General features: G+C 32.8%; 4 protein-coding genes and 3 long non-coding RNA genes across 7 annotated transcripts; 2 read left to right on the plus strand and 5 right to left on the minus strand.

Moving 5' to 3' along the window:
• The first annotated feature begins 4,160 nt into the window (after positions 1-4,160).
• LOC143044339 (uncharacterized) lies at positions 4,161-6,666 on the plus strand. Its single transcript, XM_076216289.1, has 3 exons — positions 4,161-4,339; positions 4,822-5,112; positions 5,663-6,666. The coding sequence occupies exons 2-3, from the start codon at positions 4,914-4,916 to the stop codon at positions 6,553-6,555; spliced, it is 1,092 nt and encodes a 363-aa protein (XP_076072404.1). The 5' UTR covers positions 4,161-4,339; positions 4,822-4,913; the 3' UTR covers positions 6,556-6,666.
• Positions 6,667-9,447: 2,781 nt separating this feature from the next.
• LOC143044338 (alcohol dehydrogenase class-3 chain H-like) lies at positions 9,448-30,765 on the minus strand. Its single transcript, XM_076216288.1, has 10 exons — positions 30,633-30,765; positions 23,717-23,818; positions 23,106-23,247; positions 22,335-22,422; positions 19,036-19,168; positions 18,558-18,774; positions 17,417-17,550; positions 16,641-16,776; positions 12,234-12,372; positions 9,448-9,618 (listed from the first exon to the last, which is right to left on the minus strand). Exons 1-10 carry the CDS (start codon positions 30,651-30,653, stop codon positions 9,591-9,593), a joined length of 1,140 nt encoding a protein of 379 aa, XP_076072403.1. The 5' UTR covers positions 30,654-30,765; the 3' UTR covers positions 9,448-9,590.
• A 15,779-nt stretch (positions 30,766-46,544) lies between these two features.
• Positions 46,545-48,483, minus strand: LOC143046611 (uncharacterized). Its single transcript, XM_076219754.1, has one exon. The coding sequence runs from the start codon at positions 48,444-48,446 to the stop codon at positions 46,548-46,550; it is 1,899 nt and encodes a 632-aa protein (XP_076075869.1). The 5' UTR covers positions 48,447-48,483; the 3' UTR covers positions 46,545-46,547.
• Positions 48,484-51,612: 3,129 nt separating this feature from the next.
• On the minus strand, positions 51,613-94,880 carry LOC143044340 (protein qui-1-like). The gene is made up of 23 exons (XM_076216290.1): positions 94,734-94,880; positions 91,476-91,678; positions 87,755-87,854; positions 84,785-84,887; positions 83,040-83,188; positions 82,262-82,336; positions 79,794-81,143; positions 78,436-78,738; positions 76,479-76,712; positions 75,357-75,614; positions 74,463-74,586; positions 73,731-73,918; positions 73,343-73,471; positions 72,825-72,904; positions 70,821-71,000; positions 69,899-70,010; positions 68,468-68,658; positions 60,954-61,150; positions 57,109-57,271; positions 56,042-56,237; positions 54,996-55,199; positions 54,122-54,249; positions 51,613-52,154 (listed from the first exon to the last, which is right to left on the minus strand). The coding sequence occupies exons 1-23, from the start codon at positions 94,849-94,851 to the stop codon at positions 52,017-52,019; spliced, it is 4,923 nt and encodes a 1,640-aa protein (XP_076072405.1). The 5' UTR covers positions 94,852-94,880; the 3' UTR covers positions 51,613-52,016.
• Positions 94,881-108,332: 13,452 nt separating this feature from the next.
• Positions 108,333-110,890, plus strand: LOC143044341 (uncharacterized). Its single transcript, XR_012968648.1, has 3 exons — positions 108,333-108,494; positions 109,389-109,457; positions 110,571-110,890. It is a non-coding gene; the product is annotated as an uncharacterized LOC143044341 (long non-coding RNA).
• A 5,357-nt stretch (positions 110,891-116,247) lies between these two features.
• On the minus strand, positions 116,248-120,522 carry LOC143044342 (uncharacterized). Its single transcript, XR_012968649.1, has 3 exons — positions 120,175-120,522; positions 118,916-118,984; positions 116,248-116,807 (listed from the first exon to the last, which is right to left on the minus strand). It is a non-coding gene; the product is annotated as an uncharacterized LOC143044342 (long non-coding RNA).
• Positions 120,523-136,286: 15,764 nt separating this feature from the next.
• Positions 136,287-140,855, minus strand: LOC143044344 (uncharacterized). Its single transcript, XR_012968650.1, has 2 exons — positions 140,764-140,855; positions 136,287-138,085 (listed from the first exon to the last, which is right to left on the minus strand). It is a non-coding gene; the product is annotated as an uncharacterized LOC143044344 (long non-coding RNA).
• Positions 140,856-144,179: the final 3,324 nt, after the last annotated feature.

The following is a 144,179-nucleotide window of genomic DNA, read 5'->3' on the forward strand; positions in this document are numbered from 1 at the left end:
TATTTTAAAAAGGCATGGCACAGCAAATTGCCAATGTTTAGTGCAAAATAACTAGTTTGTGAAGTGATCCATACAGGAGAAAGAAGCCCCACAGAAACAATCAAGATCCATCGTCAAAAGTAACTTTCCAGATAATGAAAAATATTCAGATATGAAATTTTCAACCTCTTACATTGATCTTAACATGGGATATAGAAATTTTTTTTTTAGCAAAAATAACAGAAATCCCAAGACTATAGACAAGCTTGTATTTGAGAAAAATTAGAACGCCAGTAACAACAACGAGAAGAATTCACAGTAAAACAATACTTCCCAGACAACATTGGTACGTTGGCACAACGTTGGCCCAACGTTATTTTTAAACATTGGCCCAATGTATAAGTGCAAAGTGGCCCTATGTTGGCCCAACGTAATGGCTTAAACGTTGGCACAACGTTGTGAGGTTTTATACAATACATTGGCCCAACGTTGGTCCAATGGTGAATACTTGCTTATGTTGAACAAACGTTAGGCCAACGTAGTTATACAAACTGTTAGCAAACGTTGGAACTCCGTTGGTTCAATCTATAAACCTTTTTATTGAGTAAATAGAAAATAAACTGACAACGCCATGGCTAAAAATAAAAAAGACAAACAGACACACAATAGTACACATGACACAACATAGAAAACTAAAGAATAAGCAACACGAACCCCACCAAAAACTAGGGGTGATCTCAGGTGCTATTAAATTGTCCCTCTCTAATATGCTGCCTAAACTTAAGTTTTACGTGAATTTTGATACCTGTATGGATAGCTTATGCTTTCAGCTTTCAGAACAATTCAATTACTCATTTGTTGTCATTTTTCATTTATAAATGTGTGATAGTAACCCCAAAATTTTAATTCATTAGCCCTAAAAGAACAAACTTTGCAATGAGAGGTATAAATGGACACAAAGGGATCTGATAATGAAAGCAAAAAGGTGCATTAGTGGTGTTGTCATCTCAGAAACATCTTTTGTATCAATATTCAACTGGTTTTATGCAGAATATTTGACCATTTATTGGAGAACTTATTGCTCAACACTATATTCTTTCATGATGCAGCGTGATTTTATTTGTTTGACAAAGTTTTGCACAAATCGCTGTAGATTTCATTTTAATTTATACTTAATTTCTCTCAAACTTTTAGCTTATTATAACATGATAAGTTGGCACTAATGCTTGTTAATGTAGTGATCGAAGTGGGTGTAGTATAACGACTGGATTAATCGGGTTATGAACATGACGAAGCACCTATGCATTCTAAATGGGACAAAATGACACAAAATGACAGCTTACTACACCACCAAAAAGTCTTGTGATGTCTTACTTAATTGTATGAATGGTGGTAAAATATATTTCCATTCAACTGTTGTAATGTTATTTTGGCATTTTGTCTGAAGTATTTTAACTACTCAGTTTCATGTGCAAAACAATATTGATCCCCCCACTTTGAATTTATATAAAATTTGAAACCCCCTTTTCCACATACAGAAAAATACTTGATCCCCCCCTGTATTTTGACCAGCCCCTCCCCCTCCCAGGTAAATAATGATAAGTCCCCTATAAAGCTACATGTGGCAATGTGTGAAATGTGTTAACTTTTAGTAGTCTGGTTCGATTGTAGTATAAAGTAAGTAAGTAAATTATTTATAATAGTGACATACAATACAATACAATACAATGTTTTTTATTGTCAATCAAGGACGCCCTTAAAGAGCAGTATAATTACAAACAATTTATTACAATGATTATTATTAATTCTTAATGATATACAAATGACAAAATATAGATTAAAGAAAATAAACACAAAAGCAAAATTAAAACTGAAGATATTTATATATGTATATATTCAACATGTAAAAATGTTATTCAACTGTTTATAGAGGGGGCAAGGGGTTTAATTGTTATACTGTTATGGGGCAATTTAATTCTTTGCTATCTGTTATTTTGAAAATATATTTGCTGTTAGCTGTTATTGTCTTATTCTTTGTTAGCTGTTATTGGGCTTTTAATTTTTTTGTTATCTGTTATTGTGATAATGTATTTGCTGTTAACTGTTATTGAAAATTGGAATTTTAGCATTTTTTTTGACAGTCAATATTCGGTATAAATTGAAATCATTGGCCATTGGGGTCTACCACTACTGATATGTTTGTCCCGTATTCAGAGAAGGATTCCATTAACATATACCCATCACAGAAGTGTGGTCCAGGACAATTCAAGTATATCTTATGATTATCCTTTGTAATAAATTCCATTTTTTTTATGAATGTGTATTTAGAATTATCTTAATTTTTTGTATGAGAATAATGTTCCTTGTTTTTCGTACGAACATATTAAATTAAAACAATTCTTAATATGACAAAAAGGAAAACATATGACCAGGAATATCTGACAAGGATCTCAATTAAGGACTAGGTCCTAACAACCACTTAACCTTTTATATAATATAGTACATAGACTCAGCTCTGTGATTCTTTTCGAAGCAGAACCAAATGCATTGTACAATGAAAGTTCCAACCATGTACTTGGGTCCGAAGCTGCACATAACTCATTACAATAAAAGATTTATTTCGTTTCAAGCCATTGTTTCCCTACTTAACTATGTATTCTACTTACTAGTACACTTGGTACAATCAAAAACCTCAGCTGATAAAAAATTGTTCAAATAAGGCATTTGAAAATAGTGGAATAAATTGCTTTTATAGAGTGTCAAAAAGTACTTGATAAATTGCAGGCTTATAATTGGTGCTTTTGATTTTTCTACCCTATATACTACTTTGCCTCATTGTTTTATTAAGAAAAATTCACACACCTCATTAAATGGTCATTTGGAAAAAGTCAGAATATTCAAACTCTTTTAGGTCACTTTTTTGATTAGCAACAAAGGGAGCTTCAGTCAATAAATATAAACAATACACCAACGTTTCATGAGAACTGCTGAAAACATTTTTGTGTTAATGTCTGAAAACTGGAAAATCACCCCTTTTTAATTAATAAAACCCGTTCACTCGGAAACGTAAAATCTAAAATTTATAGAAATTGAAAGTTACCTTATGTTAATAGATATAAACAATTCACCAAAAGTCATTGCTTTGTGAAAGCATTTTTGAGATATTATCAGAAAATTGGAAAAAAAACCCCAATTTTATTGAATAAAAACCCATTACCCAGAAACTTAATATCTAAAATTTATAATAAAAAAACCCACCAAAAAACCAAAAAGGGAGCTCACGTCAATAGATATAAACAATTTCCCAAAGTTTAATGCAAATGGTTAAAGAGTTTTTTGAGTTAATGACCGACATGTTGACAACAGTATACCATAACATGCATAATACGTTCCGTAAACGAGCGTATAAAACATATTATAATATATTGAGTAGTAATTTAAACACATTCTAGATACATAACATATATAAATTAATACTAAAAACATAGTCATAAAAAATGGCCCATTTTATGCATTGAATGCATTACAAGGGATTATATCCGTAATACGAAATACTGATTTGTCAAAGACCGAATAATTTTAATATTTCATTTACTGTTATCTGTTTTTGTCCATTTTAATTCCTTGTTATCTGTTATGAGCCAAATCAATTTGCTGTTTTGCTGTTATTGGGACCCCCTTGCCCCCCCTCTTTATAGGTACCATTAGTGCCATATAAAATTTAAATTTGGTCTATATATATATTTGTTTTGCTTTGTCACGATAGTTCCACCTTTTGTCCCTTTTCTTAAACCCGAATGAATCAGAGACTATGTATAGATTCTGTATAGTAACTATACAGATTAGTATTGTAGTATATAATACTTCCATGAATGAATATACGTCATAATCCAAATATAGTATATTCTGATCGGCATTGTCCAATCAAAAGTCCCAGTTGTGGCACACCGCCAAAATACTTTTCTGATGCAATACACGACGTATTACTATATGCTTGCGCTAAAAAATATAAACCATCATTAAAACACAAACTAATACCAGATTATGATATCAAATCTATCAATCTTAATATTTTTTAAATATCTCATATCAATTTATAGAGAAACGATAAAACACTGTTATATATTTTTAACTTCATTTGTTTTGTAACCGTTATGCGGAGGAAGATAACCTTGAGAAGGAAGTTTAGTAGCGCACCTTGCCCACAATCGTCCATTTTATGATATGCCAACGTAGACAACACAGCGATAACACATTTCCGTGTGCCAACACGACGATATTTACGATGGATCTCTAGCGAGGACGTGCCCAACCACAGGAAAGCTTAGGCTTTCAGCTACACTTTATTTTTAATCATGGCGTAAGTACAATTACATATATTTGCTAACAGAACGGTTTCCTTGTTGATTTCGTAGACGCATTTTTTTTTACCGCCACGTACATTTTATATTATTATGAACAATGTGGGAAAAATATACTTACAGTTTAATACAGAAAATGTAATTTTGTATTGACACACTCGTAAAATCGAAAAAATGTCTTTGACAGAAACTAAATGATGGTATTCTGAAAAAAAGGGGGAGGGTAAATGTCGAAAAGGGGCGGGGGAGTTGGCAGATCCCTCGGACATTTAATCTACATCACTTTGTAATTGAGAATTCGTATGATTCATTTCGGTCTTAAATTGCAATAATTTGTTTATGTTTATTGTTTTTTCAAAATTCTGACCAAATTTGGGCACACGTTTAAAAAAAAATTATTATTTAGTAAAGATTGTTGACTTGGTAGAAATGAGATTTCAAAAGAAATTTATTATTAATGTGATAATTGTTATATTTTCAGGTTACCCAACATACTTTTCTTTGTTGCCCTATCAGTGGCTTACGATTCTGCAGAAATCACAAGTTTTTCATTGTCATCATTTGAAGATAAAAATGAGTTCATTATTCCAAGAGATGGAGGAGTTTACTCTGTTCGACGGGCTTGTCCCGTCGAGCAGCGGCTTCGGGCCGGGAGTTGAAGACCTTGACAAGTTTGATGTGGGATTTGGAATCCCTGGTGACAGTCTAGTCAAAGATGAATATGGTCCAGGAGAATTATTTGAGGATGTTTTGTCCTCTGGACCACTTGAAGGTGTGTTTAAGATTAGGATATTTGTGAAAAGTAAAATAAGAACTCTAATAAAAAAAATCAAAACAGAAAGCATATAAAATTTAAAAAAAACATGGAATCAACAGCTGAAACACATCAAACTTCTGCACAACAAACTGATAGTTTCAATGGATTTACATAGTTTTTAAAACAAGGACTTGACATGTAAACAAACACATATTAAAATCATAATCCATTCAAAATACTAGTTCATGTCCATAACATATTTGAAATGTAAAGTGTATAAGCATAAATGGTAAATCTTTAATTTACGATAAAAAAAAAATATGTTGCATAAAGCCAGACGGTGCGAGATGGAACATTCATACTGACACTAGGAATCAAACTTTAAAAAATAAAAGAAAAATTGTAACCTTCCTACTTTTCACTAGAATACCAAATTAACATCTAGAGACGAGAACAATTTATATAAATATATCTTTGCACACAAGTACATTTTGTAGATGTTTATGTTGTAAATTGCATCAGATAATGTACATGTATTTAAACTTTAAATCATTTATTTTGACAGAAAATAATTGGATGGAAACAGTTGATCTCAGCTGTTTACTTGGGGACAATAATTCCCTTCTATCCGAACAAGAGACAATTCCACATACCATCAAAAGTGGTCGACTCCTGGAAGAATTACTAACACAACCTATCAAAATAAAATCATCGCCAACTGTTCCAAAGAACACGCAATATGACGCAGTGAAAGTTATTAAAAACAATTCAGTTGAAAATGAACTGATTAACAACGCAACTGAAGTCTCGAGTCAGAAATTGGACATTAGTATAAAATCTGGCAGTATTCTTGAAGAAGCAATGGGTGAAATTGATGGTTTAGACACATTGTATTTACAACAGCAATTACAAGAGTTGTATGACTCCAGTATTTCACACTGTGACAGCTCTATAAGTGATGGTGCTACCTCAAATGAAGTTTCCTTATTGGATAGCAGCAGTTCTAGTATAATGGATGTGTCTATGAACGAATTCATTGCTTCTCCATTGTCATCGGAAGATATTGACAGTATTTTATCTAGTCCGGAACCTGCTTCACCTGCAAGTAGTATTCAAGAAGATCCGGATTATGTCCCTTACATATCTGACAGCAGCACGAACAAAAAATCTAAAAAGAGTCCAAAAGAGGGCAAAAGTAAACCCAAGCCCTATGACAAACCTGTTGAAAAACTAGACAAAAAAGAGCGAAAAAGAATTCAAAACAGGAATGCTGCCATACGATATCGCGAGAAAAAGCGTCAAGAGCGTGGAACAATTCACACTGATGAAGATGTACTCAGTGATAAAAATAAAGAACTGAAAACTAAAGTGGAACAGTTGGTCAATGAAATCAGTTATATGAAAAATTTACTTACCGAAGTTTGTCAAGCAAGGGGGTTAAAAATTCAATTTAAATAAAAATTAAGGGAGGAATGTAATTTATTTTCATTTGTAAATACTCATTGACAGGAATGTCACCAGGTTGTACATTTTGTTTCATGATCATGATTAAAATTATTTCTGCTGTGAGTATGCTTTTCTTAGTATTTTGTCCCACGAGTGAACAAAACATGTCCTTAAAGATGAATTGATATATGATGACCAGTTATATAATAAGTACATTTGTAATGGATAGAGGCAGCAATGTTATCCCAACAATACAATTTAAATCAAAAGATACCTTGGGAGGTCAACACAATGTCTTCGTACAGTATGTCTATAGATATAGAAAGATGTGGTATGAATGCCAATGAGACAACTCTCCATCCAAGTTGCAATTTGTAAAAGTAATCTATTATAGTTCAAATTACAGTCTTCAACACGGAGCCTTGGCTCACACTCAACAGCCAAAAATGACTAGTATAAAACAAATCAAATGGGAAAACTAACAGTCTAATCTAGATAAAAAAACGACAAATGAGAAACACCTGTATGAACCACATCAACAAACTAATTAACATCAGATTCCTGACTACGGACAGGTGCAAACAAACTCGGCAGGTTAAATGTTTTTAATAGGTATCCACCTTTACTATGATAGTATGTCATTGTGATCAGAAAATTATCAAAGCTGATCTATATTAAAAATAGAGACATACACTAGTCAATTTAAGAATCAAAGAAGCAAAGCTACATGCACATTTAAAAATGCAATTAAAACAAAAATTATTTGTGGATAACCATTTGGAGGCAATGTGTTAATAAAGACCACCAGTCACAGAGTAGGATGAATGATATTTAGTAGGGGAAAAAAAACGAATATGCACACGAAACTTATTTTGTCTTCATCAATGGTAAATAAATGAAACCACTATCATCTGTTGAAGCATGGGAAGATAACACAACAAAAATTGCAGGATTTCTTCAATGAATCAAACAGAAACCCTGCAATTTTACACTCAAATACTGACCCCTGAAGTGAACATAGTAAATAATCAAAAAGCTTAGTTTTCATTGAGCGGATAGATTTTAAATGGAATTTTTGTTTAAAATTTTCCAAGCACATTCATACAGACGAGTATTTATTCCAGCTCAAGATGCATGTATGAAGGGGACATTAAAGCTCGCAAGTTGAAGATAAACTGGCAAGGTCATGGCTAAAAAAAGATCAAATTAAAACAACAGTATTCAAATTAAAACTCATAATAGAAACTAAAGACTGAGCAACACAAACCCATCACTGTAGTTCGCAATTTGGTCAGAATTTTGAAAAATTACAAGTGCTACACTTACAATCAACATAATTTAAATGAAAAACCAACACCCAATTATTACAAACAAAAAACCAGAAAAGACTGACAGCAATCTTTTCTGTGATTTTTTAGATATAGCTATTCCTAATGAAAGTTCAAACACAGTTTTTTTTTCATTATATTTGCCTATATACATGATATATGGTCTTTGTGTCTAGAGAGAAAATAATTTGATCATCTTGTTTTCTTGAAATTCAAACATGGCAATTGCAAGTAGAAAAAATTCAGAAGAGACCTTATATATACGGCAGCCATGTTCAAAAGATATAACATAATCAGGCCACAATTAAAAATATTTTGGTTTGCCCAAACCCTACCCAAAGGTTGAGACAGTGGGTAGGTAGGTAGGCATTTTCTTTTCTTTTTTCCAAAAAGAGAAATTGAAGTATCAAGTGTTTATAAGTCTTCATGCCTATCTGATTAAAAAAAACTTCTTCAAATAAGGACAATAAAAGACCTGTTGACTGACCTACAAGACCTAAGGGGGCCCCTGCTCCAGTCATGCTTCAGTGATTCCCTTTATAATCAATTAAATTTTCCCCACCCAGACCCCCCTGCATCTGCCTATTCTGTTATATACTTATATGTGTAATTTGCAATAAAATTCCTCCCCAAAATACATTTTTTATACGACCCCAAATTTTTTTGGCGTCGTATAATGATATCATGTTGCCATCTGAAGACATTTAGTTTCCAGACAAAAACTTTAGTTTAAGTGAATGGAGGTTCAATTCCACTAAAGGAAGGTTGCAATTGATTTTGGGAGTTATGGTCCCAATATGTTAGGAGTAAGGGGCCCAACATAAGCATTTTGTAGTTTTCAAACAATAACTTTAAGTTGAAGTGTATGAATCTCTTTGAAATAATACCATAAGTTTCCATACCATAAAGGTATGGTAAGTATTGTTTGGGGTGGTGGGGTGGGATTATGGCTCAAAATGTTTAGGAATTGGGGGCAAAAAAAGGGGAAAAACTAGGTTTTTCTGGTAAATGGTCAATTAAGACAATTGAAAAGCAGTGTAAGGGTCAATAAGGGAGGTAACTCAAAAACATTAACATACAAGTTGGGTATGTTTCGCATTTGCCTCCTTTACACTACTTGTGAATTATGTATAATTCCAAATTTTTGAAAAGTTTTAAGAAATCTTTCATATGGATGGCAGTTCGCAGGTATAGAGAAGAGGGCATCACAGGTTATTACCCACTTCAGAATCAGTAGTATCAAAATGGTTAAAGTCATTTTAGATGTTCCATGTTTTCCATGCTAGTCCTAATGAGTACATTTAAGGTCAAAGGGAAATAACTCAAAAATTTTATATGTAAAAGTAGACAATTTTTTGGGTACTTAATTACATCAGTTTCATCTGCTTTCAGGAGTTTCTGTTGCTAGCAGTGTACATATTTCATCTACAAAGAAAACTAGCCTGTCAATGCCAAGGTTGTGAGTTATAAACCCTCTCATGGCAGGTGTGTTTGACTCTCCTACAACAAAAACTGTCATCTGTGCCTAGACTGTGATAGACAGCCAAGTATGTTGAAAAGGACATTAAACACAACATTTTTGCAAAGGTTTTAATGTGTATATGTTCTTTACATTCATCTTGTGTAAAATGGTCTCTCTAACAAAGTAGTATAGCACTAGAATTAGTTAAATGTTCTGGAATGAATTACTTCCGTCTTTAAGGCATTTCCTTGTCGTTCTTAGAACAGTGCAACAACTGCTCGAATGCTGAAATGAAAAAGTAACATTTAGTTGGATGTACATATTTATTTTTATTAAGGTGGTACATTTCACAACAGGGAGATAACTCTGAAAAGTCAGCTGAACATTTTAATTACATCCTATTGCTAAGGAAATATTAAGCTTTTGACTAATCAAAATTAGTGTTTGTAAATTTGCTATATATCCAGTGAGAATTTTTTTCTGATAAAACATGTGGTTCAAGTGTTTTAAAATTTTGCTAAAGTAAATATTTTGTCAAAATTTTGTGATTATTTGTAGAGTCAAATTGATACAAGTCCAGGTGTTTGGTACTACCTTAAGCTATATAAGTTTCCAAGTCTTTAAATAGGATTAAGATTTTATATGGTATGGTAAAAATGTGGAATTTTCAGAAGTATGACAACAAAATTTGAAATACCAGACTATATTTTCCAAGCTACATGTATCTTTCCCTTATGGACCGAAACCGGTCAGGCAATGAAACATCACTAGGCGCTGTTAATTATGTGTTTTGGCATATACAATACTGTGGATTCATTTATTTTCGTGGGTACCAATTTTCTTGTTTGAGGAAAACCTGCATATTTGTGGATATTTATTTCTGTGGTTTTGGCAAAGTCTGCAAACGTCCCTTTAGAAAACTTGCAATTTCTGAACATTTATATTCCTGGTTCCACTGTACCCACCAAATCCACAAAAATTGGAATCCAACGAACATTAATGGATCCACAGTATATTTACATGTATCTTTTCCTTATTTCTAGGTATTAACTTCGCAAGTCATGAAAAATGGTTTTATTATTAATTAAAGAACCTTAGTGAGCACGCTCACATACCCCACGTCCCCACATTGTCATTGGAGAAATTAAATAAGTATAAGAAAAAAAAATTGTATAAAAAAAAATTGAATAATAATTTCCTGTCAATATACATAGTACGTCCTTATTATCTACAAAATTTCATGAAATTCTGTTGTGTGTTTTCAGAGGAGTTGAGATGACAAACTGTTGCAGAAGTACATTGAAGCAAATAAGTTCAAAGGGGCTTAACTCCTAGAAAAAAAATTGAACCGTAATTTCCTGTTGATATGCACATCTACATAGTATGTCCTTATTATCTACAAAGTTTCGTGAAATTCTGTTGTGTGGTTTGAGAGGAGTTGCGATGACAAACTGTTGCAGTAGTACATTAAAGTAAATAAGTTCAAAGGGGCGTAACTCCTAGAAAAAAAATTGAATCGCAATTTCCCGTCGATATGCACAACTACATAGTATGTCCTTATTATCTGAAAAGGTTTCGTGAAATTCTGTTGTGTGGTTTGAGAGGAGTTGCGATGACAAACTGTTGCAGTAGTACATTAAAGTAAATAAGTTCAAAGGGGCGTAACTCCTAGAAAAAAAATTGAATCGCAATTTCCCGTTGATATGCACAACTACATAGTATGTCCTTATTATCTGAAAAGGTTTCGTGAAATTCTGTTGTGTGGTTTGAGAGGAGTTGCGATGACAAGAAACAGGACTGACGGACTGACGGACGGACGGACGGGTCAAAAACATTATACCCTCCGCAACTTCGTTGCGTGGGGTATAAAAACATATAGTTGCTGCTACTTACTAATATTAAAAGTGTATACGCTACCACAAATCTGATTCTCAAATATAAGCCAAGATTTTTTAGCTTTAAAAGTTTCAAGCTTTTAGGTAATCATAATCAAATTGCTATACTTATAGTAAATGTACAACTGTTTCAAGCAAATATATGTTTTAATTGCAATACTGCATAACAATAAGAAGATCGCCAATGGGAAAATTATCCAACAGAGACCAAATGATGTAGATGTTAGCAACTAAAGATATGACGTTCATTGTCTGTTAATACAATATTATACCATGTCAACATCTAGAGGCCATATCACAATTCGCCTTTTCAGAATTTAAAGGACTATGGGTTATCTCATTTTTGGTACATCAAAATGAATATTACATTAGTCATTAGTTGAATATTTATTGTGTAGAATGTTTTAAACCAATCAAAACATTCATGTGTACACTTTTGAAAATATTACCCAGAATGCATTCATTTCAATTCTGAAATGGTGAATATAAAAGAACTGGAATATGATCCAAGTTACGGCAACCAGTCAGGTACCCAAGAATGTAATTCTTAAAAAAATATATAATTTTTGTTTGAAATTTTTACACTAGTTCTATAACTGAATATAGATTTATTTGAAAGGGGAGGTTTTCTAGTTTGAATTTCTGTAAAAATTTTGATTGATTTAAATGTATTCCGACATCAGTACATAGAGTAAATTGCCTAAATTCTAGACTTTATTCTTCCCAGGAAGCAGACAGACTGACCCTGTTGTCAATAAAAACAAAATTTTGCAACAGAATGCCGGTCATGAGACACTGAGATTGTACTCAGACACTTCTAAACAAATGCTTAACATGAACCAGAAGTCCCAAGGTGGCTATCAAAATTATTAATTGAACAGGACCCCATTTATTTACTATAATTGCAATGCGTTTCAATTGGGCAATTAATTGGGTTCCCGTTCCAATTTCCTTACTACCACAGCATCTAATTGATATCACTTCTACACATAGAACTTTACTTACCTCTTCCCAGAATGCATCAAGTCAAACGCTTCGTTGATCTTGTCAAGTTTGACATTATGGGAAACAAACTCATCTACTTTCAATTCTTTGTTCAGGTACTCCTCCACTAGTTTTGGCACACTTTCCCTGCTCTTCCATCCTAAATTATACACAAAAAGGAATGTCATTAAACTAAAAAAGTTCAATAACAAGCATTATATAAGCACTGCATGGCAATACATAGTCTCCTACTGGTTCATTGCTTTGGAATACTGGTAAAAAATCATTGTTTTGGAATACTGGTTAAAAATTCATTGTTTTGTGAATAAAGTGTTGAAAACTGAGTTAATTTTCTTAGTCTATGACTCCTTACAAAATCATCAGATGATAACAAAGTTTAAACTTGAACTGTAACTTGTTATGATGAAACCGTACACCAAATCTCAAATAAATATCTTCAAGCACGAAGATAAAAAATGTGGAAAATTGATAAGCCAAACTGACGGATGGGCACAGACAGACAGACCTAAAGTCCCCTTCAACTTTGTCGGTAGAGACTTGGTCATACTTGCTTCAAAGTCCCCTTAGACTTCGTTATTTACAATTAATTCTTATAATTTAGTTCTAAATTCCATTTTAAACCAGAGTAAACCATGAAAAAACCTTGATGAAATCACAGTCACATGTCTGTATTATGTCTATGAGCTGATAAACGTCAGCCAATCAGAAGACATGTTACATCCAAAATTAAATTATAAAAAGATAAGATAAATATAGAAATATTAAAGTTTGTTTACAATGTAACTTGATTTTGTTTTACTTTTATATGATGCATGACATTTGTCTTAAGGCTTGGTATCTAATTGGACCAACTTCCCATGGTTCCTACCACTTCTCAAGGCTTTTTTGACTAATTGATTTTCCATTAGCAGCAACCATAATCGTCCCATTATTACTGACGCACCAGGAAGAAGTAACATCCAACAATGGCCAGGTTAAGTACTTCATGGTAATTAATATTTCTGTATGAAAATTGTCCTGACGAAGCCTGCCTTGCAGGTGAAACATGAAGATCATAGCAAATAAAATTGCAGACCATTTGAAGTGTTGTTGTCAAATTTGAGTATATTTTAAAGTCAAAACTTGTTTACCAAACATGAACCAGATGCTCCGCAGGGCGTAGCTTTATACGACCGCAGAGGTTGAACCCTGAACGGTTGGGGCAAGTATGGACACAACATTCAAGCTGGATTCAGCTCTAAATTTGGATTGTGATTAAATAGTTGACACAGCATAGGTTTCTGACACAGAATGAATGTGTTCTAATGAACTTAAATTTTTTGTTTTCTCTTAGAGCAATTCACTACGCTGTTGAATATTAATCCCAGGGCTCGACATTAACGTTTGTCCGATTGTCCGGGACAAGTAGACACAGGTGTCGGGCAAGTAGATTCACCATACTACTTGTCCGATGGGACAAGTGAAAAATCAAGGTCAGATAAAAATAGATCAAATTGAAGACTTATACATTCCCAAAAATATGAATGATTGTTTTATTGATCATACTGAATGAAATAATTATTCATTGATTGAACCAGAGACATATAAAACTTGTATACGTCTCTGATTTGGAGTATTTGAACATGCTGGCAGCCATTGACCAGGGGGATATAAGTAAGGGGAAAGAAACCAATGTTAATGTATCTTCTTAGTATAAGCTTCCTTGAATTAGGAGCACCTCCATATGGAGTTTTACCTAAACTTTAAAATATTAAATTAAAGTATGTTTCATTTGATTTTGCTTTTATGCATATCAATACATTAAAAGAGGTTTTATTTGATAAGATCTATGATATAAAAATTTAAGATAAAAAAAAAAAAAAATCTAAAAAGCCAGATTTTTTAGTGAAATGTGTATCTATTTTATGATCATATATACAAATCAAAATAAATTGTAAAAGCTTGTTTTGACATCATCAATAATTATGATCATTATATACAAATCAAAATAAATTGTAAAAGCTTGTTTTGACATCATCAATAAATTAAAAAGGTTTACACATATACATGTTCAAGGTGGCCAAGTGTATTTACATCCTTCGTTTAACCCATACCACTACTAAAGAATGAATAGGTCTATAGGGGAACGTAGTGGTTTGGGAAGAAATGATGATTTAATGATTGACAAATGATAATGACATTGAGTCAGAGAACACAGTCTTGCAAAAAAAACTTTCATTCTGAAATAATGAAATGTATTTTGATGTGGTATTCATATAACATTACAAAATGCTCCTTTTATTAGGTACAATCAAAGCCCAAGTGTTATTATTGAATAAATCATCAATATGTTATATTTTCAATTATGAATTCGGGCAAGTGAGTTAAGAGTTCGGACAAGCTGATTTTCTTGCCACTTGTCCGAAGGGACAAGTTAGAAAAAATGTTAATGTAGAGGCCTGAATCCTCTCAAAAAAATGTTTGAAGAAATTTTCTTTTTTATTTATGAAATTTCAAATGAGAAAAATTGAACCCAATTTTTTTAATCACATCCCCTTTTCCCTTATTCCAAAACTAATCTCAATTAAAATTTCTAATGGAGTTTGCAACAATAACTCCTCATTTAAATACATCATAAAATATTAAGATGTAAAAAAACTGCTTGTTATCACTGAATGGTAAAGATCATTTTAATTTATCAGTTGGTAGTAAAAAGTGAATATACATTGTATATTGTATATAACAAAGATTTAAGTTGATTCTGGACAAAGAAAGATAACTCCAATTAAAAAAAAATCTTGCTATTGCACAATATTTTGCAATTAGATATTTGTTGCTTACTATTCTGGACAAAGAAAGATAATTTTAATTAAAAAAAAAATTTGCAATTCACAATATTGTGCAATTAGATATTTCTTGCCAACCGCGCAATACTGTGCAATTGAAAAGACTTGCTATTGCACAATACTTAATATAATAATTTTAGATCCTGATTTGGACCAACTTGAAAACTGGGCCCATAATAAAAAATCTAAGTACATTTTTGGATTCAGCATATCAAAGAACCCCAAGATTTCAATTTTTGTTAAAATCAGACTAAGTTTAATTTTGGACCCTTTGGACTTTAGTGTAGACCAATTTGAAAACAGGACCAAAAATGAAGAATGTACATACACAGTTAGATTTGGTATATCAAAGAACCCCATTTATTCAATTTTTAATGGATTCAAACAAAGTTTAATTTTGGACCCCGATTTGGACCAACTTGAAAACTGGGCCAATAATCAAGAATCTAAGTAAATTTTTAGATTCAGCATATCAAATAACCTAACTGATTCATTTTTTGTCAAAATCAAACTTAGTTTAATTTTGGACCCTTTGGACCTTAATGTAGACCAATTTGAAAACGGGACCAAAAGTTAAGAATCTACATACACAGTCATGACAGTTAGACTCGGCATATCAAAGAACCCCAATTATTCAATTTTGATGAAATCAAACAAAGTTTAATTTTGGACCCTTTGGGCCCCTTATTCTGTTTGGACCAAAACTCCCAAAATCAATACCAACCTTCCTTTTATGGTCATAAACCTTGTGTTTAAATTTCATAGATTTCTATTTATTTATACTAACGTTATGGTGCGAAAACCAAGAAAAATGCTTATTTGGGTCCCTTTTTGGCCCCTAATTCCTAAATTGTTGGGACATAAACTCCCAAAATCAATACCAACCTTCCTTTTGTAGTCATTAACATTGTGTTTAAATTTCATTGATTTCTATTTACTTAAACTAAAGTTATTGTGCGAAAACCAAGAATAATGCTTATTTGGGCCCTTTTTTGGCCCCTAATTCCTAAACTGTTGAAACCAAAACTCCCAAAATCAATCCCAACCGTTCTTTTGTGGTCATAAACCTTGTGTCAAAATTTCATAGATTTCTATTAACTTAAACTAAAGTTATAGTGCGAAAACCAAGAAAATGCTTATTTGGGCCCTTTTTGGCCCCTAATTTCTAAAATGTTGGGACCAAAACTCCCAAAATCAATACCAACCTTCCTTTTGTGGTCATAAACCTTGTGTTAAAATTTCATAGATTTCCATTCACTTTTACTAAAGTTAGAGTGCGAAAACTAAAAGTATTCGGACAACGACGACGACGCAGACGACGACGCCAACGTGATAGCAATATACGACGAAAATTTTTTCAAATTTTGCGGTCGTATAAAAATTCATAATAGGCACAAACATTTGCATAAACAAAATCCACATTCATAATGAAGCCTTAGGTGAACTATTTTACTATGTAATAATGTATGGAAGTTAACTTACGAATACAGAGGAGATGACATCATAAATACTTTAATACAAAAAAACAACTTAATTTTCTCTGCCCACTACATTAAGTCAATCAAAATTACAAAATATGTACCTCCAAAAGCAGTTCCTTTCCAGACTCGTCCAGTCACCAGTTGGAATGGCCTAGTAGAAATCTCCTGTCCACCTCCAGCCACACCTATTATTGTGGACACACCCCATCCTTTATGACATGCTTCTAAAGCTGCTCTCTAAGATAAAAACCATACATTTTATTAACGACAAAACCATCAACATTTTATTTTCAAAATTTTACTACATGTTGTATTAAATATTTTCTATATCAAATAATATAAAGATTGCCTTGAACACATTCTCATGGGTACAATTCTTGTCACATTTATTATCAAAGATAAATACATCCAAACGTATGAAATCAGCACTTATCAACTTTTTTATCAGGAGTTTTGTCCGTTAGCAATGTAAATCCTATAAAAAAAGGCATTTGTAAGTGGTCTCACATGTACAAATTCTTTCCTAACATTTCTGAAATTTATATAAAAGGTTTATATCAGCAATATCTCGGACACATTTGAGGGCTGATGAATAATTTAAAAAAAGATTTTGCTCCTATAAATTGATGTAATGGAAAATTGCATTGCCATTTCCAGGCACTCTCAAGCCTTAATTTCTCTAAGATATTTATACATAGTTTTGGGCTCTGAAAGTGAAAGATCTTTCATGAGTTGTCATGGTTGTTAAAAAAAAAAACCCAACCTTATCTACGCAAATAATTTGAAAGAACTAAAAACAATCTTATCTATTTAATTGTCCTATAACATATACAATATGTCCGAGACAGAGGGATATTGGAACTATTCTATTACTAACCATTGTATGAACATTTCCAATACATTCAAATGTATAGTCTAGTCCACCATCAGTCAATTCCACTAAAGCCTGTTGTGTGGTTTTATCTGGATGGTCTTTAGGATTAAAAGACTCAGTCATACCAAACTCCTTGGCTATTAAGACATAAACATATGGATTAGAAATGTGTGTGAATTGTGAAATATATTATGAATGGCCTCTTCTTACGTTTATTTCTTGTCTGTTTCAAATCTGCAGGATAGTTGTCTCATCAGCAATTATACCATATCTTCTCATTTTTATATCTGAACTATTTTATTTTAGTGCTGTAGATTCATTTATTTTTTCTTGTACCAATGCATTCTCATGGATTGAGAGAAAATTGTATTTTTGTGGATAGATTTCATGGTTTTGCCAAATACTACACATAAGTCTATATGAAATGTGTACTTTGTTTAAACTTGTTTTTCCCATACACCTACAAAATCACGAAAAAAATGGTATCCCACAAGAGGAAGACAAATTATTTCCTTCTGTGTATGAACTTATCCACTCAAGGTTATAGAATTATACGCTCAAAACTACCAAATAAATCAATACTGCTTTTTGCAAAATGAAAGCAAGAGACCATCACATTTTAAGCAAGAAGCACTTTCAATCATAACTAATAATCCAATTTTCATGCTAAATGCAGTCTGCACCAAAAACTTTTTCAACTACTAGTCCGAAGACCAATATTCTGACATTTTTCTTATTGGGCCAAAGAAAGTTTTGCAAAAACTTACTAGTTCGAATGAAATTTTATTAGTCTGGGGCATCGGACTAGTGGCTAACCGTGCAGACTGTAAATGTTTAAAGTTAATCCCTGATAGTTGTCAATTATTGATAAATTACAGATCAGTATAACAGTTAAGTAGAACCAACTTATATTCTGTTCTTTATTTAGATTCTACTGTTCATTTTTTCTTTGAAAATATTTCATTTGGATTTGTGAATATAAATACACAGTAGATACTACCCAAAGAACAACAACTCTTACACACATGGGAGACAGCTCACCTTTCATGAATGGACCTTTAGTTTTAATCTAAAGGTTTTATTCTTTTATATTATTCAGGACAAAACTGAATAGTTAATTATAACTTAAGAATTATAGACATACCTATAGCAAATTTATCTGGGTTAATGTCCACGCCAATAATACGTGAGGCTCCAGCTTTTTTACATCCCATAATGACAGCTAATCCAACAGCTCCCAAACCCCACACAGCACATGTTGAGCCAGGTTCTACCCCTGCTGTGTTCAATGCAGCACCATAACCAGTAGATATACCACATCCAAGTAAACACACCTTCTCTAAGGCTGCTTTAGGGTTGACCTATAAACAGTATATCAGAAATCATTATGCATTGCATTTAATTTCACATGAGGATATATATATAATTTTATTCCTAATTATGTTTTTAGACATTTTTGTACCAAACAAGAATGTGTCCCATACGCCTATTGTTGTATGACGTCAGAGAGTGAAATAACCACGTTTATTTCACATGTGAAATTATCGGATTTTATCTAACTGGGAAATCAATGTAATTCATTGCAACCAATGTAATATAATACAATCATGTGTTATCCCTACCTTGCTGACAGATATCTCAGCTACCACAGTGTACTGACTAAATGTACTACATCCCATAAAGTGGAACAAATCTTTACCCTTACAGGTGAACCGAACTGTACCATCAGGCATAACACCCTGTCCCTGGGTAGTCCTATAATTTAATAGAAAGAATACTATCATCATTATGGATGACAGTAGAAAACAGAATCAACAAGTGAAACTGCGAGCTACTGCTCACTGATGATACCCCCGCCGCAAGTGGATAATATTAATAGTGTAAAAATATGCAAGTGTTCGGTAAACAGGAAGTTGTCGAGTGATGAATCTGAAAACGCATCACACGGTATAGCTGACTTATAAAAATCCTGAAACCAAATTTCAGAAATCCTTGTATTGTAGTTCCTGAGAAAAATGTGATGAAAATTTTTAACTTGGTTATCATGTGTAAAATCATACAAATGTTCGGTAAACAGGAGGTAGTCGAATGATGAATATGAAAACGCATCACACGGTATAGCTGACTTATATAAATCCTGAAACCAAATTTCAGAAATCCTTGTATTGTAGTTCCTGAGAAAAATGTGACGAAAATTTTCAACTTGGCTATCATGTATAAAATCATACAAGTGTTCGGTAAACAGGAAGTTGTCGAGTGATGAATCTGAAAACGCATCACACGGTATAGCTGACTTATATAAATCCTGAAACCAAATTTCAGAAATCCTTGTATTGTAGTTCCTGAGAAAAATGTGACGAAAATTTTCAACTTGGCTATCATGTGTAAAATCAGACAAGTGTTCGGTAAACAGGAAGTTGTCAAGTGATGAATCTGAAAACGCATCACATGGTATGGCTGACATATATAAATGTTGATACCAAATTACAGAAAGGGTGGATGTGTAGTTCCTGAGAAAAATGTGACGAAAGTTTCATGGGACGGACTGACTGACTGACGGACGGACGGACGGACTGACGGACGGACGGACGGACTGACGGACGGACGGACTGACGGACGGACGAACAGACAGAGGTAAAACAGTATACCCCCCCTTTTTTAAAGCGGGGGTATAATAAATACTACAAATATTTACTGCTATTTAAATGTATGCAGAAAGAAGCACCACAGTACCAACTTCAAAAGTTTCAACTAATATCTCTTAATAGTTCTTATGCTTTAAGGGGTAATTTGATACTTTCTAAGCTAAAAACTGAACTGTTTAAAAAATCTTTTGCTTATTCTGGATCAGTTTTATGGAACGGACTACCATATTAAATGCATAAATTGCAAAACACTTTTTCTTTTAAACAAATTATAAAACAATACTTGAAACAGTCCCAATAGTCAGTCTTGAATTGAGTGCAACTATTACTCAAGATTTTCTTTTCTTTCTTAAGAATGTATGAATTTGATTTGTACATTATATATATTTATTGTATGTTTTCTTTTTATACCCCACCTACGATAGTAGAGGGGCATTATGTTTTCTGGTCTGTGGCTCCGTTCGTTCGTTCGTCCGTTCGTTCGTCCCGCTTCAGGTTAAAGTTTTTGGTCAAGGTAGTTTTTGATGAAGCTGAAGTCCAATCAACTTGCAACTTAGTACACTTGTTGCTTATGATATGATCTTTCTAATTTTAAAGCCAAATTAGACTTTTGACCCCAATTTCACGGTCCATTGAACATAGAAAATGAAAGTGGGAGTTTCAGGTTAAAGTTTTTGGTCAAGGTATTTTTTGATGAAGCTGAAGTCCAATCAACTTGAAACTTAGTACACTTGTTGCTTATGATATGATCTTTCTAATTTTAAAGCCAAATTAGACTTTTGACCCCAATGTCACAGCCCACTCAACATAGAAAATGAAAGTGGGAGTTTCAGGTTAAAGTTTTTGGTCAAGGTAGTTTTTGATGAAATTGAAGTCAAATCAACTTGAAACTTAGTACACATGTTCCCTATAGTATAATCTTTCTAATTTTAATGCCAAATTAAATTTTTACCCTATTTCACAGTCCATGGAACATGGAAAATGATTGAGTGGGGCATCCGTGTACTTTGGACACATTCTTGTTCTCTCTTATTATTATTTTTTATTTGTCTTGCATATGAGGGTCTCAGGGAAGATTAGTAATTGTAACTAACTGTGTTTACCCGCTTTTAATAAAGAATTTATTATTATTATCTGGGGTTAATATAGTTCAGTGTTTAACTAAATCAGAGAGATTCATTTATTTTTGTTGATTTCAAATTGTGTGAAATAATGAAAGATTTTAATGTATATTCGATTTTTTGGTTTTGGCAAAGTCTGAATATACAAATAATTGGGGAAGTGTCCATAGGGACATGGATAATGCCCCCACTAGCATATAACATTATAAAGGGACATAACTCAAGAGCTGTAAAAGTGACACCACCAAAATTTGAATTTGAACTGAATTATTTGGTATTGAGTAGTAACCATTTTCCATTTGAAAGGGGCATAACCCTAGAGCAGTATTAATGACAGCACCAAAATTCATACTTGATCTGTGTTTTGTGGTAATAAGCATTTTGTATAAGTTTCACAGCATTTGGTTGAAGCAAACTAAAGTTTAGAGAACAGAAACGTAAAATTCAGCATTTTTTCTTTTGTAAAGGGGCATAACTCTTGAACTGTATAAATGACACCACTCAAATTCAAACACTATCTGTGTTTTGTGGTAATGAGCATTGTGTATAACTCTAGAACTGTAAAAGTGAAGCCACCAAAATTCAAACTTGGCCTGTCATGCCTGTGTTTTGTGGTAATAAGCATTGGAGATAAGTTTCATTAAATTTGGTTGAGGCAAACTTAAGTAAGAGAACGGAAACCAATTTTAGGGACGTATTAACTGATGTACAGATGTACAAAGGCAACACTTAATGCCCCCTCTGCTACAGTGGGAGCATAGCTATCTACTTCAGTGTATATTCAAATGTGTAGAAATCTGCAAGTAGAATGAATTCACAGAATACAACACAGCAGGTTGTACTATAAATAGAATATTGTCTGTTTATATTTTGTATAGGAATTATTTGCAGTGCTCTATTCATACAGCTCATCATTGTCAAGCTATTGACCAAATATGTAGTCATTTTTGTAGTGTAGTTTTTGAGAAAAACTATGGTGGACTAACAGATGGACAGACAAGGTGATTACAATATAAACCCATCTCTCAGAATGTAATAATAGTAAGATAGAATATTGTACAAATCATTCTACTTTCTGCTTTTCCTCACAAATAAAATATATAAATGACAATTTGATATTTTCTTTCAGAATTTAAAAAAAAATTTTTTACTGACCTGATTTTCTGACATAGATTTGTCTTTGGGTTCTTGCAGAATTTACATTCATAACACTGAGGTGTGTACAGAGGAATGACATGGTCACCTGAATAAAATACAAAATCACAAGATTGAGTTATTTCCCTTTGTCTAGCATAAGTCTAGTAAAATATACTTCTAACAACTAGTACATTTTTTTATTTATTTAATACTTTATCCTATCTATGAACAATAAGTAAATTTAGAACACATATTTAATTATATGATCAAGATAATTTTTATTGTAACAATACAATGTTTTCCACACTAGCATGAACCCACTTACAAGTGCAGGTGCACTCGACTCCAATCCTTATTGACTAGGAATGCCAGTTTTCCTATCAAAGGTCTGTGGTTTTCTCCAGCTTCTTCCACCAATAAAAAACTGGCCACCACCAAATAGCCCAAAAGTGGTGCTTAAAAGGGGCGTTAAAACACCAAAAAATCATAATCAAACCCACACTAGCAAGAGGTTTTCTTTGGTCATATAAGCAGATCAAATGACCACAACAGCCAAGAACATGTCAACTTTACATTTATTACATTCTTTATATTTACCGATACATGTATTCAAGTTTATCCATTTTGCCTGTTTTGAGGCGACTACAGATTTTGGTTGAAGGAATGCGCTTGTAAAATTTCACAAAAACCAGTCTATTAGACTGTTAGAAAAAAGGTAATAAAATAAACTTAATGTGTCTTTGAATCATGCCACGCAAAAATTATAACACAACCATACAACATTCTTACCTGCCTGAACAGATGTTACCCCTTCGCCGACACTTTCCACAACACCACCCCCTTCATGTCCTAGTACACATGGGAACTTTCCCTCTGGGTCATGGCCATCCAATGTATAAGCATCTGTATGACATACTCCAGTGTATAAAATCTACAAAATAAATATGAATATATTTATAAATTTGTTTTCAAGTACATTTGTTTAGAAAAGGATTTTAATATAAGGAGTCAGAGTGTTGTGCAAAATTCATGGATCACTAAAAAAAAAATCCATTCCTGTAAAGTGTAAGTGTAGATAATTAAGATCATATTTAAAACATTATATTTGGAACAGTTGTTAAGTTGCCATATTATGAGAACAACCATACAATGTTTTGAGATATAAATTTAATTTGTGCTCAAATCAGGATAGCAATGCTCAGCAAAACCTTCTGTATATATGCCATTTATGTATGTATTATAAAATCCATATATATATATATGGGCTTTATTACAATTTCACCTGTTTCTTACCACTGTTTTGTTTTTATTTTGAAACAATTGTTAGATATATCATGTTTATATATATTTCATATGCAATTTATTTTTAAATGTGTACTCACAGCAATATACAAACATACCTTAATTCTGACTTCACCAGCCCTAGGTGGCATAACCTCTATGGTTTCCATGGTCATTGGCTTCTTTGCCTCCCATGCCACTGCTGCTAGACATTGAATGGGCTAAAAGTAAAATAAATAAAAATAAGAAGATGTGGTATGATAGCCAATGAGACAGCAATCCATCAGAGAAGGGGAAATATGTCTATGACATGAAGACATCATCATCAAGACAATTATAAATGACAACAACAGGGATGGAATTTTGTTTGTAGTACTTAGCCAATCCAATAATTCTTGATGCCCAGTGTTAAATAATCAAGCAAAAGTGTAGAAAAAATAGTAGCCTGGATCTAATATAAGGGGCCACAGGATACTGGGCCCTGCATATCTCCATTCCAGAGTCAATAAATAGAACATCTAGGGTAAAGGAAAAATTTATTGTTACAGAATGTTTTGCCTATTCATGCTATTGGGTATTTTAATTCACTTATTGGAAATTTTGTCCAGTTTATTCTCTTAATAGGCTGTATAAAAGACTTTGGAAAAAGCAGATAAATTTATCAAACTAAAACATTTGTAAAACCTATTTGCCGAACTAATATAACAATTAATGAAACTAATAAACAATCACATATTTTTTCTTTGCCTAACTTTATGTACATTGTACCTTTGACATTCTTTCTGTTGAACATTTTAAAAATTTGTAGTCAATCAATTTGTTTTTCAGACATATTTTTCAAAAGGTGAATTGAAAAATCAATAGGGTCAGGAATATAAGTTTACTATCTTTACAGCAGATTCCAACGAGTATGAAGCTAAATGTAGATTCTTTGGTTAGCTTCCTTGTTAGCTCAACCATGAAATTATAATTAGGTAAGGTACACAAGCCTTTGGGTGGAGTCAATAGTTAAACAGAGAACCAATCAGAACTAGTGACAGAATATAAACATTGTAAAACTAGTTTTACAAGTCAGTTTAAAAATAAGTTCTCAATCTAAATTTAAAAGTATAAGCTAATTCACAAGCATGTCGTAGATGTGTTCGATTAGCCAATTTTATTTCAACCAATTACTCAGTTCATTTATAAATCCAGTTATGTGTATGTATAAGGTTAATGGCCCCTTCTGTAGCCTTTGAATTACGACTGTTTCAAACTGCAATAATATAAAAACATCAAAGATAATGAATAATAGAAATGGGCCATTTTGTACATTTACAATGAGGAAACTTCGATCAAGCATTATTATTTGTAGTTTTATTGCATTTAAAAGTTAAACGGGATTTTGTGGCAAATAAACCAAGATTTTTGTTAAATTTTTTTAAAAAGCATAGATTACTCAATTGATTTTCTATGATGTGCTAGCGTTTATTGTTTACAAAAAGTCCTAAACAACCGTTAATGTAAATTAAAAAAATTCATCCGAAGTCACGAAATTCGAGCGCACCCTAGAAGGTGTACTTGAATTGGTCCATATATATATATTGTTTAAACCAATATCTAAATTTATAAACTGGTTTTAATGAAATCATTTCTAGCACTGCTTGCAAAAGAAACCTCCATATATCAAGTACTAAATTGCCAACTATGAAAGTGCAAGGGAAATGGTGTGGATTTGCTATAAAATTTCCATTTGTTTAGCATTGAATCAACACAAGGGTACATCATCCTTGAACAAAAAATAAACCGTAACTCCGCTTCTAATTTATTGTAATTCATAGATTTTTTTTTAATTCAATCAAAAACTATAAGAAATGAAATTTAATTTGCAAAGTTGTTTAGGGAAACCTGTTTGTATGAAACATACATATTATAAACAGGCCATTGATATGAGTGTTTTCATTGGATGATGAATTTGTGCTATGCTCCTCCCAATTTTGAGGTAATAATCATTTCATGGTTGAGCTAACAAGGAAGCTAACCAAAGAATCTACATGTAGCTTCATACTCGTTGGAATCTGCTGTAATATAAATGAGATTTAAGTTCCAAGAAATTTAAAGGTTGTTATCCCCTGTTTAAGCTTTTGATTAAATTTTCAATATTATGATGTAAATCATCATCTTGATGAACAAATGCTGAATACACTGAAATTCTTTGCAAATGGTCAAAGCATAGCACCAGCACCAAAAGGTCATATTAAAAAGAGAGTCCCAAACTTTCAAGACTTCATATTTAACTTTTGAGCCAAAAAAGGTTTAACTTTTTTAAAAAGGTTCTTACAAAGTGAAGATTGTTCTTGATAACTCTAATATGATTGTATACATAACATGCATAAAGATAGATGATCTAAAAAATTATGCATCTTGGTCATGTTGATTCTGACAATATTTTTAAACATCTTTTAACTATAACCACTGTCATGACTGTGTACATAATTCATATGTTATTTGTACAAACATGAAATATATTGACCTTTGAAATACAAATATTTACACTTTTTGTAAACAAAATATTGAAATCATAGGAAATCAATTAAATTTTCAATTTTTAAGTCTGCAAAGTTTTATCGCAATGAAAACTACTCAACATGCTTAAAGTGCAACTTGCAAGCAATTGAATTATAATTCTATTTGAACTTAGTCTCAGCCTTCATAGTTTTATTTTATAAATTGTTTAAAGCAACTCAAAAATGTATAAGATTTTGATAGAAACCAGGAAAAAGTACTTGAACTCTTAAGATGCCATAAAAATTCATGTGTAACTGTTTCATACTATTAAATTTTTGTCATTTTGCTTGTGCATATTATTGAGACCAAAATTAATTTACACAGTGCAACAGACAAACAAATGCCTCCTTTCATGCCTTGATGAGATTTAATATTTTTCATGTTCTTAAAAAAAAATCATTAACATGCATGCAAATGACATGTATAATTAATTTTTACCAGTTTTGTAATCCTGCTTTTAAAATTTCCAGGTTATATTATTGAAATCAGCAAAAACATCTTGCTCTTACAAGTGTGACAAAAATGCAGTTTAGGCATAGGACAATGTTTGTTAATCAATGTTGAATAGTGATCTATAATAAATTACCCATTTGAACAATGCGATAACGAAAATGCACATAAAATCATTCTTTTATCCTTGGTTGTTTGAAACTTGAGGTTTTGAAGCAAGCCCTTTAAAAGTCTTAACGATTGTTGCAAGCTACAAACTGTAATTTCCCTCGGGAATGGTCACAGTCCCTCGAACAGGTGGCTTGTGATAGTCTGGTGACGTAGGTGCTTCGGAGACTAAGTGTTTTACAATTATTGGAAGCTACCGGGTTGTTCTAAAACTGTAATATCCCTCGGAAATGGTCGCAGTACCTGGAACAGGTAGTTTGTTATAATCTGGTGACTTTCGTGCTTTGGAGACTAAGTGTTTTACAATTATTGGAAGCTACCGGGTTGTTCTGAAACTGTAATATCCCTTGGAAATGGTCGCAGTACCTGGAACAGGTAGTTTGTAATAATCTGGTGACTTTCGTGCTTCGGAGACTAAGTGTTTTACAATTATTGGAAGCTACCGGGTTGTTCTGAAACTGTAATATCCCTCGGAAATGGTCGCAGTACCTGGAACAGGTAGTTTGTAATAATCTGGTGACTTTCGTGCTTCAGAGACTAAGTGTTTTACAATTATTGGAAGCTACCGGGTTGTTCTGAAACTGTAATATCCATCGGAAATGGTCGCAGTACCTGGAACAGGTAGTTTGTAATAATCTGGTGACTTTCGTGCTTCAGAGACTAAGTGTTTTACAATTATTGGAAGCTACCGGGTTGTTCTGAAACTGTAATATCCCTCGGAAATGGTCGCAGTACCTGGAACAGGTAGTTTGTAATAATCTGGTGACTTTCGTGCTTTGGAGACTAAGTGTTTTACAATTATTGGAAGCTACCAGGTTGTTCTGAAAATGTAATATCCCTCAGAAATGGTCGCAGTACCTGGAACAGGTAGTTTGTAATAATCTGGTGACTTTCGTGCTTCGGAGACTAAGTGTTTTACAATTATTGGAAGCTACCGGGTTGTTCTGAAACTAATATCCCTCGGAAATGGTCGCAGTACCTCGAACAGTAGTTTGTAATAATCTGGTGACTTTCGTGCTTTGGAGACTAAGTGTTTTACAATTATTGGAAGCTACCAGGTTGTTCTGAAACTGTAATATCCCTCGGAAATGGTCGCAGTACCTGGAACAGGTAGTTTGTAATAATCTGGTGACTTTCGTGCTTCGGAGACTAAGTGTTTTACAATTATTGGAAGCTACCGGGTTGTTCTGAAACTGTAATATCCCTCGGAAATGGTCGCAGTACCTCGAACAGTAGTTTGTAATAATCTGGTGACTTTCGTGCTTCGGAGACTAAGTGTTTTACAATTATTGGAAGCTACCGGGTTGTTCTGAAACTGTAATATCGCTCGGAAATGGTCGCAGTACCTCGAACAGTAGTTTGTAATAATCTGGTGACTTTGGTGCTCCGGAGACAAGGTGTTTCAAAACTAGTTGTCTCAGGAACTAGGTGCTTCAGAGACTAGTTGTTTCAGAACTAGGTGTCTCAGAAACAAAGTGTCTTGGAGACTAGGTGTCTCAGAAACAAAGTGTCTTGGAGACTAGGTGTCTCAGAAACTTATGGTTTTGAAGCTTTTTCTTATTTGATAGTTTTTGAGGGTTATAATTGTTGAGCAAATAAGGTAGGACCTCGGAGTCAGTGAAAGGAAGGCTGAGGATAAAGGATAAGTAGAGGTCATAGTTTTTAGACTACTTTTTGTTAAGTTTTAAATTTTAAAGGTTTGTCTCATAGTTATAAGTAAAGCCTCCAATTTGTAGTTAGATTTTGAGTTAATTAAAATATTGATATTGGAGTATCTCAGATTCTGTGAAAACAGATATGAACATATAGTTTATAAGCCAAACATGTTACACAAAATCAAAATGTAAACAAAGCCAAAAACTCTAATATAGATTATATAGTGCCTGTCTGGGTATATGAATAACTCCTGCTAAATGTGCATGCATATGATCTAAAGCTATAAAGATTCTACCACTGTATCAAGTGTCATATGTGCGAACAATTATCTTGAAACTGAAAAACACTTCTTTTTAAATTGTTCTCTTTATAATGACTTGAGATGGATTTTATTTTTTGAATGTTCAAATTATATTAAAAATTTTCCTATTTTAGACGATGTTCAGAAATTAGTTTAAATGATGAATACTCATAAAATTCAAGCATTTTTAAGTAAGAGCATTCTTAACTTTTTTATGAGAAGAAAGTTATTTTTAGTTTGAGATAATAATTTTTATAGTTTTAGTAACCTTTAAACTTTACCATGTTTACTACTTTTAAAGTCATGTCATATTTAAATGAAATAAATAATAATAATAATTCTGATTAATTTTTATCTATATGATTTATTATTCTAATTTATCAAATGAATATTTAATTGTATTTTTAATTATGTAATTGATCAATCTTTTTGAAATGGTACAAAAACAATTTTTAGGAAATGTTATATTTACATTACATGTATATTTAAATTTTGTGAAATGTTTTGTAGATATATAAGTCTCATAAGTCAACCTCATGACTGGGTACTGGTTGTTTTAATGTTTATCTTTATTATGTCATCGTATAATGTTAAATCAGTATGTGACGCAATAATAAAATAAAATTTATTATTAATAAATACTTATCCAACATTTCTACTCTCAAGACAGTTTTTCAATTTAATCTGCATATTCGTATTATGAGCGAAAAGTAAAGAGATATCATATTACACAGGTTGGTTGCTTGAATGTTTCTCTAAAGATTTTTAAACAATATGCAGACAACCTTACCTTTCTTTAAGGAATGACGGTATTATTTTTTTCTGTCTATAGGAAGAAATGACATCAACAAATAGGGAATGTGTCATGAGGACACAGATGATGCCCCCGCTTGCATGTCATATAAAGTTATTAAGGTACATAACTGATGAACTGTTAAAGTGAATAAAACATTGGTACCTAATTTGTACTTGATCTGAGTATTGTTGTTTATGTATAATATTGTGCATAAGTTTCATAACATTTTGTTGAGGCAAATGATTAAGCAATTTTTCAATTTGTAATGGCATGAATTGGGCATAATTCTAGAACAGTAAAAGTGACACCAACAAATTTTGAACTTGATCTGTTAGCTATAGCAAATTGTGTATTAGTACATGTATCATTACAGTTGATTGAGGCAAACTAAAGTTAGAGAACAGAAACCAGACATTCAGCAATTTTTCCATTTGTAAAGGGGCATAACTCAAGAACAGTTAAAGTGACACCAACAAAATTCTAAGTTTTCTAAGTGTTTTGTGTTATGTAAAAAGAAGATGTGGTATGATTGCCAATGAGAGAACTGTCCACAAGAGACCAAAATGAAACAGAAACTAACAACTATAGGTCACTGTACAGCCTTCAACAATGAGCAAAGCCCATATTAAATGCATAGTCAGCTATAAAAGGCCCTGAAATGACAATGTAAAACAATTCAAACGAGAAAACTAATGGCCTTGTTTATGTAAAAAAATGGTAATGAAGAACTGAGATCATCCACAACACTAGTTCAAATAATTATGAGGTCTAGAAAGGCTATTTCAAGTAAGGAAGACATCCTAGCAAAAAAAAAATATAGCTTTCTAGATTGTCATTGATTGATTTGCTTCCCCAACATAATATAGGGATCACTTTGGAGTTGATGTGGGTGTTGTCTCATGTTAGTGTGAAACATATAGAAATCAAGTCACTTAGAATGAACAGTAGGTCACGATAAAGGATACCACTTGAGTCGGCAAAATTTGTGTGCTAAATTTTGAACTCGTCGATATATATATATACTGACAGACACTGACACTTACGGTTCTTTGGAAACAATTACCTATTGACAACTATTTAGAGATCTTATTTTATAATGTTTTGAATGCATTTTTACCTTTCCTGCTGTTTCAGACATGCTTTTTCAATTTGTTTGTCTGACTTTGCACACTGTTTCTCACGACCGGCAAAATGTTATCTGTTAATATTTGCACACGACACCCACTTTCCGCACTACATCTAGATTTTTCTTCAAATGGTAGGAAAATTCATAGTGTATTCGGAACATTCTTTTGGCACTAGTTATTGCCACATATCATATCATTCTATAAAGAGACATAATATGATACATTATATTGAAAAATCTATAGTTTGTAGAGTAAAATCTTACCAAAAAAATCCTTGTCAACTTTTTTATTGTCTAATTGAAATCCTCACCTTTTGGTCATTTTATGAAATTAACTATATTTAAATAATTAAAAACCTATCATTTTGGTCATGGCAAATGCATAGACAAAACGAACATATATATATAGTGAAAACTCGACAATAATAGAATGCATGTTAAAACAGTTATCGGTCTCTTTCCTCTCTTTAATAAAAGAAACAACTCAGTGTTTTTATATCATTTGGTGTAAGAAGAGGGTTTATATTTTCATTATTTAATCCGGTAGATATAGCTAGGTCAGGGGTAGGCCTATGCTGCAGTATAGAAAGTCCCTATATAGGTATACCATAGTTTGGGTTTTTATAAAAGTTTCTAATGGCAGAAGTCCCAGTTCATTTCTAACAGCTAGATTTGTTGAGCTTCTTTTTGTCCCTTGTACTTGTTTAACAAACTGTACTGAGCTGTTTTTTTCGAAGATAGTTTTATCAATAAAATGAATAATATCTGGTGTTGAGCTATTTTTGTTAGATCGCAGTTTAGCTCTATACCATTGAATATAATTGCCCCTATAACATATTTCATTATTATATGTTAGGATAGGTTTGACCAAAGTTTCGAAAAGGTTACAAGACACTCTCCGACATGAAGTTGTCCAAAGCCTGATGAGTAAGAGCTGATACCAAATATAACTTTTCTTGTCGCGGCTTTTTGCAAGATCTGAACTACAACTATAGTTAGAGAACCGGTAGATGTTATAAGTTATAACAGTTTACAAAAGTATGAATTATTCGAAATACTGAGGATTTTCTTATCCCGGCCTAGCATAGCCATATGTGGCACAACTTTTTGGAGTTTTGGGTCCTCAATGCTCTTCAACTTTATACTTGTTTGCCTTTTTAACTATTTTGATCTGAGCGTCAATGCATAATGAGTCTTATGTAGACAAAACGTGCGTCTGGCGTATCAAATTATAAGGCCTGATACCTTTAAAAACTATGCAGTGACGCTCAGATCAAAATAGTTAAAAAGGCAAGTCGACTCGTCATTCAACTATACCAATTAATGAAAGCGTTAATTATTAAAAGATCATAACAGTCCTTTCAATCGATTTTTACAGTGTATGTTCTTAAAAAATGTTCTCTAATTCAATTCAATTAAAAGCTTTATTTATAGTCGGCATTACATATACCAAATAAACATAAGCTTGTTTTTGAGCTTTTATAACCGACAAATACATATACATTTACACAATAATCATACACAATGCTAATATTTAAACATAAGAAAACATAGAACATTGTAAATTACATTTCATGCACATGTAGGCTGAAAATTAAGGCTGATTTTGACGATTTTTTCCCTACACGATTCTATTTAGTTTTTGATTTAGATATATATTAGGCAGTGGCTATTTGACCGGCTCTGAGGCCGGCGGCCGAAGTGAATATCAGTTTTTCAAAAGTCAATAAAACCGCATATTTACCTTATCAAAAGACAGTACTTGTATAATATACCAGTAGTTTAAACATAAAAAAAAAGCTAACAATATTTGAGATGCATATACCAGTAATCGTTTAAAAACATCATTTATCAGTCACAGTGTAAATCACTATTGAGAATTTTTAATATTTTTTTTTTACACGAGAATGGTTTACTTTTACAAATTGTGACTTGGATGGAGAGCTATATCATTGGCACTCATACCACGTCTTCTTATATCTATGTAGTTGAAATTAATTTCGAAAATATAATGCTTCAAGTATGCATAAGAATAAAGTCGGTCCAATGCTACATGTATGCATAAGAATAAAACCTCTGATTTTTTAACTACACATGTAATAAAAAAACATAAGTCAAATATCTCATTGCATCATAAATTTTGTAGTTAGAAAACATATACAATTTAACATAGTCAATCACATAGCTTCAAAATTCTAATTATATAAATAGTTTAAATTAAACTTGCTTTTTAAATAATAGTCAGTTATTTGAATTGCATATAAATGTGTAAACAAAATAGTTTTTATCTTGGCTTCCACTTACCGATATAGCTAATACCAGCTTAATAACACATTTCCCATAATTCCAGCGCCAGCAACAATTTCACCATGTTGCTGGTACCGATCAAATAGCCATTTCTATAGAAATATGCTATTTTGACGGCTTCAATTGAGATATTTAAACCAAAGCCGGTCAAATATCCACTGCCTAAATATTCATTATAAAAAATCTAAGAAAGTTTGTAAGAAATCATGTGACTACTGAGATGATATGATTCCACCAAAGACTGAAAAGCTTTTTGTCGGATGTTGACATAATTGTATTTGAAGAAATGTCTCAAGAAATACTTTCTTGAGACATTGCTATAGATATAAGATAAAGTCATTCAAATGATACTGAAAAACTCAAGACATATAACAATGAAAAATTTTAAGATAAACTGTAACACAAATTAGTCTTTTTTTACGGCCACATTTTGAAAATACAAACTGGGAGACATGAACGAAAACTTATTTATTGTATATTCTCTCATTAAGACGATTTAAAAAACAAAAAGAGATAGGAAACTGTTTTGTGCTCTTATCGATTTCGCTAAAACTTTTGATACCGTTTGGAGAAATGGCCTGTGGAAAAAAATAATATTAAATGATATAAATGGTAAAATTTATAATGTTATTTTTAACATGTATAGTAGTATTAAATCTCGTATTTCATTTAATGGTGAAACTACCGAATACTTTCCATGTAATATTGGTGTTAGACAAGGAGAAAATTTATCTCCTCTTCTTTTTTCTTTGTATCTGAATGACTTGGACGATTTTTTTGATAGAAATGATGCAATAAAATTAAACACAGTGACAAATGAATATTAACTTGCAACTTTATGTACTAATTTATGCAGATGATACTGTTTTATTTTCTGAAACTGCACAAGATTTATATATGATTACTTTTGTTGCAGAAAGCTCGACATATGGATAGTTATCCGGCGGCGGCGGCGGCGGCGGCGGCGTTAGCTTACTTCTTAAAAGCTTTATATTTAAGAAGATGGAAGACATGGAAGCTTCATACTTTGTATATGAGATGCCTTATGTTGCCAAGATTCCGTCAGTCACATGTTTAATGTCCTTGGCCTCATTTTCATGGTTCAGTGACTACTAAAAGTTAAGATTTTTTGTAATGTGAAATTCTCTCTTATTGTAAGTAATATGATAACTATATTTGGTATGTGCGTACCTTGAAAGGTCCTCATGCCCGTCATACAGTTTTCACTTGACCTCGACCTCATTTCATGGATCAGTGAACAAGGTTAAGTTTTGGTGGTCAAGTCGAATCTCAGATACTATAAGCAATTTGTCTAGTATATTCGGTGTATGGAATGATTGTAAGGTGTACATGGCTAGCTGGTATTTCTCATCTGACCTTGACCTCATTTTCATGGTTCAGTGGTCAAAGTTAAGTTTTTGAGTTTTGGTCTTTTTATCTAATACTATATGCAATAAGTCAACTATATTTGGTGTATTGAAATATTTCATAATCTATATGTCAGTCGCTCAGATTGAATTCGACCTTGACCTCATTTTCATGGTTCATTGCTCAGTGTTAAGTTTTTGTCTTTTGGTCCGTTTTTTTAAAACTTTAAGCAATATGTCAACTATATTTGTTGTATGTAGTTCACCATGATTGGAAATCTTACAAATTTTACTTCAAAAGTTTCTTAATTTGAGAAACATAAATCTAGAAAGTTTTGTTATAACAATTGTAGATTTCGTTTTAAATACAGATTTGAGTCTGTATCTAAATACAAATTTCCCGTTGACATAGTAAGAAAGAGGGACGAAAGATACCAAAGGGACAGTCAAACTCATAAATCTAAAACAAAGAAAAAGACACAAGTTAGTAAACAAATAGAGTTATCCCTCTTTGTACTGGCTTTCTACTGTCATGTATATATATATATATATATATATATATATATATATATATATATATATATATATATATATATATATATATATATATATATATATATATATATATATATATATATATATATATATATATATATATATATATATATATATATATATATATATATATATATAAGTTTTTAATCAAAAGGAGTAGGTCCGGTAAGGACCGATTTTGGCCTCAAATTTCAGGTTCATCTGACAAAAGATTTTGATGACTTTTTAAACACTTAAGTGTCTATTTTATTTGATTCTATTAGTTCGTGTGAAAGATTTTAACTGATTTTGTCATTAAAAACGACCCGAATCAAGCTCCAATATGAAAAATCTACCAAACATGCCGAAAATGCCACTTTTCAGATGGTTTTTGTCAAAAATGAAAGTGGCCGCATCCGTGTTCATCCTCAACCTTTATATATGTTATGTAATATCATCAAATACAACTAACATCTTAATATTAAGGATGAACACGAATGCGGCCACTTTCGATTTACAAGAAAACCGTCTAAAATTTAACTAAAATGTTAGAATTGTGAAGATTTCAGTGATTAAGCATGACTTAATGGTGCTAGTACCCGATATATGTGCATTGTATTGTCAAAAACAGCCCATATTAATGTAGCAGAAGCATTCTACTGTCCAATAAATAACTAAAAGTTTACATTTTAACAATTTTGTAAAACTTCTATATTTTGGGGCCAAAAAGGGGTCTTACCGGACCTAGTCCTTTTCTATATTTCGTGTTATTCATTTTTAATCCTTAACAATCAGTTTGTATGTTAAATACATTTGTAGTTCGTGTGAATATTGTATTAACTTTGTGATTTGTATTGATTTATATATGCTATGTATGGACCCTTTAATAAATACATTTAATTTTGTCTGATTTTATTTAAACCTCAACCGTATTGATCACTGATAAGAAAATACTTGTATCGATCATGGAAGTATTATATTGACAGGAACTACAACGATTTATTAGCACTTATTTATAACCTGGGGAGCTCTGTAGAAAAGATATGGAAACTGACTAATTAGTATGTTATCGTTAATAGCCCTTTGTGACCATGTGCGATGCCGCCGTCCTAAACTGACCAGACATACTTCTTATCATCACGTGGTTTTTATTGCGAAAGGTTATCTCTAATACCTGTCGGAAAACCCCTTTGTTTATTTCAATCTCGTCTGTGGTCTTTCAGAATTATTCAATTTTTCAAAACAAATCGACTGATGTACAAAACAAAAAAATCGGACGAGAACTTTGAATACTACAACGTTTTGAAATGGTGAGTGACAATATTTCATTAGTTTGTGGGGTAAGTTTAAATCGTAATTAAGGTGTGTTCCGGTTACCGCCGGTTAAAAATAAATATATTTGATAAAAATAAATACTGTGAAGTTTTGAGTAATCTATATAGTTAAGGTACTGGATAATCCTGGAAAGTAGAAATTTCCAGTTTAAAATACGAAAATTAATCGAACAAGTACCAACATAAACAAAATACAGCAGAAGAAAACAGAGATCTCACTTCGTTGTGTAGCTATTTATATAATGTTGGTTAATATCTTTTTAATTGTGAATATAAAAACTTCATGTCTACCCGCAATTGAAAGACCTTTCCGATCATATAAAGCCATGGTCAGTATTTTATCATTTGAACATGTATGACTATATATATGCCAATACTAGCCAAGATTTAAAAAAAGTCTTATGACCCGAAGTTGTTTTCTCACAAGGACAAATCTTAAAGTTATCAACTTCTACTGTAAATCTAATACTTTATATATTCACTTAAAAAACAAGGTTTAATGTCTATATCAAACACGTAAACTGAAACTGTTTTACAGTGCACTTAACATATACATGTCCATGAAATCAGAATTCAGGGATGTATATTTGGCAGTCAGGATATTTCATATATAATTATATACGTAAAGCCTTATTTAACATGGTGTTATACCAACCCTGGATTTGGAGTAAGTCTTATAATTGCTCTATAATCAAATTGTCTTTTTTTAAATCTTGATTAAATCCCCTCAATTTTCAATATGTACAGTCCCGAATATGAATGAAATACATGCCACTGGACGTAAGACAAATAACTTTCAATCACAACTTATGATGTGCTTTTTCTACCCTTCAACCCTTTAAAACAAATCCAATATAGTCTTTTTTGTCAACAGATATGGTAAATAATGGACCCAGACTATAACTGTCGTTTATGTGGAACTACAGACTCACCACCTACCATACGAAAAATCAAAATATGCTAGAGACATAAAACTCTCACTAAACAAATTATGGTCAATTTATAAAACTATTCACAGCATATCCAATCCAAAGGTCCATCGCTGCCAATTTGCAATCCAACACATTGTATGTGATAAAATTTTATTTTGCACTCTTTGCTTTTACATTCGATAAGATGTGACGAATCATCCGATTTACAGGAACAATATATCTCACTTTCAAAATGTGAGGAAAAAAAATCATCGGGTATATTATTTGTCTCAAATTCATCCATTGTCAAAGTGTTTCTTTGGAATTAATGATTGTATGTCTCGTTCACATTCATCTATACACGTGTGTATAAACTGTTTCCTTAGGATTTATGACAACATCCGCTTTCTTCGTGTATTGCCGTACCCCGGAAACAACCGACACATGACTTTATCGCAATGTGCCACACGCTGGTGTATTAATATAGTGCCATGTTTCAAGTTAATTAACATGTCATTAAATGGTACGCGGCATCGCAGATGAACCGTTTGAAGTCGGGTCGTAGTAGTTCCTGTCAATATAATACTTCCATGTATCGATTTAGAAGATCCAACAAGCCACAGATATCCACATTCATCTACTATCGTGTCAGTGGTATTAGAAATACCTTCATTTTCACTCAACAAATTTTGCTGAAAAACGCCATTTTCTGATAACATATAGACAAAACCATTTTTGCCATCTGCCAGAAAAACATTTCCATAATTGTCCGTAGCGATAGCTTTAAATTCCGCTCCTGATTTATTAAAAGAATTAGGAACTTTAAAGTGTTCATCAGTAAAAAGAACGACATCCTCGCAGAATGAAATTACAAAATTCAAGTTTTTAGTTTTCTTCACAGCTACAGCTTTGACTTGGTAACTGTACCTCTTTTTGTGCATTTTTAAAAAAAAATCTTCAATCTCAAATTTATTTTGGACATTTCTAGGGTCTGACAACTCATAAAATCTTGCCTCTTTATCATTATACACAAGTAAGTTGCCATTGCGAACAACACAACAGAACAATTCATTTGTAAATGGATGTTCGTAATATTGGTTATGCTTGGTGTTTTCTCTCTTTAAACATCCAGATTTCCTTATAATACGTTTTACGTTCGACATATTAGATTTATCATTTCTTTTCTCTGATATACCTTTGCAGGTAAGCATTCTAATACCGGTATCGGTTAACACCCAGGCATTGTCATTTTCTGCTGGAACAATGTCTTTGATATCGGTCTCAAGGACGAACTCAGATAATTTCTCTGCTTTATGCACTGTTAATTGATCTAGTTCAGGCAACGGTAACTGTGGGTACGTTTGCTTTGTTTCATTTTTCTTTGCTCTAGCAGTAAACTTCCCAAATATATTTTCTATAACATCTTTAGCGACATCTTTAATTTCAAAATTCAAATTGTGAATAGAAGGAAAGATGCTAACAGATTTACACAATTCGTTATCAAGACGTTTCCCAATGTGCGAAAACTCTTCACGGAAGTGTGTATATGGCAATTTATCAATAAAATCCTCTGTTATCGTGGCAAGTCCCGTTAATGACATTATTGCAGTTTCGATTTCATTCAGGTATTTGTCAAGTTCGTTTATGTCTTTCATCTTTATATCATCGATAGTATATAAGTTTTAATTTGTTAGTTCATCGACAGTACTACAAAACCGATCTTTCAAATATTTGGCATGTTCTTTTACATCTCGTTTCATCATACCACAGTGCTTGTCATAATTATTTTCCTTTAATCTTACCATATCAGCAGTATTTTGTAGAAACGAAATTCTGGCTTTGAAGCTAGCGATTCTGACTAACAAATTTTCCTTTTTGCTTTGAAGTAACAAATATAAGTTTTCAACTTGATGGCGCCGATGATATCCTTCTGAACACTCGATGCAAAATAAACAATTACATGGTTTACAGAAAAAGATAAATTCCTTGCCATGGTCTTTGCATTTTTGTTTATCATTCGCACCAGACTGATCTTCTTCCTCTGATTTATTTTTTTGCAGAGGTTCAATTGTATGATTCTTCGATGCTTTCAATTTTCCATGGTAATTTTGACAATTACTGCACATATTGATTTTGCATTCCAAACAAGTCGCCATTGCAATATTTTGTTCATAACATAACTCGCATGAATCCATAATTGCATTTGGTTCCGTCGCATAATCTAATTTATGAGGATAAGGTTTGATACCACTAACTCCATTATCCGGTAAAGATATATTTGTTTTACATAACGGACAAACTATTTTACTATCTCTCACATGTAGTTTCTGAAGGCATGGTGAGCAGAAAGTATGATAACAGTCTAAAAGTTTAGGTTCTATAAAACAAGACTGACATATTCCGGACTTTGAATTACAACCTTCTGCCATTCTTGATATTGTGCGGTTCGTTGGACAGACCAGGAAGCTATTTAAGCTGATGCTTTGAATAGAAATCAATGCATAGCAACATCCACGCATATTAATTATAAATGTTGAATACGTAATATAACTATATATTTACAAAAAATATAGAAATAAAATGCTTAAAACGATAATTATATTACGTATTCAACATGTATAATTAATATGCATGGCTTAGCAACAGCCATGGATATTAATTATAAATGTTGAATACGTAATATAATTATCGTTTTAAGCATTTTATTTCTATTTGTTTTGTAAATATATAGTTAAATGTCTACTTATTAATCTAGCACTGTCTTTGTTTACATCATCTGTTTGTTAAAGTACAGATCTGACATATTGACATTTTCTTAACAATATTTATTTACCATGAGGTACGACTGATAGAAATATAAAAAAACAACAAACGAAATGCATGTTTCTTTCTTTGGTTCAGCTCATAAAAAAAATAAGAAATTAAGAAAATAAGATTTGTAGCTTGTGCTTGAACTTGATGAACTCGTTTATCAAATTTAGGATTGAGTAGACGTCTTTTTTTAATTTTTTTTTTTTATCTCAATTGCATGTAGCATACTGATGTCATCACCTATGTATTCCCATTTTTACGAATTGATTTTGTTCTCTCAATGTGCGATACTTGCATGAGATAACATTCAGATAAAACAATTCTTACGAATTACCAAAAAAAAAAAAAAAATCGTCAGCCCCTTTACGTTATAAACTTCTGTAGAAAACATTAAGATAATGGATGAGCACGAGTATTTGAGACGGGTCAGCTTTATTTTACATTGGCTAGAGGTATAGGGGTAGGTTGAGATCTCCCAACCGCATATTTGCGCCTGTCCCAATTCAGGAGCCTCTGTTCTTTGTTAGTCTTGTATGTTTTTTTTTAGTTCATGTATATGTTTTAGAGTTTAGTGTGACGTCCCTTTTCACTGATTGGTACACAATTTCATTTAGGAGCCAGCTGAGGACCACCGCCGTTTGCGGGATAATCTCGCTGCGTTCAAGACTAATTGATTGCCTTCGGCTGTTGAGGCTTGTTTAGGGGGGGGGGGTATCAATATCCCATATCCCATTAAGTTTTTATCCCAATATCCCGTATCCCTATAATGTTTACCCCTAATATCCCAATAATTATTTTTTACAAATATCCCATATCCCTAAAACTATCTTAGAACCTTGTATAACAATCTCTTTTATGTGATATTAAACGATAAATTTAGTGTATTAAAGGGGTCTTATTTCAGACTTTTTTTTTGTTAATTGTTCAAACCGTGATGCATATGACTGTAAAATATAATTTTGATAGCATTCTTCTTTCATTGATAAGAAACTTCATCCTACACGTTAACCTATGTTGGAAAGAACAGAAGGACGCAACCCTGTCTATTGTCCAAGATTGCTCTGACATCCAACGGCTGTTTTGCCAGACAAGCTGAGACTGTGGGACGTCAGAGCACGTCCATATCAAAAAGTGGATATTTAGCATGCAAGTTCAATAACTCAAAATTTAACACAAGAAAGCTTTCTGCTAATGTACCTACATTACACTTAACTGTTGCAATATTTTTACAGCAGGCAAAATTTTGCACAGCCCTTGTTTTGCAAAGAAATAACACATCATTTGACTCTGTGATCTTGAACTTTATGAATTACATAGATCCCAATATTTTTGTTACTTTTTTTTAATTTCCTTCCTCACAACACCAGTAATAGAAAGAAAATATATTAATTTACATTGATTATTTAGTAATTATTCGTTATTAACATAGTTTATACAGCGAAATATCTACTTTTTGATATGGGACGTGCTCTGACGTCCCTCGGCCCAGCTTGTCTGGCAAAACAGCCGTTGCACATCAGAACAATCTGTAAAACGTGGAGACCTCTGAAGATCCTCGCCACGCCACGTAAAAAAATAAGAGGTAAAACACTATAAATTTCCTGTAATCATATAAAGCATCAAAACAAAGAAAACATTGACAACAATAAGGCTTAACTCATCAGATGGATACATCTAACAAAAATCTATGATTATTTCAAGAAAATTATCAATACATATGAGCATATAATATAAAAAAAAGATGTGGATGATTGCCAATGAGACAACTCTTCACAAGAGACCACGTGACACAGAAATTAACAATTATAGGTCACCGCACGACCTTCAACAATGAGCAAAGCCCATACCTCATAGTTAGCTATAAAAAGACCTGAAATGACAAATGTAGAACAATTCAAACGAGAAAACTAACGGCCTAATTTATGTATAAAATTAATGAACAAAAACAAATATGTAACACAGCAACAAACGACAACCACTGAGTTAAAGACTTCTGACTTTGGACAGGCACATACATACAGAATGTGGCGAGGCTAAACATGTTAGCGGGATCCCAACCCTCCCCTTAACCTGGGACAGTGGTGCAACATAAGAACGAACTATACAAATCAGTTGAAAAAGGCTTAACTCATCGGTCAACGGAAAAAAAGTCACAGGAAAAAAAGTCTCAAGAAAAAAGTCACAGGAAAAAAAGTCACAATTAATAAAATTATTTGAAAGAAGTATATAAAATGTTTTTAAGAAGTATGTTGGAATGCACATGACAAAAGTGATTTTGTATATCAGCTGTATGAAATAAATAATTAAAAAAATTGCAGTTTTGTTAAATAAAAATAATACTTCTTGTAAAAGTGTATCAGATCAATTATTTTTAAATAAAAGCTTTTAAAATTTATATAGGTAAAGCGCACATCGATATTAACAGATTTCGTTTTATTTATGGGTTAATAAAATAAAAAAATATATTCTTTTCATCATTTAAAAAAAAAAATAAATACACTAAAAAAAATTATAATAGTAAAAGTGTAATAATTTATGTTCTCTTTTTCAAAACAAACTCTTAAACAAACAGGATAAGCCATTTGTTTCCTTTTCATTCATGATAAGCCCTAGTTGTTTTTCATGGGTAGGGCTTCCTTCCAAAAGAGGAAGTGAAAGGTCTACAAAAAAGGGAAAGGTGCCACAAGAAGCCACTAATTAATCTCAACAGTCACTGTCAATAAATGTTGTAATTACATAATTATTGTTAATGGGGATGCTTTGTTTGTTTAACATGTAATTGAAGGATTCTCATGATATTGGCAAAAACACAGCTATAGAAAAACAAAAATCACAATAACATGTGGTCAAACCATATCATAGACTTTCTAACTTTGACTCAAATTAAAGAAAATGTATGACTTCATTTACTTTTCTATATAAGAAAAAAATAATTTCAAGTGTTATTAAATCAAATATGGAAGTCATCAAGAGCAACAAAGGCGGGTCCAAACTTTGCTACCAGGGGTACATGTACACCAAGCATACTACCAGAAAGACAGTACAGTGGTGGAAATGTGTGAAGCGATCCAGCACTGCATGTAAAGGGTCCATTACAACTTCTCTGCAGAATGAAATCCAACTCCTGGCCAGCCACACAACCATGATCCAAGTGATATTAGCATAAAGTACACTAAGTCCAGGTACGCAATGAAAGAACAGGCTGCTCCCACCAGAGACAAACCAAGCCAGATCTTCGCCCAGGTCGTTTCAACATGTGAAGATGATGTGCAAGCAATGATGCCCAGAGAAGAGAATTGTAAACGCACCATGCGCTACCAGCGTCCAGCATCATCTGTTCCCCAGAGCTTTGCAGATGTCACACTGCCAACAGAATTCACCATTACAACCAAAAACCAACAGTTCCTACTGTATGACAATGGACAGAATGCTGAGAACAGAATGTTGGTCTTTTGTAGTTCTGACAGTTTAAGACGTCTAGCTGAAGCCCATACCCTTTTTATGGATGGTACTTTCTCTGTAGCTCCACATCCTTTTAAACAGCTGTACACCATCCGAGTACCTTTTAAAGATGTTACAGTCACCACAGTGTATGCTTTCTTGCCGAACAAGAATCAAGATACATACAGAGAGTTATTTCAGTCATTGGTCGACAAATGCCAAGCCAGCCACCTACCGTTAAATGTTCAGACTGTGGTAACAGACTTCGAAGATGGCGTTCTACGTGCAGTGTCGGCAGTATTTGACCGCCATATCAACAACCAGGGATGTTTCTATCATCTTACCCAAGCAACTTGGAGAAAGATACAGAGCCTTGGTTTGGTTCCCCACTACAAGATGAGCGATGACTTCCGCCTGTTCTGTGGTATGATCAACTTAGTAGGTTATGCCCACCCATCAATATGGAGAGTAGTAGAATGGTGCCAGAAAGAAGAAGCTACAGTGAGAACCTTGATACAACAAGACGCTGTAGGCACCCCGCCAGTTAAACGGGTCCAACAACGTTATGTCCAACTTCAACTAAGACTTCAAAACTTGTGCAGAGACTTGACATCAGGCAACAAGACCATTGCAGAATTTCTCAGGGGTGTTGGTTGGAACATAAGACTTAACCATTAGTTGTCGTCTTTGCCATATATCAAGTGAACTTTAAGTAAAACTATGTGCATCACTTGTTCATTATCTGTTGTTCATTGATAAAGACATTTATTTGTGCTTGATTATTTATTATGTTGCTGTTATTGACTTATATTATTATGATGTATACATTAAATCTACATTACTACGTCTTCAATTCGTTTTGCTTAATTTATTTCTTTAACACAATATCAACAGGTCATACATAAAAAAAAAGATATGAAACAAAAAGAACTTCAACATGTATCAGTACACGATCTTGTACAGGTGACCTATATTTGTTAATTTCTTGGTCATTTTGGTCTCTTGTGGACAGTTGGGTACCACATCTTCTCTTTTAATATATCAATACACGAGCTTGTACAGGTTTTCTTTTGCTTTGCGATTTTAAGTGTAATTTCCAAAGCAAAAGAGCATAAGACTTGTAGAAAAATACGTTTAGCTGTCTATAACTAGCATCATTCAAGAAAGATATGAAACAAAACTTATTACAACAAAACATTGTATCAGTTCACGAGCTTGTACCGGTTTTCTTTTGCTTTTGTAGAAACATATGCTAAGCTGTCTAATTTGCTTCTAATGTAAAAACACATGAAACAAAAATAATTACAACAAAACATGTATCAGTAACATTACAAAAAAAATCCTTTGAATGACATTGAAGACCTGTTGGTGAACGTCTGCTGTTGTCTGTTCTATGGTCGGGTTGTTGTCTCTTTGGCACATTCCCTATTTACATTCTAAATTTTATAATAAAACAAAGGATATGGGGTACAAAAAACACAAAACCATACTTGCACATGAACAGCAGAAAAAAAACCACACACAGACAAAAGTCATTACCAATATATAAGTGCAGATCATATGACAGTTTTCATACAAAATATAAATTGTGACTTTTTTTCCTGTGACTTTTTTTCCGTGACTTTTTTTCCTGTGACTTTTTTTCCTACATTCAACTCATCAGATGGATACAAATAGAAATACATCTAACAAAAACAGAGAGTGGACGTGACCGAGTACTTGTACATCCCATCAACAAAAAGACACTAAGTACAGACCTGAGAGTACTTGCAGTTACTGACAGCTATCTCAAAGCCAATTACAAGTAATAAAAAGTAATGCATCTGAGACTAAATTATCAATCATTACACATCCAACATCCAATGGCACGGTAAACAACATCTCCGTAAAAATGAGGATATGCTACCGTTTGAAATAAAAAAATTTACAGGTAGAACCAAACTTCAAAACCAAATCTAGAATTTAGTAAAGATTTTAAGTGATTTGTGGTAACTAAATCCCTGACTTAATATTATTTACCAGTAATACATAGATTCCGTTCATTAAAATCCAAAACGTTACAACAGACACGGGCATAGCGGAGGTGTTGTGATATACAAACACTGTAAGATAGTGCCAAAGGAACATCACCATCCAAAAAAGGAAAATTAACAATAAGGAACGAAGTATGGAAAGCAAAACAAATACTTTTAAAATTATCAGTACACATGAACATATAAATATCGAAAATAGATCAATACTTTTCGCTTGGGTTTGGATGACTTTTAAATAAAACGACCATTAACTCAATTAAAATCAACAAAGCACTAAAATGACCTTTAATACTAAACTTTTTGGGGCAATTTTATCAAGTGAGATGTAAATATTTCTGTACAATTCAATTTATTTTTTTTTATGTTAAAAATTCAATATCCTTATAAATGCATCAATATCCCATATCCCATTTACTTTTAGGACAAATATCCCGTATCCCTAAAATTAAAATGGCAAATATCCCGTATCCCAATATACCCTATACAAGCCTCGCTGTTGTCTGCTCTTTGGTCGGGTTGTTGTCTCTTTTAAAATTCCCATTTCCATTCTCAATTTTGTTTTATTTTTCACATTCGTTATAGTATGGGGTACATATATTTTTGACTACTCGTTTGTGATTTGGATTCTATATTTTCGGTACATTTCACCTATGTCTTATTTTGTGTATAGTCAAGTTAATTTACATTTTCCAATGAAAAAGTATTGTGTTAGTTCAAATTATTATGACGTGCATATCATTAGTTTGGAATAACCGTTTCAATTTAATTGTATAATTTTCAAGATTACATTGGTTAATTTGTTGATTGCTGAGTCCAGTGGCAAATATTTCATGCATTCAAAAATACATATACGCTACAAAATTACGTCATGTTCTGTAGGTTGATCCATTAACATGATTAATTTGAATTGCAGTTTGTGGTGTCCTGTGCTGTCATTTATTCATCGTTATATTGTGGATTACTTCCCGAACAGGACATGATAACAAGATAAAAACGAAATTATCAATCAGTATTTAATGAACATATATATAGAAAGATAGAAACAGATTGATTGATTTTTAACAAGGATTCGTTCTGTTGGAGTGAGAGAAAATTAATTTAGATTTTTGGTACACTAAAAAAAAATTGATTTAATGATAAAAAAAAAATTAATTTATTTGCGCATTATTTATTGATACGAAAACACTTTAATACATTTCGATGCTTCAACAATCCACAAATAGCCACATTCATCTACTATCATGTTGGTTGGTGCATATACACCGTAGCTTTTGTTCAACAACGTTTGTTGAATAACGCCATTTTCAGATAATAAATATATGATATCACTGAAGTAGTCTGCCACGAAAACATTTCCATAATTATCTGTGGCTATTGCTTTTAATTGCGCATAGAGCTTTTGAAAAGACCCGACAACTATGAAAGAGTTATCAGTGAAAACAACGATATCTTTGCAGAACGATATGACGAAATTCAAATTTTTCGATTGCTTCATAATTATATGCTCGCCAGTAAATGCGATATCTTGGGGTAATTTATTTTCTGTATCTTGAATTTTAAATCTTTCCTGAACCTGAAAGCATTCCAGCCCTGGTTCGAGTAACCCGTAAAACAATTTATCAGATGGATTGTACACTATCAACTTATTATTTCTAAGTACGCAACAATGCAATCCATTTTTAAACTGAACTTTGAAGCACATATAATATTTTTCTTCTTTTTTTATTACAACATTATTTCCATGACACAACAATATTCTAGAAGCAGACTTCCGCACAAAACGTTTAATTTCAGGCTGGACTTCGTAACTGTTTCCTTTCTTACCTTCACTGCTATACATACACGATAAGTTTGGAGTTAATATCCATGCATTGTTCTTATCAGCTGGCACAATGTCGAGGACATTATTAACTACAAATTCGGCCACTTTTTCGGCTTTATGCGATGGAACTAGACAAAGTTCAGGTACCGGTAAATGTGGGTAAATTGGTTTTAATTCTTTCTCGTTTTCACTTGCAGTTACCTTTCCAAATATTTTTTCTATAACTGCTTCACTGACAGCATCCCATTCATGACCCAAATCGTGCATGGAAGGAAATATATTTACAGACTTACACAAGATGCTATCAAGACGTTTTCCAATTACAGGGAACTCTTCTAGGAAGTTTTTATCTGATGATTGATTAATAAAATTTTCTGTTGTCATAATAAGTCCTGATAACGACATTTTTTCTGAGTAAATTTGCTTCTTGTATTTATCAAGTTCTATCATATCTTTCTTTTTTATATCGTCAATAATGTCTAAATTTCTATTTGCAAGTTTATCAACAGTTCTACAAAACATATCTTTCAAATTTGTTGCATGTACTTTAACGTCTTGTTTCAATACGAGACAATATTTATCATAGTTATTTTCTTTCAGTTCAACCATTTCAGCAGTATTTTGCAGAAACGAAATTCTGGATTTGAAGCTGGCGATTCTGACTAACAACATTTCCTTTTTAGTTTGAAGTAACACTGATAAGTTTTTAACTTTATGGCAGGAATGAAATTCTTCAGAACAATCTATACACAATAAAGTATTACACGGTCTACAGAATAAGGTAAGTTCCTTGCAATGGTCTTTACATTTTGTCTTGACAGTTGCTTCAGCATGTTCAGTTTGATCTAATTTCTCTGATTCAATAATTTTCAACGGCTGAATCACATGATTCTTTGATGTTTTCAATTTTCCATGATAATCGCGACATTTGCTGCATAAATTAGTTTTGCAGTCCAAACATTTTGACACCGCAATATTTTGATCATCACATAAGTCGCATGCATCCATAACCTCATTGCTTACTTTCACATATTCTAATTTATATGGATAAGGTTTTAGACCACTTACTCCTTCGACTGGTAATGACATAGATGTCGTACATAAAGGACAGCTTATCTTATTGTCGTTAATATCCAGTTTCTGAAGACATGGCAAGCAGAAAGTATGATAACAATCTAAAAGTTTAGGTTCTGTGAAAACAAAAGACAAACATATTCCACATTTCCAATCACACCCCTCCGCCATGTTCGATATTGTAAAATACGTCCGACAAGGAAGTATAAGGGCTTACGTCATCATATGTTTGAAATTCAATGCCAATAACAACCATTTGAATTTGAAGTGGAACGTTGAAAACGTGATACAAGTATCGTCTTAATATATAATCAATAATAAATAAATCAATGTTGAAGTATTTTATTGCTGTTTGTTTAGTAAAATTTATTAGATCTCCTACTCGTACTTATTTTTAAAAACTTTGTCTTATCAGTACATTTGATAAAGTTTTGAGCGCAAACCACACCTGCACAGTTTTTGATATTATGTATTGATATTACTGCCCTAAATTAAAATAAAAGATAGATTGATGACTTGTCAATACGACAACTACATGTATCATGTAGTTTGAAGTCAGGAACCTGTATTTCATTGGGCTTCTAATATATTTGTTTATTTCTATTTATAGTGTTGTTTCATAAATTTAACCCTTAGTTGTCTTGTTTGAATGGTTTTACATCATTTTTGTCATGTCTTGACATTTTATAGTTAACTTCACAATATGGGTTTTGTTTATTGTCGAAGGTCCTACATTGACTTTTAGACATTGCAGTCCTACACATTTCGAGCACGATATTAGAAAGTAAAAACACAAAAAATACTGGACTCGGAGGAAAATTCAAAACAGAATGTCTATAATCAAATGACAAAATCAAAAGCTCATACACATCAAACGAATGGAATACAACTGTTATATTCAGGCATCTTCTTATGTAGAAAATGGTGGATGAAACCTTGTTTTATAGCTAGCTATTCCTTTCACATAAAATCCTGTTATATTGACAACGATGTGTGAACAAAACAAACAGACATAATAAAGTGTAAATTTTTAGACCGAGAACCAATGAGTCTGGTTAACAATTTTCCGTAGTCAACGATACTACTTCTTTTTATATTGATATACCTAAAAAGTAAAAGAATGGCTACGATCTGTTCTTCAACTTTGTACAATATTTTGCATTTAGTCTTTTTTTTATCAGTGTCACTGATGAACTTTATTTAGGTGAACCGCCCGTCTGTCGTACAAAATTATAAAACTGGTATCTCGATCGAGTTTTTGCTTATATTCTTTGGCTGTTCATGTTTCATTTCCGGCAATGTAATTATTTAATCATTTCTGTTTATTTTATATAGTGCTCTTTCTATCTATGACTGCATGCCCAATTAAAATTCAAAAACTCAGACTCCTAATATAATCAAATTTTTAAATATATCTTTTTTATTTAAATTTTAATTACAACGCACCAAACTATATAAACTAATGGTAAATAAAATATATAAAAGCTTTATTATTTGGACGGAATAAAAATCTAGGACTTGGTTTTGAAACTACTTGTACCGTGTAACATTTCGGTAAACTCAACATACTATATACACGTCATATTTGCATAACCTATGTTTAAAATAAGTTCAGAGAGGATTATGTTAGTCAATACTTCATATTAGTATTTTGTTATAACAAATAGATAAAAAAAAACAGTACAATCCTTTGGTATCTCTTACCTCTCTCTTCTACCTGTCAATCAGACAAAAATTAATCAGTAAATAGTTCTCCCCTATAGTCCGGCGGCTACAAGCATATTTCAGATGAATTGTGCTCATCCTGCTACAAGCATGAAATTTGGCATAGACCTTCCTCAATTATTACTCTTTTATTTTAGATAGGGAGGCATTTGAAAAAAATGTCTCACTTCCGGTAAAATCCAAAATGGCGGAAATCATAATATGTGAAAAGGTGTTATTAACATTCTACTAACATAATATTTGGTACCAACCTTTGTTATATACTAGTTTTGGATATATGATATAGATAAGATGTCTTCAAAAAACCCTACTTCCGGTAAAATCCAACATAGCGGATATAGTACTAGAATAAGCTTATTTTTAGGGTAATTGAAATGTGTTTTAATGTATTGCTACTATCATTACATTGTGCAGCAACCTTTCTTTTTTGCTTTTCATGGATACAATGTACAAGACATATCTCTTTAAAAACCTTAATTCCGGTATATCTAAAATGGCGGACATCATAGAAATATCAATTTTCTATTTTAATATTCAACTTTTTTCAAAATGTAAAGAAAATGTTTTTTGATGTTGTTTTTTTTGCTTGTCATTAAACTATTGGCTTATAGTTATCATCAAAACCATTAATTTTATTCTGTTGTAAATTTTTAAATAACACTTCCGGTAAAAAAAACCCAATATGTTGTAAATTTTAAAAATGAGTCCTCAATCCATATCTTTGATTTAGAGTTTTAGATAGATCGGTTAAAACAAAATAAAACTACTAAAGTACTAAAACATTTTTCAAAGTACTACTATTTGGCAACAAATACATGTTTATTCACAGTCACCACCACATGCAAACAAAGCAGTGCACGGGAGACCCGATTTTCCACATTGACAACGACCGCGACATCCTCTGTATCTGTATCTGTATGAATATATTGTCGATACCAATTCTGGCTTTCATATATCAGTTTGAGAGAGCGCCGCCGATTTATTGACGAGGCATAAGAGCAGATTTGACGCTCTCTACGCTTGATGCGTGCACTACAGTGTCGTCTAGCTGATTCGACGCGATCACTGTCTTTACAAAGAATGAGTTTGAGTATTGTGGTGTTTTCCTTAGTGGAATGTCAAAACACTTAGAGTGATTCTTAACTTGCTTTTCCACAATATTTGTTGAGTGGTATTCTTCGAACTTATTGGCAGTCATGTTTCTCTTGGGACGTGCTTTTTGAGAAATTCGTCTGATTCAATAGCGGGAATCAGCCCCTAAACCACTTTGTACATAAATAACAACTTCTAGCTTGTTCGTCTTGCAAAACTAAATGATTGGATGTAAATGTCTGTTCTAAATCTAAGTCTTAATTGAATGGTAGAGCAGTTTCTATATGTCTTTTAGTTGAGTTCGTTTTGTTTCTTAATTATCACTTATAACTGTTGATTTAGTCTTTTAGTGGAGTTCGTGTTGTTTCTTAATTATTATTTATAACTGTTGATGTAGGACATTGGTTTTGTGAGTCTTTGTTTACTCCTTGGTTTTGATTGTTATTGTCTTAGTTAATTCTCATATCAGCGCATGCCTATAAATCTCTTGTTTTCATAATCTTACAAAACCAAATAAAAATAACGTGTTGGCAATTTTTTTCGTACAAGACGGTAATGGTTAAGACAGTATTCCGTTTTTTTCATGATTAGCAATACACATTTTTGTTTTAACGATTTGCCTAAAATAAATGTGAGAATCCGATAACAAAAACAAATTCGGGAGACATAATTTGTCTTGCAAACAATTTAACAGACTATCTTGAATTTATAATTAACCACGTAGTGTAACAGCTTTATAACATCTGATATTGCTGTTATATTTATATTCGATACCATATAGGATAATAATTTGAAAGCAGTTAAAACGCTTCTAAAGCTCAAAATCCTCCTTGCAAACTGCTTTCAGGTGACTTTAATTGGTGCTATATCATTGCGTTCATTTCTTTTATGATATGTAGCAAACATAATCAATAAAAGTTGCTATCATAAAATCGAGCACACCGATGATAATTTATGATTCGAGTTGTCAACAGCTTTTCTGGTGAGTAATTGATAATGTTTACTTTTGCCCGGTTTACGTCTTCCTTTCTTTTTGCTTTGCGGAGCTCTCATTGGTGACACCTGAAGTGAAAATATTAATAATTTTGATCTATTATATTAACCTGTCCGTATTCAGAAATTAATTCTTCTAATTTAAACACATTAAATGGAGAGCGCTACATACTTCATATTTGAATATTTCAAATATAAAAACGCTAAAATTCCTCCAACAATTCAATGAAAGTAGGTGCACAAATTCAACATATTTTTCGATATTTTTGTGAATTTTCAGGGATCAGGGTTGAACATTGCACTAGATGTTCATAACACAAAACAAGTCCCCGCTATCATAACTTTTTGATGAAAAAAACAAGCGGGTGTGTCTTATTGCTGTGTGGCGGCCGTAGAAATTTTCTCAGTGATGGAGTTGTACTCTTTTTTTGTTTTCTTTTAAAGCTATAGTGTGTGTGTTCTTAAACTAATTCCTCTTATATGTGCCACATCATACTCTCAATTTTAGGCAAGTTTGTGTACAAAACTTTCATTAAGACGCGGGTATTTTTTATCCCGTTCCTTTCCAAACATTTATTAATGGTGAAATCAGTACACCTTTATATTATCTTATAGACACACCAGACCGTACTGGTTACCTGGACTCTGGATACACAAATCAAGGTACTTCATATAGGAGAATTTTAGAAACCATTTTCATATGATTATTTTTGTACAGTTTAAAAGTGTCAGTCAAAATGTGTTATTACTGGTCCTTAAAATTTCATTTTTTACTTCAAATACATATAAAAAAGGGACTACTTTGTTTTGAATATGTGCTTCTGTCTAGTATCTTTAATTTGTTTGTTAACAGATTTAAAGTCTCTCAAAATCATTTTGCAAATAAGTCCGCTAAAACCGGTGATTATGGTCCGTATTAAACTTGCAGTTAGGTGTTTATTTGCTCTGTGTTGATGGTCTCGCTGTGACTTGAGATGACGAACAGCAACAAAAGAGCTGTAACTTTTTAAATTTTATGATTTTTGTGTATTTATTGATTTTTTCTCATGGATAGATCCCCCTTTATATTTTGTATTTTTTTTGTATAATATTCCCAAGTCTAAAGAATTAAAAAGAAATTGTCGATTAATTTTTATAACAGAAGGTGCACAACTTCAACATAAGTAGACTTCTGTGAGATCTGTGTTGAAAAATGTAGGAGTGGTTGATTTCACAAATTAGATATCCACTTTTAACCACCCCTAAACCCCCTCTCATGTTTGCTAACTGGATAGCATAGTAATACTAAGACAGTTTTAGATTAGGTTTACAGTACAGTATATTGAGTGAGATTTAAGTGATAATGTGCAAGACATTAACAACACAAGTCATGTATGAAGTTACCGTCCTTATGCTGAAGTCAGTAATATAAACAGACAATAAAACAGCCGTGAAATGGATAAGCAATAAATTTAAATTTGATACATTTCCGCAAAAACTACAAAAAGATTGTAACATGCTGGTATTATCGCTAATTACCTGAAATTACTTAAGGGGGATTGGGACTATTCGACTGCGCATAATTTCATGCATGAATTACCATGCACACGAAAAGTTTGTGTCGTAAATTCACTATTATGTTTTTAATATTTTGATTGAATGAAAACGTTAAATAATGGTATTTTTGTCAATTAAAAAATATTATCGTTATCATGTGTATCTGCAAAAGGCTCAAAATGACATTTCACCCAATTTCACCATTTCCCCTCCAAATTTTGGGTTTTAATGCAAAATATTTTTTTCTTTATCGGTGTACAGTTTTCGCAGACAGTTTTCTTGATATTCCGATAAAAATATGTCAACACCTCTATTTTCCCTATTACTTCATAAAAAATGGTCCCTTTTACATACCTGTTTAAAAGTAATATTTTGAGCTTAAATAATCCAGGACCCCCTGTTTTTTTCGACCAATTTGATTCCCTCACTGCAAAGATTAAAATAACAAAATGCTATACAATTTGAATATTAGCACTTTTTATAAATACATAAGAGCTTACCTTAACAATTTCTGGTACACTGGACACAGAGTCGATTCTTTTCCTTGCAGGAAGTCGTTGTACAGGATATTCTAATGCAAGTCGATGCTGTCTGGTCTTAACATTGATAGGTAATACTTTTGTTATTTCTGGAATACGGAATAATATTTAGAAAACATTCATTTTCGGGGAACAAAACAGTCAAAAAAGATATACAAAGAGAGGCAACCAGCAATAGTCAGAAGCGTGTTGAAACGAAAATAATTTCAATATCATCAAAATTAGTGGTTGGAAAAAGTATTCCTGTATTTCAATAGAGATACATAGTCATATAATAAATAATCACAAGACAAACTTACATATTGTTCACAGTTTTGTTATTGTAACATAGAGAGCAGTTGCTTCATAGTTATTACCCAATCGTTTGGAGTGTTTGAGCTTGGATTTTGCCAATTTTCGTTTTGAATTTTCCTTCAAGTTCTGTATTTCTATTATTTTTCTTTTTATATGAAAAAAAATATCATTTGCAATTAAAAAACTATAAGAATAAGAAAATCATAAATAAATTATTATAAACAAGTTGGAACAATACAAAATTATGGATTCATTTATTTTTCGAGGGTACCAATAAGGATTGAAAAAAAGTGTATTTTCGTGGACATTTAAAAGCGAGATATTTCCAAAGTCTAAATATATGAATAGAAAATTTGAAATTCGTTGAACATTTATATTCGAAGTTTACATGCATCCACAACATTCTTGCAATCTAGTATTATACCACAATCTTAAAAGACAAAACTAGAATAAATGTATATGCCTATACATGTTTTCCTTTTCTGCCAAGTTGAAAATGAGTCAAATCGTTCGTTTTGTCTATAAATACATTCTTTCTTACCTGGATCCCATGGTGGATTACCTTCCACTGAAGGACTATTATGTAGACAAAGTAATGGCGAGTATTTGTTCTTCTCTAACTGTACTACCATTCGGGAGGCGTCTTCAGACATTGAGAAGTTGATAACTGGGCAGTGCATATCAATCATAGTTATCTGTTGTCCATATTGTAAACTCCACAATCTGATTGTGCTGTCCATAGAGGCTGAAACACAATAAACGAACATCATATAAGGTGCTCCGGAAAGGATAGAAGATTGTAAATAATGTACTCAAACACTTGTTTTCCTGCGAGTAGTCAGCCGCGAGAAAAAAAACCCACTTATCATTTTTTTTAAAACACAAGTTGAAACATCTTTTCTATTTCACAATTGGTTACTTTAATTAAGTATAATAATACAGATAATACTACTTTACTTTTTTCTTTGTCTAATACAACAGTGTTTGTCAAAAATCAACAATCGAAATTTGTTTTATCTAATTTATTTTGCCAATATAACTGTTTAAGGTATGTCATACAAATTCAAGTTAACTTTCAGTAAATGTAAACATGGTAAATGTGACTGTCGACAGTACATAAGTTTTACCATGACCAATTTGATGTGTCTCAACATGCTAGCTACATATCATTCGCAATACTACATCTTTAGATTACAGTATAGTCGTTTGATCTGTTATTTTACCGATCTGTTCTATTTCAGATTGTGATGTTTAGTCTGTGGCATGGATGGTGATGCATACATAACAGGAGACGATTGCCCTATAGATGCATCTGGTATCTGATATTTGAACATAAACTTGTAAATAAACTCATCATAGATACCAGAATTGAAATATTTTATTTACGCCAGACGAACGTTTCGTTTACAAAAGACTCATCAGTGACGATCGAAAATGTTAAAAAACCAATAAAGTACGAAGTTGAAGAGCAATGAGGATCAAACATAAAAGTTTTTCCAGATACAGCTAAGTTATCTATTCCTGAAACTACTGTATCAGAAATTTCTGCCCATTCCCAACACTTATTGTTTTTCAATTCATCCTAACCTGAAATAATCAATTTTCCTTTATTTGTCAATTTGACAACTGTGATACCATTGGTATGGCCGATAAGTTGATATTTAACGACCCCAGTGTGGACGCACCATGCAGTTAGTTGTCCATTCTTGCAACCGGAAACAACATGTTCGTTATCATCACCAATGGCAACAGTACAAACGATAACAGTGTGCTCGACTAAAACCTGTAATTGTACACATATGTATAAGTAATGTTAATGAATCGCTTAAACTAGGAATGGAATTAAAACAAATAATTAGAATTGTTTTATCAATGGCTTATCACATGTATAACAAACTCAAAGGTAAACAGTTCTCTGGTGAACACAATTAGGTCTGTTAGGGGCTAAACCTGCAACAAGAGTTACTTGTTTGGTTAGAAGAACAAGTTGTTTACATATATAACAGATACTTCAATATCATTTAAACCTTGCATAGGTTGTTTGTTTAAACTAATTCTTATAGATCTCATAGTAATCATAAGTAGGGTGCTTGTATATTTTCAATTTTTCAGCATATCAACTATAGATTGAAGTGTTTCTATTAGTTTCTATTAGTTTAATATATACCAATGAAAGTGAATGTTCTGTTTGTGATACTCAATAACGAGACATTAAAAACATATTGAATCTCAGTTTGATTGAATTTTAAGATTATGTGATAATTAACATATACATCTACACTCATCACAATAAAGACATCTATTAAAATATGATAATGTAAGTTATAACATGATTCGCAATATCATGTCGATTTTTTCACATACATACAATTGTGAACTTTTAGCGCAATATTGTAGTTGCTGAATTATACAAAAGATGGACGCAACTCGTTTTGATTCAAAAGCAAAAAAAGCTTATATATTACAGCAGATGACAATATGAGAAAAACTGTAGGTGTGTAAATACAAATCATTTTAGAGGGGCGTGTCCTATAACTGTAAAACCAAATTAATTCTGAAATTATTTTTTGAAAGTCTATGACAATATAAGAAGCCTATCTGTACCAGTAACCAGTAAACATTTCCATTGCAGAATAACATAGGATTGAACATACCTGAATGAGTTTTCCATTAAACATTTCCCATATTTTGAGAGTTTTGTCGGCTGACCCTGTTACCATATACTTATCATCAACGGAACAGGCAAGACAAGTAACATGTTCAGCATGGTTAATGTATGCAACTATTGACTCATCTTCCAACGCTACAACCTTCACACTGTAAAGGTTTTTATTACTTTATATTTTAGTTTGTTATAATAAACATTTCAATTATTAAAGTTATAAGATACTCAGAATTCTTAAATCTGATTAAAGCATTTCTTACAGGACTATTAAAAGAAAGGCGATTGATTTTTCTGGCGCACTCCATACGAGTACATATTTGGATATGCATTTTTGAAATATAAGTACTACTAAGAAGTAGCGTTGTCGGAAAATACGCGATGTACAAACATTACGCTATGGTAACGTTGTTACCAGAACGCTATACTGTGTGACGTTATATTATATGCATTAGCTATCACGACGATTAAACGTATAGAAAACACAACGCATGATTTATTAAGATTCTTCAACATTTAATGGTGCCGTAACCTTTGGATATATATGGATTCAAAGCTGAAGTCAGTTCGTGCTGGATACAAAGGAGCCGTCACGAAGCTACTGGTGAAATTCGACGAGTTAAAGTCAAAAACAGACACAGAAGTTGTCGAAGTGAAAGCCCTTGATGATGCCGTCACGCAGAAACAGAAAACATTGATTGACCTGAATAACAGACTTTTGGAACAAACATCAGAGGAATATCTGGAGCAGGACTCAGATGGGTATCTGTACGAACTTGATTGCAAAATTAGACGAATTCGGAAATTTATTAAGTCCTTTGAAACAAAGACTATAATTTCGCATGATAATGTTTGTCCTTCAACGAGCAGACTTAACCCAGACGCATATAATTTCACACCCGAAGCTAGAGTTGATATGAACACATGTGCAATAGATTCTATGAACCAACAGTATTCAATTCACGCCCATGCAGTGCATACCCGTCCGTCAGAGAATGTCATGTTTCAAGTCCCGTCAGAACCGATATCTTCAAGATCTAATTACCATAGGCTTCCAAAGTTAGACGTACCCTATTTTAATTGAGATATTCTCAAGTGGCAGACATTTTGGGATTGTTTCGAGTCATCTATATACTACAACGTCACATTAACGCCAATCCAAAAGTTCAACTATCTTAAAGCCCAGCTAGAGGGAAGCGCCGCGCAAACAGTAGAGGGATTCGCTTTGACTAATGGTAACTACGAAACCGCAGTCAACCTTCTCAGAGAGCGGTTCGGACAACCTAGCAAACTGATAATGCTTACATGAAAGCACTCATGAACTTACCCACACCGACAAATGATGCATTTAGCTTGAGGTCTTACGGAGACAAACTTGAATCATATGTGCGAGGATTAGAGTCACTTGGTCAAACACCAGAGATGTATGGATCGCTTTTGGTACCTGTAGTATTGGACAAGTTACCAATTGACATAAGAAAGAATATTGCACGAGAACACGGGAGAGATAATTTGATATAAGATAATCTACGCAGATCTATAAATAACGAGATTGAAATACTTGAGGCAGGACAGGGAGTCATGGAATCGGACAGATTTTACGCTCTGCATTTTTTATGGGTACGTATTCACATTCATACAAGAGCAAATTCACAGACACACATAAGAAGAAAAATACACGTACATGTATTTTCTGTTCAGGTGAGCACCATCCGACGGAGTGCTCTGAAGTTACAGACGCAAACGCTAGAAATCATATTGTAAAACAGAAACAGTTATGCTTTAACTGTTTAGGGTCACACCGAGTGGCCACATGTAAGTCTACAAAACGATGCAAAAAATGTGACGGAATGCATCATACAAGCATATGTAAAGGTAAAGAGGTAATTCCAGGTACGACACCGGAGCCTACAATACAACAGTCAGCAATAAACGAATTTGAAACACCAAACGAGACTAGAGTAATGTATTCATCACAACATAGTCACGACATTCTCCTGAAAACAGCAACTGCACCAGTTACATATAACAACCAAGAAGTAGAATGTAACATGTTATTTAACGAGGGAGCACAGCGTTCTTTCATAACTCAGAATTTGGCTGATAAACTAGAAATTAAACCAACAGAAAATGTCAGCATTCAACTGTCTGCGTTCGGAGATTTATCTCAGAAAGTTCGTAACTTAGACACTGCAACAATACAACTACAGACCGACACAGGAGAAAAGGTGCATATTAACACACTTATTGTTCCGGAAACTGTCGTCCCAATTAAGAACAATATTTCCCAGACTACAAGGAGCTTGCCACACTTAAGAGAACTTAAACTTGCACATTCTGTGCAAAGTACAGAACGTTTTGAAATCAACTTACTCATAGGCGCCGACCGCTATTTGGACATTATCGAGGACGAAGTAATTATAGGAAACGGACCCACCGCTATTCAGTCAACGATCGGATATCTATTATCAGGACCGATCAATAGAAACATCAATCAGCCGTCCACAGTTCTTGTAAACGTCATTGCAGACAAGAACACAACTATTGATAACGAGAAAGGCAATTCCACAGAAGGGTTGCCTTGGAAACATGACCATCCAGATGCTATACCTTCAGTTATGACCGTTGCCAAAAAAAGACCAGAAAACACATCGCAATGGCTCATACAAAGCAGATCGTACATGAACCAATTTGAGGAAACACTCTAAGGAAGTTACTTGCTACCTAGACCACCCGAACAAACACACCCTCAACTGTTGGAGTCAACAAGCCACATAGATACAGGACAGATACTTATAACGCGTAAAGAAATTAACCGCTTAGTGAAGTTACCGTGTGTGCCAGAAGAAACATCCATGAATGGACTAAAAGATAAACTGTAATTGTGTTCAGTCAAGGTTAAGGAACTAGATTATTTTATTTGAGATGGACATTATTTTAAATTTATTTATCTATATTGTGAATTTACATTTTTTTTTAAATTTTCGTTACATATTTCACTTTTGTCGGCCCCCAGAATGTCGGAAAATACGCGAAGCACAAACATTACGCTATGGTAACGTTGTTACCATAACGATATACTGTGTGACGTTATATTATATGCATTAGCTATCACGACGATTAAACGTATAGAAAACACAACGCATGATTTATTAAGATTCTGCAACAAGCGTAACGTGTTTTGGATACTATATACAAAGTATGGAAAAGAAATAAGATTGATTATGAGTGTCAACGAGACAACTCTCCATTCAAATCACAACGTTTTTAAAAGTAAACCTTTAAAGGACAAAATACGGCCTTCAACACGGAGTCATAACTAAAACCGAACAGCAAGCTTTAAAGGGCCCAAAAATGACTAGACTAGATGTGAAACAATTCATTCACAAAAACCATCGCTGTATGTTAAATAACAATCATATGTCAATATTTACTAACATTATTAGGATATCAATTAGTACAACTATTATATCTCACCTAACTTTGACTTCATGATATAACAATTTGATAACTCTTTCATGAATGATTATTTAGTTTTGTTGAAAATTTACGTACGATATCTACAAGTGGTGACAGAAGAATAACTTATCTAACTTTTACCACCACATCAAATTGTTTGGACCAAATTTATAAGTAAATATATATGATAATATGTGGTATGATTGCAATGAGAGAACACTCAAAAAGAAACCAAATGACACATTAATTGACAACTATCGGTCTCCATACTGTCTTAAATAATTAGCAAAGCTCATATTACCGCATAGTAAGCGTGTATATATTTGTTAGTTATTTGTTTTCTAACTTAAATAATTTATTCGTTTATTTGTTATCTACCTTTGATCTCCTCCAGTGGTTACAAGGTGACTGCCATGACTGGACAATAAGAAAAGTCTTGCGTTGATATTTGTATAACTCCTTAAGGTTTGAGCAGTGTGAGGTTTCCATATGTATACAATACTGTTACAGTCTATAGATATCACTTGTGAGTCGTCAGTAAAAATGCATAATGCTTGTATTGGTGCCTTGTGTTCCTGTAGATTAAAACACAGAAAGGACTTTAAAGTGTCCAATATTATGGTACATTTAGAAACATTTACAACGTCTAGTTTATTGATTGAGCGTGTTTGTGTGTGTGTGTGTGTGCTCTTATCAATGGAAAGTTTGCAATAACTCCCTGAACGGAGATTTATTTTTTAAGGTTTTGAATAAACACATTTACTAATTGTGAATTAAATTTGATTTTCAGTGAAATACACGTCAAATTTTGTGATATTTTGTGCCTTTTGAAAAGCAATTTTACAAAATTTCACCATGTTCATACAGCAATTGAAAAATAATTATATATTAGAACATGTAACGTTATAAATAAAGGCAACAGTAGTATACCGATGTTCAAACTCGTAAATCCATGGACAAAAAACAAAATCGGGGTAACAAACTAAAACTGAGGGAAACGCATTAAATATAAGAGGAGAACAACGACACAACACTACAATGTAACACACACAGAAACGGACCAAGCAACAGACAAAATCCCACGAGAATAACAAATATAACATCAAAACCAAATACATGAATTTGGGATAGACAGTCATGTACATGTATCAACTATTTCGTTGATAGATATAGATATTGTAATGAAACAATTTGGAAGTCCTACTTTATTCGTTCAATCCTTTTTTTGTAATGTTTGTTTTTCAGAAATCGTGTTATTTACGCCCCAAAAATAACAAAGTAATCCAATTGGCAACTATCATTTCTTATAATTCAATATTTTTAATGAAGCTTTTAACGTAATTTAACAGAGAAAAGCTATTTAGAAAAAAAATCACGAAACAACTACAAACTATTCTAATTATTTTAAGTACCGGTCTTTGTAAGAATCATGCAGGTTCCTGTTGATGGGCGATTAATGACCCCTCTTCAAATGTCTTTATATTTTGTTTATGATGAAGGTATGGTATGAAAATAAGTTTTCTGTATTAATTTTTTCTTTTCAACTTTGGTTGCCATGGAAACCATCCTTACAAAATTTTGCCTAAATACGTCCATAAGTAGCCTTTGAAAATTGAAATATAATGGATTTTAAAGAACCATAGAAATAAAGTTAATCAATACAAACAATATGTATATTTACAGTATTGACAAACACAACCCCAAACTATACAAAAACGTTAAAATTTTGAATTTACTAAATAGTTTGTTTCCATAGCAACCATTTAAAAACGTGTTAAAATTCGAAAATGAAAAATTTCAAAAACTTTAAAATTTTAAATCTGTTTATCTCCCAAGACCAACAATACCATGACATGTCATTGACAAATTTTGAAAGACCACATTCTATATATTCAGAAAATAAAAAGAAAGTCGTGTGTTTTTTTTTTCTTTAAAAAAATAATTTTAGTCAAAAATTGTCAATTTTCACCAAAATTCAGATTACCAAACAGATGAATACTGAAACATTTTGAACTTAAAAAGCTAAAACATTCCATTTATGCGTGCATTCCTGACACAAATTTGGTAATTATAAATGAGAAAATATGATTGATAGAGATATTTTTGTAGAGAAGGACATTTTTTCTTTCTGGGCATGGTGCCCCCCCCCCCTTTTTTTTTCAAAATTCAAAAAATCATTAATAAATTTAAAAGATGGAATTCAATTGTGAACATTTTGAGCATTAAAACATGAAATTTCTTCAAAGGGTGAGGGCAATAATAGAACCCCCTACACCATTTTTATATATTAGATTTTTTTTTAGAAATGGGGAATGTGTCAAAGAGAGAACAACCCAAACAGAAATTTAAAATCTTTAGATTCTATTTCATGGTCTTTAAAATTGACTCTAAAGAACCTGAATCGATCACCTGTAATTTTTGGTTAAATCTTGCATCAATGATTATTTGTCCCTTCAATATATATCAATGAGTGGCTTAACAATTCCATTTAAATGTTCTTTGTATCTGTCGTTTTTTCTTCAAAAGCAAAAAATGAATTTTACCCCTATGTTCCATTTTAGCCATAGTGGCTAAGTTTCTTGAAGTACAAGGAAATAAAAAACTAAATTTATACAAGATTATAACTCCCAAGTTGGACTGAAATTGATTAAGCATATTCAATATCAAAAGAAGATTTTTTTTTAAAGGAAGCAAACTAGATGAACAAATTGTGAAAAATTTCTTTAAAGGGCTATAACTCCATACGGATTCAATTGACAATTCTGGTCATATAAACTTATTTGTAGATCCTACTTTGCTGAAAGTTGTGCTGTTTACAGTTTATCTTTGTCATTAATAATATTCAAGATAATAACCAAAACTGCAAAATTTCCGTACAATTAACAATTAAGTGGCAGCAACCCAACAATGGGTTGTTAGATTCATCTGAAAATTTGCTCTTAAAAGGCTTTAGTGTTTGAGATATGAGCTGCACACTGCATTTTACCCCTATGTTCTTATTTTACCCATGGTGGCCATGTTTTTTTACAAAATAGAAAATAGAACACAAACTTAATTCTAGATATCCTAAGGATCATTCAGTTTATAAGTTTTACTGGAATTGGTTAAGTAGTTTCAGTGGAAATGTTTCAAATATTTTACACCGGACAGACGACAACGGAAGCAAAGTGATGGCAAAATTCACAGTTCCTTTGAAACGGTGACCTAAAAAAACTACGTCCGTTCTATCAGAAATAAACTGAAAATAAAAAATAAAAAATTTGTACCATCGAGAGCGCTAACAAGGCAACTTTCCATAAATTTTAATATTTTTAAGGGTCATAACTCTTTTAAAAAAGTCAATTGTCCATGATTATAGAACTCATCCGAGATATTGTTGATATTAATCTAGTGTATAAGTTTTATTAAAAATCTGGCAAGAATTGTACCTGTGGGAGCGTTAAAGGGGCTATTTTCCATAAATTTATTATTTTCAAGGGTTATAAATGTTTTTATTAAAGTCGATTGACCACCAATATCTAACTTGTTCGAGATATTGCTTATAATAACCTAAAGTATTAGTTTCTTAAAAATCTGACATAATTTGTACATGTGCGAGCGCTGCAAGGACAGCCAGATGGACACAAGGACGGATGGCAATCAAAATTTTAAGCAGACCATGTTTAAACGAAAAAAATTAAGTTCTAATTTCGATTTTTATTAATTGAAAATTTTTTGGTCGCATATTGGTATCACGTTGGCGTCGTCGTCGTCCGAAGACATTTGGTTTTCGCACTCTAACTTTAGTAAAAGTAAATTGAAATCTATGAAATTTAAACACATGGTTTATGACCATAAAAGAAAGGTTGACATTGATTCTTGGTGTTTTGGTCCCAACAGTTTAGGAATTAGGGGCAAAAAAGGGCCCAAATAAGCATTTTTCTTGGTTTTCGCACAATAACTTTAGTATAAGTAAAAAGAAATCTATAAAATTTTAACATAAGGTCTCTATGACCACAACAGGAAGGTTGGGATTGATTTTGGGAGTTTTAGTCCCAACAGTTTAGGAATTAGGGGCCAAAAACAGGTCCCAAATAAGCATTTTTCTTGGTTTTTGCATAATAACTTAAGCATAAGTTATTAGAAATCTATGAAATTTTAACACAAGGTTTATAACCACAAAAGAAAGGTTTGGATTGATTTTGGGAGTTTTGGTCCCAACGAATTAGGGGCCAAAAGGGGCCAAAATTAAACTTTGTTTGATTTCATCAAAAAAATAATTATTGGGGTTCTTTGATATGCCAAATCTAACCGTGTATTCAGATTCTTAATTTTTGGTCCTGTTTTCAAATTGGTCTACATTAAGATCAAAAGGGTCCAAAATTAAAATTAGCTTGATTTTAACAAAAAAAGAATTCTTGGGGTTCTTTGATATGCTGAATCTAAACATGGTCATAGATTTTTGATTATGGGCCCAGTTTTCAAGTTGGTCCAAATCGGGGTCCAAAATTATTATGTTAAGTATTGTGCAATACCTCTGCGGTCGTATAAAGCTGCGCCCTGCGGAGCATCTGGTTTATTTATAAAAATACTATTTTTGATATAACAAAAATAAAGAAATAAAATATTTTTTTTGTCTTAAATCAGTGGTGTTGATAAGATAATAACACTCTGTAAAGATTAGACAAATGGGATAGTTTTAATCTTGGTACAGTGTTTCCAATTTCATTATCTATGGAAAATACATTGCCTTGCATCGTTTCTTTTGTGGACTAGTATACTATTGCACAGAGTCAGATTATGTACACATAATGGCTGTTACTATTTACCTCCCATGTAAATCGACATGTATCGAAACCTTTATGCAAACACTTATTTGTCACTGTCGATTTAACTGTGCTAAAATTGAAATTGAAGAAGAACTACAGAACCTTTCTTTTTATTCTAATATATAATAATCTAACTTATCTAAAAGATTTGAAATAAATGCGGAATGTGTCCATTGGACACAGATGATGCTCCCGCTTCCATATCATAAAAGTCATAAACGGACATGACTGAAGACACTTACCAATTGTGTACTAACTTTTATGGTGATAAGAATTGTGTAAAAGTTTCGTAACATTTGGTTGAGGCAAACTAAAGAAAGAAATACAAAACAAAAAATTCAGCAACTTTTTCCCTCTATAAAGAGGCATTGCATAGAACAGTGAAAGTTACACCAGCAAAATTCAAAGTTGATCTGCATTTGGTGGTTTTAAGCATTGTGTATAATTTTAATAACATCTGGTAAAGACAAACTAAAGTTAGAGAACAGAAACGGAAATTCAGCAATATTTCTATTTGTAAAGGACATAACTCTTGGACGGTTTAAGTGACACCACCAAACTTAGTCTTGTTTTATGGTAATAAGCAATGTGATTAGGTTTCATAACATTTGGTTGAGGCAAACTAAAGATAGAGAACAGAAACCAACGTTGGGACATACTGACGGACGGACAAGGGTTAACCTTAATGCCCCCTCCGCCACTGCGGGGGCATAAAAATATGTAAATATAACAATTGATTAAATTAGGCAAAATTCAAGAATGGCCATTGCACATGGTTGTCATAAAGGTTTGAGAATCATAACAGTATACAATAGTTCGGACCAGCAAATTTTCCTCAGGGCCACAAGGATAATATTTTTGAGAACCATAAAAAAAACGCGATTATTCTGCGGTATACAAATAATAATTTAGTTAGTTTTAAAAAAAATAATAGACAAGCTGTCCTTTTCCACCATATACAATAGAAACATTGACAAATTCTTGCACAATTAATGTAGATCGTTGGTATATATTTCCTCAGATAGAACATGTAGAATTTGTATGCCCCCACTGTAGCAAAGGGGGCATTAAGTTGTACCCTTGTCTGTAAGTACGTCCGTTCCAGAGTTATACCCTTATAGAAATGGAAAAAAAAATACTGTCTTTTTTGTTTCCGTTCTCTAACTTAAGTTTGCCACAACCAAATGTTTTGAAACTTATACACAATGCTTATTTCCATAAAATTCAAAACAGTTAGAATGTTATTGGTGTAACAGGTACTGTCAATAAGTTATACCCCTTTAAAAATGGAAAAAATGCTGAATTTTCCGTTTCCGTTCTCTTTTTTTCGTCTGTCTGACATAGTTCATCTTACCCTGACCTCATTTTCTTTGAACATTGATAATGTTAAGTTAATATGATACTTGTATTAAAATCTTTACATAACACTTACAGAGTTTCAAAAGTAATTCAGTTATAAATAAAACCAACCAGACATTTCAGGGTGAGTCTTCTTGTTTAGCAGATCTTAGTCTAGGGTTAAAGTTTTTAAAGCATCAATCTGTTTCAAAAACCAACAATGAGTTGCATTAAATTGTTACGGTAACTTCTTTATAGCCATTTTGAAAGAGAAAGTATCCTAAGCTATTTTTTTTTAAATGTTCAGTAAGATTTGTTTTATAGATAATCATGTTATGCTCATTGTTGAAGGATATACGGTGATCTGTGGTTGTTTATTTCTATGTCTTTGCTCTCTCTGGTTGAGAGTTAATTGTCGCATTGACAATTACAACACATCCTCTTATCTTTATACATAGACTTACTAGTAATTAAGTTTTGGATTCAACTTTATTCTTTTTCACTGACAGCATCAGTCTTAGACACGACAACGGGTTATGCGTATTACCATTTTTTTTTAAACTTCTGAGAAATCTTACATATAAGATTGAAGGGAGGGGGTACTTATGCTGCCCTCAACTTTAGAAGTTGTGTTATGCTTAAATTCTTAAAATACTTAGTTCACAAGTAAACACAATGAGATACCACATTTCTTTCAACAAATTTTATAATTTTGAAAAAAAAAAAAAATCGAAAAAAAAGGGGGGTGCACCATACCCAGAGTGATGAATTTTCATTTTGTACAAGTATATCTTCATTTATCATATATTCTCCTTTAAAATTAACAAATGTGTGTCAGAATTGCACATATAAATGGAATGTTTTAGCTTTTTAAGTTCAAAATTTTTGATTATTCATCTGATTGTTAATCTGAATTTTGGTGAAAATTGACAATTTTTGACTAAATTTTTTTTTTAAAGAAAAAAAAACCACACGACTTTCTTTTTATTTTCTGAATATATAGAATGTGGTCTTTCAAAATTTGTCAGTGACATGTCATGGTATTGTTGGTCTTGGGAGATAAACAGATTTAAAATTTTAAAGTTTTTGAAATTTTTCATTTTCGAATTTTAACACATTTTTAAATGGTTGCTATGGAAACAAACTATTTAGTAAATTCAAAATTTTAACGTTTTTATATAGTTTGGGGTTTTGTTCGTCAATACAGTAAATATACATATCCTTTGTATTGATTAACTTTATTTCTATGGGACTTTAAATTCCCTTATTTTATATTTTCAAAAAGGGTCTTTTTTCACATATTCAGGCAAAATGTTGATTTGATGGTTACCATGGCAACGGGCATAATACAGGGAAAATAAAGACAGAATTTTGACCATCTACCAAAGTTCTTATGATATAGGGCAAAAAAAATTACTTCTGTGACATGCCATGAATCACCTTCTGCATGATTTTTACAAAGACCGGTACTTAAATTGATTATTTGTCTTTTTGTTTTAATATTAGAATTCATTAGCAAATATTGCATAAACAAATGGAAAGCAAAACATAGGTCAGTATGGGAATTAAAAAGACAAGCTAGTCTCTTGATAAAAATAAAAACAACACTTAATAAATTTAATACATCCAAAAAGCTTTTAAAATTAACCTTTTTCAGGAACACACTAAGCTGAAGGCCAAGGATGTAAAAGAACATGACAAATCATCCAATGCAATATCGTGTTCAGGCAAACTTGAAATCCTTACCTGATAAAACGTGATAACTGTTTGCATTCTCATATCGTATACGCATATTGTTTTATCTCTAGATCCGGATACTATAAAACTGCTGTCATAAGATACCTGGAGACATGTTATGCTGCTTGTGTGTTTATAATAACTGTCTCTCAGCACAACCTGTTCCATGTTCCAAACTTTTATCACTCCATTTTCTGAACCTGTAAATATACGTTATAACTCAATGATTTTTGTTTAACATGCATTTACAAACATTTTCGAAGTACAGAATTTATATTGTATTTCAAAGTATTTTTTTTCATATTATTAAGTGTTTTGTTTTCTTCTTATAATAGCGCGAAGAGATAGGAAAAAGTAAAAACACAAAAATACTCCATACTTTCAAGAATGTATGTTTATATAGGTGTTTAAACGAAAAAAGGTGAATTAACCGGTTTTTAAAGCTGATATATTCGGCTCGTGTGTATTATTCGCTTTTAGTATTGTAAACATATTGTGAGCCCTTAAACACTAGAATTCGAAAAAAACAAAGAAAATGTCATTCCCAAAAGTAAAGAATGAAAAAAGGAAAACCACAAAAATACTGAACTCCGAAAAATTCCAAACGGAAAGTCCCTAATAATATGGCAAAATCAAATGATAAAACACATCAAACGAATGGACAACAACTACATGTATCATATTCCTGACTTGGTACAGGCATTTGCAAATATAGAAAATTGTGGATTGAACTAGTTTTATAGCACTAAACCTCTCATTTGTATGACATTATTTTCACAACGATGTGTGAAAAATAGCTATCAGAGGTACCAGGGTTATAATTTTGTACGTCAGACGCGCGTTTCTTCTACATAAGACTCATCAGTGACGCTCATATCAAAACAGACATAATAGGTTAAATTATCAAAATAGGGATACAGCAGTCATCACCGTGTCACAATCTCAATCAGAACAAAAACAAACAAAATGTAACAAAGTCCACAAAAACACAGCACTGAAAATCAAATGTGTCAATCAGACAATTTCAGACATAAAGTATAAATAACCTTCAAATTTGCATTAACCAAGAAATCTGATGTTAATTGGTATCTAAATGCAATTAGGCATGTTACGTCAACGTTGTTATCTGTCATCAATTTAACGGTTGAAGGTCGTTTCAAAAAGGTTGCGCAATATCGTCGACGTAAATGGGTCATTCAATATGTTGAATTTCGAACATTTTAAGAGTATTGCATTATTAGAGAAATATCAGTATTACTTTATGCCACCGTCAATTTTGGATTTGACTGTCGCAAATATTTATTTCACTCGCTCAGATCCGCATCGGCAATAACACTGCAATTGAAACCGTCAAATCTTCAGCTGGCGGTGGCAACTCTTTATATACAGAACTGATATTTCTCAATTCTATTTTGAGATTGACGACACTCATAATTATACCTGTAGCAGCTGTGCCATCCCAAGCATGAACACATGTAACAGTACTAGAATGCTTCATGTCGTTAGAATTGTTCGTGTATTTCTTGTGAAGGCTCCATACTTTCAACATGTTCTGAAATTAAAAATATAATTGATGGTGTATGATTCTTTGTGTCATGAAACAACTCCATAAGAAAATGATTTAAATAGTATTCAACATACGTGATATTTTTTTGAAAATAGCAAGCATCCTTTATACCTGTTTTCTTAACCTATTCGATCAAAAATGTCAATGTTTTTTTATACTTATTCAAATGACATTTAGAGATCATCAATATAAATTAAACAGTAATGTTTAAACTGTTAAAACATCTTCTTTTTATATAAAACAATGAAAAGGGTAGTCCTTTGATACGTTGTCTACTTCCTCACATTTCTTAATAGTGTGTCTCTTGTATATAAACCATTTATCCACTTGTAAGAATGGAGTGCATATTTACATGGTAAGAATGGAGTACATATTTATATGGGCAAAATGGAGTGCATATTTACATGGCACTATCCTATCATCAATAAAGAAGACAAGCATACATCAGTACGTACAAAGCCGAATAAAGAATAACAATTTTGCCACGACTTTATGAGTTGCTTTGCTCTGCTTTGAAAATTGCCACTGTTAAATTACCGTGATTGAAATGATCCTATAATTTGATATGAAGAAGGTTATAGGAGGGGCGTAAAGGAGGTATCTGCACGGAAGAACGAGAAATAAAATCCTATTTCATGATGAACAATCAATAAAAAGATCTGCACGTTGATCTTTTAAACGATTTCACGAAACACTGGGAATAACGAACATGTTTCACGGCTGCTCGAGAAATAAAAAAGGCAAAACACGTGGCACGAAAAAAAACCTTGACCACCCTTTCATAGTTACACTTACGTCAGAACATGAATATATCAAAGTTTCATCGGATGAGACTCGGACATCTGTAATTGGTTTGTAGGTACCTCTGAATGTTTCAAGCAGTTCTGTGTTCCTTAAATTGTAAACATAAACAGATCCATCCTGACAAACTGCTATCACGTGATTACAGTCCTCACACACAAGTACTTTATTAATCTGAGAAGTCAAATTATACAACAAAATATTAATTGATTCACCTGGTTTATAATTTTATAGCTATACTTGGTTATCTAGTTTTATCCTGCAATTGGGTGTTCTACTATACAGATACAGCCCTACAGATATCGCTATGCTGTATCTGTATACTATACAGATATCGCTTTAAGCTCCGCCCACTGCCGGACTGAGTATTGTATGAACCTGCGTGACCTCAGAATGAGTATTGCAGTAGTCGCATTCCAATGATGTATTACTAGTAATTGCGATTAATTAACGATTTCTTTTATACGTGCTGTTTGTTTTCAAACATTTCTTTAGAGCAATAAGAATCACACCAATTTTCTGATAACATACACAAATGAACAGCAGTCTTTCTACGATGACAACTAACAATTTCAAAACTTGAATGTGTATGATTGTGTAACAAAAATAACCATGTCAATTTCAGCATGCATGTTTAGTGAATGTCGAGTCTGAAGCGTAGGACAACCCGTACACTCCTGTTTCAAATTGGACAATGTTTTGTTATTTGTTTTTACTGTTTAAGGATGTCTGCTTGTCATGTTTTGGAGTTTTTGTCAGATTTTCGGAATCCTCTGGTTTTATCCATTTGAATGCCTTAAAAAATATGCCCATGAACCCCTATTTTTCTTTTTATAAATCTGTTACATGTATAATTATAAGTCATTTGTAAAAGTTTTATATTTTTTTTTTTATTATTTAATAGTATTTGAGAACTTTAACTGGTCAATGATAAAGCTATGAAAAATCAAGAGAGAACATTTTCCCACCTAAATCTCCAATGGCTAATATTTCGAAAACAAGCACATTGACCCCTATATTTTAAAAAAAAAAATATTCCTTAATTTATTCCCAAACAATACATACTAGTTTTATGAAAAGTTATTTATTTTGAAACTGAGCAGCGAACATCCTTTAATGAGTTGTTATGTTAGAATTGATAATTATTCACCTTGAGCAATGTATTATTGTTGACCATTTGAGATTCTTTTTTTGCTAACCCGTCTTCAGCTGAATGTGTGATTACTGTATCGTATTACTACACGGGCCTCAAGTGATTTCAAATTGAAAATAAATGCAAAACATGTGTTTTTGTGTCTTTCAAAACACAAATATTATACAGAATTAATTGCAGGATAAAGACAATAACTGTTTAGTGTCTTTAAAAATCAGCTGTATTTGTACGAGGGTAGGAAACAAGGTGTATGCGAGCGTTTAGCGAGCAACTACACCTGTTTCGAGCCGAGTACAAATACAGCTGATATTTATAGACACTAAACCGTTATTGTCTATATATGAAACCAAGTGAAGGATTTTCACTTTCATTAATGATAAATATCATATTTATGATATTAGTATTTAAATACTTCCCCTTATAATTAATTGAAAACAAAATTAAGATTTGTGTTACCTGAAAACACGTTTTTATTTAACAACAAACGCTGATTCATTAAAACTGTTGACATGTTACTTGTTATAATAACCTGGACAAGAATATGTGTTCTAAAGACACAAACGAAACCCACAAAAGCTTTTGTCAGAATTCTTGTTTGGCATAAATATTAAAAAGTTGCCCTCCTAATAACACAAAGCTTACGCTTAAAGTTGATGTGACAACAACTACATGCGAGAAATTTTGCTTGAATGATTTGAGCGTCACTGTCGTGTCTAATGTAGACGAAACATGCTTCTCAGATACCACATATAAGCCTTGTATTATTGATGAGCTATTAAATCCAAACAAACGGGAGAATATGCGTTCCTAATTTATAAGCGGGGTATGATAAAGAAATCACTTACCCATCCATTGTGACCCTTTAGTTGATGTATCCAGGACCCTGTTGCAAATGATATCACATTTAATGTACTATCCTCACAAGCTAAAATAATAAAAGAAAAAGAAAAAGTACGACATATATTTATCATTTCAATGCTATTTTATTTAAAGGACACCCGTAATAGTATCAACCATACTGAGGTATTTTCATTCACAACTTTATTAATGTATTACAAATATTCATTTTACACATATTTTAAAATTAAATGCATGTGAATAATAACTTAACACTGACTTGGACTTTCTAGTGTTGATGAACTCATTAAAAATCAAATGCATAAACATGATAAAAAAGCATTGGAAACCAAAAATTTCAAAACGTTGTACATAATATGATTAAGGCCAACTGTTCATCAGGTAGAAAAACAGTAGTTTGTCTAATTGTTATAACATTTTGGGAAGACATTATTTTAGTATATATAAATATACGTGTTATTTAAATCTCAATTAGGTTTGTAGTGGTTTAAAATGGATAACATACCAACCAATAAGAAAATACTATCACTCGACACATCTATGGACAGAATTGGATTGTTAATGTAATCACGGAAAGTATTTAATTGTATCATATCAACCATACACCACATAATAATGGTACGATCTTTGGAACCTGAAATTGTTAAAATAAATTTAATTGCTTGCTTAATATCAATATCAGGTGTAAACAACAACACAACTTGCTTCCAATATTTGTTTTTTGTAAAAACGTTTTAAAGTAAATGTTTTACAATTAAGATAACCCTATCTTTGCAATAGGGCTAATTAATGGTCTGTACCTTATTTCTTAAAATATATCTGAACTGTTTATTCCTTAATATATCTTTTTTTATAACGGTTTTAAAGTCGATAATGTTAGTATTATTTCTTACCACTCAAAAGTAGCTTTGATGCATCAATCAGCTTTAGACAGGTTACTGCTTTCTTATGACCTTGTAATACATGTATTTTCTTCCCACTTGACACCTCACATATTAAGACGTTACCGTCATATGATCCAGACATCACATGATCATCATTTTGTGACAGCGTCAAACATGTAACAGGTCCGTGATGCTCTCTATAACAGGTTTAATATGAACAATATATAACTTCTTTATTAATTAAACGAATCGTTGTATACACAAATTAACAGTTGTAGTAGCATTATCTAAAACTTAAAAAAACTTTTAAAATAATCATAATAAGAAAATTGTAAAGTAAAGAGAAAGAAGATAAAAAACAAAAAGTAACATCCAACAGTTTACAAAACACAACATAGGCACAACAAACTTTTACTTGAAACATTAGGAGAAATTAGAAAAATGAGATATAATCATTTAATTGATTTATTTCACTATTTATTGTTTGTTTACCACCACTTAATCGGATCGTAGATATATCATAAGTGTCAGTAAAATAACCCCAACAGAACCTCCAACTTTCGACAGGAAAGATGGCAATAATTTGCAGTTGAGGTCGTATTGATAAAATTTCTACGAGCACGGTTCAAACTCACATCATCAGACTTGACAGGATTAATATTCAATGCATATGAGCTACTAAGATCAACTGGCCGCCTATCCATCCACCCTACCCTTCATATATTTATTTGATACTCTTACTTAATTATATGTGTGCATAGTCCTTCGCTGAGATTCCATATACGAATGCACTTATCATCCGAGCCGGTTATAAAACATTGACCATTGTAAGTCAGCTCAATGCAGTTTACAGGTCCTTTGTGTCCTATGAAAAGAAGCATACATTAGATATAAATATTTTCTTGAATTTAAACAGTATTCTATTTATATAAACGAGAAATCAAATCACCTACCTATCATATCTTTAAAGATGAAATCAGTTAGGAAAAGTATATTTGGATAATTATGAATGCGACTGTGTGTGTCTTAAGTTGATAATATAGTAAAAGAAAACTAATATATTTTATATGTTAAAGCTTATACTAGTATTATCTTATCCACAGGAAGAGAGGTTATTTGGTTTCATGTCATCGTTCGGGTTTTGCATATAAATTTACGTGTGAAATAAACATCAAATATTGATGTTAATAGTTGAAAGAAAAATGAAATCGTTGTAATGCTACTGTTTCAATAAAAATAACATCTCTTTTAAATCAACATACGGTCAAAATATATTCAAGGTGTTCAAACATATTAATATGACACAGAACAGAGACTCTTGTACTAATACAGAAACATATTTCAGAACAATTAATACAACAACAAGTACTGCTTTCGTTGGTTTAGCAGTGGACAACGCATCTATATGTAAATGGCAAGAGAAAGATTTTATTTGTCAATAATAATGTTCTTATGAATTTTTAATTTCAAAACTCATTTTTATCAGCCTTTTTTTTCGCCATGGCATAAAAGAAGTAACCTTTAACTCCTGTATAAAGATGATTGTTAAATGATTTCATATAGGCCATAGTTGTTTAACTAATACTACAGAAACTAAAAATAAAGCTGTATACGAATGCACGCTAGTATGCTTACCTGAAAATGTTCTTAAGATTCTCTTAGTTGGAATGTGGTATAGAACTATGTTTACCAACCCTAACGAGCACAATATACTTTGATTGTTTGGTAAGACAGTAAAATTTTTGATTCCATCTAACCCATCCACAGAGGCAGCTAATTGTATCCTTTGTAAGTGTAACCAGGAGGTCAGTGGAACCATGAGTGGTACCGTGTTACTATCACACCACCTCATACATTGAGTAACGAGAGAATCTAAATGGTGCGTATATAAATCTACAATTAAAGATAAGAATGGTATGAATAAGTTGATACAGAAATGTGCCATAAGGCTCGTGAGATGTGAGCTTCAAACAAATAGAGAAAACACCACGGCGAACATCAAATGTTAAATAAACAGACAAAACATGACCAAATGAATAAAATGCCCCTCAGGCACATCTTGTTACAACCATAGAAATCGAACCATTAATATTTGGTGAAAATATAGACACAGCATTAAAGCTCCATGCAGGTCTGAATGTGGCATCTGATTATATATTCGACACAGCATAGTTTCTTATATTACACAGCATGAACGTGATCAAAGAACTTCATACATTGAAAATGGATATTTTCCTAATATGATTTATTATCAAAATCCAAATACATGGTTAGAATTTGGAAGAATCAGATATTCGAATAACAATACAATGAAGACTACAGAATGACGCATAATCATGGTCAGTTAAACTAAACATGCCCTGCAGCATACCTGTTATAATTGTCCGGCATATTTCGTAGATCAATAATAAAGACAGCTTCAAGCTATTGGTTTGCAAAATATGTTTGCTTCCACGATTTCTTGTATCTGGTATTCGAAACTTCTTAAAAACGTGTTTGATCATGTAGTTCCACTAATAGATTTTTTTTTCATTGATTTGTAGCTTTTTGATGGATTTCTATAAAATTTGATCATCTGTTAGTGTTGATTCCTCAAAACTAACTGATACTTGGATAAATGTATGTACTGCAATGTATATTGTTTTTAAAAAAATTGTTGGTGTCAATATTGTCGTTCTATTAATACTCCATAATAACATGCTTTAAAAGTAATGTAAAATAGATAAACAGTTTTTACCATGCAAATAAGTCATTTACCTTTCAATTTTCTCAATCGACTTATCAGTTCATTGGCTAACTGATTTGGATATTTCAGCAATATTTTTCTAGACGTAGAAACGGCTTGGTGAACTATGGAAATTTCTGCATCGAGCACTTGCTTCATTGTAATTTGTAGTATCTCAAGAAGAAAATCCACTGAAGATGAATGCGTCAGTGCTAACAAATACTCAAAATTGCAAAACACATATTCTTTCAACAATGAGATGTCTCCTGTAGGTATGAAAACAATAATTGAAAATGATGGCAAATAACATCTACATAACCCTTCTGGAGCACCTTATATCACCCCCCGTTTTTGGTTGGGTTCGTTTTGTTTAGTTTTTAGTTTTCTATTTTGTGTCTTGAGTACTATTATTTGTCTGTTGTTTTTTCTTTTTTAGCCATGGCTTTGTCAGTTTATTTTCGCCCTCTTTTATAGAGATTACCACATGGATGTGCATGATTAGTTTTCTATTCAATTGTTCAAACCTAGGTCGATATCTGCTCTATGGTCGGGTTGTTGTCTCTTTGACACATTCCCCATTTCCATTCTCAATTTTATTAAACAAATAAAATAAAAAAACTAGGAAAAAATGATGTTTCATTACTCTTGTCAGTTAAAATTGATAATATTTTGCATATGTCTACTTTAATGTGTGTAGAGTTATTAATTCACCGTTAATACATCGAATAGAAGGAAAAATTGTTACCAACGCCCAAATAACACTTTAGACTGACTGAATAGCGTTAATCTCAAATCAATCAAACTATACATGCGCTTACGTCATTATGTGCATTTTAACTACGTGCATGCTTCAGTATGCATGAATTTTCACGCATTTCAAAATTATGTTATAAATTGATCTGTTTATTATAACTTGTATATTGTATATTCTTTAACATGGTTTATTACCACAAATTACTTTTTGGGTTAAACTTTATATATTGTTTGGTTGCAGTCTAGTTGATGAATTTCAGATTTTTCTTCTTGTCGATATATATGTTAGACTTATATCGCCGTCCGGATTCTAATTGACGTCCGTTTCTCAAACTGACGTCCAAATCTGACGTCACATTCTCAATTTTATGATACTCTAATTGACGTCCAATGTGACGGGATGTATTAACAAAACTACGTCCGATTGGTTGTAGTCGTCTTTAATCAATGTTCAATATATATCATTAATTAATATAAAGTACTGGACATAATTGCTTACACTTATACATGTACATGTTTGTATGGTTTAAACATTATACATAATTTCCATATACTGGTAGATTTTTTTTCAACCCGAAATAGGTCATTGTAGGTATCATGCATATTTCTAAAAGTTTATCTTGACAAAAAGTTAATCGAATCTGAGTATTGTGTTATTCCTATTCATGTCAATATATGACATCCATGGAAATGTATTTCAAGGAGAAAACAACCTAACGACAAAGATAACCACATTTATCTTAATAGATCATATTTGTCACACATAATATGTTCAAAGGTCTAAAGATTTCAGCTACTATCAATTCTGGTCAATTGTGTATTCTGTGTCCAAAACGGACGTTGATTAAAGAATCTAATAATTGGACGTCGATTAGAGAAGCCAAAACATGGACGTCGATGAGATAAGCATAAAATTGACCGTCGATTTGGAATGTTATTTTATTGTGACGTCAGATTTGGACGATTGAGGAATGGACGTCGATTAGAGACCAGACGTCGATCTGAGTTTTACATATGTAACGGCAATAGTGAATATTGCCACTTGTAGAATATGAATTTCATTTTGGACTTCCTAATTTTCAGAAGCTTTAAGTATTATAGTAATAACCTTAACGAATTACGTTTTTTCCATACTCTTCAACTACGTACTGTTTTTTTCTTCATGTTTTGAATGCAAAAACGAAACGCTTTTCAGAAGTAACATTTTAGCTTGATATCTTTGATGAGTTTATTTACCTGAATTTAAAAGCTGCATCCATACTTCGTTGATACTTCTCATGTTATATCTGACATTACTGTACAATAGTGGTTGAGGACAGGTTACTATTCGACAGGGATCAACTAGACAAAGTTCACTACCAAATAAATCTTTTTCTGGGTCTTGAGACATTTCCAAAAATAGATAAGCCAAATCTAAATGATATTTGGCTCTATCAGAGGACAGAAGAAGGTAACGTCTGTTTAAAATATCTTTTATTGCTTTGTTTTTCCAAACAAACAGTTGTTTCCGATGTATAAGTATTTTAGTCAGCAGTATTTCTGTAAAAATGATATAATATATAGTATCCATTAATTAAAAAAGTTTTGAAAAATTTCATTAGATATATTCCTTTCTTATAAAAATTAAAAAAACATCCATACATCATGTACATATTGAATACTAAAGAAATTGCAGAATTTTACAAAGTTACATATATTGGACTTTAAAACCTAACACCTAATGAATTAATTCCATCTCAGAATTCATTCAGCATTTATCAATGTAATGTGAGCTATTGTTCACTAATCATATTCCCTCTATAATTATTCTGTAAAAATTAAGGGACAATGCATTACTGAAGCCTTCTTTGTTCCTGAGACAAATGCGGCTGAATATGTATATATACTAACTGTGAGGAAGAATTCATAAGAATTCGTGAAAAAGGAAATTGACTTTGATTGATGTAAAAACGCATGACTCAATGTAACATGCTCACATACAGCTTGATATTAAGCATCAATGAATCTTTATTTGACGTTCACTAGCAATATGTGACATTTCAACTTATTGTTGTGTGTCTTTTTGAGCGCAACTGATGAATGTGGTTTAGACAAAAGGCAAATTTTGGGTTTCTTGTAATACGCCTGGTATCTGAGGTAATTCTTTTCACCAATTTTAATTGCCACCATTTTTTGGAATTTTGGATCCTCAATGCTCTTCAACTTTGTACTAGTTTGGCTTTATAAATATTTTGATATGAGGGTCACTGATGAGTGTTATGTAGACGAAACGTACGTCGGGCGTACTTGTTTTTTATAATCCTGGTACCTTTGATAACTATTAGTTCTTCGTTTTCGACAGCTGATAAAATTTAATATCCGTTTGATATCCCCACCTATCTTTGTCAACGATCTATGTAAAACATTTAAGATATTGATCATGTTTATATAGACCATTTTACATTAACCAACTGTTATTTCTATTATTGATAATTACTTAAAAAATTGGATGGATATAAAAACGGAATATAAACAGCCATCAAAGGATTGCTATCAAAATTATCCAAAAAAGGTTTTTCTTCAAAATCATAAACAGATATTCATGATATTCTTACCCATCTGGTTCCTGATAGATATCCAAAGAGATATAGGAATTCTACAAATCAGTTGACTGGCTAGATCTAGTGTTTGTATAATTTCCATATTCGATGACAAACAGTCCATGATTTCCATTTCACTTATACCAAAGTCTGATATCAAAAAGTAACAAACAATCTGTTGAATTACCTTCAAACCAAACATCATTTCTAAATTGTCCATTTTGTGATGCAAAGCCTCAGTAATTGTTGATGGTAAATGCAAATTAGGTTGTGTATCATCCTTCCAATTTGCAGCGATCTCAACTATCGTGTTTATGAGAACAGGACAGGTAGAAGCATTTGAAAACATTTGAAGAAGAATTGCTTCCTGTTCTTCGGTAACAGTACGATGAATATCATTAAGTTTCTTGTTCAAAACAAGTGAGTATTGCTGTAATGTCCATTGAGGAAACATTACACAAGAGCCGGTGGTAGCACATTTACTTGCAAGCCTTTTGAGGACACCATTTTCATTTTCAATTTTTTGACTAGACATTATCAAATGTACTTTCGCTGGAAGTTTCGTTGACAACCAATCAAATTCGCCGGACTCTTCAAGTGGTTTTATTCCATTGATACCTTCCAGATGATCGACGTCATCAATTACAATAACAAAGTTATTTGACGAGTTAGCTATTCTATTTTTCAAACCATTAAAGTAACTGTTTAAATGTTTCAAGTCATAAGATTTCAGGTCAATGTTCTGGTGTAAAACGTGATTTATTTGCATACAGATTCCTTGTAGTAATTGTTTCCCATCAACTGACTGAGGACTCAATCCAAGACATCTCACTATTAATATTATATCTTCCCCCAGTAAATTCCTGATCTGGTGACAAATCGTTGAAATAAGTGTTGACTTTCCACAACCTGATGATCCTGTTATTAAGATTGGATTGTGTTCTACCTTTCTCCCAGTAAGAATCAAATTGTGAACAATTGACAATAGCTTTTCAAAGCCAGACAAAGACAAGTCAGTCATCATATTCTTACAGTGATGTAAATGAACAAGAATATCCGAGGATACTGGTTGAATCTCGTCTTCGATATCATTTTGCTTGTTGACACATTTCTTTACAATACTGATCAACCTAGTTGTAACCCCTGCAATAATATTCTCCATATATTCGCCATGTTGTTCAATAGCTTTGTGAACATTTTCACATTCTAACCAAGCAATGTCAAATTTAAATATATTTTCTGTAATGACATTTTTTCTTATTCTATCTTTTAATCTATCAAGCAGTTTTTGTTTATTAGAATCTATTGCAATGTCAGCAGCAAGGTCAACGAACGAGGTAGCACCGACAACTCCAGTATTTATACCTAAAATATAATATCAGCATCAGTAACAAGTTTATCAATTTTCTTCGTTTATTTTTTTCATAAACTAAAGAGAAAGTTACACCATTGTTATAGTCACATAGGTTGTACAAAATAGTAAAAAAAGCTAAGAGTTTGATAAAAGTTAAGATCCTTACATATGTAACGGATACACTTATTTTTGTAGTTTTTTTTTGTTCATACATATTTCTAGTTGTGAACTTTCCGTCTTTTTGTAGCAACATCAAATTAGCACCTAAGTATGGATTTAACATCTTTAACAGTTAATACAAACTTCTTGAGCTATTTTCTACAATTATTGTCTTGATAAAGGGTTGATGCTAACAAGAAAGTTATTGATCCAATGGTTCTACTATCCCATTTTCTATTCTTCGACATGTCACCGATTTAGACGTATTACAATACATCTACTTACGATAAGCAACATCGCGGGAGTCACTATTTGAAATTGATTTGCTCACCCTTTCGGGCAACCTATAATATCTCTTAGTTTTCTTGGAGTTTGTGTAAGTAAGTCTATCTTTTGTTTTCTATTTAATAAAACAAATGGTCAGTTAATCAATAACAACATTACATTCCCTCAAAAGAAAAACATATGGTTCAGAAAAAAGTAAAAATACTAAAAAATACAGAACTCCAAGGAAAATTAAAAACGGAGATAACGTTTCAAAATTTGCCATCGTCAAACCATAAACTTACGTTGTGGATATTTCAAAATTAGTACTGTGTATCATAATGCAGTACTAGTAACATATCGCATTAAATTATTACTGCAACGACGACTACGATTGTACAACATAGTTGGCAATACCTTTGATTTGACAACCGTGGAATTGACGATAATTATTATCTAATTTCGAATGGTAAATTATCGGTATAAGTATCTTGATAAACCGTCATTAAAACGGCGTTAAAGAAAGAAATAAGTAAAACATTTGCAATACATTTTCATTTATGTTTCTTGAAACAAAATTAGAAAAAAATATTTGATTTTGTTTCGTCAACTTCCCAATTAATGAAATAAATTCCTGTATTTAAATTGATATACTGTTCTTTGTATACATATCACATTGAAATCTACAAACATATTATTGACCTACATTCAATATTTCTCTCTAAAAATACACAGTCCTTTGGTGATAAACTAAGTGCTTCTGTTATTTCTGTCTCTAAACCTATTTGGGAAAAAAGATATATCAAGGTTTTTTTTCAAAAGTAAGCAGTTTTTAATTCATTATTTTGAATATAAGTTATGCGTTTGATTTGTTTTACATTGTCTTTTTGGAACCTTTTATAGTTGACTATGCAGTATTTGTTTGGCTCAATGTAGAAGACCGTATGGTGATCTAAAGTTAGTTTCTGTGTCATTTGGTCTCTTGTAGGGAGTTGTGTTTCATTGGCAATCATACCACATCTTCTTATACCTATATTTACAAAACAATATTTGTGGTATGTGATGAAAAAGGTACATTTTATGAGGTCATGCCATTTTCAGATAATCTCACTGGCATGTTTACCAGTTCTTCTAAATGTTTTTATAAAATAAATGTTTTATTCAGCTTCAATAAGACAACAAACACTAGAGACTACATAAAAGTTGACAAACAGAAAAAAACCATAATGAAGCCTTTATAGCTTTCTATTTGGTGTGAGCTACGAGTTCGTGTTGAAGACTGTACTTTGACCTATACTTGTGTTTTATACAGTGTGACTTGGTTACGTCAGAATACTGAAAATAGAATGCGATATAAGGAACAATGAATTATTGTTAAATAGTTATTTTATGAAAAATTGTCAGGATATGGTTGATAGAGCTCTGGACTGGACATTGATGTTAAAAGAGTTTGGAAATAGTTCATTCCTTATTTTGAATCATACCTGAATTATCAAACTTTTCCTTTTTGTCGAGGTTAACAACTTTGTTGAAGGTTTGTTTGGCTCCTTGTTGAATCAGGTTCAGAAGATCTTTGTACGTGGTCGTCCAATTTTCTACAGCTGTCTGATGGTCTTTCAAGTTCATTTTAGGTCTTGAAATTAAAAGGCAAAGTAGTTATATCAGGAAATGAAGTTATTAATGTTACAATGAGTGCTACACAATGTTGAAAGAGTCGTAAAGGTAGTGTTAACTAGGTTGGTTTGATAGAGTATAGGCAAGTAACAGAGACGACCACGAAGTTTGGGCAATTCGATGTCACGCGGCAATTTCCGAAAATACACCGTAATTGTACGTCTTCAATAGAACAATAAAACAACAGAAGGTTAGAAAAATACAATTTTTAGAAAACGGGAAATACATTTTAAATCATTCAAAACAAATAATATATTATAACGTATTTCTTAAAAGTTTAAAAATAGTTTTGTATAGGTATGCTTCCTGCCGAACAATATGATAAGATATTTAGACTTTTACTTAAGAACAAATTAAAATCATCAATATAATAAATTCTAATCTAATTTTATTACTACCACTGGGTCGATGCCTCTGCTGGTGGGCTATTAGTCCCCGAGGGTATCACCAGCCCAGTAGCCAGTACTTAGGTACTGGCATGAAAATACGGATTTTTTATTATTAAAATTCACTCTTACAAAATGATAGAAATTATTATAAATTAAGGAATGTATCTCCCTCATGCAAAGCTCTGATTCCTTTCACGGATTTGGCTATACTTTTTGGACCTTTTGGATTATAGCTTATCATCTTTTATATAAGTTTGGATTACAACTATTTTGGCCACGAGCATCACTGAAGAGACATGTATTGTCGAAATGCGCATCTGGTGCAAGAAAATAGGTACCGTTAATTTTATTACTACCACTGGATCGATGCCTCTGCTGGTGGACTATTAGTCCCCGAGGGTATCACCAGCCCAGTAGCCAGTACTTCGGTACTGGCATGAAAATACGGATTTTTTGTTATTAAAATTTACTCTTACAAAATGATAGAAATTATTATAAATTAAGGAATGTATCTCCCTCATGCAAAGCTCTGATTCCTTTCACGGATTTGGCTATATTTTTTGGACCTTTTGGATTATAGCTCTTCATCTTTTATATAAGTTTGGATTACAAATATTTTGGCCACGAGCATCACTGAAGAGACATGTATTGTCGAAATGTGCATCTGGTGCAAGAAAATTGGTACCGTTAATTTTATTATCTTTCTCTTATGTTAAAGCATATCATATGTATTACCAGTCCTTTGTCATTATCAGCCTCAAGGTTATCCTTATGTAATAAATGACCAGAAATCCTAGTTTTTGCAATTAGTCGAATTTCGTACTCGATATTTATTGTTACAGCTTAAATGTGGTACTGAAGTTATCAATTCGTTTGATGTGTATGAGCTTTTGATTTTGCCATTTGATTACAGACTTTCCGTTTTGAATTTTCCTCGGTGTTCAGCATTTTTGTTATTTTTCATTACTTTTTACATGAAATCGTTGTTGGCATATGGTTTCTAATTGGTCGAAGATGATACACCCTAGTTTTACTTGCAGCTCTACTGGTTATTGGACTTAAGTAATAACCTGACCTCGTAGTTTGCATATGTTTTCAAATTTGTCGAAGCTTACACACCCTATTTCTATTTACAGATGTAGGGTTAATTAGACGTAACTCGTTACCTGAATTCGTAGTTTTGATATTTTTCTCTAATTGGTCGAAGTGTATACACGGAAGGAACAGAATTACCATCTTTGCTGTACCATTCATCTAATAATGTCGTATCTGGAGTAAAACAGTTTCTCTTTAAAATTTAAAATATTCATAAAACATTCTCTCTACAAGAATGACGCCCATTTCATTGCACAAGCAAGGTGTTCCAAGATGCTCAAAATTGAAGATCTAGTAAACCAAATGTAAATATATCTCTCTTAGAAAATTGATTTTTTATTTAGTTGTTATTGGCTTTGAAATCCCTGTCAGTAACTTCAATTTATCTTAGATCTGTACGTTTGTCTTTTTCGTTGTTAGTGATTTAGATACCCTGCCACATCCAGTCTTTTTTTTTTAGGTTAGATGTTTTTTTCTGTTTAGAATTTGATGAGCGAAATATTTTTTAATGCGGTATGGTTCTTTTCTTGTTGAAGGCCGCACGGCTGCTTATAATCGGTGACACCACTTCATTTGAAGCGGATAGTTGTCTCATTAGCAATCATATCTCATATCCTTATTTTTATAAAGATAAGTTGCAAAACCAAGGAGGATTTTAAAACTTAATTAGTATTTATAAATATCACATGGTTGTCATATATAAAAGACATATCATGTCATGTGTATATGTCAAACTCTCAAACACTCTCTTTTTACTACCCACAAAAACTATTACCTCACAAAGAATTCCGCAGTTTATAAGTTAACATATTACAGAATTGAAACATGACAGTAATTCATTCATGTACTGTAGTGAGTTATATATGTTACATTTTTATCTAATATGATGTTCCTTATAGAAAAACATGTTCATTTAAAGAGTGACACAAAGGCTTCCAGTTAACATTAAAATAATTGTAGGACGGTCCTTGCAATAACATGATGATAATCAACTTTTTTAAATGGTTTGTGTTGTTTTTCTCTACTTTATTGTTATTATCCAAAAGGAAATCAAATGCTTTGACATTTCTAAAAAATAAACAACAGATTACACAACGCTGTAACAAAAATGTCTTTACAAACATATTCACACAGGTTGTTGACCTTACACAGACGTTTTCCCACAGTGTACATGGTGTATTGGCACTTAGGTGAAGTTCACACATACTGTTTAAGATATTTGATATTGATAGAATCAAATTTAAATTACAAAACATGCAATTCGATATTTTACATATTGGATTTATGCAGCAGCTTGCGATGGGATGAGAATATTAATATTGACAGTAGCGTCATTAAGTAAAAACTAAATTATATTAGTGTTCTAAATTTTCTGGTTCTCAAATACCTTTTTACTTTTATTAAATGAATAAATTAGTCTCTTGTCCAATAAAAAAAAACATAAAAAAAACAAAAAACAAACAAATGGAGTCAAAATTGTCAGAACTATTTTTCACTTCATATTCACATAACTTCCTTGAAAATATCCAATTCGCCATTGACTTTGCAATAGGGTTAATTCCATAGAAAAAACCCGGTCAATGACATTTGTTCAAAGTAGTAGTATACTAGGTGTTAATATTATTAAGGATGCAAATGAAAAAAGATAAAATATCAATAAGTCTATTACAAATGTTAGAGATAGCAAATAGAATTGTTCTGAAAAGAACCTTGTGAAATTAATAAACTATAAATCTTTTTTACGACCATTAACATGATATTATAAATGATGTAATATATTAAGACTTCTGTCGCGTTTATGAAGCTAATAAATTTAAAGGAGAGATGCGAATCTTTGTTGATACAGATACTACAGAAGCGTATTAGCGCCACACATTTTTTTTTATTTTTCTTCCTATGTTTGCGTTATAACGCAAACATTTTTTTTTCTTATTTCTTATTTAAGATTCAAAGGAAACAGTAGTTATTAATGGAGGAGGCTGTATATATTAAAATTTATCACCTTTGTAGTCATAGCAAAGTAAAATGCTTGAATAATTAGATCATATCAATGACTAATAATGAGCAGAATAATATAAGAAGTTGTGGTATGAGTGCCAATAAGAAAACTCTCCATCTAAGTCACTATTCGTAAAAGTAAACCATCATAGGCCGAAGGACGGTCTTCAACACGGAGCATTGGCTCACACTGAACAACAAACTATAAAGGTCCCCAAAAACGATATCCATGTTACTACTAGTATATATATTACAAAGAAAATTGAGTAAATTGAGGTTAATTATACCTAAGAAAAAAATCAACCCTGCTAATATAGGTATAACCGAATATAAATATACTTCCAAAGTAAGCTCTGGTTTGAGAAATGTGTAAAGTAGGTTAGATTCCAACAAGCTACCCTTTGGCAATAAATGTATAGAATGAAGATGTTTTATTAATAAAATCATGTTCTCTCTATTCAAATTGCTACCCAAGCATCTTAAAAATACTTCATTATATTGAAATGAAAATTCAATGACTTTCTATCAAAGAATCTTGATCATATTCTGAGATTTAAAAAAAATGTTTCCTTATTAAAAATTCATTTTAAAGCATAAAGATCATTTTGTCTATTTGACTTGGAGGTTTCACAATTGTATGACATTATTTTTGATCTTTCAATTTAAATATGACTATATACTAAACTATATCTATTTTCTTGTTAAATTCTATACTTTTCTGATGCACAAATCAGTCTTAATTTATGTATAATTGCACTTCAAGTATTCCATTATTCCTATGCATATTTATTATAATGATTTGGCCTTGTATGTATGTTTCTTTTTTTATCTACTAGTAAATCACATCCGAAATGATTGACAGACGGACATATATACAAAACTTAATGAATAATTGAAATCAAGATATTTGCGATATAAACATAGGAAGAAAAATAAAAAAAAAAAATGTGTGGCGCTAATACGCTTCCGTAAGATACAGCGTTTTCAACTTATTACTCATAATCATACAATGTATTTGTCCATTTCATAATGTTTATTTTTACCTTTTCCGCATGATAATATCCCTTTTCTGATATCCTGGAATTCTTGCTCATCTAAATGAATTGGCAATGGACAGTCTCCATATTTATTTCCTATCAAGCACTAAAACGACAAAATTAAATGATTTATTTCTGTATTCGTAAATTTTTAATAATTTTCTAAATCTTTTTCACATTTTTCTCATTCTAATTTATCTGCACAATATTTTCTATCTTGTGAATCCCATGCAGACTGATAGTTTGGTTCTATCTATCTTGTGAATCCCACCCAGAATGTTAGTTTGGTTCTGTCTATCTTGTGAATCCCACCCAGACTGATAGTTTGGTTCTATCTATCTTGTGAATCCCACCCAGACTGATAGTTTGGTTCTATATTGTGAATCCCACCCAGACTGATAGTTTGGTTCTATCTATCTTGTGAATCCCACCCAGACTGATAGTTTGGTTCTATCTATCTTATGAATCCCACCCAGACTGATAGTTTGGTTCTATATTGTGAATCCCACCCAGACTGATAGTTTGGTTTTATCTTGTGAATCCCATCCAGACTGATAGTTTGGTTCTATATTGTGAATCCCACCCAGACTGATAGTTTGGTTCTATCTATCTTGTGAATCCCATCCAGACTGATAGTTTGGTTCTATATTGTGAATCCCACCCAGACTGATAGTTTGGTTTTATCTTGTGAATCCCATTAAGACTGATAGTTTGGTTCTATGTTTTTGTTTTCATTAATCAAAATGGTTGAGAATAGGAAGTCCATAATTAAGAACGTTTGAACCCGCTGAATTTGTATACATTTTTCCTATATCAGAAGCATGTTCAGTGGTTGTCGTTTGTTGGTGTGGTGTGGTTAATTAGTGTTTCTCGTTTTTCTTTTTTTAATAGATTAGAATGTTGGTGTTTCTCTTTTCATTGTTTTACATTAGTCATTCGGGGGCTTTTTATAGCTTGCTAATCGGTGTGAGCCAAGGCTCCGTGGTGAAAGCCGTACTGTGACCAATATTTGTTAACTTTTATTAGATTGTGACTTGGATGAAAAGTTTTCTCATTGGCACTTATACCACATCTTCTTATTTATATCATGTCTAATCACATCTGAGGTAAAACCAAGAGCCTTCCCCCGGTAACAATTCCCAACATTAATGATTTCTTAATATCAAAAGGTTAGTTGTATTCACGTGTGTACAATTAGTAGCCATTGAAATCAAATAACGCTTATGAATAACAAAGTATTGAAACTCAAATAACATGTTTTTGAAAAACATCTCCCTATTTGATGTATAACTGTGGTGTATTTGTTATTCAATGTGATCCACCCTTTAAGTACAAAAGTACGCAGTACCATATCATATTTCAAAGATTCTTTCTCTTTTATTTGAATTATAGACGAAACACGACTTAGTTCTTTGATTTTGGTTCATTTGTTCATGAGAATGTTTGTGATTAAAACATAAAAAAGATAGAGTCAATATCCAATTAACACCACTCATAGGATATTCCTCTTCGCAAGATACAGTTTAACTGTACTGTGAATAATTGTTAATGGAACAAAGAGAGAGTTCGAGAATCAAATTGATGTATATCGCATTTAGCAAAACGTGAATTCGATGTACGCATATGGATAATTGGTTGTCAGTACGGCAGTCAACACACAGACTGTTAGTTAATTATGGGATGATTTGTAATAATTATAATCTGAAGTTCAATATTAATATGTGGTTTATCCTATGACACAATACTACATTGTATGAGCGTCACTGATGAGTCTTATGTAGACGAAACGCGCGTCTGGCGTATAAAATTATAATCCTGGTACTTTTGATAACTATTTACACCACAGGGTCGATGCCACTGCTGGTGGACGTTTCGTCCCCGAGGGTATCACCAGCCCAGTAGTCAGCACTTCGGTGTTGACATGAATATCAATTATATGGTCATTTTTATAAATTTTCTGTTTACAAAACTTTGAATTTTTCGAAAAACTAAGGATGTTCTTACCCCAGGAGTAGATTACCTTAGCCGTATTTGGCACAACTTTTTGGAATTTTGGGTTCTCAATGCTCTTCAACTTTGTATTTGTTTGGCTTTTTAACTATTTGGATCTGAGCGTCACTGATGAGTCTTATGTAGACGAAACGCGCGTTTGGCGTATAAAATTATAATCCTGGTACTTTTGATAGCTATTTACACCACTGGGTCGATGCCACTGCTGATGGACGTTTCGTCCCCGAGGGTATCACCAGCCCAGTAGTCAGCACTTCGGTGTTGACATGAATATCAATTATATGGTCATTTTTATAAATTTTCCGTTTACAAAACTTTGAATTTTTCGAAAAACTAAGGATTTTCTTACCCCAGGAGTAGATTACCTTAGCCGTATTTAGCACAACTTTTTGGAATTTTGGGTTCTCAATGCTTTTCAACTTTGTATTTGTTTGGCTTTTTAACTATTTGGATCTGAGCGTCACTGATGAGTCTTATGTAGACGAAACGCGCGTCTGGCGTATAAAATTATAATCCTGGTACTTTTGATAACTATTTATATATTAACAATACTGACTCTGTTGTTTGATGTTCTGTTCTCTCACGTTTTAATTAATATCAGGTAGTGACTAAATAAAATAAGTAAATCGAAAATAAACTGACAACGGCATGGCTAAAAATGAAAAAGACAAACAGACAAATAATAGAACACATGACACAACACAGAAAACTAAAGAATAAGCAACATGAACTCCATCAAAAACTAGGGGTGATCTCAGGTGCTCCGGAAGGGTAAGCTGATCCTGCTCCACACATGGCACCCGTCGTGTTGTTTATGTGTTAACAAATCTGGTAAATTGTGTAATTCGGTAGGTCACATTCATCAAAGGGAAGGGGATTCTAGTTACGACGTAAGGAACATATCCGATATCATTTGTGAAACGGTTATAATCCATAACGGTCAACCTACTCGTGATGGCGTCCCTAAAATTTACAAAGGGATGATTTCAACTTCATCATTTGGAACTCTTGGTTTAACAGCTTCCTTGTGCGCAGTAACCCTCTATCAAAAAAATCATGATCGGAAATGCAAGCAAGGGAATATCGTATCAATTGGGAGATATATACCCCGTATGCAGGTGCTGCTGGAATGTTGCTACTTAGAAAAACGAAAGTTCACGGTTGGAAAGGTGAACTCATCTCTTTTGTCGTAAAGTTTTGTTTTCAACCGACCCTCATTGTCAATTTCTAGATGCAAGTCAAGATATGAAGCCGACTTAACTGTATCTGTAGTATCTTTTATTTCTAGTTCGATGGGATAGATGGGTTCAACATAGTCACAAAATTTTGAATTATTTAGTGAAAGAACATCATCTATATAGCGGAAAGTAGAGTTAAAGGATATTGCTAACTTCTTATCTTTCTTCCTAAGAAGTTCCTGTATGAAGTCAGTAAATATATTGTAGATAAAATGTAGTTACTCTTTCCAAGATTTGACATTATCAAATGTGAATTCACCGTTTCAGAATATAATCAATTCTACACAGTATTTCTAAAAGCTACATGTAGACCAACAATGTTATGAATATTTTAACTATCATGGATATCAAACCAAGACATAACAATATTCACTTTTTGGAGAACTGACTTCAAAAATGACTCCTGCAAAACAGAAAGAAAAAGAAACACCCAGAAATTAATTATCAGTCCTTAAAACAAATAAAGTTGATAATATTACCACAAAGAAAGGACCAACTGATTGCTGATGACATTTCTTTATTTCTTCTAAATGCTCTTGAAACCTGTAGGCGTCCTGTACGTGGTCAATTTCACTTCCATAATGAACATCCATCCAAACCACGTCCAATCCATGCTGTACACATTCTTGTTGCAGAGCGGGCAAGGCATCACGCCAAAGATGGTAACGCTCTAATTCAAAATCTAGATGAATATAAATCGACTAATTTAACCATGTTACCGTATACAATAAGTGCTTTATTTACCTAAAAAAAAGCCAAACACATTGTTTTTTACTCTTTACGTACACTCATTTTTCATGTCTGCTATATATCTTTAATATTTGAGGATCATTTGTTCGTAAATCATTGTTTAAGGAACCGTTTACGATTCTTTACATAGTCTTTCTAAAACTTTGTCCCCCAATTATTTATTTCGCCTATATAGGAGCTGGAAACCAAATAAACATTTCAACCCTTTTTTAAGAATACAAAAAGAGCAGTTTAATATTTCAAATAACTAATTGTAAACAGTGGCTTTGATTTTTATGAATCTTCTTCGTTATCACCTTGTGGTTTTTGATTAATATTTCCATCTTTTAAATTAGATTTGGACGAATTCATCTTTCTTCGTCGATTCATTGTTTGGTATATATGCCGAGTTTATTAATACCTTTATGTAGGTAAACTTACTTAATATGAACAGAATCCTTATTGTGTGAATTGATTTTAATAAAAAAAAAAGGTTTATTGATAGATTTCTATAATAGATGTGATTTAGACAGTAAGAAACCTTTTCAAATCGCTGATGCAATCAGAAAACAGTTATACAATAAAGAAGTCATTTATTATAACTCCGAGGAAATTAAAGCATTATAAAATGAGGACAGAGTAATATATGCATCCATATTTGGACAAAGTTGCCACTATGATTAGTTTGCTGGAAACGTTTTACATAAAATAGAGAATGGAAATGTGGAATGTGTCAAAGAGACAACAACCCGACCATAGAACAGACAACAGCAGAAGGTCACCAACAGGTCTTCAATGTAGCGAGAAATTCCCGCACCGCGAGGCGTCCTTCAGCTGGCCCCTGAACAAATATATACTAGTTCAGTGATAATGAACGCCATACTAATTTCCAAATTGTACGCAAGAAACTAAAATTAAAAAAATACAAGACTGACAAAGTCTAGAGGCTCCTGACTTGGGACAGACGCAAAAATGGGGCGGGGTTAAACATGTTTATGAGATCTCAACCCTCCCCTATACCTCTAGCCAATGTAGAAAAGTACTATGTCAGGATAACAGGCATTATACCATTATTACAGTGAAAGCGTCTAATTTTAATCTCCTTAAAGGATAGAACAGTAATAATAAGATCACAATTACTTTAGATTTTGGTCGATTATGTTAAATAAGAAATATTTTGATCGGATAAGTGTTGCCAAGACGATGAACACGGATGTGTTTTTTTCCGAGAAAATTAAATTTGTCAATATTGTCTTTTGTCGTGTTGATAATTTATTTCTTCAATATAATTCTTATAAATGTAACTTAAGTCATCTGATTATCCTTTCTAACGTAATGAAGAGTATAATGAGCTTACGACCGTATAGACTGAAGAGTATAATGAGCTTACGACCGTATAGACTGAAGAGTATAATGAGCTTACGACCGTATAGTTAGGAAAAACAAAATATCTCTTTTAGCAATTCTTCTTAATTAAAACAGAATTTGTCTACGGATAAGGAAATAGAGGTTCTGTTTGTAATGATGCTAGAAATAAATCGGAGATATAGGAATATGTTGTATGAGTGCCAATGCGACAATTCTCCATCCAAGTAACAATTTATAAAAGTAAACCATTATAGGTCAAGGTACGGCCTTCAACACGGAGCCTTGGCTCACATCGAACAGCAAGCTATAAAGGGTCCCAAAAATTACTAGTGTGAAACCATTCAAACGGGAAAACCTACGATCTAATGTCTACTTATCAAAAGAAAGACGTTGATGTCTTTTGATATACCTATATTTCATGTCATATGAACAGGTAGTTTCGGAACCGTGGCTCTTATGTCCTTACGTTTTATTTTTACTATTAGTGGACCATAATAACAATAGTAAAAAAAAAAAAAAAAAAAAAAACAGATGTACCTAAAAACTACGGTTCTGCAGCTAATTAAAAAAAGATTGCTGACTCGATACCCGATCCACCTAATTCAACACTTTATAAGGACTCACTGGAGGCCTCTGTTAAGAAATTCCATTTTTTAATGGCCGGTAGTCAAGATTTCCTGACTGAGCTACAGTTTCAATTTTCATCAGATTCGTTTTGAATCGAGAATTGTTAGTTCTTGTCCTGAAGATAAGATAATATTTATTTTGGACTCAAAAGCAAAATTAAGAATGGAAACGAATGTTGTGACAAAGAGCAGAAAACAGTAGAAGACCAGGAACGGGTCTTCAACACAGAGAGAAAATACCAATTAAACCCGGAGTTGGGATTCAGTCGGTTCCTTCACAAAAATGTGTACTAGTTCAGGTTCACTGATATAAGCATAACAAAAAATATTCTCTCTAAACGGACAAAATGTTAGAATATTTATAGTATTTGTATCAATTATTGATAACAATTAAACAATACTCTCTTACAATAAATCATTACTAAACATTGTATTGATCAAATAATTTTCGGACACTTTTAACATATTGAACATACTTAACGTTGACTTCCGTATAACTTCCTTGAATGGCATAATTTCATTTACGACAGACATATTACTTGGACTACATCAATAATGATATCCCATTATCATTCTAAAAACCATTATCTCATATTGCTCTCATTTTATTTAAAGAAGCAGACTTACATTTGAGAAAAAAGATACACAATAAACATTCATCCAATAAGGATGAACTTGTAAAATTATATGCGATATGATCTAATTTTAAAGTCGATAGACCACAAGAAAGGAAGAAACTCAAGAAATTTGGTGTGTCCAAGCACCTTATGTTTATTTACTATCAACGGGAACGCAAAAAAAGCAACAAAATGTCACTCAGGAAAAAAAAATGATTTTCAAATGACAAATGAGTAGTAAATGTGAATATATATGTGTGAAGTTTATTTAGTTGTTTTATAGAGACACAAATATACGATAAACAAACTCAATGCATCAAATTGAAATAAAAATACACAATTCTATAGAATTCTATAGAATTAGGATGATAGAGTTTCAGATTTAAATATTTTCTACCTGATCGGTTGGAACATAAGTATATCTTCAAAGTTCTTTTTGGCAGAGGTGGTATTTCTGATAATTTTCCAGACAGAATAATGTCAGTCAAATCGCTCATGTCACTCTTCAACGACATTTTGCCTTCATGGTATTAACATATGGACTTCTGAAATGTAAGTAGAGTATTGTGATATACATAGTCCAAACTGAACCAAAAGACTTACGGACGTTTCGCGATACCGGTGTTATATAGCCATTCTTCCCCGATGCCATTTTTTCCCCGGGGGAAAGTTTAAATTGGATCATTGCAGTTCTTTCCCCCGCGGAAATTTGGCAATACGGATATTTATAGTCACTTTCCCCATGCCAATCTTTCCCCCGTAAGATATATAGATTTCATTATATTCATGAGTCTGCAAATTAAATCCAACAGAGTTGGAATTAGATTTTTATGCTGACAAATATTTATTGTCAATTTACCTTAAATTACACAATTGTTCGTCAGTCTGTCTATGTGTTCACTAGTCTGTCTTTATTTTCACATGTCTTTCAAATAGTCCCTTATAGTTTGTCTACATTCTTCACAGTCTTGCAATGTGTCCACAAGTCTGTCTATATGGTTACCAGTCTGTCTATGTCCACCAGTCCGTCTATGTATACATTTTCAACGGTCTGTCTCTATTAGTATCTATTAGTCTTTCTTCGTGTTCACTAGTTTGACTTCGTATTCACCAGTCCGTCACTGTGTCTACTATTCTGTCTACATGTCCACCAGTTCTTCTCCGTGTTCAATAGTCTATCTACATGTTTACCAGTCAATGTACATTTCCAAGTCTGACAACATGTCCACCAGTCTGTATGTGTCCATTAATCTGTCAACATGTCTACCATGACAGCCGGTTTAAATTTCTACTATACTGTGCTAACATCTATATTTTCACCTGTCTGTAATTGTTTTTTTTTGTGTTTTTTGTCTGATCGTACGAATCGTCAACATGCTGACATTTACATGCATTCTTTTGACTGACAACTTACTACATAAAGGTGTATAATCTATATACTAATATTCTCATGCTTTGAAATGCCAAACAGTTTTCGTTGGAGGTCATTATCACCAAAGGAACATTTTAATATGTTTCGCCACAACAATTCATGTTGCAGGTTTAGTTTTTCTGACAACAGGCTAGTATGACAATTTCGATGATGCGAGTAAAGCTTCAAATTAAATAGTCTCATCTATCTCCGGTTGAAAAACTGTCGTTTCACAACCATACTAAATAGACATCTGCACCTGTCCTAAGTCAGGAATATGATGTTCAGTGGTTGTTGTCTGTTTATGTTGTTCATAATTGTTTCTCGTTTTTCGTTTTTATATAGATTAAACCGTTGGTTTTCCCGTTTGAATGGGTTTACACTAGGGGGACACATGAACATGATTTTGAAACAAACTTTTGGGGCCCTTTATAGCTTGCTGTTGGGTGGGAGCAAAAGCTCCGTCTTGAAGGCCGTACCTTGACCTATAATGGTTTACTTTTATAAATTGTTACTTGGATGGAGAGTTGTCTCATTGGCACTTATACCACATCTTCCTATATCTATGTTTTCGAAGTTAATTTCTGTCTCTGCGTGCTTTTTTTATTTGAACTGTAGCATGGTCTCATACATAATAAAAATAGTCGACGTTGCTGACGTTATATTACAAGGGGGAAACAATAGCTTCTCGTGCTATAAGGGGGAAAATTGGCCTGATCCTGGTTCCCCCCTATCACGCTGTCATGGATCAATCCAGTTTTTCCCCCGGGGGGAAGAATGGCTATGGGACACCGGCAGTCGACAGACTGATTGTAAACCGACTCTGTGCGATACCGGTCAATGGGTATCATCTTCGATGACTGCGTTTAATTAATTATGAAAAGGAACTATTAGTCTCTTGCAAGGTCTGTGACTTTTAACAACATTTAAAATGAAAGTAAAATAAAAGTTAATGATTCAATACACATAGAACCAAGAACTGATCTATTAGTCAAAACTCTGTGATTAGAGAAATAATGTAAACTGAACCAACAACAAATAAAAGGGTGAATTAGTATAGGATTTTAACGATAATTACTACCAATGCAGAAAATGAAAGAAATATATAAAAGATGCATAATTATGAATTGCGAAAATGGGACATTCGATTTCCTTGTGACTTCTCGAAGTATTGAAATATTTAACATTTATACATTACACGTAAACTAAATAATAAACAGGAACTAATTGCTTAATGGACATTCCATATTCTGTTCGTTGTCTACAGATATAGTCCTATATCAATATACTACCATTTATCATGTTTATCTTTCTTTTTAATGGGACCAGAAACACAAACGATTTTACAATTAAAGAAAAGAAAATGCATGAGAACAAGACAAGCTGACAGTTACTGTATCGATGATTATTTGTTTGTATATTTGAAAGATTTATTTTCTATACAACAAACAAGTGATTACTTTTAATTGCTTTAGATTAAAATTTGATAATGTATAAAAAAGAGCTGCACAACGTTCCTAGAATGTGTATTCGTTTTTTCCTATATAAATTCGACAATTGTTACCATTTATATAGCATTCTTTGCCGTTTTGATTATGATAATTTTGAGCTACAATTCTTTTCATGCGAATAAGTAGAAATCTGCATCGAAATGCTTAGGAACACTTAGGAATCCCGTCCCCCTTTTCTTTTTAGGTTACAAGTAATCTAACAGTGTCGTTGAATCAAGATTAGATCAACATTAGTCTGCTAAAGTTCGCCAAAAATGTGGCATTCAGGGGCAAAACAAGTTGTTTCAAAATCATGATCATGTGTCCAAATAGAGTTCCATATTTACCTAATGACTGCTACAGTGTGAATATTCGAGCAAAAATAAACTGATTATTTATAAGCATGTTTGTCCATAGCTAGTACATATAAGGCAGGGTATGTTTAAATCTCATGAATATGGTATCGTCTTTATTACGAGTGTAAAATTTACCTCTAATCAATGGGAATGTAAATGTTTATAGTTTTCTACATTTTAATATCAAAGATATTTTACATCAGCAATGTATAAAACGGTGCTTCTAACACGCGGCTAAAATAAAATTGTCATATTGTTACTGCTAAAGCCCCGGTCAAAACAGGTCGTACGATTGTTTTGTCGTTGAAGATCTATTAAACAGTTGTCGTAGCACTGTCGCGGCACTGTCGTGGCACTGTCGTAGCACTGTCGTGGCACTGTCGTGGCACTGTCGTGCAAAATGTCAAAAAAATATTTCGAGTGGTCACATCAGCTACGACTTGTCCACGATAATTCCACGATGGGTACATGACAGAAAACAAATTTAATAGTAATGTCGTGGGCTTGTCGCAAGTCGGTCATGCAACGGTCGTACGACAATCTTGAGTTGTTTTGGGCCATTTTTTCAGGTTTTTATGTCATGGGATGCGCGTGCTACTGTCGTGTCACTGTAGTGCCACTGTCGTACGACTGTTACACAATAGTCGTGGGTCACTCACGCGTTTGACTCCAAACTACTAGTGTATAAAGAAGGCCCGATGTATTTAGGTTAGTGATGCGAGGGGTGACTCTCAGCAAAAGCTCTTGAAACATGTCATACTCCATCCGCATGAGTCCAACGAATTCACCGGCAGATTCACGCTTCAATTCTTGCATTAATGTACTATACTGCCCAAACATCAGTCGCAGTTCGATCCATGGCCTGACCAACCAACGTCGGGCGTCTCGCTGGTTCCTATGCTATTCACGGGCTCGAATCAACGCTAACAGGACTATATTTTGCTCTTGTTTTATTTTATTAAGCGCCTATTTAGCAGGGCCAAGCGTAATTGTTGAATAACCATCCTCTTTGAACGGCAGACTACATGTATTTTTCAAACATTCATTCCCGTCGAATTGTATTCTTCTAAATAAAACGAAAATATGTTGCACGACGAACGTACCACTGTCGTACGACAGACAATCAATGTTGTGTGAGCATCGTTCGAAATTTGGTATTCGTGAGACATCGTGCGACTGTATCACGAGTGTTTTCCGACAGTTGTGTGATTGTCTTACGACCGACGTGCGACAGTCGTACGATTTTTTTTTTATTAAAATGGTTTATGGTTTATGGTTTATACCCACGACAGTCCCACGACTGTGGTAAGACACTCTCACGACAGCCACAAGACAGTGACACGAGAAAAAAAATCGTAGAGCAAAAAAGGTGCATGTCCAATTTTCGTCCCACGACACACGACAGCGCCACGATGCTCTAAATGTTGTGCCACTTTCGTACGAAGATCACAGATGACCCGCGATTTGACAAAATTTCATGTCGTGGACCTGCATAGATGTGTCGTGGGTTTGTTGTGACCAGATCATAACAGTATGAAAAAGTAAAATACCAAAAATACCAAACGCCGTTGAAAATTTAAAACGGAAAGTCCTGAATTGACTTCAATGGTCCAGGCACTTTCTTATGTAGAAAATAGTGGATTAAACCTGGTTTTTTTTTTATAGCTATCAACAGAATATAAGTTGAAGCAAACTGTAGATAGCTTGGTTGGAATGTCTTTAAAAATTATCTGTATTTGAAGAAGTAACATTTAACTAACGTAAAAAATTAAATACTTAATATCCATTTAACCCCTTCTCAACAATATATTGTTCAGTATGAAATCGTATTATCAACACGTATTTATACCACTCATCTAGACAAATCGGATAAAGTGAGGAATATATAAATCCCATATAATCTGTAAGGATGAAGTGACCGTGTCCTTTAAAGTGAATGTGACATGTCTATATGATTCTAATGGTGAAGACTTGGACAGTAACAGTTATTAAGATATGGCCATTTTCGGCATTTCTTGAAAACGAGGCTAAAGTTATCAAAGAGATATATTCAAACGTGAAGTAAAAAAAAAAACCCACGAAAAACGATGAAAAGACAAATAATAGTAAACAAAACACAACATAGAAAACCAAAAAATGAGTTAGACGAACCCCCTAAAAACCGGGTGTCATCTTGGGTGTTCCGGAAGGGTTAGTAGTTCCTGGTCCACATGTGTCAGCCGTAGTATTACTCCTATTGAATACGTTATACGAACAATATAGATAAATAAAACTTGGTTGTAAATTTTCCGTTCAAACATATTGAAATTTCGGCTAAATGTAACAAAAACTTATCATTTCTTTTCTTTATTCCATCTTTTTAATTTACATGTAATCGACTTGTTTATAGCAAAAAGTTCTAATAAGAAGAGTTTACGGTGATCTTGTCCTTTGACCACTTAATATTATCACGGCCATATGTTGACTGTAGACAATATAATTGTGAAGACCTTAGATGCATACGACTTAAAGTCACTTCAGATATTTCTGGAAACTGCGATGGAAATTATCTATATCTCCTAATCTAAATAACTGTTTTACAATATATTAATACTAGAACACACCCGCGAAATCGCGGGCATATACAGCTTGTGAACTGTTAATTGTAGGATGATTTTTTGTAAAAAATATTATGTATGGAGAATTTCATAAAAGGTATAAAAAGCCCTCTCCCTTTTTCCAAAGTCCGATATTTTTTTCCTTTCTATTAAAATCAATTATGTTCTTGTTTCTGGCCTCATACAACAATTATTCTTCTCCTAATCTACAATACATCTTTTGGTAAAAGTCAAATTAAATCAAAAATTTGCATCGCTTCAAACATGAAATAAATGTAACTGCTTATATATAGACCATTATTAGTCTAATAAAATATGCTTCTAGGACAATAAATCAGCTCTTTTTCTTTTGAGAACCTTATTAACATGCCAATGGTAGGATATGAATCTTGTATAAATGATTAAGACCGACTTAGGCTAAGTTGAGGGGTGGTAGGAGGGATCCTGATCCCGAAATCCCTGGCTTAAAAACACGAAATCCCGAGAATTTAAAGAAATTCATATCCCGAAATCCTGAAAATTGAAAAATATATTCCCGGATCCCGTAAGGATCAATTGCAATCTCCAAATTTCGAACTTAAAACACCCGATGCCGACGTCCCGAAAAAAAGTCCTGCCTCCCTCTAATCTCTACCCTTCATTCATTTTGGCCAAATCACTACTTTCACTTTCAACAGTAAGTTTTTATGCCCCATATATGGGCATTATGTTTTCTCAGTAGTCTGTGCATCTGTGCGTTCCTTAGTTCGTTCGTCTGTCCGTCTGTCCCGCTTCAAGTTAAAGTTTTTGGTCGAGGTAGTTTTTGATGAAACTGAAGCCCAATATACTCGAAACTTAGTAAATATAGTGCCGATGTGGCATCCGTGTACTATGGACACATTCTTGTTTCAACATGTTTTACTTATTTTAATATATATATATATATATATATATACAACTGGTATGACCCCTTAAATAGTAAACATTTCAAAGAAAACAGAAGACAGAATACAGTCTCTCTATATATATAAAAGTAGTATAATCGTAGTTTACATGTAGATAAACGCGAAAAATAATTGCTATCTAGAGGGAGGTATAATAGTTGTGGTTCTTGCGATCTAAACACCATGACATGGAGAACGCTCTGATTGGCTTATTTATTTTTCATTTTTGTTATCTATCATACGATTGGTTGTACTTGTGTGCATGTTTCAAACCGGAAGTCTTATCTATGACTAAAACTCAGTCTAATGACGGAATCAATATCCGGACTCCTTTTTAGTCGTTTTTCTCCAAAAATAACTCAATCTGAATAATCATAAGAATGGATGACAAATGCGACTATGCGACTATGCATGTTACCTATAGAACACAGAGGCATGATGATTAATTTATCGTGGAAGGAAGAGAAGCGACACACAAAATGAGGTCTTCTCGTTTAATAGTATAGATATATTGCATTTTTCGAAATACATTTTTGTACCATGGAATTGCTACCCTAGGAATAGATCTCAAAGCAGTATTTGCAAAACCCTTTGAGGGTTATGGGTTCTTGATGCTCTTCAAATCTATTTTTTTTTACCTTTTAAACCTTTTTATTCAAGCGCCACTGTATCCGAAGCATGTGTCTCACATACACAACTTTAATACTTGTATCTATGATGAGTCTTTTTTCTCAAGGAAGAGTCGCAGTTAATCAGTCTGTCAATCTATTTCTTTCATTTAGATTTTATCTAACTAGTACGATGTCTTAGGTTGAAAGTATTAGACGAAATTTCAACAGAGATAAATGAATTCGTTTTTAATGTTTTCAGGTGCAGGCATACAACATGCAAGCCTATAATACAACAGGCGTACATATTTAGTTAACTCCTAACTCTCCCTCGCCCACCTCGTCCAACTTGAAAGATACTATGTTTTTTAAATGTCGTTGTATAATCAAGAGACAATTTCCTCGCATGATTTCTCTCATTAATACAGATTTATTTTATAATACTCTGCTATGAGATAAATCAATTATGGAAAATAAACGTAGCAGCAAATGATCCTAATTCATATAGATCCTGAATTTTACATATCATAAAACTTGGTGCGTAGTAACAGTATTTTTTTTTTATCTTGGCCACCGCTCTGCAATCTTTAAGGGAGCAACAATCAAACTTCAAAAGGGGAGAGGGTATGGTTATTATTATGAGTAATTTTTTTGTTTCCGCGTTTAAGTGCGAACATTTTTATTTAGATTATCAATCAAATTAAAATTTAACCCTATAAGGTATGGAAACAATCTTGATTCAGAATAGTTTTTTGGTCATCTGCAAGACCAGAATATTTGTCTTTATCAAATTGGAGATCAAAGAAATTCTTTGGTGTTAGGGTAGCTACATTTGTACATGTATATAGCGCTTAAGCTTTCATTGATTTTACACAACAACCAAAGAACTGTAAAATAGAATTTCCGTTTTTGTTAATGTTTATGTAAATCATTATATATAATTTATAATTTTAAACCGACCTCAGGATCAGAAAAATGTCCCAATGAACGCTAAATTATTTACACAGATGGAAAACAAAATATGGCGTTTTCCTTTTTACACAACGAAACTTCTAAATGTAATTTGATATTCTGCGATTTGTATGCTTTACCATAAAATGAGGGTAAATTAAAAAAAACCAAATCGGCCTAGCCTATAAACAGCTTCATGTGTGTATACATAGATATGTCGCGGAGAACAGTACTAAAATTTAATGAACAGTAACGAGTACTAGTTTAATTCCAAAGAGCGTTTTAAAGAACTTCGAAGTAGAAATAAGAAGATGCGATATGAGTGCCAATGGGACAACGCTACATCCAAGTCACAATGTGTAAAAAGTAAACATTTGTTTAGTACGGCCTTCAACACGGAGCATTGGCACACACCAAATAGCACGCTATATTAGACCCTAAAATGAAGATCCAGGAGATACTGCGACAGTAATTCAAATAGCATTAGTTCAAGAAAAACCAAACAATACCGTGGACAAAAAAAAAAAACGACGAATTGCAGTCACTGATGTGCATTCTAATTTTCAGGTCAATCAAATATTAAACTATCTTCATTTGATTTTGCCATTTGATTAATAGGGACTTTCCGTTTTGAATTACCTTCTGAGTTCAGTATTTTTGTGAGTTTACGTTCTATTACGTGACACTGTACATGTGTGACACATTTTAAAACAATAATAACATTTCGTAATACTTTAACGTTTATTATTAAAGTTTATTGCATTCGATATTTCCTATTCTTCATAGTAAAATTATCGCTTAATATTAAACAAATGTACTCGTCATCCTATATATAAAATGTAGACTAACTTACCTTAATTTACCTTTCGGCACATTAAAGACATTTATGCATGTTTCTCAATAAATAGTAATAGACGGTAATGTTTCCATGGTGACATGACAATAAAGATGGAAGTAGATCAATATATGAACCAGGTGTATTAATTATAAGTTTCTTTAATGGAATTGAACGTTCTGATCATTGTACATCATAGACAGTGTTATACATGTCTTTCGGAGGTACAAAAAGGATTAGGGTGGGGAGGTGTGTGGTGAAACTTCCCTAAAATGGTATCACAAGGAAATCATTGATATTGCATTTCTACAATTTATACCTGGTTAAATTTGAAGCTTATTGCTAAATATACGAAAAGAGTGTGTGTGAATTGGGTGACACGTTTTGTATGCACTGTCTCAGGCAATCTTCATAAAATTATGTAATTTAAATATCAAAGTTAATCATTGGCTTTCAAAAATTCGGTTTTGAGCGTTCCTGATTCAGGAAAATCCGGAAAATCGCTTTGGGCGTATGCAACTAATAACTGGTTGTTTTTTCTTTCCAAACTTGTAGGTCTTTGGTTCACTGACACTCAATCGCACACTCTTAAAAATATACTTGTTAATAAAGCATTACCGTCTTGATGTACAGGTTAATATCGGTTGTATATCAGATTCAGTTAATTAAAAATTGGAGCTTTATTTTTAGCTCGAATGCTCCAAGAATAGCTTTTATTGACACTTTTCATGGGAAATTGATCATTCTTAAGGTATAATGCGTTGTATTGCATATAAATTGTAATCTAATTATGAGTAATTAAACAAGCAGTTGTATCTGAGAAAACTCTGACTACATACCTTTTACTTTCTAGAATTCCAGTTATATTATGTAACCAAAGAATATAAATAAAAGATGCTTTTAAAATAGCGAAACTAATTCTAAAATATTGATAAAGTTTTTTCTGTATTATACCTTTGATCAACTATGGTGATACCAGAATAAAATGATATACTACTAAACAGTCTAAAAGATTTAACATTTTCCAAGTCAGCAGTTTCATTTAAGCTGACAGCAATTCAAAACATCGGAACACTAGTACCACCTACATGATTCAAATATAGCATTTGACTTTTACGTAATAACCGTTGTTCATTGATGAAGGAAAATATTGTTAGTCTGGGATCCTGGCTCACTGCTCGACGAAGTATAAGATTGGGTCATTGCGCCTTGCTAACTTATTAATGTAACTATTTAGGAATGCTATTGAAAGAACTGTTGATGATTTAAAAAAAAAAAACCAATCAATTTACTTATAGCCGAGTTTGTCAACGTTATGTAAGCTTTCACAGCGTTCATGTAATTTGACATCCCCATTCGAATATACATGTTTAACCCCGACGCATTTTTGCGACTGTCACAAATCAATAGCGTCTGCCCCTTGTAATTTTTTATTTTACCCCCGTCCGTCCGTCCGTCTGTCCCATTATGGGTATACAGTTATTCCGCATAACTCCTCCTACAGTTTGAATCCTAGGAAATTTTCACTTTGCTGTCTGTGTGTACATATATTGAAGATGTGAATGTGGTCAGGGTTTTGAGTTTTATTAATATTTGCTCTCTTGGGAGACAGTTGAACTCCCAGACACAATAATATCTCAAAGAAAGTTTTGCATTGACTTTGTTATAATACAGTTACTTCAGAGTGGAGTGCGGTGGCATCACTTTGTCTAGTTAGCTCACCTGGTCCAAATTGGCCAAGTGAGCTTTTCTCATCACTTGGCGTCCGTCGTCCGTCGTCCGTCGTCGTCGTCGTCGTCGTCGTTAACTTTTACAAAAATCTTCTCCTCTGAAACTACTTAGCCAAATTAAACCAAACTTGGCCACAATCATCATTTGGGTATCTAGTTTAAAAAATGTGTGGCGTGACCCGGCCAACCAACCAAGATGGCCGCCATGGCTAAAAATAGAACATAGGGGTAACATGCAGTTTTTGGCTTATAACTCAAAAAACAAAGCATTTAGAGCAAATCTGACGGGGTAAAATTGTTTATCAGGTCAAGATCTATCTGCCCTCCAATTTTCAGATGAATCCGACAACCCATTGTTGGGTTGCTGCCCCTGAATTGGTAATTTTAGGGAATTTTGCTGTTTTTGGTTATTATCTTGAATATTATTATAGATAGAGATAAACTGTAAACAGCAATAATGTTCAGCAAAGTAAGATTTACAAATAAGTCAACATTACCAAAATGGTCAGTTGATCCCTTTAGGAGTGATGGACATTTATAGTCAATTTTTAACCATTTTTCGTAAAGATTAGTAATCTTTTACAAAAATCTTCTCCTCTGAAACTACTGGGCCAAATTAATCCAAACTTGGCCACAATCATCTTTGGGGTATTTAGTTTAAAAAATGTGTGGCGTGACCTGGCCAACCAACCAAGATGGCCGCCATGGCTAAAAATAGAACATAGGGGTAAAATGCAGTTTTTGGCTTATAACTCAAAAACCAAAGCATTTAGAGCAAATCTGACAGGAGTAAAAGTGTTAATCAGGTCAAGATGTATCTGCCCTGAAATTTTCAGATGAATCAGACAACTGGTTGTTGGGTTGCTGCCCCTGAATTGGTAATTTTAAGGAAATTTTGCTGTTTTTGGTTATTATCTTGAATATTATTATAGATAGAGATAAATTGTAAACAGCAATAATGTTCAGCAAAGTAAGATCTAAAAATAAGTCAACATGACCAAAATAGTCAATTGACCCCTTGAGGAGTTATTGCCCTTTATAGTCATTTTTTACAAATTTTTCGTAAATTTTTGTAATCTTTTACAAAAATCTTCTCCTCTGAAACTATCGGGTCAAATTTAACCAAACTTAGCTACAATCATTATTAGGGTATCTTGTTTAAAAAATGTGTGCTGTGACCAAGCCAACCAATCTAGATGGTCGCCATGGCTAAAAATAGAACATAGGGGTAAAATGTAGATTTTGGCTTATAACTCTGAAACCAAAGCATTTAGAGCAAATCTGACGCTTTTAAATTGTTTATCAGGTGAAGATCTATCTGCCCTGGAATTTTCAGATGGAATCGGACAACCTGTTGTTAGGTTGCTGCCCCAAAATTGGTAATTTTTAAAGAAATTTTGCCGTTTTTTGTTATTATCTTGAATATTATTATAGATAGAGATAAACTGTAAACAGCAATAATGTTCAGCAAAATAAGATCTAAAAATAAGTCTACATGACCAAAATGGTCAGTTGACCCCTTAAGGGGTTATTGCCCATTATAGTCAATTTTCAACAATTTTCCCTAAATTGGTAAATTTTTGTAAATTTTACAAAATATTTTTCTCTGTATCTAAAGAGCCAAGTTTAGAAAATTGTAAGTATCTTAAATATTATTATAGATAGAGATAAAATGTAAACAGCAATAACTCTGAAACCAAAGCATTTAGAGCAAATCTGACATAGGTATAATTCTAATAATAATCCAAAGGGCCAAGTCTATATAGATAGAGAACATTGTAAGTAGCAAGAATGTTCAGTAAAAGTATGATCTACAAACACACCACCATCACCGAAACACTTTTATCATGAATCCATCTGTGTCCTTTGTTTAATATGCACATAGACCAAGGTGAGCGACACAGGCTCTTTAGAGCCTCTAGTTTTAATTTAAGTTCATTTATATATATTGGAGCTTAGTGTGACGTCCATTTTCCCTGAACTAGTATACATTTTTGTTTAATGGCCACCTGAAGCCCTTCAGGAGGGGGATTTTTGCGCTGTGTTGAAGCCACAATTGGTGGCCTCGGGCTGTTTTCTGCTTTGGTCGGGTCTCGTCTCTTTGGCACATTCATCATTTCCATTCTCAGTTTTATTGTCATGGTTTTAATTATAGATCCTTCTTATGTTTCTCCTCAACAACACATTTAAATACAGTTATTTTTACATTTTACGTTGAACCAGTATTTCAAGATCTATGATTGTTATTGATATGTATATTTATTAATAACTAGAATGCGGATAAAAGCTTAATTAGATAGATATGTTTACTAAGTGGATGCCCTTGAAAAAGTTGTAAACAACTTCAAATAGCAATCTAAAGTTCGGTATTCGGTTTCTAGTGATCTCAGTATGTCGAACTACACATACATTTGTATGCAGTAACAAAGGTCCATTAAAAAAAATCCTTTGCTACACATGCTACATGTACATGCAAATATGATTTATTTTTGCTACTGAAAATTGTTTAAGTATTGACATCTATTTAAGTATTCAATGTCATCATAAAAGCTCTGATGACTTATACAAATTTTAACGCTAAAAAGAATATGAACCCGCAATTTCAAAATAAATTATTTTTCATTTTTCAGCTGCTTTGTAAAATCTGGTTTTGGCACACTTACTTCGTGTACAATTTTCCAAAGTTCATAGAAAGAATTTTACAAAATGCAGTTTATTTTCTTAAAACAAATTTCTGTATCAGGAAGCTTATTTGAAAATTTCTGAGAATTTTCAAAATGAATTTCCAAAAATATTATTGATTTTGGTGTATGTAACACTATCTGACTAAGTAACACATTTCTGTGGTTGTCACTCCTTTATGAGATTATTACACGTAAATAAATAAAAACCTTGCATACATGTCATTTTGCTATAGCCCAAGCTGAAGTTAGCTGTTCGTTTTTTTACAAATTGGTGAATTGCAATGGAAAGTCCTGTAATATTTTACGTTTTTCTAACCTGTCTGGTTAGTTCCACTGGTGCACATGAATGTATCGGAAACAAGTGCCGAGATGGGATAGCAATGCCTCTACTTGATAAAATGGGAGCCACATTGAAAGCACACTTAGACGTCACTAATATGAACAACCATCTTAAAGCATACATTCAACAGGAAATCCAGGAAGGTGTTATATTTGTTATGAGGAATAAAATGAAGAAACTTGTGAATGCGGGTCTTAAAAAGATGAGCACTGCAATCGAAGCGAAAGTGAAAAGTATGTATTACTAATTAATTTCATCAATTATATGTCTTATAGTTAATTAAAAAAAATTCGGACAAGTAAAACAGACAACCAGTGTGTTAGATGTTTGTGTTTTAATTAATAAAACTTTCTCCACTAAATTCTTCATGGATGTTACAAGGCTAATTTTTTTCTAGAAGGGTGAATGCGTTTATGCCATTACTACCCCAAAACGACGTTGAAGTTATAACGAAAAGAAGAGTCGGCTACGAACATTTTTTTAGAAATGAACATTTTAATCTACTTTGTTCCTATAAAACTTTAATCTTTTGTTTCCATCACGTTAATATATTTCGATAAGACAAACTGGGGTTCGTGTTTCTCAGTCGTTAGTTTTTTTGTTTGTTTTTGTACTATCGTTTGTCTTTTGGTTGTTTTCTATTTTAGCAATGGCAATGTCAGTTTATTTTCGAGTTTGAATGTCCCTCTGGTATCTTTCGCCCCGCTTCAAATGTAAATATTTACTTAAGAATTGAATGTTTCTTTTTGTAAGTTCTTTCGGGGTGTAAAAGCGATGACCGACGTACATTTTATATGAAGCGCGGAAGCGCTTCATTCTAATAATATGCGCACGGTCAACGCTTTTACAACCCTGTGAAATTAGAAAAAGAGATATTTTACACTTGAATTACATTTCTTTCAGCTAGGATCATGAAAACACGGTTTCTTTCAAGTTCTTCCTTAATTACCATGTACATTTTATTGTGGGAGCTCGTGTCATCATGAATATTACATTTCATTGTGTAATGAATGTTAATTTCAGAAGGATTCGAGATTGCTGTTAGCCAATCAAAATAACGTATCATAATGAAACATACATTCAATTGCTTATAGATGTAAGAACACCAATGACAATTTTTTTTTCAGCTGGTACCTCCTACGTCCAATGGGGAAGGACAAAATGCACAAATGAAAACACAGAAATGGTTTATACCGGTAAATATCTATAATAATTTATATGATAGAGTTGCTTTATTTTGACATTTCAAATTTACATTTAGAGGTGCTGCACCATATTTTCATTTACATAATTATACAAAAAACCACCCGAGATGTAACACGTTAAAACTCATATAGCTGTACCACTGCGGTACCCATATCCTCCAGATACAATAATTACACCTCAGATATTTCGAGGATAAGTTGGGGCATCATAAAGAGGAATAAGTAAAAATTTTGTTGTACTTGTTTCTATTGTACTATCAGAATTAATTGGCATGAATGTATCAATTACATATCCTGTATCCATCTAGATAGTTTTGTATCATTTGAAAATAAGTTATATTTGTGAGGTCATACAATAAAATTTCTATAGTTTTTTATATAACAAATCCGCACTGTAAGTTATAAGTGAATGTCAGTCAAATTGTGTACAAATTGTAATTTGTACATGCACTTCATGAACAAATTGTAATATGTAACAAGTCAAAATACAAATTACAATTTCTACATTTTTTTGTACAAATTATAATTATTGCAAAATGATAACGTTTAAACAACATATATCAAGTACAAGAAATTAATTCAAACTACCAAGATCTGTCCGTTTAAAGGAAAAGTTCGCTTTCAACCATATTAAAATCTTATTGAAAATGCATATAATCGTTGTTATGCGGTTAATATATGATTATTATGTATTTAATTATTTTAGCCAACATTCATGCATTCTTCTCACCATAAGTACTAATGCATAGAATTGTTTTGTACATTGTATCACGTGTTTATGTTTCATGCAAAAAAAACCAACACTGATTGCACTTCTTCATATTCCTTCTAAATCAGTGAAAGCAGTTTGTCAAAACTGCTTAAAAAAAGAAGATTTTAACTTAACTACATGTATGTCGGTTAAAGAGCATAAAGTGTGTTTCTGGAGAAAAAAAATGTCAACAGGGACGGTCGAAACTAAGATTGGAACACTAAACAATCAAACATTGAATCAGTTTTACTGTAAGAAAAATAAATTGATGCCATCATAGGACCATTTCTGACTAGATGTGTGTTATCTTAGAAATTCTGATGTATTTTTCTGTAGCACATTTTATCGTTTAGGTTTTGTTGGTGGATCTTCATATACGGGTGGTGGCGCTCCAAATAAGCTTTGTGTTCCGAATGAACCACAGTGGGGTATTGATGATGGTAGAGTAAATAGAAGTCCTTTCATCGGTGCTACTTTGTTCGACAACTGGGACATCAACATCAAAGACACACTGTTTGATAAGAAATACACGTATTATGTCATTCAGTGTGCTGTTTGTCATGTGACCAAAGCAACGTCGACGATCATGATACCTGGAAGGAAATCATGCTACGAAAATTGGAAAATGGAATACCATGGTTACCTGATGGCTGGTTATCCTCTTCATAAGGCTGCTTCGGAATATATCTGTGTCGACGGAAACCCTGATCATATTAAGAGAGTACCTAGCTGGGCTGACAAATCTCTTTTGTATTCGGTTTATTCAAGATGCAACGGAGCCACACCTTGTCCACCCTACGTCAACGGCAGAGAAATGACATGTGTAGTTTGTTCTAGATGAATAGCCAGATCTGAAACACTTTCTTGAGTCAAATTGTGTAACAACTTTAAAGTTTATAAGCCACTATAGAAACTTACTTTGAAATACACAATTTATTTTTTATAATGAACAGAAAATCTGTATCACGAATATATAAATAAACATATTTGATGCAGTATGTATGCCTTTTTTATACTACTTATATGTCATGTCGAGTAACTTTGAAAACTGAACAACAGGTACACAGTCCAAGTAAAAGTACGTGTTAAAACTATAAATTTCATAACACGTGATAATTGAATATCACTTGATATTAATTCGTTTGACTCGAATCGAGTTATTTGATTTAATACTCGTTTAGTTTCTGGTTAGGGGAGGGCTGAACGCTCACACACATGTTAATACCCACCACATTCTTAATGTGCCTGTCCCAAGTCAGGTCCTGCAAATCAGTAGTTGTCATTAGTTGGTGTATGTATTTTTTTGTTTTATAATGTTGTCATACATCAATGTTTGCTCATTGTTGAAGGCAACACCGTGACCCATTACTTGATGAATCCACGAAAGGAGTAGGTCCAGTAAGACCCCTTTTTGGCCCCAAAATTTAGCAGTTTTCCAAAAATTGTAAAAATTAAAACTTTTAGTTATTTATTGGAAAGTAGAATACTTCTGCTACATAAATACTGTCTGTTTTTGACAATACAATGCACATGTATCGGGTACTAGCATCATTAAGTCATGCTATATTACTGAAATCGTCACAAAATTTTAGCATTTTAGTTATATTTTAGACGGTTTCCGTCTTAAATTAAAGTGGCCGAATTTGTGTTCATTCTTAATATTGAAATGTAAGTTGTATTTGATGATAATACAAAACATATATAAAGGTTGAGGACGAACACGGATGCGGCCACTTTCATTTTTGACAAAAACCATCTGAAAAGTGACATGTTTTGGCATATTTGATAGATTTTTCGTATTTAAGCTTGAATCAGAGCGTTTTTAATGACTTAATCATTTAAAATCTTTCACATAAACTAATTGAATCAACTGAAATAGACACTTAAGTGTTTAAAAAGTGTCCAAAATCTTTCGTCAGATGAACCTGAAATTTGAGGCCAAAATCGGCCCTTACCGGACCTACTCCTTTTAGGTTCTCCTGTGGGTAGGTGTCTCATTAATGATCATACCATATCTCCTTATTTATAAAGTTTAAACAATACATAGTTAAAGTCCGATCAATTGATTATCGTCCAGTGGAAAATACTTCATGCATATTCAGTACAAGAACGAAGTTTACAAGATGGGTCGATCGGGATGAAATAATAGGTATTAGACTGTCACTGAAAAACGAGGGCGCTATGAGAGAGTACGGAATATTGGCTTGCTACAGGCTACTATCATAGTGCAAGGTATATTGTCTAGCTCTTTTATGATTGGGTCAGGATAATTGGCTTGTCACTATGATAAGGTCAGGAAAATTGCCTTATTAAAGGCCACTATGATAGGGTCAGGAATATTGCCTTGCTACAGGCAACTATGATAGTGCAAGGGATATTATCTGGCTAAAGACTTCTATGATAGGGTCAGGGATATTGACTTGCCACAGTTCACTATGATATGGTCAGGAATTTTGCCTTACTATAGGCCACTCTGATAAGGTTAGGAATATTGCTTTGTCACAGGTCACTTTGATAGGGTCAAGAATATTGCCTGCCACAGTTAACTCTCATAGGGTCAGTAATATTGCTTTGTCATAGTCCACTATGATATGGTCAGGAATATTGCCTTGTCATAGGCCACTATGATAGGGTCAGGAATATTGCCTTACTATAGGCCACTATGGTAAGGTCAGGAAAATTGCCTTGTTACAGTCCACTCTGATAGGGTCAGGAATATTGCCTTGTTACAGGCGACTCTGATAGGGTCAAGAATATTGCTTTACCATAGGCTACTCTGATAGGTTCAGGAATATTGCCTTGATACAGGCCACTATGATAGAGTCAGAAATATTGCCTTGACACAGTCCTCTAGGATAGGGTCAGGAATATTGCCTTGTTACAGGCCACTACGATAAGGTCAGGAATATTGTCATGACACAGTCCACTATGATAGGGTCAGGAATATTGCCTTGTTACAGGCCACTAAGATAAGGTCAGGAATATTGCCTTGCCACAGTCCACTATGATAAGAAAGGAATATTGCCTAGTTACAGTCCACTATGATAGGGTCAGGAATATTGCCGTGCCACAGTCCACTATGATAAGATCAGGAATATTGCCTTGTTACAGTCCAATATGATAAGATCAGGAATATTGCCTTGTTACAGTCCACTATGATAAGGTCAGGAATATTGCCTTGTTACAGTCCACTATAAGATCAGGAGTATTGCCTTGCCACAGTCCACTATGATAAGATCAGGAATATTGCCTTGTTACAGTCCACTATGATAGGGTCAGGAATATTGCCTTGCCACAGTTCACTATGATAAGATCAGGAATATTGCCTTGTTACAGTCCACTATGATAGGGTCAGGAATATTGCCTTGTCATAGGCCACTATGATAACGTCAGGAATATTGCCTTGTTTCAGCTGACAATGCGTTGTGGACCTTGCTTATTGTTGAAGGCCGTACGATCATCTGTAGTTGTTAATTTCTGTGCCATTTGGTCTACTGCGGAGAGTTGTCTCATTGGCAATCATACTACATCTTCGATATATATATATATATATATATATATATATATATATATATATATATATATATATATATATTATGAACAGAATTTGCTTTTATTACTTCATTGTTTAAAAGTTGCAATTTGAAAGATGAATTGATAACGTATTTTTTAATGTTTAAATCATGTTGTAAACACAGAAACCCTTGTTTCCCCCTTGCCAATGGGCGTATCACCGTCGAAAATTATGACTGCCTGTTACCAAAGCCAAAATGATTGTGAACCAGTTCTGTTCGGCATGTTTTGAGTTCTGTTTTGCACCTTCTGGTTTTGCCTTTGTTCCACCCATAACAATGGGTTTTGGCATTTATGCGTCTGAAACTTTAGGGCTTTAAATATTTTTCTGCAGTCGATTCCTTCGCATTTCAGTTTATGGTAAACATTTATGTCATGAATCTGTGTGAATCGGCATTCTGCAATTTGATAAGCAGTTGCCGTTGCTGCCGTTAACATGTCTCTCAAATGATGTTGCGTAATCAAAGTCTATTGACCTTGCATTGTGGCTTCATGTTGATCTGGTCATTGATGGTCATCAACAAATCCCGTCTGCCTGTATCATTGTCGGAAGGACAGTGAGGCAAGTTTCTGTCATCAAATTGTCTTGTTGCAGTACGCCCACGTTTTCCTGTTTGCAATATTATAACGGGCTGATTCAGTTTTCTATTCCTCAGTCTTGTTGGCAATATGGAGAGGCAACATTTTGAAACGGACTTAAGTGTGGACATGGAAAGAGCTGAATCACGAAAAAACCCAACCCTGAAAATTCTTTTATGGGTTCCGAATTTCGCTTTAAGAAATTCGTTCGACTTCAATAATCCGATATAATCAATTACCACAGAAAATTCAGATGTTGATTTCTTCTAAAGAGGAAGAAGTATGGTAAGCATGAGGAGTACTTATATGAGGATCAAACATGATTTTATAATAAAAAAAATCAACAAAATGAGTGTTGCGTTTTAAAAGTCATTCAGTACATTTTAAGTGTAAATAATTGGTCAAAATGATCAGTAGTAGATCTTTATTGCCTAAAAGTTTCGGGAAAACAAATAGTATTTTTTTTATACAAAGTACACTATTCATGCTAATATATAATATCAAATACAACCCAAATATTGTCGTACAATTTTGTCATACTGCTAGGAAAAGAGCCCTTATTGCATCTTTAAAAAGTAAAATAACAAAAATACCAGACTCTATGGAAAATTCAATTCGGAAGGTTCCTTATCAAATGGCAAAATCATAAGCTCAAACACACCAAACGAATGGAAAACACCTTTCATATTTCTAACTTGGTACAGACATTTTCTTATTTAAAAAATACTTGATTAAACTTGGTTGTATAGATAGTTAAATCTCTAAGACTTACTTGTATGACAATCGCATAAAATTCCTATATATTGACAACAATGTGTGAAGAAAACAAACAGACATAATACTAGAAAATGTCAAAAATAGAAGAACATCAGTCAACATTGTGTAATAATCCTAATAGCTATAAAATCTAACAAATATATCAACAAAGGAATACTTAAAAGCATATACTTAAGCCAAAACGAAAGACAAGAATAAAAAATTTAGCATTGTACAATAACACAATGACGAGGTGTGTGAGTACCGAGCCTCGTCAAATGTATATTAACAAACATTGACTGAACAGTAAAAGTAGTAATGTACAATGGCAAATAAAAGAACATTATAAAATGTTTTTAAGATGATAAAAAACATCAGTACGTAGAATCTATACATTAAGACCTTCGTGTATTTTTGTGAAGTTGATACGGAATATTTATCAACAAGGTTTTTGTATTTTCCGATGACATTTTTCTAGAAAAAAAAGATGGAGAAGTTCTATACAATGACCCTTATTCATCAACTTTCTGATCATACACTGGTGACGTTTTACAAAGTCTGAGCAGCAGCTGCAAGCTCTCGAATACCGAATGAGTCCGGAAATGTATATTTACCATATAAAGGTGAAATTGATATATTGCTACTAAGGTGGGGGAAAATTGATAATTTCATATTAAAAAAATCGTTTGTCGATTCTGGTCCTATGATGACAGTTTATTTATGTCAAATTGGAGTTATAAGTCTAAAAATTAGGCAGATGAAGATGTTTTTGTTGTTTCTTTAAACAAATATTCTAGTAGATATATTGATTGAACCCAATCAGAAAAGTTTGTATGTTTTGTTAATGGATAGAGCATCATCAATATATCTGAAAGTGAAACTAAATGATCTGAATCCTTTGATCTTCTTGTTTTTTGAAAATATCTGAAGGAACTCAGACTCGCATAAAAATAAGAGGTCATTGATGAATAAAATTGAGAATGGAAATGGGGAACGTGTCAAAGAGACAACAACCCGACAAAGAGCAGATAACAGCCGAAGCCTACCAGTGGGTCTTCAACGCAGCGAAAAAATATAATTTAAACATATGCATCTTGGTCAAGAAAAGATATAAATAACAAGTCAAAAATGTCGAATTTAATGCCAAAAGTGTAAAAAAGTATGAAAGATAAAATACATCATATCTGATTGTGTTCATCTAGAACAAACTACACACGCCATCTCCCTACCATCAACGTAGGGTGGACAAGGGGTGGCTCCGTTACATTTTGAGTAGACCGAGTACAAAAGAGATTTGTCAGCAAAGCTAGGTACTTTCGTGATATGATCAGGGTGTCCATCAACACAGATATATTCCGAAGCAGCTTTATGAGAAGGGTAACCAGCCATTAGGTAACCATTGTATTCCATTTTCCAATTTTCGTAGCATGTTTTCCTTCCCGGTATCATGATCGTGGACGTTGCTTTGGTCACATGACAAACAGCACACTGAATGACATAATACGTGTATTTCTTATCAAACAGTGTATCTTTGATGTTGATGTCCCAGTTGTCGAACAAAGTAGCACCGACGAAAGGACTGCTATTTACTTCACCATCATAAATACCCCACTGTGGTTCTTTCGGAACACAGAGCTTATTTGGAGCGCCACCACCTGTATATGAAAATCCACCAACAAAACCTACAATGATAATAGTACTTTATTCACGCTTGCTTTTTATTTTTCATTTTGGTGATTTTGATAGCTTGCTATGTCGTATGAGTTCTGATTGTTGATGACCGTAGGGTCATTACTTAGTTTTAAATTTACAACATACGATTTTACGTAGAGAGTCGTCTCAGTGGCAGTTATATCACATCATAGTATTTCAATTAGGCTAGCGTCTTCCTAAAAAGAGACATATCATTATAAACAATGTTTTGTGTACATTTAGAAAAGAAAACACTTCACGACGTTATTTACCTCCTATAGTTCTAAATACCGTAGAGTCATTCGCCAGTGCCCAGATGCTGGTATAACTGGTCCGAGTACACAGTTATCGTCCTTTGATTTTCGAATATAGTCCTTAGTGTGGACAGTGTGTTACTTGCCAAATTTTGTTATACCCCTTCCAAATTTATTTCTCCATGTTTTATGCCTCATATAGCAAGTTTGGGGGGGGGGGGGGGTTAAATGACACTAAAAAAATTTGGGTCATAAATATTAATGTAAAGTAGTGATTAGGTCCAGCTGAAAAAGGTCAAAAATTAGCACTTCAGAAGCTGTCAAAAGATTTCAAGACCCCCTTAACATAAAATTGTCCATATTCTGAGATAGAGCTGATGAAGTTTTCTATAATTTTGATATAATTTGTCCCAAAAGTGGTACAACACACTGTAAAAATATTATTGAGAAAGCGCAGGTGGGATTTTTTTTAATTTTCATTTATTGTCTAAAAGAAATGCACTACGAAATAACTGTGTACTCGGACCAACTGGTATGCAATATTTCTGTTGTGAAATTGCTCCAATGATTTGACCATTAAAATCTCTAAATTTTTGGTATCGAGCACACCTCTTGAAGGTTATTACAGAAACACGACGTACGCACTAAATTTGGTATAAAAGCTTCGATCAGCTTTACATTCATATTTTCAATTACACAAATTGGACTGGTACAGTATTTCAAATTTCATTTTTCATTCAGTTAAATTTTGCATTTAGAACTCGATAAAGGTAGCATTCATTATTCCAGACTGAGAGATCATACATCAAATTGCATCTTTGTGAAATAGGTCTATACAGTAGTTGTCGTTTATTTATGTAATTTATACGTGTTTCTGGTTTTTAGTAAATCAATTGTATCGGATTTTATGCCCTTTATGGGCCCTGTAATTTGGGAAATAAAAATATTCTATTCTATTCTATTCTATTCTATTCTATAGACTAGACCGATGGTTTTCCCGTTTGAATGGTTTTACACTAGTAATTATGGGGCCCTTTATAGCTTGTTGTTCGTTGTGAGCCAAGGGTTCGTATTGAAGGCCGTACATGGACCTATAATGGTTTTCTTTTATAAATTGTTATTTGGATGGAGAGTTGTCTCATTGACACTCACACCACATCTTCCTATATCTAACTATAGATATATGGTCTGAATGTATGTGGAAAACAGTGGAAATATGCAATTTGTCACTATAAATTGTCGCGATTTTTCCCGATTCCGCCCACATCTTTTTGTTTACAAACTGAAACTATATTGAAGTAAACATTTCTGATAAATCGATATTTCGATATCAAGAGGTTCAAAAGCAATACAAATCAAATGTGACCTTAATCAGAAATCTAGGAATTCACAGGAAATTGTGAATGGAAGACATCTGGCACATAGTAGAGAAAAAGAATCATTGCAGAGGGCAGATAGCGTATAGTATAACATAATGTATAACATAGAAAACAAGAATGTGTCCATAGTACACGGATGCCCCATCCAAACTATCATTTTCTATGTTCAGTGGACCGTGAACATGGGGTAAAATCTCTAATTTGACATTAAAATTAGAACGATCATATCAATGGAAACATATGTACTAAGTTTCAAGTTGGTTGGACTTCAACTTAATCAAAAACTACCTCGACCAAAAACTTTAACCTGAAACGGGACAGACGGACGGACGGACGGACGCACAGACCAGAACACATAATGCCCATAAATGGGGCATAAAAATCGTACAAACAGAGGGTGAATCTATCAAGTAATATTCTAATAGATATTACACGTTACATGTACTATATAGGTTTATAACTTACCAGAATAAATCAGTTCTGCATTATCATTGGTGCAATTCATAGTTCCCCACTGGATATAAGAAGTACCAGCTGAAGAATATAATAGATACTTAAATAAAGAAGTTTTACCCTAAAATATAAGGCCGATGTCATACATTTGTAACACTGGCATTGGCTGTGTTAAAACTTGATTTCTAAAAATGTAAATTATAAGTAAGACTTTTATAAATTCAAGTATATCGTATACTATTATAACTATTAACTTGAACACAACAGCGAAATCGCGGGAACTTAGAGCTTGGTTGAAAGTATGTATACTGTTGTAGGGAGAAATTTTGTAAAAGATTTTGTGTCTGAAAAAAATCAGTAAAAGAGTTCATGTCTGAAGAATTTCAGAAATAGTATCAAGATTCATTGGTACTTAGAAACAGTTTCAGCCCTCTCCCTTGTTTAAGGAATAAGTCCGTTATTTTTTGGGGGGTTAAATTCCATTATTTTCGCGTTTCTGTATACTATGAACATACGTATCCACGATATGGACAACAACACTCTGATTGGCTTTTTTCCTTTTCTTTTTTGTTATCTATCATACGATTGGTTCTCAATGTTAAAACCGGTAGTCATGTCTGACAGAAAAGTCGGTCTAATGACGGAATGAATATCCGGACACCTTTATTTTCATTTTTCTCCCAAAATAACACAACTGAATAGTCAGAAGAATGGATGGCAAATGCGACTATGCCTTTTACCTATCGTACACAGAGGCATAATGATCACTTTAATGTGGGCGGAAGAGAAGCGACACACAACATGAGGTCTTCTCGTTTAATAGGGAGATCAATAGGATAGGAGATAGGAGAAGCGACACAAAAAAATGAGGTCTACTCGTTTAATAGTATAGATAGATAACACGAGAAACAAGCAAACACTACACTTGTTAAACATGTATACCACCGAAGGTTGTTGCATTAAAAAAATATTAAACAGGTGTATTTAGTGAATATAACTATACCCGTAACGGATTTAACAAATATTTCAACAAAGTCAGATTTTTTTTAACATAAAAGCATCTACCTGATATTAAAGGAGCTTAACTTATTTAACATGTTTAAAATTCTAACATTTAACATAGATTTAATTCAAAATCTAATCGCAAAGATATATCGAAGTGCTCTTTATTTTACTTGTATGTTTTAAAGTAAAAATATTGAATAACGTAAAGCAATGCATGGAATTAATATAACGCTGCATGAATAATTGCTTCTAAAATAATCACATGCTTGTCACTTGTTTGTCCACGGTAGTTTCTACAGTACTGCTGATCATTTCTACACCCTTATTCACAAGTTTCTTCATTTCATCTCTCATTGCAATTTCTACACCTTTCTGAATTTCCTGTTGGATGTAAGCTTTAAGATGATTGTTCATATTAGTGATGTCCAAGTCTGCTTTCAATGTAGCTTTCATATCATCAAGTAATGGCATGGTTATCACATGTTGACACTGGTTGCCGCTACATACATTGTCATAAGAGGAACAAACAAAACTGATCATAAAAACGTAAAAAAATACTGGACTTTCCATTGTGAAATTATCAAGCAATCAAGAACACGTCAACTAACTTGAACTGGACTAGACAAATTATACCTTTATATTTAAAACTGCTAATAACAAATTTGGGAAAGAGATACTTTAACTTCGTATCTAGTTTCCTCTTGATGAAAATACTACTTGTAATAATGACTTCTCTTTAAAAGGTTGACTAATTATCATTCACTAATCTACCTTGAGGGCCTTACAAAAAAAATCTTAACATACAGAACAAGTTCCACAAATATTACAATTTTTCACGCTTAATGATTGCCTGTAAAACAAGAAAAACAAAATGATTCATTTTACACAGACATTAAAAGACATTGATAGAGATTTGTCACAGTCATATCAATTATAACCAAAAGTGAAAATAGTTTATTGTAAACGGTAAGCATGGTGAGAGATTAAAGATAAGGGAAAAAGCACAAACTCTAGTTAAGTCATCACCTAGGGGAATAAGTCAAAATCAAATAATGCCATGACAAAGAGATATGACTCAATCTCGTCATGGTCAAGGGAAAATAACTCAAACTTAAATTATTTCATATATATAGTCAAAGGAAATAACTTAAACTCAAATTACGTCATGACCAAAGGAAATATCTCAAACTCAAATTACGTCATGACCACAGGAAATAACTCATAGTCAAGGGAAATGACTTAAACTCAAATTATTTCATTGTCAAAGGAAATAACTTAAACGCAAATTACGTCATGACCAAAGGAAATATCTGAAATACAAATTACGCCAATTCCAAAGGAAATATCTCAAACACAAATTACGTCATCGTCAAAGGGAATAACTCAAAATCATGTTACGTCATGATCAAAGGGAATAACTTAAAATTATGTTATGTCATGGGTAATTTAAAAAAAAAAATGAAACTCAAATAACATCATGACCAAGGGCAATAATTCAAAAACAAACTACGTCATGGACAAGGGTGATTACTCAAAATTAAAAACGCCATGTTCAAAAGAAATGCCTCAATTTAAATTTGATCATGACCAAGTGAAATTCCTCAAACTCACGTAACGCCTTGGCCAAGGGAAATATATCTCAAACTCAAATTACGTCATAGCCCGGTATATTTGATGCGGTTTTTTTATAGACACATATTCTTCCGTACTAGATACATTATCTGAAATTGAACAACTTTTTTACTCTAACATTAATTATCTGTGTAGTACCTGTATATATTAAATAAGAATCGTAATTTTTTTTAATACATGCATCTCAGTAAGTACATGCATATATTTGCGCAACAATCACATATCAGCTTGATGATTAAATTCCTAAAATATCTACCAAGGGGAGACATTTGAAATCACTTAAGTTGAAATTACATCCTAATCAAGGAAAACAACTCAAATTTGAATTACATCATGACCAAGGGAAGTAACGCAAATTCAAATTGCGTCATACAAAGATCTATTTATACTTGTTAACAACAGAAACGAGTAAAAACATACATGTTTACAAAGTTATAACGCATACAATTTCACCCTGTATAACCCCGATACAGATGAAACCGGACGTTGACGCGTTCGAATCGAACAAACCGTGTAACACTGAGTTCAGACAGTAAGGAATTAATACTTTTAAAGAAAATCCAATATCTATTCTTCGGATATTTTGCTCCAATATAGTCTTTGCCATAATACTCATTAGTTACTAACAGATTTTTCAAATGTGTGACATTTTTATATACAAATATCAAACAACGCACGGCGATATCAATGATAAAACGTGCTTGGTATTTTTAAATATTCAAAACTTAATGTTTCTCGTACCTCATAGTTTTTAAAACATACATTTTTGAAAATTTCATAGTATAAATTAACAAACTTATAAAGATCGTTTGTTTATGTTGTATCTAGAAACAAAAAAATACACGTTTTAAAGTGTCATTATTTTCATGTTGTGTACGCTTCGTTGTCGTTACACCTATTTATACTGTACGCTCCGTTGACACAATATTGCGTTTGTCAATGAATTTTGCATGTATTGAATAATTATGCTTTGGTATGCATGAATGAAAATAATAATTTCCCACCATAACATGCAGACAGCAACCCATAATATCCGTTATATTGTCGAAACACTCTTGGAGGAAATTTGTACATGTAAAAAAATCCTTATGTATACGAAAGTGTAAATTGGTAGGAATAGTTATCAAAGGTAGGAAAATACAATAACTCGACAGATGCAAATATGGCTAAGCATACAGATACACACGTCCGATTTCTAATTTGATAGTATTTTTGAAAGTTTTTACCATACGACATTTAATGTACGGTTAGGTGGTGGGTTGGGTGCCAGCTAACATGTTTAATTCCACCATATTCTGTATGTGCCTGTCAAAAGCCAGGAGCGTGTAATTCAGTGGTTCTATATTTTTTTGTTCACTGTTTTGTGCATTAATTGGACCGGTAGTTTTCTCGTATGAATTGTTTTACATTTGTCATTTCGGTGTGTTTTATAGCTGACTATGCGGTATGGGCTTTGTTCATTGTCAAAGGCCGTACGGTGACCTACAGTTGTTTATTTTTGTTTCGTTTGGTCTCTTGCGAAGAGTTAATTCAATACCACATTTTTTTTATATAGACAGCAATCAAAACAATCAATGGATTATAGGTTAAGCCTTTTGGCCTGAATCTCAGAGGCGGGTCCTAGGGGTCATAGAATACAATAGAGTTACATTAAGGCTAAAGAATATGTGTATACAATAAACATGTAACTGATAGCCATCCATAATAATACAGTTACTTTTATGTGAAGATATAAAGATGAAGAAATAATTCTTAATTATAACTGGTTTGCTTTTTTAATTATGTTTTTTTGTTTGTTTAATTTTTAAGGTATAAAGATTATGCTTAATTTCCTCGAATATTACAGTCTTTCTACTGAGGTGCCGAAATCTAAATGAATGGTCATTCGGGTTATTATAAGCACCTTAAAGTCTATACCCACCCATATGCATTTCATTCAAATTTTTACTTATTTCGGAGAAGACCAAAGGGACCATATTTATATTCCCCAGTTACCCTTGGCGTCATGGGTAAATTATGCAGATGAGCAAAGCATCAATCATCAACCTAACCTTAGACATTTGCAGTGTTTCTTCTTTCATGTCTTAATAGTTATCAATAAAAATGAAACGTTTCGAAGTTGGTACTGAACAATACCTGGACCCTTTTATTTGTTTATGACACGCGTACGTAATGGCTGATTGTTAGTTGCTTAACGTTCACTTGCAAATATGTCAAGCATGTTCAGGATAAGCACAAAGTATCAACACATACTACATGTAGGTCCTGGAAGGAGGCCCTCCGGAATTACGTTAGGGAAGTTTGGACTGCCACTGGATAAAATGAGGTATATTGAATAAGGACACAAATGTTGCCTTTCAACAGGTCATTTATGGACCTCTCATAAAGTTTTTGCAGGGGTTCGTACAGTGTAGTTAGCATAGTACTCTCTTTACACAAGACATTGGATCTTATATTCCCATTCGGACTGAACGTGACTGCGTACTTTTACATCCCACACAACTAAACGGGTGGCCAACTTCGGTCAGGTTTTACTGCCGGTCGGAAAAAAACCAAAGATGAAATGAACAGTTAATAAATATATTCCAGTATAAATAAAGTTTCAAAAAGTATAGTACAGTCAATAAAACTTTAATGACTTACTTTTCACAATTTGAGACTCTTCCAAATGCCGATGTTGGTCCAAATTCGCCTAGACGAAAGCAGACATAGGAACTCGTTGGACTTAATTTGCCGAATGCCATAGATGGCATTCCAACTGCTTTATTAAAATATATATATATATATATATATATATATATATATATATATATATATATATATATATATATATATATAAAGCTTTGTAGATGTGATTTGGTGGCAAGTGAGACAACTTTCCACCAAAGTTTAAATGAAATGGGTGTATAAAGCAATTATTATAGTCCAATGTACAACATTTAACAATGAGGAAAACCTATACCATAAAGTCGGCTAAAAAAGGCCCCGATATAAAAAAAAATAAAACGATAAAACTAACGGTGATATTTTTATAACTTATGAAGTATGTATTAAAGAAGAAGAAAAAATGATAGATCTATATAACCAATGTACTACAGGCTCCTGACGTTGGACCGACACAAAAAAAATGCGACGGGATCAAACACGTGAGCCCCCAACCCTGTCCTTAACCTCGGACACTGGTGCAACAGCACAACATGATAAAAAACTGTACAGTTGCAATTGGCTCAACTGAAAATGTCGGTACAAGGCAGAAAAACCATATACAATATCGACAAAGGAGTAATTTGAGTAACTCATAGTTATTTCAAAGCAAATTACAACTAAGAGGTAAATCATATATCTAAAGTTTTAATCAGTATATATCCAACGCTTTTAGGTAAAGACGTAATAAAACGCATGGACTTGTGCAATGCCAAATATAAACAGTATCGAGAGGATGTACGGTATTATGAGTTTTCATAAGTGTGCATATATTGTAATAATGTTAAGTGATTAACCGGTACAGCATAACTTTCTATATTGTAGCCAAATTTTTTTTATTCATGAAAGAATTTGGTAAAGGATGACTGGAAAATATACTATTAGATATGGTCACTTTGGTTTTTTTCCGACCGGCAGTAAAACCTGACCGAAGTTGGCCACCCGTTTAGTTGTGTGGGATGTAAAAGTACGCAGTCACGTTCAGTCCGAATGGGAATATAAGATCCAATGTCTTGTGTAAAGAGAGTACTATGCTAACTACACTGTACGAACCCCTGCAAAAACTTTATGAGAGGTCCATAAATGACCTGTTGAAAGGCAACATTTGTGTCCTTATTCAATATACCTCATTTTATCCAGTGGCAGTCCAAACTTCCCTAACGTAATTCCGGAGGGCCTCCTTCCAGGACCTACATGTAGTATGTGTTGATACTTTGTGCTTATCCTGAACATGCATGACATATTTGCAAGTGAACGTTAAGCAACTAACAATCAGCCATTACGTACGCGTGTCATAAACAAATAAAAGGGTCCAGGTATTGTTCAGTACCAACTTCGAAACGTTTCATTTTTATTGATAACTATTAAGACATGAAAGAAGAAACACAGCAAATGTCTAAGGTTAGGTTGATGATTGATGCTTTGCTCATCTGCATAATTTACCCATGACGCCAAGGGTAACTGGGGAATATAAATATGGTCCCTTTGGTCTTCTCCGAAATAATTAAAAATTTGAATGAAATGCATATGGGTGGGTATAGACTTTAAGGTGCTTATAATAACCAGAATGACCATCCATTTAGACTTTGTCACCTCAGTAGAAAGACTGTAATATTCGAGGAAATTAAGCATAATCTTTATACCTTAAAAATTAAACAAACAAAAAAACATAATTAAAAAAGCAAACCAGTTATAATAAAGAATTATTTCTTCATCTTTATATCTTCACATAAAAGTAACTGTATTATTATGGATGGCTATCAGTTACATGTTTATTGTATACACATATTCTTTAGCCTTAATGTAACTCTATTGTATTCTATGACCCCTAGGACCCGCCTCTGAGATTCAGGCCAAAATGCTTAACCTATAATCCATTGATTGTCTTTGATTGCTGTCTATATATAAAAAAAAATGTGGTATTGAAACAACTCTTCGCAAGAGACCAGACGAAACAAAAATGAACAACTATTATAGGTCACCGTACGGCCTTTAACAATGAACAAAGCCCATACCGCATAGTCAGCTATAAAACACACCGAAATGACAAATGTAAAACAATTCATACGAGAAAAAACTACCGGTCCAATTAATGCACAAAACAGTGAACAAAAAAATATAGAACCACTGAATTACACGCTCCTGGCTTTTGACAGGCACATACAGAATATGGTGGAGTTAAACATGTTAGCGGGCACCCAACCCACCACCTAACTGTACATTAAATGTCGTATGGTAAAAACTTTCAAAAATGCTATCAAATTAGAAATCGGACGTTTGTATCTGTATGCTTAGCCATATTTGCATTTGTCGAGTTATTGTATTTTCCTACCTTTGATAACTATTCCTACCAATTTACACTTTCGTATACATAAGGATTTTTTTACATGTACAAATTTCCTCCAAGAGTGTTTCGACAATATAACGGATATTATGGGTTGCTGCCTGCATGTTATGGTGGGAAATTATTATTTTCATTCATGCATATTGGTTATAGTCATACCAAAGCATAATTTAATACATGCAAAATTCATTGACAAACGCAATATTGTGTCAACGAAGCGTACAGTATAAAAAGGTGTAACGACAACGAAGCGTACACAACATGAAAATAAAGACACTTTAAAACGTGTATTTTTTTGTTTCTAGATACGACATAAACAACCGATCTTTATAAGTTTGTTAATTTATACTATGAAATTTTCAAAAATGTATGTTTTAAAAACTATGAGTTACGTGAAACATTAAGTTTTGAATATTTAAAAATACCAAGCACGTTTTATCATTGATATCGCCGTGCGTTTTTTGATATTTGTATATAAAAATGTCACACATTTGAAAAATCTGTTAGTAACTAATGAGTATTATGGCAAAGACTATATTGGAGCAAAATATCCGAAGAATAGATATTGGATTTTCTTTAAAAGTATTAATTCCTTACTGTCTGAACTCAGTGTTACACGGTTTGTTCGATTCGAACGCGTCAACGTCCGGTTTCATCTGTATCGGGGTTATACAGGGTGAATTTGTAACAGTGTTGTTGTCTCATCTTAATTAAATGATTTATAAATACATAACATGCTCAATGGCAATCTTTTAAAATGTAATAAAACTTAAAAATCGAAACATTAACATAAATTAATGTATCAGATTAATTCAAATACTTCTTCTCATCCTTAAAAATTGAAATCCGATTTTCCTTACTTTCAGCCCCTTTATTAAATAACTCGATATTTTTTAATATCTCAACTTTATGATATAATTTTAACAAAATGCACTCGCTAGGCAATTTAATGATATAGCAGGCTTTTTAAGTACCATATTTATTGATAAATTTGAGTTCAAACGTAAGTAACATGACTGTTTTTGACTAGTATAATAAGGTCATCCGAATGGGAAAATATATATTGCTTTTTACTCAAGATAGCAAGGGAAATAAAAATCAATCAGACTTCAGTCATATTATACAGGTGTCACACCACCAGGTTACAAGAGCGCAATTATTCGTAATGCATTTTCCATAGGGTACCACTAGTGTTCCGTATTTTTTTTCTCGAAGACTACACAAACTAGGGAAAATCGGATGGCAGTTCCTGTTAGTACAAATGCCGGTGTTGCATTACAACTAAAAAAAAATATAGGGTCATGCGGCTCAAATTGACTTAAAATGCAGTTGAAAAAAATCGTCTACTTTTTTCGCTTAATGAAAAAGGCATATTTTTAATGGCTCCGACGTGCAGAAATTGAAGATATTTTCTATACTTCGTAAAATGTGAATATGATTTTCGGCAATTTTTAAACCTAATTGGATAAGCTTTCGATTAAATGTAATTCCAATCCTGTATCAACCAATCAGAAGCCGTATAGGATTCTATTCTGAGTACCATCTTGGGGTAAAAAACTTGCCGGTAAAATGTAAACAAATAATTGCGCTCTTGTAACCACCAATTACTCCCTCAAATTTAGAACGTATGTGAAAGTAGGCCTACTCGGACAAAAAATAGTGCATTTGATGTCATTGTTTACTTAAACTACCCAACAAATTTGCAGAAATGAAACTTTTGGTGAAAGAGAAATATATTAAGACCATTTTGAGCCCAAATTTACTTGTCTATGATTTGACATTTAAAATTGAGGATTACTGCGCTCCATAGTATACTAATTTAAGATTTCTAGAAAACCAGGGGTTATTTTTAGTAGTACATCCATTCGGAAGGTCTCTTCTTTCTTATATGGCATTAAAGGTATGCTGAAAATTTGCATGAAGAAAGGTGATACCTGTACGATTCAGGACATACCTGGTTTGTAAGAGGTTAAACTTAAGACAAAAACTTTAGAAAGCTATGAAAATTGCAAAATTTGGTTGAACAGATAGGGACTTTTAATTGGTGGTCTGACACCTTTAAGCAAAATGCGGTGAAACATCAAAATCAGAAAACAATTGTTTTTTTTTGTCTTAACTGATCATTTGAGATAATAGTAGCCACATTTCAACCTTTTTGGGTGCAAAATGTCACATATTGCAAATTTAGAGCCTAAAACTTGAGTTTGTGCTATTTTTAGCTTTTCCCACCCTGACAATATGCTTTTATATAAAAAAATGTCCTAAATAATGCTATAAATGCACAGAAAGTTATTCTGTGGTGTTAAACATTGAAACATAGGTTGTTTACTACCCCCAAACAAATTTTGTTATGCAGATTTAATGAAATTATTTGATTTTTACCCCTTATATCAATGCGTCATAATATGTACTTGGCAGATAGCATAGCCTAATGTAAACACTGCAGAGACTCACAAAAGTACCATTTATTATTCCAAAAGAAATTTTTATATCTTAAATTTTATTAACTGATGTAAATAAACACAGTTAAATGACCATGACTGCACTTTTGATCAATTTGTAGTACTTTACTGACACCAGATGAAAAAAAAGGGGGGTCAATATTCCTTGACACTTCAATACCTTGGATTTTTTACTAAATTCATTGCAAAAATTGTGGAAAGTCTTTAAAGTAGTAGAACAAACAAGGAAAAATCAGCAAAAACTGATCTTGATATTGAAAGTTTATGTTCCTGTAGCCCAAAATGAAATTTTCAAGTATTTTCTATCAAAGTCATACATTACAGTCAGTTTAAATTGAGCTGTGAAATTTTTAATATAAGTCGCATAATGCTCAGATAGGCTGTTTTTAACTACAAATTGACTAAGGATTAAGAATAAAGCAAAATAAAAGATTTCTAATCAACTTTTTTGTCTCTTTAGGTGTCACACCACCAATTACTCCCTCAAATTTAGAACGTATGTGAAAGTAGGCCTACTCGGACAAAAAATAGTGCATTTGATGTCATTGTTTACTTAAATTACCCAACAAATTTGCAGAAATGAAACTTTTGGTGAAAGAGAAATATATTAAGACCATTTTGAGCCCAAATTTACTTGTCTATGATTTGACATTAAAAATTGAGGATTACTGTGCTCCATAGTATACTAATTTAAGATTTCAAGAAAACCAGGGGTTATTTTTAGTAGTACATCCATTCGGAAGGTCTCTTCTTTCTTATATGGCATTAAAGGTATGCTGAAAATTTGCATGAAGAAAGGTGATACCTGTACGATTCAGGACATACCTGGTTTGTAAGAGGTTAAACTTAAGACAAAAACTTTAGAAAGCTATGAAAATTGCAAAATTTGGTTGAACAGATAGGGACTTTTAATTGGTGGTCTGACACCTATACATGAAAAGTGCTGAGTCATCATAATAAGTCAAATTGATGGGTACTGATATAAAACTTTATTCTAGGGTTTCAATATTAACTATATTGTATAAACTGCACCAAACTATTCTTCTTTTGTATTTGTTTTCACCTTTCGCAATGATTAATTCAATTGGAAAACCCAGAATTCAAGTCGCGACAAATATTTTAAACTGAAATATTTGCCTTTTTTGCTGTGTAATTCCCTAAATGTATCAAATGGGTATTTCCCTTGACACAATCTATTAAAATTGGATATTAGATATAGGAAGATGTGGTGTGAGTGCCAATGAGACAACTCTCCATACAAATAACAATTTAAAAAGTAAACCATTATAGGTTAAAGTACGGCCTTCAACACGGAGCCTTGGCTCACACCGAACAACAAGCTATAAAGGGCCCCAAAATTACTAGTGTAAAACCATTCAAACGGGAAAACCAACGGTCTAATCTATATAAACAAAACGAGAAACGAGAAACACGTATATATTACATAAACAAACGACAACTACTGTACATCAGATTCCTGACTTAGGACAGGTGCAAACATTTGCAGCGGGATTAAACGTTTTAATGGATCCAAACCTTCTCCCTTTTTCTGAAACAATAGCATAACATCACAACAAAGAAAAACATACGATAAAATATCAATTGGCAGACTTAACTCAATCAAAAAAGTTTGAATGTACTGTTTACATAGTAAGGCAGTATTTGGTCATACTAGAAGCATTTTCACTGTTAAAATTGTTCATCTAAGAAAAAAGAGGCCCTCTTGAGGCTAAATTTAGATAGAATTTATACTCTCCTGTGTAAAGAATTGCTCATATTGTTGGCAATTCATGCAGCAAATATTTCAATAGTGCTTCATTTGGTAGTTTCTATCTTTTATTATATCAGGCATATATAATTTGTCATTTTGTACTGTTTGAAAGGACTTTTGTTGGAAATTAATACTCCCAAGGGACATAGTTTAGCTTTTTCATAGATTAATACAGGCAACAAAGGCAACTTTACAGCTGAGTATTTTGCAGATTTAATGTTTTAAGTGTCTAATATCCTTGTTTTTATCATCTCAAGACAGAATAACGGATTTTATAACCAGCTCTGAAATTTTGAACCACAATATGGCATATACTAAAGCATGGAATGGAGATTAGTATGACAAATCTTTAATTTGTGCTTATGTTGTAAATTTTGGATAAAATGAACACAAATTGAATGGAACTGTCATTTTTATCTGTTTAAATAGAACTGTTTATTATTCTTTTTAAATAAGATAAGATATAGTTGGATACAGGTTGTTTATTAAGCCTTATCTGAAAGAAGTAGAGAAAGAGGTAAATCAGCAAGTAGGGGTGGGGACATAAAATGATCCATGTTTCTTTAAGTAATGGGGACATACAAGTATTTATTATAATCAAGGTTTCCACAATAACCCAGTATTGCATTGATGGTGTCATACGAATTCTTTATAGCTTTGTGTCACAGTATAGGGAAAACGGTACTATTTCATTTTCCCATCATTAGGTTGGCCTTAAGTGTACCCAAGACAGGTGAAGGGAGTCAACTTAGGAGGGCTGTGATTGGATGTAAGGGTACAATATATTTTCTTATTTATCTATGAATAACTACAGTGTGTAAATTTACAATATAAATTTTAAAACCTATTGAAATATTTTCTAGAGAATTATTCGAAAAGGCTTCCAAAATTTGGTGTAAAATGACGGTGGGCATGGATAACATAAACAAGCTCCGTTGGAAATTGGTCATGATACTATTTGGCTTCAATTTTTAAAATAGAGTAATAAAGTACTAACACCACACTTAACTGTTTGATCCAGGTTTTTATTATAAAAACTGGTAAATTTAGAAAATGTAAGTATTGTCGCCTATGGCAGAATAAATAGTACCGTTTTCCCTTTACGCGACGCCTATGATATTTGTACGACTTTGCCCCCCGCAGAGCTATAGAAAAACAGTACATTAACGGGTGTTACACGGACTCTTTTTAGACGATACACGGACTCTTTTTAGTTGTTACACGGACACTTTTTATGAATAGAATCACTCGTGCATGATCAGTGAGTTCATGGGCACTTTAACTTTAAATTAGATTTGAACTTTTTGGTTCACCGACTTATTTCTTGTCTTTTTATTGAACAAAATATTTACGTTAGCATCAATATCTTTGTTTTAAACATTTCCAGTTAAATACTATTCATATCAGTACACTTAGGGATTAGACATTAAACTTCAATAGTGGGGGGGGGGGGGGGTTTATGGTTTTCTCCTAAAATAGATATTATGATCCCAAATTTTATGAGAAACAAATTATTATGGTCAAGCAGATGACAAATTAATGTTTTGCATGATTCCTGATTTTCCGAATACCGTTAATAGTGCTCATTGGCGGATCCGGGGGGGGGGGGGGGGGGGGGGGTACCCCTTTTTTTGGCCGATCAATGCATTTGAATGGGGACATATAGTTGGAACCCCCCTTTTATCCTGGGTTGGGACCCTTCCCGCTTTGTCCTGGCTTGGACCCCCTTTTAAAATGACTTGATCCACCCCTGGTGCTAATTTAAACCAACACATTTGGGTGATGGCGTTGAAAAGTAAATAGTTAATATACTAAAAAAAAGAACATACTTCCCCCTTTATGAAGCAAAATATTCGGTCAATAAATGTTTTCTTCAATATATGGACATGAATAGTATTTTGGACAATGCTTAAAGTAAAGAAAGGATGATACTGACGTGTATATTTCAATAAAAATAAGACAGGAAATAAGTAAATAAAAATCAAATCTAATATCAAAAGATAAAATCCCTATCAACTCACCAATGCACGATTGATCCTATAAACAAAAAGTGTTCATGTAATACACGTCCAAATAAGCAGCAAATCTAGAAGAAAATCATTCAACTTATGTCATCAATTTTGGGCGGTAAGCTGCGATTGGATCATATAGTAACACGTGTTTAATCCCGATCAACACTTGCAAAGTATATGGCTGAATATAGACAAAATCTTTTTTTCATAAACATTTAAGTCACTTTTATCGACTTTATATCAGTGGTGGATCCAGGTCTAAATCCAGGACAAAACAGGGGGGGGGGGGGGGGGTCCAACTTTATGTCCGCATTTAAATGCATTGATCGTCAAAAAAAGGGTTGTTCCAACCCCCGGGACTCCCACCACTGCATATTAAATTCATGTATTTGGCAACAAACGCGCGATTTCCACGATTTTTTTTTAAGGGGGAATGGGGGGATGGAATGGCACATCCTGCATTTTTTCATCAAAAATAAAGATCACAGCCTGTTTATTTTAAAATGAATTAGCCCCTCCCCCCCTTTTTCCCCGCTTTCCGTTTTATTCATAAAAATCAAACGTTATCTTTCTTACCACTAAAATATTTCTTTAATATATTACTTTTTTACGAAGTTGCATTTTAAAAAGTCTTAAATGTGTAAAACATTTATCTTTTACTTGAAATGGTTCTTTTTTTTTTTCTTTTTTTTTTTTATCAAATTATAAAATTCCTGTTTTTTTTTTATTTTTTAATGAAAAAAAATCTCGGTTGAAGGGAAATGAAAAACAAATGTGTTTATAACTTACATTTACTGCTTTATGGCTGTCTACGTTTCTCAAATGTTTAGTCTTGCTAAAAGTATTATTACTTTCTTGAAACGTCGTACAAGTCAGATAAAAAACAAAAGTAGCAAAAGAAACAGGCCGGTTACAACCAGCCGAATAGTTTTTCTGCACTTGTAGTCAGGTCAAGGTCCTCGGCTATCGCCTCGGACCTTGACCTGACTACTCGTGCAGAAAAACTATCCGGCAACGGTTGTTACCGGCCTGTTTCTTTGTTACCTTTGTATTTTATCTAATACATAATAATCAATTAATGAGTCAAATCTGGTTAAAATCGAAATCAATAAAAGTATGAAGGAAGTATCAATTGGTATTTAATGATGACAACCCAAATTATGACCTGCCTAATTATTGTTACTTCAAATAATTCATTTTGTCGCCGTCATGTATTAGTTGATCGTGAATGTGAAGTTATATGTACAAATTTGTAGGCCTATTCATCTATTAGACAGGAAGCAACACTTTAGGTCAACCTAGTGCATTAATATACTCGTTAAATATTTTAACGTTATCTGGTGTTTGCTAATAGTATGATCCTTCATGACTATACAAAGTAATTTAGCTTGGGTATTTTTCATCTAAAGAGTTAAGCTGTGTCGAATGAAACGTGTTGCTGGGCGATTTCATTTGATCAAATGGAAAATCCTCATTTTTCTTCGTCAAGGTCCCCTTCAAAAAGTTTTTGGATATGTTTTTTAACTCAATATATTTGAACAATGCAAACAAGAATATTTGGATAATCATATGTGCAAATGCTTCTGGAGCTGTTTCCTATGCGTAATATTGTGTTCCTTACTAGAAATGCTTCACCATGAAAAATAAAATTGTTGATGATTGGTATCTGCTTTAATTTACACCACCTTATCGCAAAGACTATCGCGACGAGTGATAACATTTAGGACATATGGCATCATTGCCAATGAGATAACTATCAACCAAAGTTTAAATTTAGCGGATGTAAGCAGTTATAAAAAACAACATAAGTGCATTCTTTATATGTGCGTATGGCATACAAGCGATAGGTTTAGCTAGATTTAGAACCAGGCTTAATCCGATATTTTTTACTTACCGAAATGCCTGTACCAAGTCGGGAATACAACAGTTTTTTCCATTCGTTTGATTTTTTTGAACTTTTTATTTTGCCATTGATAAAGGACTTTCCGTTTAAAATTTCCTTGAAGTTCGGTATTTTTGTCATTTTACTTTTTATAGACAATTTTTTAAAAGGGCTTAATCTATCAGATCAATACAAGTTAACAAATTTTTATAAATACATAGACGGGAGTTGGCCAAGGTATTTATATAATTAATTATCCTTCAGAACAAAATATACACATAGTACAGATATGAGAGTACTCGCGGTTACTGACAACTAGTTCAAAGCCAATATCAACTGATAAAATAATCATGTACTGGTATCTATAAATTCCATGTATCTATTCCATCATAAGAAATTCAAAAACATAGAACGTTTGACTACATAAAACGAAAAGAACCTAATCAAAACAGCCAAAACCAAAAATAAGTTTGAAACTCCCTCAGGCAATTTGACCTTAATGGGATTTGGCTAATATTTTCAGGTCTCGTTTCCGCTCTTCATGTGTTGTGGTTCTTTTACATACATGCATTTCAAATATCTGGCGTCGAGCATTCCTGTAGCTGGTGAATGTAAGTATAAAAGCGCTACACACGCAACAAAGGTTTTGTTAATTAATTATGAAATTAGTAATATCAAGATTCACAATACATATCACTTCCAAAGACTCCAAATGCATAGGAATCATGAAGTTCGATAGGTTCGAATTCGAAAGGTTTTCTGTAATCAAAAACTAATGTTAGATTTTCTGCACAATAGTAATAAGACTCGATAATTTTGCCGTAATACATATTTAGTGTGTTCAAAAACCGACGAGCACTGAGGTATAGTGACCAGTAACTTTTTTTTTTTAACTAAGGTTAGTACCTATTTGGCCGATCAATTTAAAATCTAAAATGTTATTAGTGTAGTTAAAAGTTGACTTTGACTAGGTATTTGGATTCCCAAATAGTACTTTTTTTTAACTATGCTGCAACTGGTGTTGCAATACGATGAACGATTGATGTTGGTTTTGAATCGGAATATAAATAAGTTTTAGAATTAGTCTCAATCGAAAAGTACTACGTATTATCTAGTCAGTTTAAAACTACGCTTTATTTGTTATTTCAAGTGTGTTATGACTAAACATGTATCGACTTATATCCTCTACTTTAAGTTTGTTTTGCTAAATACCATTGTTTTATTATAGATCTATACGGTTTGTTATGAAATTTAGTAAAACTATTGAATACACTTGTAACCTCATGATTCATCTTCATGAACGTATATCATTATTCCATAAAATTTGAAGAGACGGACAGAATTATTTCCCCATTACGTAATAAATCCACGTCATTAAAACCTTTACATATTGATGCACTAGAGTCGTATTCAATCTGTTGACCAAGAAGTATACAATTTGAACCTGTTTATTAAATAAAGGGTAAACTATAGCTCGTAGAACAGTGTTCAAGCAATATCTTCAAATGAGCTAGGTTAAACGCTTGCTTCATCTTCAATGTCTGTTCACAACACTGATATCTATAACCACACTAATATTATCATATTTATTTAATGATTTTATAAACGTAGAGAATTTCCAGGAACATTTTTTTAACGATTGATTTCAAACACATTACAGATTCCGTCGTTTAAGTTTACAACAACCAATTGGTTTAACACAGAATTGAAATGAATAGCAGCCGGGTTATTCAAACTGTCTAACTCCGTCACAAGTTCTCGCGAGTGTTTGCCATCCTCCGAGATCATCACAATATTGTTGGATTCAAAACCGGCTACAAACATATTACCATCATCCGCCAATGATATCCCACATGGTTTCTGGAGAATGTCATTCATAAATTCCCAAATTATATTCCCTGAGAGATCACAGCATATCACTTTGTTGGTATCCCATTTCGTGAAATACAATTTTTCGTCTTTGTATGAAACGTACAAAATTGCATCTCCTTGATTTTCTACGATTTTACTTTTCTTGCCCGCTCTATCAGTGATTAGGAAACCGAAATCTTTGATACGCGCAACAATTTTATAATCAGAGTGATGCGGGTCATATCCGATGGAGGTCGAAATACCATAGCTGGTGCTTGGAATGGATAATTTATGGCAAGTTGTTCCAGTTTCGGTGTTAACAAACTTAATTTTAGCTTTATTGGCCAGAGAGATGGCGACTTGGTTTTGAGAATCATACGCCACATCAACCGGACTACCAATTACTGCTATTTCCTTTTTTAAATAACCATGGGGATCACATATAAGAAGCCTGTCATTGTTTTTGTCTGCTATAGCAATATCCCCGGACGGAAGCATTGTACAACCAGTAAGACGTTGCGCATTCTTCCCTCCGGTAATATGAATTTGCCAATGTGTTTTTATTGAATATTGGTGCATGATATAACCGGGAGATCGAATAGCCTGGGCTTCTTTCTTTTTCAAAACTTCAAGCGACAAAATTATCGGTTTTTCTTCTATTGAGAGTTTTCCCAAAAGAGTTAAGTCACTTGTAATATAAAAAATAGCAGGACTAATATCGAACTTACATTCTGAATGTTTTAGTGTATCAGTTTGCAGCAAATGTTCAATGAAACACTTGTCTTCTTTTATAAACGATTCAATGTCCCGTAAACCAAGAAAGACCTGTAATTCTGAAGCATGGTTCTTCATGTTAATCAAATCATTTGAGGTCTGTTTGACTTTTACTGCTGCTTTCTCGAGATCTTCCATTAGTTTTTCTTTAACTGATAAACATTGGTTAAACTTACATGTCAGTTCATCGAGAATTTGTTTTTCAATTTTCTTTATGTGGTCATCAATTGTTTGCCGTAGTTCTTTAATTTCTTTCCGACATTTATGCATAGTCGCCGTGAGGGCCTCCATACTCTCGTCACACTCGGCAATAAGTAAATTGAAGTTTTTCCGTAACTCGTCAACAGTACTTTCAATGTCATTCATGAAGGCGGATGTTTTGACATTATGAATAACGGCAGAAAGGGGAAATAACTGGTCACAATCTTTATGTTTATCATGTAAACATTGCACACAACAGAGATCGTCATGAGCTGGACAGAAAAATTCGTATTTGCCACTGTGCACATTACATTTGTCAGTAGCAGTCAGGATAAATGATGGTAAATTTTTGTAATCGTCTACCGATTGTGTTGTGTGGTTCTTGGACGACTTTGAGATACTGTGGTGTTCGGTGCATTCGTGGCACAACAATTCATCACATTCGGAACACCAAATGATTGCAGTTTTTCTAGTACCACGTGATTCACATATATCACAAAATGACGTTGATGATGTAGCCATGGTAAAAATATGCAGGAAAATATCTGTAATATCATATTAAATGCATTTACTCAATTATAGTTATTTTGAACTCCTTCCTCTAAGATTTTTCATGTGAAATTAAAAAAAAAAAAGGAATTGGAATTTAATATTGATACTTAAATTCTGATATTAGTTAAGGAACAAAAAAAGCTAAAAACTATTGATAGGCTGAAGAATTCATTTTTCAGATATTTGATATTGAAAAAAAAAATGGAAGCATAAGACTTTTACCTTATATAGATATAAGAAGATTTGATATGATTTCCAGTGAGACAACTCCCTATCCAAGTAACAAATTGTAAAAGTAAACAATTTTAGGTCAAAGTACGGTCTTCAACAACACGATCTTACGATACGAGACTCAAATAATGCAAATGCTAAATACATGTATAAATAAATGACTGCGGTATGGGCTTTGTTCATTGTTGAAGGCCATACGGTGACCTATTGTTGTTAATTTCTGTGTCATTTTGGTCTCTAGTGGAAAGTTGTCTCATTGGCAATCATACCACATCTCCTTTTTTATATAATGCGTTTCATAAGTGTTTCTCTTTTCTCGTTTTTTTTTATATAGATTAGACCGTTCGTTTTCCAGTTTAAACGGTTTTACACTAGCCATTTTTGGGGCTCTTTATAGCTTGCTGTCCAGTATGGGCAAAGGCCACGTGTTGAAGACGATTACCTATAATGATTTACTTGTACAAATTGTGACTTGAATGGAGAGTTGTCTCATTGGCAATCATACCACATCTTCTTATATCTATCTAACGACTGATTGAAGTCTTTAATCAAAAGGAAAGTGGGTGAGATGCGGCCAAATATTTTACCCTGTATCGTAAGGAAAAACCAAAGGAGTCTGAACATCTGACAAAATACCTGAACCTCAGCAGACCACATTGTTCAGTTTCAGTTCATGTACAAAATGTAAGAATCATACAAAGGGTTATGTACTTATAGTTATAAAAATACATAAATCATCACCAAACTTTATGATGCTCAATAAAAATTATTATATCATGTATTCATGAACATATCTATGATTTCAGATTTTTTCGTTGTTGTTTTTTTTAGATATTTTATGTCATTGTTTTCTTATCTTTATTCCTTGTTTCCTTCTTACTATCTATTATTAGTTTTCCAGCACAATATTATTTATTCTCTCTGTTAGTTTGCTAATGATTTTCCCGTCTGTCACTCCATCTGGACCTTAATTCATAAGAACATATTGTTTTTATTAAACTAAACTGAGATTTGTAAAAAAGAAAGTATTAAACTTAAGACGAAAAAGAATGTAATGTGACCTTAAGCTATAAAAAAAAACCCCATCATATATAATTTAATAAACAGGATGCAAGTAACACAAGTACATTGTAAGATGATTGAATTAAATTATGTGAAAAGTAATACAATGGGAACATTACTTATGTCACCGGAAGAAACTATTGTAACGATTGAATGATAATAAAGCCCGTTAAACACGTATTTATTTAGTTCGTAAAAAGTAACATAGTACTATAAGAGGTTTATATTTATCAAAATAAGGAGATGTGATATGATTGCCAATGAGAAATCTCTTTACGCGAGACCTAGAAATCAATAACAACCTGAGGTTGCCGTACGACCTTCAACAATGAGTAAAACCTTTTTCTGCATATTAAGTAAGCTATAAAAGGCTCCCAAATGACCAATGTTAAGCGAGAAAACTATAACGGTCTGATTTATGTACAAAAAAATACGTAAAACATATATAATATACAGCAACAAATGACGTCCACTCAGTTACCGGCCCCTGGCTTGGGACAGGCACATACATAATGTGATGGCCTTAAACATGTTAGCAGGTGCCCAAACCTTCCCTTACGTGGGCAGTGGTGTGACAATATACCATATGAAACAACAACTGAAATATCTGTCAGTTCAATAATGTTGATTGATTGATTGTGGTGATTATTTTATTTTAACCCCTTTTAGAGTCGAACGCACTTGAAACGAGTAGGATTCGAACTCACAACACCAGAGTTGACAGGCAGATAGATGAACTACTAAGACCCCAACAACCACTATAACCCCTCGATACTTTCTTTTTTGTCATATTTTAAGATTTTGTAAAAATTGTACGATGTGAAATGAAGTCAGAGGGACAGATTAAACAGTGATTGAATCCTAAATGATTAAAAACATATATTTGTATAGTGCTTGAAAAAGTTATTGATACAGATATTTCCAAATATTGTTTTCAGCGTTTTGGTTTTACAAAAAAAGTAAAATCATAAAAATACTGAACTTAGATGAAGATCAATTGGGAAAGTCCATAATCACATGGCAAAATCAAATAACAAAACGCATCAAAAACGAATGGACAAGAACTGTCACATTCCTGACTTGGTACAGGCATTTTCAAATGTAGAAAATGGAGGATTAAACCTGGTTCTATAGCGCTAACCCTCTCACTTTAATGACAGTCTCATCAATTTCCGATATTTTTACATTGATGCGTTAAATAAACAGACACAATAAATAAAATAGTCAAAATATGGGTACATCAGTCATACAAATGTATATGTGTTACATCAACTGAATTAGATTTATTCAAATATTTAGGCAGTTTAACTTTATATACAATTTGAAAAATAAATCAGAATAAATAGTTATGCATGTTAAAACGCAATAAAATACATACCTAGCGAATGATACAGGACGACAAATTCAGGAAGAAATAAAAAATGATGTGTCAAAGCTTTTTGAAAGAGGAAATATAAATATTAAATAACAATATAACAAAGTCCAAATGACAAGTACTTATATCCTTCAGTATTTCCGTGTCATTTGTAAATTGATATATATATATATATATATATATATATATATATATATATATATATATATATATGTGATGTACATGTATGCATATTGAATGTAAGGTTACATCATGTAAAAGGAATTTCAGAAATGATGACATTCGAAACGGTTGCTTGTTTATGAGTGAGAAAATAGAGAATTAAAGAGACGTAGAAATAGGTTTACATATATATAGTGGCAAATATTACATATCGCTGTTCGTATAACATAAGGCATGGATTGGTTGATGTTTAACGAATAATGGCAACTATTTAATGTCACTGTTTGTTTAATATAAGGCATGATGAATATATTGAAATTCAACGTATAGTGGCAAATATTACATGTTATTGATCTTCTGGTATAGAGAGTATATGCATATAATATACTTATACCACATCTTCCTAATATATCTATATAATATACATTGTATCTATATAAACACCGTCATTTGGTCTCTTGTAGGTAGTTGTGTCATTGGAAACATACCCCATCTTTTTACAATAATTACTCAGACGCTGAATTTACCGGCCAACCTTCGTCTTAACTTTACCAGTCTCGTGTCAACTTAATAAGCAGTCAATTAAAATACAAATATTCAAGTCTTTGAATTCCATCATTTAAACATGTTTCATTTGATATAGCCATAATTACGAACAACATAAAGGATAAGACGCACAACTTGCCTAGTTCTCTTTCATATATGATTAGGGAACGACCACTTAACTTCAAAGGTATGGGGGTTATGTTTTTCTCCTAAAAATATTATGATTCCCAATTTGAAGAAAAAAGTATGTTTGCAACGATAAATTCTTAATCCAGATTTTACTATTATTTTAAAGTGTTAAATTTGATTGATAGCTTCGAATAAGGTATCGCTCTTAGCGCTAACAACATTTTTTTGTCTCCAACAAAAAAAAATCCCCAATTCCGAAGTTAAATGCTTGCTCTCTTATAACATGTATAATTAAAGAATATGAAGACACACACAAACAATATTAAATAATTATGAATTGTACAATATCATAGCTAAAGAAAAATTACAAATACCCCCCCCCCCCCAAAAAAAAAAAAAACCCAAACAAACAAACAAACAAAAAAACAACAACAACAACAAACAAAAACATTCGTTCATTTTATATGGCTATATTCATATTAAAAAAAGTCATTATTAGTTATAGATGATAAAATTGAGAAAGGAAATGGTGAATATGTCAAAGCGACAACCACCCGACCATAGAGCAAACAACAGCCGAAGGCAACCAATGGGTCTTCAATGTAGCGAGAATTCCCGCACCCGTAGGTGTCCTTCAGCTGGCCCCTAAAATATGCATAATAGTACAGTGATAATGGACGTCATACTAAACTCCGAATTATACACAAGAAACTAAAATTTAAAATCATACAAGACTAACAAAGGCCAGAGGCTCCTGACTTGGGACAGGCGCAAAATTGCGGCGGGGTTAAACATGTTTATGAGATCTCAACCCTCCCCCTATACCTCTAGCCAATGTAGAAAAGTAAAAGAATAACAATACGCACATTAAAATTCAGTTCAAGAGAAGTCCGAGTCTGATGTCAAAAGATGTAACAAAAGAAAATAAATAAAATGACAATAATACATAAATAACAACAGACTACTAGCAGTTAACTGACATGCCAGCTCCAGACCTCAATTAAACTGATTGAAAGATTATGTCTTGAACATGGATGTCAGGGTGTTGTTAAAGTAGCGTTTACAATACTTTCTCAAAAAGTGTGTGTCTCCATTTCAATCTTTGTCTTTTACACATAAGCCTTTTTAATACACATATCACGTATATATGCGTTTAATGAACAGAGCCCGAAGATTTTTCACGCGTTCCTTAAATTAGGAAAAAACCCGATGGCATTGGAACAATTACTTCAAAATTTTGTTCAGCGCCTTGGACGAAAAGATGCACAGACTCGAACGCATTGTGTCCTTTGTCTGTCCAAGGCTAGGCATTTAACACAGTTACACGCAATCATCTATAAATTTCCACGATTTTTTGTTTACAAATTACCACTCGAACCTCAAACCATTCGGGATTTGCCAAACAAAGTTAACACTTTGATATGATTTGAGTTACTTCTCTTTGGTCTTAGACCATCAATATTGATGACTTTAATTAACTCGAACAATTCAAGCCCTTTCCGTGTCCGATTTTCTCCCACACGTAGCCTTCGTAGATCAGCGGAATATATAACGACTGAATTATTCGGGTTAGATTTTAATGTAACCAGAAAACCCCTAAACATATTTTGCACTGCAAATAAAGCGAGGTGAAATCAACACTAGTATACATACTTGATTAGGGGTCAGGTCAAGGACCCCCCCCGCACCTTGGCCGGGGGGGGGGGGGGGGAGTTTCTTGTTGCATTGCAGACCCATAAGTAGCCTTTATATAACATTGAAAATAAACTTATCAAAGAGAGTAAAAGATTTCGATGATGATGATAACGTGTTTTACGTTCAGTGACAAATATATCAGGACAAGAACATGTTAATTTGAAAATATTAAAATATTGACTGCTTTGTTCTAAACCAACGTGCAAGTCCAAGTCAGGAACCTGTAATTCAGTGTTTGTCATTTGTTGATGCGTTTGGTTCATTTTTTTGTACATAAATTATACCGTAAGATTTCTCGTTTGTTAGTATGTAGGCCGTACGGTAACTTATATTTTTTTAATTTCGGTGTCATTTTGTCTCTTGTTGAGAGTTGTCTCATCGGCAATCATACTACATCTTCTTTTTTATATATACAACATGCAACATGCCATAGTTTCCAGGCCATGCTATTTTTCTGAAGAAGTAAATTAAATGGCACTTTATTTTGAATCGAATCCCGAATTTGCGACAATGTAATGTTTTCAACAGATGGGAACAAGCTATAAGTCATATACCCCAAGAGGACAATGCATGTATTTAAACATTGGTCTAAACGCATTTCCGTTGACGTCTTATTGTACCCATGTACATCGTGTTCATATCAGAAAAGCACCAAGTACAATTTTACGTTTTTTGTTGGAAACCGACTTCATTTACTGATATAAATAAGGCCGTTAGTTTTCTCGTTTGAATTGTTTCAAATTGTCTTATCGGGGCCTTTTATAGCTGACTATGTGGTATGGGTTTTGCTCATTGTTGAAGGTCGTATGGTGACCCATAGTTGTAAATGTCTGTGTCATTTTGGTCTCTTATGGACAGTTGTCTCATCGGTAATTATACCACATCTT

The sequence above is a fragment of the Mytilus galloprovincialis genome, chromosome 9 (genome assembly GCF_965363235.1).
Source record: "Mytilus galloprovincialis chromosome 9, xbMytGall1.hap1.1, whole genome shotgun sequence".
Classification (NCBI taxonomy): domain Eukaryota; kingdom Metazoa; phylum Mollusca; class Bivalvia; order Mytilida; family Mytilidae; genus Mytilus; species Mytilus galloprovincialis.

Coding starts and splice junctions, on each gene's coding strand:
- LOC143044339 (XM_076216289.1), top strand. CDS start 4,914: ATGAGTTCATTATTCCAAGAGATGGAGGAGTTTACTCTGTTCGACGGG. Junction 5,113..5,662: donor GTCCTCTGGACCACTTGAAG/GTGTGTTTAAGA, acceptor TTATTTTGACAG/AAAATAATTGGATGGAAACA.
- LOC143044338 (XM_076216288.1), bottom strand. CDS start 30,653: ATGTCTGAAACAGCAGGAAAG. Junction 23,819..30,632: donor TGTCTGAAACAGCAGGAAAG/GTAAAAATGCAT, acceptor TTTTACTTTTAG/CCCATTCAATGTCTAGCAGC. Junction 18,775..19,035: donor CTGAGATATCTGTCAGCAAG/GTAGGGATAACA, acceptor TACTGTTTATAG/GTCAACCCTAAAGCAGCCTT.
- LOC143046611 (XM_076219754.1), bottom strand. CDS start 48,446: ATGGCGGAGGGGTGTGATTGGAAATGTGGAATATGTTTGTCTTTTGTT.
- LOC143044340 (XM_076216290.1), bottom strand. CDS start 94,851: ATGTCGTTGAAGAGTGACATGAGCGATTTGACTGACATTATTCTGTCT. Junction 72,905..73,342: donor TAGTATTTTCTTATTGGTTG/GTATGTTATCCA, acceptor TTATTATTTTAG/CTTGTGAGGATAGTACATTA. Junction 71,001..72,824: donor TAAAGGGTCACAATGGATGG/GTAAGTGATTTC, acceptor TTGACTTCTCAG/ATTAATAAAGTACTTGTGTG.